The sequence below is a fragment of the Copidosoma floridanum genome, unplaced genomic scaffold (assembly GCF_036245765.1).
Source record: "Copidosoma floridanum isolate Cflo_tuat_1 unplaced genomic scaffold, Cflo_Japanese_pri ptg000019l, whole genome shotgun sequence".
Classification (NCBI taxonomy): Eukaryota; Metazoa; Arthropoda; class Insecta; order Hymenoptera; family Encyrtidae; genus Copidosoma; species Copidosoma floridanum.
Window position 1 is genome coordinate 13,303,566 of NW_028321896.1, and position 144,179 is coordinate 13,447,744.

The following is a 144,179-nucleotide window of genomic DNA, read 5'->3' on the forward strand; positions in this document are numbered from 1 at the left end:
AGGTGAGTAATATACTATTTTTCTCACTCAAAGCGACACACCTGAATTTATGTGGTTCAGGAAAATATAATATACAATTGCCGAGATTTCACAGCGATGGCGAGAGAGGAGGAAAAAAACGGGACAAAAATGAGCTAAAGAAGAAGAAAAAGAAAAGAAAAAAAAAAAAAACTATACTTGGCGCGTTGCGACGATAATTAGCATAAGAAGGACAAAAGTTGCAGGGATTGCAGTGGTGGTTGATGATAATGACTGTACAAAATATATATATATATATATATATAGGCGTGTACGACCTGCCGTCAACACGTATATTATAAAGAGAGAGAAAGAGACGAGAGAAACTAAGATGCCAGAGGGCGAAGAAGACGAGCTGCGGGTGAACTCTGTTATGTATATATATATATTTATACACATGCTATCTGTACGCGCGGGTGTGTGTCTGTGCACGCAGTTAGATTATATACAGGTATATAATATTGTAAGTATATGTGCATGGTATATATATAAGGAGCTCGGGTGCCGGTGGGTATGTAAAGGTTATTAGCCCAGAAAGCAAGGCCCCCCACTTCCGGTGCAGGCACACGGTTCACTCTCTGACTGGGAGTTTCTTAACCCCTTATACTTATATACATATATGTATACCTACTTCTTGGGTTGTGTATATATATATATGCATGCATGGGTATATATATATATATATATATATATATATATATATATATATATATATAGACATAGACTTGACTTTGCTCTCTCTCTCTCTTTCTTTAACGAGACGCCCATGTAGCTGGACGGCCTCACTCATTATCCTTACCATACACAAACATATAATATATAGGCTCTGAGATGCGTGTACCTGTACGCACCTTGACACGGTCGCGATTCATTCGAGCAGATATATTAAAATTCGAGCCTCGAGTATTATACCAATAGGGAATATATATATCTCGTTGTGGGTGGAGTGGACCTGATACATCATATCGGTAGTATTTTTACCTAAGGTATACATATATAAGTACATGTGTAGTAAGGTATAAGTATATTTTTCTGTAACATGTGGGTGGTCCTGCAGTACCTTATATATACATATACCGATCCCGCGGCTGCAGTATTATAGCATCGGCGTGACAAGCGTGCAGCTGCTTAGCCGCTGATGCAATATTTAGGTTGGGCAATGAGTAGTTTCTGTCTCTGTACAGTTATGTGTGTGCATACATATATGTATACGATGACTTTTCGTATTATATGGTGAGAGGATCGGACGGGGAGATATGTGTGTGTTTTTTTGCCTATACCCGAATATGTCACAGAAAAATCGAGTTGATTGTCGAGGAATGTGACGCAGTAACACTTATTATATGCAACGAGTGTGTGATTATTACACGTTAACTAAAAATGTTAGGTGTGGTGTGGTTTGAAAATATGTACCTGAAAAGACTTCTTTTTTTTTTTGTTTTTGTATAATTGCCAAGATCATAAATTAGGCGGTAATGTATTGTCTTATTTGATGGAACGAGGGCCCTAAATGTTACAATATAATAATTGCTACGCGGGTCGAAGCTGTTTCCGTGAATTTTGATTAATCGCCCAAGTTTTCACTATTTCGCAAAAAGAATGTCAAAATCAGCCTATACGCAAAAAGAAAGCCCCGTTACACTCGTACGCAACAAAGCTAAAAAGTTGAGTACAGGCGAAAGAAAGAAAGAACGGCGCGCTCCCAAGTTCCCATCCTATTTTCGCGCTTGTGATCCAAAAGATCCATCGGTGCCGTTTCTCCCCACCCGCGCGCCGCTATTACAGCTCCACCGGAAAACCGCAAGCTCGCGTCGCGGGAGGCGTAAAAAAAATATCCGTACTTACACACGTCGCTAATTGGAAGAATTTTTTCCGGGACATGGGGATCTCGTACAATTAGCGACAAAAGGGCTGTGCGTCGAGTATAATCCCTTTCCCTCGTTTTGGGTACTTGCCATATAAACGGACCGTTTGTAGTGCACACACGTCATTTTGTACATCAAGTTGTAACGAAAAAACTTTATTTTACCATAGCATCCTTCATATTATATTATATTATCGATTGAATTTACGAAGTAGAGAGATAAATTCAATGATGATTCATAACGGACACGTGTCATTGATATAATATGCATCGTAAAATGATTGTACGCATCGAAAAAAAAAAAAAAAAAAAAAAAAAAAAAAAAAGTGAATCAGTCGTTATTCACGTGCACGTGAACCGTTTCTTTTTTTATCACATGTGCATATTATATATACACCTTGGTATATATGCGTTTTCAGGCTTGAGAACAGCACAACAATATATCAAGTGTATCGGAAGAGGTGCATGGATGTATGTATACTAGCAGATATGATAAGCGCGAGGTATATACTGTTGCGCCTTTGCGTGATATGTGACGGTAACCGAGAGCGCGTCGGGCGAAGATTTAATTAAGCCGAGATCGACCGGCTGCCATCACTGATTATGGTAATGATGATGATGCCACGGGTAGCGCGTTGTATGCGTCATAGCTGCATCCGAGAAATCAAAGGGGTCGTCTCGATGAAAATGCAAAATGGTAAGGGTTTAAAAAAAAAAAAAAAAAATTATGATTTCATTCCAGCTCTCTCGCGTGTGGGGCTTCAAATTTTTAGCGCTACGGAAGCGCATGGAAGAACCACCAAGAGGCCGTCGTCATTGCCACGAGGAGAATAAGTAGGAGTGACGGTCACACATCGTGCTCCCGCACCGTCATCCTCGTTTCTACGATAAAAATGCCGATGGGAGGTCACAGGTGCGATATCTAAGAGCCTGCATGTATATCACAGGTAGGATATAATTATTTGTATGGACAGCGCAAATGAAATTCATGGTATAGGCTCACGTACGCAAGCGCTCTGTATAGGCGTACAGGATTTGATCATCAGCTTTCGCGAGGTATATATACGTATGGGCGAAATTAGCACTCTATTTCCTCGTCCAGCCGGTCCCCTCTGCGTGTGCAAAGTCCTCGTGGATAACCCGGATTGGATGGATAACACCGTATGCATATAGTAATATACGCGTGAACCCTCGCGTCGGCAGATTTCGATGATTTCGGTTTATTCCAATGGGCACGAGTATGGAGACAAAGAAAGAAAGAAAGATCGGCAGTGGGTGAATCGTTATGGAGAGCAGGTATAAGTATACAAGATGAGGGACGGAGAGGAAACGGGCTAAATGTCCGGGAATAAGCGCGTACGGTTGTTCTACGAGGGGTTAATTGGGCGTGGTACGCGTTAAGTCGGTTCAGGTGGCCAAGCCCCATGAGACCGGAACGACGAGGATGACGGGCACCCCCGACGCAGCAACAACAAATAGTGTCTCTGCTCGTGTCACCCGTTCTCTCGATTATTCGTGACTATATTTTTTTTTTGCGAGCGCACCAAACAACTATATGTATATCCCGCAAGTGCAGTGCGTAACTCGGTTATTCTCTTCGTAGTTCCGTTCCTTTCGTGGGATGAAAAAAAAAAAGTTCTTACACCTACCGAAAAAGGTACCCCGCCAGCAGTACATCTATATACTTAACGAAATGGGAATCCTCGCCAAAAATGGGCTTAACCGTAGCCCGCGATCTATAGCTCCTCGGGAGCCTCAGTAAATGGTCACTGCCGGGGCACGAAAACGAAAATTAAAAACCCCCTTGTGGTATCGTTCGGAACACGTGTCCTGTATAACGCATCATACGTACATGTACTTACCTATGTGCGTGCGTGTATACCACGCAATGCAGGCACCCACACTTGTAGAATTATACACACAACAGCACAATGTTGCGCCACGTGGAGGTATGGGTACATATATTATAAATGTACTTTGTTAAGGTACAGCCACAGGAGGTATAGGTGCATAAGTATTATCTATAGAGCAAGCACGAATGAGAGAGTATGCCGTGTGCATATATAGGTATACACGTGAGAGAGTAGGTACGTACAGAGAAGGGGTTACATCTAAAACCCCCCTGATGTGTATTGCAAGTGTATATATATACGTATACGGTGCGCGTTCATACACGGGCCCCGAGAGTGCGAAATCTCGCGATCGTATCGACACACGCGCGGGCGGCCGCTGCAGCTTCTTACCTGTATGTGAGTGTGTGTACTCAAGTATATATGTAACCCTCTTCCTCTTTACTCCTTTTCGTGTAAAACACGCGTTTAGTCGTTGCGTGTGTGTATGTTAAACCTCGCAACATCAGCTGCTGCAGCGGCAACACTATACATACGAGGGAACGGAAAAAAAGAAAAAAGTGGCGCAGGACGACGACGTGTTTTTCGCAGCGTAACGGTGTTTATAGTCGCGCAACAACATCACAACTCTGCCGCTTTTGTTGCTCCGGATACAACGTATACGGGTAAAAGAGAGGACGAGGAAAAAAAAAAAAAAAAAAATCGTCATGTATGTGTAGTCGGGTGGGGTCTTCGAAGCGCTGGGTTCCGGTGGTGTGGTTTGGAAAATTGCTTTCTCTCGGGGTTGCGCTCGGGCGTGGTACACCCGCTTCCCGATCCTCGTGATAATCCTGATTCGCGACCCACTCTCATTATTGAACGAAAGTGGGTTTATTCGATTTTTATACGATGATTTGCACGGAGGAGTACCACCCCCACACATCCAGCCCCCCCCTTTTTTTTTAATAAGGACATTATTTTTTGGGTCCAAACAGAGATGGGGAGAAAAAATACCAACTGGGACGTGCATACCTACCCCGTGCACTTGGGGAAAAAATAAAATAAAATCTGAGTAGAGCGAGTAAGACCTCGAGAGAAGGAGAGAGAGAGGAGCGAAAAGCACCGAGTGACGAAACACACACAATGCGAGATTAGGAGCGAGGTCACGACGCGCCGGAGAAGACGAAAGAAAGAACGAGCGAGCCCCGTGATTTTTCGCGGAAGGGAAGGCCCGTTACACCCAATGCTTGTTACATACCAAGTACTTTGCCCACGAGTAGTGGTAGTATACATACAGGAGCACCGGCAGCGCAAGGTGCATGCATATATATGTACTTTGTAACAGCGGCGAGGCACATCACGGTGCGATGGCGCGAGACCAACGACGGGTGGAGCATAGATTATAATATATATATATACATTGTAGGTACCCATCCCGTAGGATGCATTAAATCACTTCCTGTGGTGCAAATCTCGAAACACCGGTCAATCAATGCCCCGCCCCAATCCGAAATTACATATTTCTTTCTTTCTTTCCTTCTTTTTCACAGCTTTCTCAAACAGCGGAGAAAGTCACATCATATATATATGTACAGTTTCCATCGCGTGCCAAAACTTCCTTCGCGGAGTAACGAGCGAGGAAGGAGGGGGAGGGGGGTGAGTATACATCATCTCCCATCATCGTTTTGTTTTTCTCACACACAAGTATTGTATATACCTACGCATAATGTACCAGAAACCGTAATCCAAAAAGCACTCGTTTCTTTTCTAATTTTAGCGTATATTATATACCTATCTCCCCCGCGCACAATATATATGTTTAATACACGTATACACACACAATATACATGTATACACAGTAAGCTACGTAGCGAGAGTGCGAGCGCTATTAGCGCGACTCTTCCCACGCGCGTGTACGCGTATGCGTATATACACCCCCCCCCGTACGGGGCGTATAGCGATTAAAGATAATAAACCGTTTTCGCGTATGTTTAATTGAGGTAGCCGTATTTATAATTAATCCTGTAAATGTATGTGTGCACCCACACGCTCGCTTATATGGCATAAAAAAGTTACGCGGGCTCACAGCTGTAGGTTACTTGTATATTTGTATCATATACTTACGGGTACAGGGTTTTCAAAGGGACACAAGGATTTTTCGGGATTTCTTCGACACCTATATAAATAATACATTCGTCCAACGTGTATGTATACGGATAAAGTGTACACACACGTGCGCGTCACATGTTTTCATTGATTGTGAACGTTTTAAACGAAAATACGAAGAAGAGACGCGCGGACAAATCGCATACGCTGGGCGTTGACGGAGACGGGCTGTTTTTTCGCGTGTAGTACGCGTGTACGCACTCAATTGTCTGTCTTGCTACAGTTTTGTGAAAACTTTGTAAAAAAAATAAAAAATAAACATGACATTAAGTGCAGAGGAGGAGGAGGAAAATCCGCGCGACTTTTCCACGACTATACACTATATATGTATATGTATGCAGGGTATAGGTACCCCGACACGTCGCAACGGGTGGCTCGAGGGGTCGAGCTTCTCCCGCCTGGTTTTTTCTCTTCCCTCCACCGCCACATGTGTACACCTCTAAGTACAATATATATATATATATATATATATATATATATATATATATATATATATATATATATATATATATGTATATGTACAGAGCGCGCGGTGGCTCGGTCGGCTAGGTCGTGGATTGGCACGCGGGAGACCGTGGTTCAATTCCCGGCCAGTGCGACTTTTACGGGCAAAGTACCTCTGTGTCTTTCACATGTGCTTTTTCACCACGCAATGCTCCTCGAGGAGGGTTTAGGCGACCTTCTCGCAGCAAATTTGCCTAATTCCCCCTACCCCCCTCCCAGTGATGGGAGGCCTCCCATCCCTTTCCTTGTCCCTTTCCCAAGTGCTAAGTGCCCATAGTAGTGCCCTTATTAAAAAGGAGCCGGACGTAGAGCACTATAATATAAAAAAAAAAAAAAAAAAATATGTATATGTACACGCTACACGTGATACAAGAGCAATGTACACAAGTGCTGAGGTCGCGCAAGGAATTGTGTGTGTATACCGTACATACGTAAGTAAGTGGCATGATACATATATGTAGCGCACACGAAGAAAAAGAAGAAGAAGAAGAAGCCGTCTCGATGCGGCAGCGGTGGTTGCAGCGTAAGAGTCGGCGTTGCGGCTCAGGATATTTCGTCATTTCCTGCTTCTCACGCGATACAATCTAAATTAACCATGTTCGCTTGGCTAGGCGCTCTCTCCCCCTCGTCCTCTTTTATTTATTTTTTTTTTCCTCCTGCTTTGGCGCGCGAGTGTCGCTCTCTTTCCGACGCCACCCCCCCCCCCTCCGTTTACATTCGCGGGTGCACATCTTCGGCTCGCCAGGATTTCTCGCTTTGCTTCGGAACCGCTCAAACCTATGCGCATTACGAGCTTTTTCTTTCTGTTTTTCTTAAATTATTCGATGGTATACATAGGGCTCGGCAAAACATCGACGATGACATACAGCGATCGCTACCCCTTGGACATCACCGTCTCCCTGCACGTGTGGGCGCTACAGGTTCTCGGGATCATAACCAGCCGATAGAAACAGGACCGCTTTGGGGGACCAACTTTGAAGATTATACGAGACCAAATTGAGTTTAACTCCAAAGCGTCGAGGAGGGAGGAGGTCCCTTGTTTGAGACCCCTTAACGCAAACGCGTTATTGCAAGGAAAAACGCCTTTGGCAGTTTATTTTTTTTACCTTACACCTCGAAGAGGAAAAAAAAAAAAAAAAAAATTAAACAGTAAAGCGTCGACGACTGTGGCCAAAACGGAGGGAGAGTCGAACGAGTGGACAAGCGATGAGCCTTTCCTATTCTCTCCTAAACAGTCCAAGGTATACATATATAGGATACAGAGGAACCTACAGGAGGGAACCCCCCTTTTTACGAGCGAGGTGATGCGCTCCCGTTTCAAGGATAATTCACGTGGAAAATTTGCCTAGGAAAACACTCTAGGCAGCTCTTATCTTCCGTGTTTTTTTTCTTCTTCTTCTTTTTCTAATGCAACCTGATGCCGCGGCCTTAATGTCCCTGCAACCGGAAGTGCTGACGGGCTCTGGAAAAAAAAAAAAACAACAACGTGGAAGGTGTGTTGTACTTACGGCGTTTTAGGATTAAAAAAAAAAAAAAAAAAAAAACATCAGCAAGCAGGGCTGGTTTAGTATTTCGCAAGTGCGCGCGTGGATGGTATAGTAGAGGCGGAGAGTTTGGGCTCGGTGCAATGGTAACGGAGGTCGCAATTACGAGTAACGGAGACGGCCCCGCAGCGATAAAGGGAATTAAGGATGCGCGGCAGAAGACGTTAAGAGGTATAGCTTCTCTCTCTCTCTCTCTCTCTCTCTCTCTCCTTGGGTATGCTTCGTTTGCTCTTGCAAGGACTGCACACTGTGCTTCATCTTTTTTCCTTCGCTGCATTTCTCTGATGGCACTCTGATCGCTCGATTTCCATTTGTCACATGTTTTTCGGACAGGGAATTTCCAGGATATTTATATTTTCTTTGCTTTTAGCCGCTCAAGGGTGTAAGTAGAAAAAAAAAAAAAAAAAAAAAAAGAAAGATAGAATCTGCCGACTACAGAGTCAGCACTATGCTCATTGCATCACCTGCATTGCATTGTTTAATTACTTGTTTAAGGATACATATATATATATATATATATATATATATATATATATATATATATACTTATTATTTGTTTAGCATCATTATCACATTATCAATGACAAATTGTAAAAACGTAGAAATTGTAGGATCGGGTATTGCCAATCGAGACAAAAGTAAGTACTGCAGAGTGTCCGAGTTCCCAAGTAGTAGTAACATCCAGATTCCGGTCAGACGCGTCGACGCATGGGATATATTGGGTGTATTCCTCCTTCCTCGTCAATATATAATATAAGTATACACGGAGCGTGCAGAGCAAGAGGCATTATGACGAGCTCACATATACACCTCTATACCCAATTGGTACGGAGAATGGGAAAAAAGAAAAAAAAAAAAAAAAAACAGTCGAGACCGCAAACTTCATTATGCCCTTGGAATCGGGTAGTCGATCGGGGTCCCGATATTTCACGTGCCGGCTAATGACAGCTGGCCGGCGAGTTTCCTTACCACCGCGGTCAAACAAGAAGAAGAAGAAGAAGAAGAAGAGGCGCAAAGGGGATGCAGGAGTATATACAGTACAGGAGGAGAAGAGTGATCGCCGAGCGCGATGATTTCGTCAATTAGCGCTAGCGGACAGTTGGAGAGATGAGCGACCGCCCGAAACTAATGTCCCGTGCCGTGTGCACGGACCTCCCTCCCTACAAATATACTCTTATTAGCAGCTCCGGCGGCAGAGCTTATCTCTCCCTCCCTCTGTTTGTACGTATGTATATATATAAAAGTGCTGGGATGATCGTCGCACGAATTCACGTGTCCGCGTGTATAGCGGGATTATTTTTTTTTTTCTCCCTTTCTTTATGTTTTTCATTCATCGACCTCGTTTTGCGTGCGTATGACGAGACGAGACGTTTTATTGTACGGGGGGCAAAGGATGCGTCTTTGTACGTATATGCTTTCGCGGCGCTAATTAGTTTCGCAACACATGCGCGTGCAGGGGCTTTGGTACGACAGGTGGGCGCGTGTGTATGACACTCCACTTGCGAGGGAGCGCGCAAGTATTTTGCCGCTGCACGCGCGATCGTACACGCGAACCCGTAGATGGTCTAGATTCAACGGTATACTGCATATATATATATATAGTCCTAGCTGCGCGTGCATTCTTTTCCTCTGATTTTTCATTCTTGTTTGGTCGCTCCCTTCGTGTGTTTCCCTTTTCGATGGCGGTGCGCTCCCGCGGCACTTGTTCGAGTCGTATACCAATTACTCCTGCGATATCACAGGGGAAAAAAAAAAAAAAAAAAAGTTCAAAGGAATGACGAAGCTTGGTATAAGGGGAAGAAAAAAAGGAGAGTATACAGTGAACCGGAACGAAGGAGCTCGAAGGAGGAAAGAGGGATAGCGCTGTCCGGTGGTAATGACAGTGATTAAATTATCGTCTCCTCTCTCGCGCCACAAAGAGGCTGGTATCAAGTGATATCTTCGCAATTAAAGGGTATATTTTATACTGCGTTAATTTCAAATATTTTGAGGATAATACATACTTGAGGAGCCATGAAATTTCACGCAAATCAGCCGAGTCGCCCTTTTTATTCCGATGTCCTCCCCCCCATCCTTACTACCGATCCGGGGGGTTGTACTGCACGCAGTACATGATGCGATGTTCAATGCAGATTACTCGGGTGCATTTGAACATTGCCCGCGAAACGAGTGTGTGTGTGTGTGTGTGCAGTAATAAGTAGCGCAGAGGCTTTACTTACTTATTTATATCCAGAAACACACCGCGGCGTTTCTCATTCATGGAGGTACAGGTATAATACGTATGAGCACGGGTGCTTTTCATAACGCTCCTATCGGGACTCGGGATCGAATTATAATTGGATTATTATAAAAAAGGCCGGCTTTTCGCTGAAAAAAAAAAAAAAAAAATAAATAAATAAATAAATAAAAAAAAAATAAAAAAAGGATAAACCAACACGTTTCAATGGATCGGATATGCATGTATGTAAACGGGGGTATACGTGTATCAAAGCAACCCGCGATCTATCTCGGCGTAAGACTAACGTCTTTAAAAGGATTTACGGTCTTCCGGTCTCTGCATACCTCGTATACATTTGTACAAAGAGCGACTTGCCTTTTCCCCTACATATATATGTATACACCCACCTGTGTACCCAGACCTTTGCCCAAAACGTGTGTGGTTTAAAAAAAATTCCAACTCCTCCGCTTTTATCATTACCCCTGCATACTCACGAGTTTCGGGTGATTGGTACAAAAATGTCAAATTTCCCGTTGTACGAGACGACAGATGAGAGACATGTCCCTCCTCCTGTTTTCTCTCCCTCGGCAGAAAGGGAGCCGCGCACTTCCGAGGCTAGATAACGATGTACCCTACAAGCTGCAGCCGGGCTTTTCTCCTTCTTTCATTCGCAATCGCACAAGCTACTCTTGGGAGAGATAGAGTGTACCTACCTATACCTACGAGAAGAAAAAAAAACAAAAAAAAAAAAAAAAAAAAAAAAAAGAAAAAAAAACCGAGAAAGAAGAGGAAGAAGGAGACGCAATAAGAGATGCCCGACTGGCTCCACCTCTGCAGCCGCCAATCGGCCGTGCGCTGTGTAAAGTCCGAGAGAGAGAGAGAGAGAAGCGGAAATTTTTGCCAAGGCGCGTTGGTAGGTATTTGCAAGCCAAATAATAATAAATATACACGCGGTGTCGGCGGTGCGCAGCATATATATATGTACATGCATGACAGAGAGAGAGAGAGAGAGGCTGGGAGACGAACTGAGAGAGAGAGAGAGGAGAGCAAGTAGCGAGAGCGGGCCGCGTGCGCGCGTGTTCCGCCTTCACGCAGCCCGGCCTCGGCGCCCATTGGCCGCCTGGCTCGCGAGGGGGCCGTGGCTTATTTAGCGGCGCTCACCCATCTCTCTCTCTCTCTCTCTTGCCGTTGCTCTCCCGCGACGCAAGTACTTGTACCTACTTATACATGGATAAAGTGTACGGGTGTGTGTATGATGCGCGTTGGTGCTTCTATGCCAATGCCAAATTTAAGGATATATGTATAGCAGTGGGTGCCCTACCTACACCCTTTTTTCCTCCATAGGGGATGCACATAGGATTTTGCACGTTTACTATAGATTTATCGTGGACCATATCTTGTCAAGGTAACTGTCGACCTATCCATAAAATACATTAGGCCACGAAGTCACATGTGTATATCATTGTGATCTAATTGCCGATCTACTTTGAAGTATTACAACAGATATCTGTACAAGGTATATCGTTTGGCAGACTTTGACTTTACTTTTTTTTTTTTTTTTTTATTCATAAATCCAGAGTTGCACGAAAGGGTTTGCCAATAATCTCGTTCACGACCATGTATAGTTTCATTTAAACTAAACGAGAAATTATCCTTTTTTTTTCCATTATCTGTTCATTTGTTTATCACATTTTGGCGAACATCAAGTCACGACGACTTAAAGCCTTCGCCCTCTCTTTTTCTCTTTCGTTAAAATTTCCTCAACTTCTAGTCAACTAATGCTCCCGAGGTCGATCCACGAGAGTCGCAGTATCATACACACACACACGATGATACCGATCAACGCTTGACCGCTAATATTAATCCAGACGAGAAGTAAGTACGGAGTTTAGCCTAATCGGGACTTTATCTATACTCTTTTTATACAAATCGATCACGCTCCTTGACGGGACTCTCGGCAGCCCTCCTGCGCCCCCAAAACTTTTTCAAAATCAAATGAGCATTTCAACCACCCGAGCATCCACACCGAACGACCTCGGATCGCAAAAGGCGCCTCTCGTACCCGCGAAAGAGCCGCGCACTCGAAGATCACACATATATACCTTGAGATGGGTGGGTGGGGGGGGGGGGCTACCGCGCGCATCGAGAAAAGGGGCAGTACAAACCGTACAATGTACGAGCATACGCGCGCTGGCTTCCTACTTGCTGTAGCCCCCCACACACACGCATATATATATATATAATTGCACCGCAGGTATCTCTCTCTCTTTTTTTTTTTTTTCTTTTTCTCCCTCTGGAAGAGAGAGTGCGCGTGCGATCTCCTTATTTTCGTTTGCTCGTTCCTTACTTCACCTATACCTCGTCGGCGACGACGACTCTCCTCGGTACACACCACCACGCACGCGGCCTCGTTTATCCTCGTTTTGTCCTATCTCTCATTCCCACCCCCTTGTATACCTTCGGTATACGTATTATCCGCACATATATACACGCGCCATCCTCTTTTGCGGGCATATACACAGAAACACGCGGCTGTTTTTCTTCGCTCGGGTAATAATAATAATAATACGCTCTCCCTCGCGCGCGCATACTTATACCTTCCTCCTCCTGCTCACCCTTGCTTTTGACCTTGCTCTGCGTGTATATATATATACATACCCCTTTGAGGTTTATGACTTGCAAGTACACTTTACGAGGAAGCGCAAGACGCAACAATTTTACTCCACGGTTGATAACTGGGGGTCACAAGCCGTCTCCGGTATATATATATATAAATATAAGTACGAAGAGAGTATAGCGAAAAATGCAAAATCACTCGTCCGTGTAGTCACGTGTGCGCAGGAAAGAGGGACGGCGGCCTCGCCCGGACTGTCAGCGGCAATTCATTTGCGTGTACGCGTCCGGGGGTAAAAATATATTCCCGAGTAGCCGGGGCCCGCGAGCTTTCGCATGAGAGGAGCGCGTAACTCACTCGATCGGGACTTAAATCACCGCGGGCATCGAGGGAGACGGCGAAGGAAACGCTCAAGGGGCTCTACTCCTTCGATGGTGTCCGACGCGTGGGGACCATTTACGGGTATCATTTCTCTCGTTCTCCGTTGGCCCGCATGTGTCTCGGTCGAAAACTGCGGGGAACGAGTAGTCGACGGGATCACTTTGATCGGGAAAGTACATCAGCCATTGGTGAGATACCCACCGTTTGAACGTCCTTTCCATTGTACACGGGCAAACTTGGGTGTGTTGCGCCCGTTTTTCCCTTTTCGCTCGCACAATGGCATATGCTCATCGCGTTGACGTTGAACAACAAGTCAATTACAAAATACGGACTGTCGCTCGTTTTTCCTCATCCCCCGGGGTACACGCGTCCCTCGTGGACACAAAAGAGATATTCGAGGGGTTCCCTCTGCGAATAGTTCAGCCACGCGTTGCTCAACAACTTTGCTGTCTATATATGCATGACAAGACGAACATGACTGTCGGTATATTATATACATGTTTGTATGTACCTTTGCCAAAGACACGCGTGTGGCGGAACAATAGCTGAAATATCGCGTCCAACCGATACATACTCACGTATCTAAACATTCAATTTGTCTCCGCATATGTATCACGTATGTTGGTATACTTTTCTCGGTTTTACTTGATATTTAAAGTAAAACCATATCGGAGACCCCCATGCGCGAAAAACGCATTTTAATCCGTAAAACTGTAGCCCCCCTCCCCTGTTTCCAATACAAAAAATAAACTCAATGAACCAAAACGCATTAAACAGAGAGAAACCTTCAACCTGTCACGCTCGCGCGCAGCAAAAGGCACACAGCCCCCGTTGCACCCAGACCGTTCGATCGTTCACCTGCCGACGTAAACGTTGAAAAAAAAGGGGCCCACGGTTGGGTTAAAAAATTCGTCCTGCCGATCGGTAATTTATACGTCCTTAGCATAGATTTGAAAATCAAGGCGGTTTATGTATATGCGTAGCAAAAGGCACGGTCGTATGCCACGCAACTGTCGCACCCCCCTCCCCCTGCCTACATAATGAATAGCGGGAGTAAAAACGCAAAGGACCTAGAAGCGGCAAAAAGCGCCCAAAATCGGGGAAGGAAGGAAAAAAAAAAAAAAAAAAAAAGAAAAAGAAAAAAAAAAAGAGGCAAGCTCGAACGGAAGAGGAAAGTTATGGGAGGGAGTCGAAGAGACGGGGCCAATAATTCAGCGGAGAATGCTCGCGTTTTCGTTAGCTGCCGCGCATGCACGGGCGCCCCCGTACAAGAGGGACACGCAGCGTCATCCTCCCTCTCTCTCTCTCTCTTGGCGGAAAAAAAAAAAAAAACGGCAAGAGAAAAAGAGAGAGAGAGAGGATAGGCAAGCGGGGGAAAAAAAGCGCGCCGAGAGAAAGAAAGAAAGGCGGAGGTGCAGGGAGATGAGGGAAAAAACAAAGGACAAGTCGAGAGAGAAGCTGTCTCCCCTTTTTTCTTTATAAGCTCTCTCTGCTACCGTGGCTGCTGCGCTCTCGGGGGCTTTTAATCGCGTCGTCCCTGTACCGCATACAGGTACTCTCTATACCCACCCCGCAGCCCACGGGCACGAGTGACCATATACATATATGTATATACAAAGGACGAGGAGGAGCAGGACGACGGTGTATGTACGTGTCCGAGGGAGCAGTATATATCGGCCGACGCTGAAATATATTTCACCCGGGGCCCCCGACGTTCTCCGGGCCTCCCTCTAAAACTGTCTCCTCTATCGCTCCCCCCTCCCTTTCTTTCTCGCCGCTGATGTGTCTCTGCCCTGCTTTAGCCGTACGTATGTTTATTCCACCGCACGAAAATGCAGTATACATGTGTATAATACACACCAACCACCTGTGCACTCGACATTTTACTTTGACTATCTTGCACTCGTTTCTTAGGATTTTCCATCTAACCGTCGATTTTACGATCTACAGCAGCTGTTGTGCCATAAAAATTCCAACCCCCCGTTGGAGATCCGTTTCAAGACTAGGTGGTGGTGTAGCACACGGGCGCATGAATTTCACGAATCACCGCCATCGGGGTAAACGAGGTAGCTCAATTGTGTCGTTATATGGTTGGTGTACCTTAAGTATACGCGTACACTTACTTACGACCAACAAGATGAAATGCCTCCATTCCATACCCCCCCCCCCTCTCCTCGAGGGAAGGCCTTAATCGTTTTCGACCTAAAAGAGTTATTTTAATTGATTTCATTAGGGCGGCCCCTTTCCTCCCCGGGCCCCCGCGCAACTCCGTGCATATACAATTTCCCGATTAACATTCCCCGGGAGTCGGTGCAGTGGCTCGTTTGCGCACCGCCACCACCACACATGTTTCCCACGCTTATTACGAAATATGAAAAGTTCAATGATAATCACTGGAAAGTACCGTAAAAAAAGAAGAAGAAGAAGAAGAAGGAGGAGGAGGAGAAGGCGCGAGGAAACGAGGAGAGCGTATAATATACACAGCGTACCCATCCAGCGCTTCCCTGAGAAAAAGCATATCAGCGAGGGGGCCTCGGCGCGCATTTATTTCTCGAATCGCTGCACCCGCAGCTCCACGCACACACGCGCTCTACCTCGTCGCGTTAACGAAGCGTTAAACCGGGGCAGGTGCTACAGGTACTACATTATACGTACTTGTATATTATGCCCCCTCCTCCTCCTCGTTGTTGTTGTTGTTGCTGGGCTTTTCGTTGTATTAGATGGCGAGAAGGTTGGTGAAAAACCATATCCAAAGTAATATACCCACCGCGTATATCCACTGGGGGGTGGAGGTTGTGTTTTTGGGCCTCGGCTCGTTTGTACGACTCACGAAGAAGATTTTTTGCTTTTCTTTCGAATACTTTGTATCTTGAATGGGAAACAGATTTTTTTTTTTTTTTTTTTTTTTTAGTTGTAATTTGTACGTTTTACACTTTAGTGACCATTTTTGGCCATTTATTGTAAAAGCTTCGAAAGCCATATAGGTGAAGTATAATAATAACACAGTCCCATCATCTGCATTAATGAAATTATCCATCAAAAACATGCACTTAACAACGCGCTTCGTTTGATTATATCCAATCTACATAATATATTTATCATCTCGCGCTTTCAGAGCCCAATCACGGTAAATTTGCTCGCTCCTTTTTTTAGTCAAGTATTGAATGTCGCACGCCTTTTTAGGTATAAATGCACAACAATTGAGCATTGCGCATAAATACAAATACGACGATGATGCTTGAAAGGGACCGCAACTGTGGTTATACAGCAATACAATCACGATGATAAGCAAATACGCGTAAATCCAGGATTTCACGTAGGAGCAAATGCCCGTGAGCAGGTATAGGTACCTGTACTTACTTATTAACGGTTCGTCCATAACGTACTCTCTCGAATATATTGTGGGTCGTTGGGCTGCTTCCTCGGAGCTATATAACGTGTGTATGCATAAGTATTATATAGTTGCACGTGATGGTGTTTAAGTAAGCGCTGCTCGAGAGAGAGAGAGAGAGAGAGAGACCCCTGCGGTGATTCACATAGTCCTTAAACCAATCCGGGGATAGTCTGCCTTTCTCTTCGTTTGCTAATCGAACCGCTTCCTACGCCTTGCACCGCGACTCTATGCAGCTAAAACCAAGTGTCTTAGCTTGTGTGTGCGCCCATACACCAATACACACGGCGCTCGAGTACTCACGTCCATATATATATATGTATATACACACATACACAGAGAGCGCACCCGTGTAGTAATTACATAACGGAAAATCTCTCCGTGAACTCGATGCTCCAAAAATCAACCTCATTTTTATCGGCTGACAATACAAGCCCACTTCAGACGAGGCGCTCTCTCTCTCTCTCTCTCTCTCTCTTTGTACCTGCAGTATACATATGTAGGTGTCTGTACACATATATGTACGAGGGGGTACACCACACTATTTTATATATACCTTGGCTCTGTATAGGATCGAAGCTTGTTTCGATTTTTTTTTTCCTCTCCCCCTCCCTTCTCTCGCCGACGCTCGCTTTCGCAGTACAGAGTATAAATACAGGCATCACCAAAGAATACGTGAAACACGTTGCTTATTAAAAGCCCGTTCGAGCTTTACCTGGGTCTATCTCCATCATTTTCATTTCCACCGTGGGATTTCAATATTTGCGCGCAGAGGGAGGGAGTTTAATCGCCGGCGGCTCATTCGTGGCTTTTTGATGAAAATTATTACGTCGCCTGTGTCACCACGAATCTTCGATCATTACGATTTGGTTGCCTTTTCTATACACATATATATTTCGACATTTGTTGTTTTTTCACTTGAAGGCTAATTAATCGGTTTTTCATTGAATGATTATAAAATCAAAGTGTATACATACTTAGACGTGCACGCTCTTGCCGGTGATGGATTTAATTTATGAAGTATCGGCTATTGTTCATTACCCAACGATAACTAGGTATATGTCAACCGATCGGAGACTCTCTCACTCGCTCTTTCAATAACAAATCAATTTTTCATTATACTCGATCTAATACGGCAATCACGACCGCGAAACGGGACCCACTATTATAGGATCACCTTGTTGTTTCCAAAGCGATTATCCTCTTTCCCAAAAAGCCCGCGGTAATCACCGGAGGATCGTAAAATATTAATTCATTGAATGGCAAAGAGAAAGAAAATGATTAAACGTATTATTTTTCAGCTCTCGCACACAGAGGGAGTGAATCAAATGGGGAGCAAAAGGGAGAATCGTTTCAGCAAACGAGTACCGATACCCTCCGAAGAGGAGTATAAGATACGAATAAAAAAAAAAAAAAAAAAAAAGAGCGACATTTCTAAACAATTCCTCATTACGTTAATGATTCTGAGAACTCGTGCGCCACGCGATACGTACACACACCACCACCACCACCACCATGTATACGTATAGAAATCGGCTATACGTACCCTATACGCCGCCGGCCAACCTATGCTTGAATGAGTTCAAAATTGGGTCATCGAAAGCAACAGCTTCGTATAACTTTAAAGGTCCGACCTCTCGTGCCCCCCCTCCCTCTTTTGGCTCTCGGAATCGCGTTATTTCTCCCCGTGATCGGTACAAACGTGAAATAAAAGCTCCCGTGAAAAAAAAAAAAAAAAAAAAAAAAAAGAAATCGCTCATACGAGAATCATAATATCATCTTATATATGTATACACGACGAGGTACGCGCGCTCTCGAGTCCGCACGCAGCAACAGTACACTACACCTACGCAATTGCACGCACACACACGCCGAGTCCCTCCACCAGGTATATATATATATATATTATACACGACGACAAACACAATGCGGGGGAGGGGACGGGACGATCCACGCGGTGGGGCCCCGTCGTCGCGCACACACACGCACGTAAGTATATAGTTACCCGCCCGCGCACTCTCCTCCTCATTGCACACACACAGACGCGTTTCTCTCTCTCTCTCTCTCTCTTTCTTCGACGCGTCGTCTCAAGGAGCAGCGGCGTCGGCGGCGGTGGCGGTAAGGTAGTCACATGTACACACATACACATACAGTGGTGGTGGTGGTGGTACAGTACTAATATATAGCCACGATCGCGAGGAGAGTCGCAAGTCACCTCCGTTCACCTCTTATACCTTCGGAGTAGCACCGGTGTTCCATCTCTCTCTCTCTCTCTTCGTTCTCACTCGGGCGCTTCGCTCTCGCTCTCGCCGAGGCGAAGGCGCAGCTCGAGCCGCTCGGCTCTTTCAGTCCGCAGTCGCGAGTCGTGCACCACGAACACACGCGCAGACAGACAGAGTCTGAGTAACCGAGTGCGCGAAACTCATGTTAAATGTGGGTGTAGGTGGGAAAACCCGTGGACCGAATATTTCGACGAGTACGATTTCGGGAGGGAAAATCGGTTCACCAATCTTGCCGATTTTTCGCGGTCACGCGAGTTGATCGAGTACGAGAAAGAGCCGGGGAGGAAAGGGAGTCACCGGCTGTTGTTACGCCCACTTATACCTACCCGAGCCCGGTGCCGGTCTCGCCTCTACAGTGCGCCGAGTGCAGTTTATTCGTTGATTTATCCACTTTGTTTCGCAAGAACGCGACGGGCCAGTGCCAAAAGTGAGGAGGCCCTCTCGGCACACTCGCCGAACAAAGAAACAAAACAAAAAAACAAAAAAAAAAACAAAAAGGGGACAATTGGCAAAAGGGAGGTAACGATGGCGAGGCCGCGAGCCAGCGTCACGACGGACGCGTTGTTGTTATGTCACACTCCCACGCGAGCGACGGGCGCTGCTGCGTTTTAGCCGCGAGCGTAAGTGCACGCTGACACTTGGACGCCGGCACGAGGTGGTGGTGGTCCATCGCGAAAACACAAGCCAGGGGTGGCCGCGGGCTGGTGGAAAAAGTAGGCAGCGGCGTGCGTGACCACCGGCGCCCGGTTCGAGTTTCCCGCGCGCTCTCTCGGGCCCTCCGTGGGACTGTTGGTTCGGCCGGCTGTGAGAAAGTCTCGTGCCCGCTTAGTTGCCAGTGCCGGTCATCAGTGGGACACACACAAGTACCGAGGGTGGAACGTTCAAGTGCACGGAAAAAAGACTTGGGATTCCCGGCTTCGTCTCGCAGTGTTATAAATTGGGTGTAGATACCGATGCGGCGATGGAATAACACCGCAGATCGGTATAGTATACCCGTCGTGCAAAAGAAGAGGCAGTAGATCGTCGCAAAGTGCGCGGCAGAGGGGTGGGGGGGTGCAAGGAGTGACGCGAGTGACGTTCGAACGAGAGATAAGTAGTATATACAGCAGCAGGCGCACCTATACACCTATCCGCCGGAGTTTGGCAATTTCTGTACAGGCGGGCCGGAAACGCGCGTCACGGGACCGGAAGACGCCCGAGGACCCACAGGTATATAATATAACTTGGGAGGAGGAAAGAAGAAGGTGTGGTCCAAGCCTAGCGAGAATCGTAGGCGTATATGTTTATAGCTTAGAAGGACTTTTTTTTTTTTTTTTTTTTTTTTTTTTTTTTTTTTTTTTTTTTCCTTTCCCGGCCGTGGAGGATTAGAAGGATGACGAGGGAACTCTTGTGATTTACATCTCTTGGTGGTGTCGTTTCTCCGCTGGGGGATTTTTCGGCTCCGTAAGTGAGTGGGATATACTGTACAAAAGGGGCCTGGAGAAAGAGAGAGCCTTTTTTTTTTTTTTTTTTTTTTTTCGATGACGCGAGTACGTATAACGTATGGTCTGGGAGTTTGATCGACGCTACGTTAATTGATGGACTTTTTTTTTTTTTAATCGTAACGGGACACGGTGTACTGCTAATGAACCTTATCGGGCTTCGAATGACTTTTGCCTCCGATGAACTGTTTCGGGCGAGAGAGTCATTGTTTTTTTCAATCATCATCTTGAGAGGCGGGCTTGGTATTTTTTCTACTTTGTCACGGGTACAATACGCTGGTACACGCACGCAAAGGGCTTGACATTGCTGTACATACGTATACGTGTAATAAACAAAATATCGAATCGTAGATCAATTTTCAACGAAAAGGCAATCTTCACGGAGAGACACTCTCGTATGAATTATGTAAACAGGATAACGTTTATTCTGAATATTCATGGGACCGCCCACGCGATGTTTTTTTTTTTTTTTTTTTTTTTTTTTTTTTTCTATTCCGTGTACTAAAGCGAGTCCAGCATTATTTGCGTTCCGCTACGATGGCTCGACATCATCGAGTTTTCAAGATCCATCATTATTTTGGCAAATTCAGGATCGGCGTGACTGTACGTGTAGGTACATACGTGGATAACGATCGGACACCCGCGAGTGGGTAACAATAATCACGAGCCTTTTTTTCCCCCCGTAATTTAGAAATCACTCGGAAGAAAGACAGGAAGTTGTTGGAAAGATGCCCGAAGAGAGAGAAAGAGAGAGAGAGATCCGTAAAATTCAGTAGATAAGGATCCGAGGTGGGCGGGAGAGCGCGTCTTACCGAAACTCGGCTGTTTCCACTTGGCGAGTAGAAAAAGCCTTTCGACGGGATGGCGAGCCATCGTAGCCACCGGTTTGGCGAGTATCCTAAAATTACCATTGAACCACTTACACCTGACCACGAACGCGAGCGCCTTGAGATACGTATCCCATCGGTTTGCATTAGGCACCAAGCGTTGCGCGGGAGATCGGTAATGTGTACACATATACACGTCTCGCAATTCACCGGGACGAGTTTCGGAGAGCGGAGGCTTACATATAGGCGCCCATTGTGAGCGTGAGTCATTGACGGGTCCGTACGTAACGTGTGTACGTGTATATAAATATACGCGAGCGGCACAACGATGTCATACCGATTTTTCAAGCGCTGGCTCTCTCTCTTTTGATTTTTCTCGAAGCGCCGTGCAGAGTCGAGGAGAGGATATAATAAGCGAGAAGAAATTGCAAGAAAGAGAGACCCGAGGGAGGACGTGGGCGTGCTGGTAAACGGACACGCGGGAACCGGCGCCGATTTTTCCCTTTCGGGATTTCTATAATGTGTGTAGGTACCTATATAATAATAATAATAATAATAATAATATTATATGAGCGTGCGTTTTTCCTCGGCTGTACGTATACGCGAGTGAGCCGAGGTAAGCGAGCGGGACACGGGAAAATTAAAATAACCCGAGAAAGAGAACGACGGGGGAGAGTTAATTAGAGGCTCTTTTGCGTCACGATGCGCGAGACTCGGCACCGGTTCGTGTGTGTGTTTCTTTGTGAAATGTCGAAAGGGAGACGGAAACACCGGTGGCTGAAAAGCTCGGTTTTATTTCGCCGATCTTCTTTTTGCATCTCCGATCGCCGATTTTTGTTGGTTTTTTACAACAACAGTCATTTGGAGGCATCAAAAAACACCATCTATCGTCGAATATGCTTTTTTTTTTCTATCTGCAGTGACGATGAAAAACTGCAAGTCACATTGGCAGTTGAACTGATTCGGTCGGTATATAGTTGATTTTTCGTAGATTGGCAATATTTCGTAGGAAAAAATCGAGGCTGTGTAAACAATTACCGTTCCGAATAACGCGTGACAATGCCAATCGGTAAAAAAAAAAAAAAAAAAAACTTGGCCTCAACGAATGCTAAAAAAACCGTGGTCAAGGTAAATCGAAGCATTAAGTTGGCGTTTAATCGAACTCAAGTTCAACCGAAGCATGAAGTAACCAGCGAATGGAGGCCAAGTTATTAGATGAAACTGTTGCTCTTGTAACGTATATGCTGACGCGATACATTATTGGGACAAAAACTCCCCTCTCCACTCTTTTGGTTTTTTTTTTTTTTTTTCTTCTTCAAAGAGTAATTTCAGGTTTGAAATAGCGCTCGATGAGTCACAAATACCATCATCAGCACCAACAATTATTCGTCATCTCGCAAAGGGCAATTAAAACATTAATTGCCATAAATAATGTATAGTATACACCGATGAATTAAAATAACACAGCATATATGGCCGTGACGAAACGCGGCGTTGATCGGAAAGGATAAATTTTTCTTGCATAATATCGAAAAGTCGTACCACCGTAAAAAGTGCATCGTGCAAAAAAATACATGCACCCACAGTGTTGACACTCTCAATTATTATTAAACAAGCTGGCCCGTACGTACACAAGGGTATGTAATTATACGTGCATGCCCAAGAGGGGGGCATAAAGAGCCATCGCCCGCTGGTTCTTCTAGGAGAGGAGGGAAGCCTCTCGCGTGTACACACAATACAGGAGGGCGCGCACCGTTAGAGAAGAGCCGGCTCCCAGGATTAATCTAGGATGTCCCTTGTCCCTCCTCCTCGCATATGCATAACGTTGAATTACACCTACGCGCCCGCATATAAAACGTATATTTATTCAACAGCAAGAGCTACAGAGGAGAGGTCTCAATCCACCAACGCCCGGCAGGCAGTGATAATCGCTCGATGCCAGATCGATTCATGTATTATACACAGCCGGAGTTTTCGAGGATGCGTCGGCGGGGGTATCGCGTTACGGCGAGAGGGAGCGAGTGGCTTTGCGGTACGCGGATGATGCGGGAAAAAGAAAAATAGTCATCGTCCAAGTGGGGCTGTTGCAAACCTGTACATAGGCACGGATGTCCCAACGATCGGGACTTTTAATTAGATTAGTCTCGTGGATTGGGTCGGAGGAGGCTCTTTTTTCCCCTTTCAAGCGAATCAGATCGCGCGCGCGTGCCGGTGAATCGCCGATTTTGCATCGGGAAAGGGTAGATGATCGCAAAGAGAAAAATATCAATTTTGTAACGATACGTAATTACAGCGGGGTATGTTGCATCGGATCGCGCGCGCTTTCTCCCTTGCCGCGGACTCTGTGAATTATCGAGCCCCGTATCAGGGCCATCGATCCGAGCTGCATGCGAATGCGATGATTTATCCTCTATTATTTATTAAAAACACATCTACGATCGCTCGTGGAAGATCGGCGGGCTTTGGTGTTTACCTCCGTATGCATTGGTATAATATACATAAGGGGAAAAAGAGTCGCGGTACTTTACCCTGGAAAATTATTTGTTGAATATTTTTGATTTTATGACAGGGAAATCTATATATAACAAAGGAAAAAGACCAACTCTAAAAAACATTGGTTTTTGTGTACATAGACGTGTCGTTCTGCCGCTATAGAGGACCACATTTCTCTCTCTCTCTCTCTCTCTCTCGGGTCATTTTTATACTACAGAGCTCGAAAGAAAAGGGAATCCTACGTTGAAAATAATGTGTTTGTGAGAGTGTAATGGCACTGTTTCTCCAAGTTTGCGCCTTTGTATTTCGCAATGTTGTGAAAGCACATGGTATATCATACGCGTAAATAAATGTTAGCGAGTACAACATATTGTTCGTCGCTCGTCGTCTGATACACATCTACTTGCGACATGGTTGTGCTGGATGTTGGGTGAAAAATGACATTGATGGGGTATTCGTGAACTCCAGCTAAGTAGTGTGAAAATGGCCCCTTCTCATCCGTTCTTTTACACAGCTATATATAATCGAATGATTGCTGAAAGAAAAAAAAAAAAAAAAAAAAAAAAAAAACACTCGCACGAGTAAAATTAATACTTAATAATAGTGAAAACCAAGGCGGTTGACAATGGCGTTGCAGGTCGATCCTCCATGCTCCATCGAAACGACAAACAATGGCGAGTAAAAAACGCACTCCAAAGAAAATTAGCGGAAAAACAATTTCCTAGACCCATTGCAGTTCAACGGAACAATAACTAATAGCTACAAGCTTCCTATATACGTACACAATCCACGCACGAAGGGGAACGAAGAAACAGAGCGCTGATCGATTTTTTTTTTTTTTTTTTTTTCACTCCACCAGAGCCATCACAACAAAGTGCCGAGGTGCGTGTGCTTGCAGCCGAGTAAAAAAAGTCCTATACCATACGTATTCATGGACGTGCTGTTTATCGTACCCACGCATGAATAACGTGATACATATGCACACGGAAAATCGGCAACGGCTCGGGGATCGAATGCGATTTCACGAGCATAGGTACAGATGTACCTTTAGGTTAACACACACACGAACGCAACACCAGCGGAGCAGAGGAGAGAGAGAGAGAGAGAGATCCCGGAGATTCGAATCTCGCGAATAAGCCCGGGGATTTATTTATCGGTCGAATTGCGCGCCCGACGCCCGCTTTCGGGGAACGCTCGGATGCAAATTCAATATCTCTGGAAGCCAAAGTCGGCGGCGAGGGTCAGCGCGCGGATTTCTGGCATTTCGATTCGGAGTAATTTATAAGCCGATCGCCGAACGGGAAGGCAAACGGCCACCGGGGGATGATAAGGATTTCAATGGATACGCGCGTACTTGCGGGCGTTCTCCGACCGAGGAGGCTAACTGCACTTTTCTCTTGCCTCGTGCGAGCGCTGGTTTTCATGGTTTTCAATGCAAATAAGTACACAGTAACCAAGTCGAGAAAACGAGCCTTGGGTGTTATTTTTTTTTGTTTTTTCGTTTTCCAGTTTGGCAAGTGGATCGGGCCCGAGTGAAAAATCGGTTGCTCAAATTGGCCTTGGTGTAAAATAACACGGTAAATTATCAACCCCATGGTTTTCTCTAAATGAAGACGACAAACGCAAAAAAACAATCGACGCTTGCCAAAGTAGCGCATCGATCACTTTTGATTGGAAAATGGATCGTGTACGATGCATATAAGCGAAAGCCTCCGCGCGGTTACAGTAGCAGAAAACATCGCCGGATCGGTCGTGCGCATAGCTCGCAATCGGGAATTATGGATAAAGTACGTATACCCACACGGCACAATGCCAGCCTCCTCATTGTACTTTATGACGCCGCTGCGATTTCATTGCCGCCGTTGCTCCTTCTGGCAGCGCGTGCCTTGGACTTTTTTTCTTTTACCCAAACGACACACGTACGTCGTCGACGGCGCGAATTTTTCTCGAGTCACGCCGATTTGTTTAATGCCTCTCGAGTCTATGCACACCGAGAGAGGCTCGTTCTTTTCGAATAGTCGGTGTGTCGTCGCGATAGTGCAGAAGTTAAAGCCCCCCTTTTTTCTGTCTACCACCAATTACATATCGGTAATGAGCTCGGCGATACATGGGTTTTATGAATTTATGCGAAAGGCGATGAAAGCCGTTGGCCAAACACCTCATGGTTCGATCGGTATTAAAATCGTAAATTAATTACGTGTACGAGCTGGATGGAGAACTCCGCCTCTTTGTCGTTTCTCCGCCGTGATTTAATTTCATACGCAAGACTCGCGTGCCGTGCATACTGCGTGATGCGCGCGTTGACAACGACGCGACGTTTGAGGAAAGTTTTACCCGCGGCGAATTTTTAAAATGCAGATTGAAACACAGCAATTGCATTAACACCTCCGATCGCGTCTCCTCTCCGGTCTCGCGACCGAGGAAAAAAAAAAAAAAGAGCCGAGAGGGTATTGCTTTTACTTTTTCCGCTCGTCCGCGAGATCACGCGATGACCGTTGACGGATCACTGGCTCGTGTCACTGCGGCTGATGGAGCCCTAATGGCGTCCACAATATGTATATATATCTCGAGCGAAAAATTCCGACGATTTATACGTTGGCACCAAGCACCCCCCTCTTTGATTAACCACCAGCAAGACAGTTCACTCGCGTAATTACGCGTAATATCTCAATTACGTCTCGACCGTCGAACGACTCGAGGTACAATTTACTCGATCGGTGGATGAATTTACGATGCGATCGTCAAACCGATCGTATGAAAGATACACTGTTTAAATCCATACGCAACTCTAGCGAAAACAAGCGGGATTCCGGCGAGATAAATCGGAAAAATCGGCAAGATTTTTCATACCGATCCGATCGCTTTCTCGAATGCGACGGTACAAAAATTGCCGAACGCAGCAGCTCTAAACCCGTGTGGATGTTTCATAAGCCACCCGAAGGACGATTAACACCCAATCAATGCACGCGCCTCGCGAGAGCGATAACATACAGCCGTCCGCAAAACACACGAAGCGATCCGCGGCTTGATGGGCCGATAGATTATTCGTGACCATAAATCTCCGGCTCGTTCATTTTTCCTCCCGTGCCCCGTACGGGTGACGGCACTCACGGGATGCCCCCCCGATGATCTGCGATAGATCCTCCGAAAGCGCGGGATGATGCATCATCGCGCGTCGAGCGCCGCATACGCGTGCGAGGGTTTTTCAACAAAATTTGCTTCGGGGGGGGGGGGGGAAGCGCGAGATCCGAGCTCTTTGGAGATTCAGATCGGGCCACGTACGGGAGAGCTTTTTAGAAATTACGCGTTTTCCGCTCTCACGCGCGTGTGTACGTACGTGAGTTTGGGAGAGGGAGAGAGGATCGCGTGCAGCGAGGAATGCGCGAGATTGCGAAATTGGAGATATCCAAGCGGGAAGGGGGTGCAGATGGAGCGAGCGTTAAAGCCGTCCTCCTCGGTGCACGGGATGGATCGATGGCGCGGCTATTTTCGCGTTGGCGCGAGAGGGAACATCGATGCCGGGGCCGATAAGCTACCGCTACCGATGCTACTGTTCCGGGGGAGGGCGTTATGTGGAGTAAGAGCCGATTGTACACGCCAAAGCCTCCAAATGGTGGTAAAAGGGCGCGTTTCATATAATTTTGCAGTCAATGTATAACATACAAATATCATACGAGATGAAAGAAAAAAAGGTATGACGACGAGTGATTGGATTTTGTTTCAGACCCGGTTTTGGGGAAGAAATCGGGAAAGCGAGCAGTGAAAGAACAAATAAGCAAGGAAACAGGGAGAGACACACACCGAGAGCCGTAGCTCCGTGATCGAGTAGAAAACCAACAAAACGAAAACTCCCCAAGACGGCGTAGTGGTTAGTCGAGGGTGCAAGAGATGGACGTTGGCCCGGGGGCTGCTGATTTGTCGCAGCGGCCTCGCGGTGGACGAAGCAGCAGCAATAGCTCAACGAGAACGACGACGACGACCAAAAGTCCACCACCGAGCCACAGGTAAAAATATATGGATGCCCATGGCTGGAACCTGGCCGAGATGTGCCAGCGCTACCACCACGCCGCCGGTGTCGTGCCACCACCACCCCAGGGGGCCACAACTCCGACGGCCGTCCAGCAGCACCGCCAGCAGACCTCCTCGCCGGCCAGGGAACAAGCCCACACCCCCGGCAGCATTGTCCAGCACATGGACCAGCCCAGCCCATCCTACTCTCATTACACGTAAGTTATTGCCCCCACCCCCCACCCCCTTTCTCTCTCTGTACACACTATGCCTCCTCCTTCTTTTAGCCGTGCAACAACCTGCACGTATATATATATATAACCTACCCGCGAAAAAAGGACTCTCTTAATTACCCCTATACATACCTCATAGTTATGTACGAATAGGTATGTATACCCATACGTGGCGCGCACCTACCTCTCTCGTCTATTTTCTCGCTCACGCCCGCGCGCCCGTGCTGCTGTATTACACACACACACACAGCCCCCGAATACTTGTACATTTTCTTTTACCTCCTCTCCTGTACCTACACCGTCGTGTGTATATGGTTACCCTCTTCGTGCAAGCACCGGGTACAGGCTGTACACGTATACGTATAGGTACAATGCATGCGGTGCCTCGTCCTTTTGCTCTTTCGTCGTTGTTCTCCTTTTTTCGATTTTCTTCGGGGTATGTATGGGCCAGTGCTGCTGCCACCGCCGCTCGAGTTTCGAGATCTTAAATGAGGGAGATCACGGGGCCAGATATCGGCCCCGCAGCTTTGGCCGATCATCATCTCGTCTATACCTATATGGTACATATACACACACACACAGAGGCCTTAGCACTTTGCGCGTGCACGGGTGTTTTTTGTTTTTACCCTCTTTCTCTCTGCTGGAGGTGCACTGTGGGTTTTACTCATTTTTCGCGAGTAAGCACCTGGGGATGATTTATTGCGGGGGACACGCTCCAGGGAGCGCGTTGCACGAGTCTGTTGTTACAATCACACAGTGTATATTATATCGCGAGTCAGGTACACCAATGTGTATTTTTATAAAAGTATCGTTAGCGCGAGTATATAATATTATATACCACTTTACGGGGTGGTTGCGATACGCGCTCGGTTGTCCTCTTAATATTGAGTATACCTTACGTCTCTGTCCGCGAGTCGGATATCGTTGTCGACGAGCCACCGTATTCCCCGCGTATGGCGACGACCGTATATCTCTCTCTCGTCCCCTTTTTCACGCGGCCTCTTGTGTACACTCGCGCGAGAGGGAAGTTTGTACCCGCGAGCGAAATAAACAACGTCACGGAAGAACGAGACGAGCTGGGCCCTTCTCTGTGCCATAAATTCCCTCTCTCTACGCTTTCTACCTATACGTGTACACGTGTGGGGGCAATTTACCGGCGATCCGATCTTACAAATGGAGTCGATACTGTCGAGCAAATCAGCGCCCCGGCTCCTCCCCCTCTTGTCTCGCGTTGCGCGGACATAAAGAGAGATGGACCGCGAGGGATCGATGGGCACGAGGTCCCGGAGTACAGCTTGCATATAGACGTATTACATACGTGTACACGTGGTAAAAATTATCCCTTCGTTCGCGATGCTACCGTGTGTGGAGACGACTTATCGTGCGTGGCTTTTCGTTAATTGCGAGTCGCCTGTGAGTTTCATCACGTATCTCTCATCCCTACCCTAAATTTCATCAACAACGTTACAACAGGTTTTTTTTATCTTTCACTTTTTCGAACCGATCGCCTGGCCAAAATGATCATGTTTACGCACACTTGGGCTGAAATGGGGGCCCATCTTTGCGAAATATATTTACATCTCGCGGGCCTTAACCACAGCTTTGTACACCGTGTGCAAACAACCGCGGCTGAGGATCGGGGGGAGGGGGGGTAGGAGATCGGCAACGAACCGCGAAATTACACGGCACTTATCCTCGAACGGGCCGATTCGCGGCCACACACCGGCACTTTCCTTATCTCCGTCCTGACGCGAAAAATCAATAAGCCGGAACTTGACGATCGACAAGCCGCGTCGTTTTGCATGACGACGATCCACCTCCTCCGTCGACATGTAATATACGTATCCATTTGTATGCGAGGGCGAAAATTTCCCCATCCCGAGCCCGGCGGCGTCGCCCGAGCTAAAGCAAACACGCGCGCTCGCGCGAACCACGCCAATTTTCCGGCCGATAATCCATGCAATCACCCAGTCTCGAGCCTACATTATGCTTGTGTAGGCACATATTCGAAGTAAGGGGTGAAACGATTTTAAAGGAGCAGAGAGCGAAAATCACTTGCGTTTGTGTATATACGGGCCGAGGCGCGTTGTACCGTGGACGTGTGTGTATATATATTATACGCACAGGCGCTGCGGGTGATCCTGTTATTAGCGCGGGGACCGAGCTCCGATTAGGGGATGGGCAGATCGCCCCGCGGGGCAAATTACGGCCCGAATATGGGCGGGACCGGGACTGTTTGGTTAGCGCGCGCGTCGTATCGCGACCCCCCCACCCTCCGCCTTTTTTCTGCGTGCGCGCCTTTTAACCTTTCGTATATATGTATACTTGTCGCGTTGCTTATTGCTCGTCTCTGCTCAAGTTCCTCTTTTTTTCTCCTCTTTTCAGTCGTGGGTAAAAATATTGCATATTTGCCGGGGTTGCACAGCTCCGTTCGAGGAATTTACGCTCGGCGAGAGATAGGCGCGTTGTCGGGGGGTTATTGTTTTTTTTTCTCTCTTCATTTTTCAGATGGTTTGCAATTTTTTTGTTTTTGTTTTTTTACTCAGTTACACGGGGTGGGTGGATCGTGGAGTGTTTTTTTTTTTACAAATTTTACTACGGGAGGGTGCTTTTTTTCAAATGTTACGTAGTACCCAATACCGATGAAATTACCGCTCTTTTTTTCCATTATCTACAAGATTATGCGTGTAATAAATGTTTAATCGCGTTTAATGAAAGTATAATTTGCCTCAAGTACCTACTAACGAGTTTACACTGTTTTTTTTTTTTTTCTCGTATATAGCATGAACCAGCGTGTCTTTCGATGAAAAGATTTTTTACCCCAAGCTGAGCGTAAAAACGCGCGCGTCTAGTTTATCCTCGATGACGATGATACCGGGCACACATATAGATATACGTATTAGCATGTAAACGACTCTTTACGGTGCAAAGTATATAATATGTATATGTACCTATACGTATAAAGAGGAAGAAAAAAAAGGTTGCATCTAATTGGCCGCATACAGTGTATTGCACGGGTGTATATTTTTACCTCGGAAAGGTAGAAAAAAAAAGGCCTAAGGTCTTCACTGGGCAATTAACTCTTTTGGCCTTTTATGATTTTCTCGAGTTTTCGCGCAAACGAAGCGTGGCCGCTCCAACATTCGCGCGCACACGAGCCTCGCATTATATCAACTTACCAGATTACTGTGCTCGTGGTATATAATGTACTCTCCGTATAATAACTTTGAATTGCGTCAAGTGCAATTTGTTCCGTTTGCCAACAACTACGTGTTGGAATAAATTGAATTAAGAAAATTATGATGGTTAAGTATAAGCGTGTCCAATGATGTGATGTTTCATTAACGTGTTATTTACGTCGATGCAATTAAAGATTGACGAAATGATACATATGTGGCAACAAAAATCCGCAAAATTTCCTTTTCGTCAAAACGCAGATCTCGATAGAAAAAAAAAAAAAAAAAAAAAAGAACAGAGATAACCACGCCTCGCACGCCCAACTACAACAAGAAGCCAGTGAGTAATACCGCAGTCAAGAAGGCAAAAAAAAAAAATTTTTTCGGTTGGAGGTCTCCTTGGCTCGATTCACACAGAGTCCCCCTCCCCCCCGGAGTCGCGTACACGCCCAAACGGAGCCGCGGCGCGCAAGAGGAACGAAATAAAAGAAACGGTACAACTCGTATAAGTAAGTATTTTACGAGCAAAGGTTCACCGTCACGCTCCGCTGCCGACGTCGTCTTCGCGGTCCGTCCGTCCGTCGGGTGCGGAGCCGCGTAAATCGCTACATCCGCACCCCAACTCTGTTTACTCACACGTTGTAGGTACCTGCGCTGGAATTTTCAGCAAACCTAAAAAAAAGAACTCGAGCGATAGAGGTAATTTAACCTACATTTTTTGACGATGCGGCCCACCTTCCGTGTCGAGCGAAGGAATTTTTCCCACAACCAAAATTGACCGCCAAAACCCATCCCGTCCCTATATACACATACATATACGCACGTGTGTGCAATTCAATCTAATCTTATTGAGAATCGCAGGGGTGACAATTATCATACATGCACAACATCAACACTTACTGCGCTGTGCGACAGCTTTTTTCTCTTAAACGCGCCTTTCGGACAGTCGGGAGTTATCGCATATTTAGCAAACGCGTGACGGGAATTATTAGGTGAGATAATTGCTCGTGAGAAAAAAAAAATTTGTCTCTTGATTTGTTTTGTTTTTCTTCCACAACACAGGAACTGCACGCACCGATAATTTGCTCGAACGACGGCGCGGACTGATTGAGATATTTTTTTTTTTTTTTTGTATCGGTATATTGTTTGTTTTGATAATCTTACCAGAGACACTTTGTGTACCGTTGATATATAGTACACTGAGGAAAAAAAAAAAGAAACTTAGATCGCGTACAATAGAGTACACAAGGAAGTCAACGCCTCGGTAAAGTGGAGCTGAAAGAAGCATTGAAGGAAACAATGTATTGCGCAAGGATTTTCCATTGGACTAGATAAACTAGATTCATCCAAGAGACTAATTTTTGCGTATGTATACGTGACAAGTCCCTGTACAAAAACGATCGATACAACGAACCAAAGCCGATCTAATGGTAACAAGCGATTAAAAGAAGACGCTCAAGTGCAGCAGTAACGAGAAGTAGAAATCACCAATATGATAGCCACGACGAGTTGTTATTATTATTCTTGTATATGCATACCAGCTAGGCTAGACACCCCACAGCTGCACATGATGTATAGGCATCGTATATATATGTAAACGCGATAATCGATAAAATACCCACAACGGCTTGGATTGCAAAACATCGGTATCGGCGCTTCTCGGCTCGTTTTTCAACCGCACAAGTATGCATGTTGGTGCTTGCGAAAAAAAAAAAGAAAGAAAAAAAACGGGACTCCGCGAACAAAAAAAAAGAGCAACAATAACGAGACAACGCGAAGTAACGACATACATATACCTATATATACGAAAGGGCGCAATAAGTTCCACAACAACCCGCGCGTACACTTGGGAGTGGAAAAACGGGCAGCTTCTGCTTTTATTTGGTCGTTTGAGGGAAACCGCGGGGAGCGTCGTCATCACTTTATAAAGGCCGTGTGCGCGGCAACAACGGCGGCGGCACCGGAAGTCGCGGCGAGAGATCGTGTCGAACATCGGCGGCGAGTCACGATTTTTCGTGACCCGAATGATCGATGAGCCCTGCAAGACTCGCAGGCGAGGAACAGCTATATATTGGGACTGCTCTGTTCCTTCCGACTCTTTTTTTTTTTTTTTTTTTTTTTTTTTCACTCGTACACCATACGTACTCCTTGTTATTGTTATTTTTTTATTTTATTTGTTACAGTAACAGCAGTGCAGTAAAACAATAATTACACAGCGACCGTCGTATATACAGTCTTACACCATCGGACATACCGGGGAGACAATGCGACACGACAGCCCCGCGATTAGTAATAATTTTATTGCTTCTGTGTGCAAATTTTTCGAAATTCCCATGCGCGCTTGACTCGCGTATCGCACCTAATGTACCGTTTTGACGGATCGCCTTTGCCCTCCATCGGGCGAGTCGAGGAATTCATTTATTTGCATTTAAATACATATTATCTGTTCCTCCGTCTTACATATCATATGTATACTCTCATACGGGAATCGTCGATATACCTTAAATCGAAATGATCAAACGCGAGAGGACAAAACTTACAACTTATACGCGCATTTTATACACGCCCTGCCCTCCATCCTGTTAAATCCGACTCTCTCTCTGTTATGCATATAAATATACAGTCGTGCGCCAGCATATGCACGTACATTGATGCGTGTGTACATACGTGCGGAATGAAAGATAGCGAGGGTCCGTAATTTATATATATGTCGTACAATAGCGGTGGCTGATTGTTGAGAATAAACGGCACATTTCCAAGATTCCGGAGCGCGAGCGGGGATTGATTTATGTATGTATATATATCAGGCCCCGCCAAATCGCGAGGCGCACACCCGACGACAAAGTAAGACAATGGCGCCTGATCTCTCTCTCTCTCCGCTATACCATATATGTTATATTAATCGTGTATGCCGCTCTTCCAGAGTTGCACGTCAATTTTGGTTCGCTGCTGTCGGTGTATACCTATGTACTTATGTGTTGTACCCGCGGAGGAGTCGCGTATATACGTTTCAATCAGCGAAGGAGGCAACAGACCGGAAACACTTGTACAATCCATCTTTCCGTATAGGTATGTTCTCGGGAGTGTAATTAAGGAACACGTAAGCTGAACACCGCCAGCGACTCGATTTTTGGGGTATTTTTCTCGAGCATATAATATTGTATTGTACAACCATGTGTAATTAACTTTTCTCACGCTTTTTCCTTTTTTTTTTTTTTTTTTCTTCTTATTTTTCCGGGGATCGAAAATTTTGTTTGCTCATCGGGGCAAATTGACGCGAGCGAGATTATCGTTTTTTGTTTGTTCTCTGTTGATGCTCGGTACACGTATGTAAGCGAGACTTTGGCGTGATTGTGCGGAGGACATCTTGATTTGAATAATTTACACATCGTTGAAACGCGTAAAAGCCACCTCCACTGCCGAACGGACCATACGATTATCTATATCTCACTCTCGCATATCTTGCTTTATAAATGCTTCCGTAATGATATTGACGTTTGGGAATCGCGCTTTCGATTTCACTCGTGATGGAAATGGAAAAAAAAAAAAAATTGCGTATAGTCCAATTTAATGAGTAACCAAATTAATCGATAAATTCCTCAATGGAGAAAAAAGGGAGGCATCACCTGTAACTTACGAATCTGGTAAAAGAAAAAAAATTCTGGCTAAATTACACATTATCCGTCGGGCCAGTAAAAAAAAGGGGAGGGGGGGAGGAAAGGCCTATGCCTATGGTAAATATTGCACCTTCAGCGAGTTGAGAGATAAGAGCCAGAGCGGACGGGGGTGGGCAAGAGCGAAAGAGATGAGGAGGGAGACGAGGCGGAGAAGGTTCGCCGAGCGCTCGGCGGAGCGTCGCCGCGCGTAAGTATGTATACCTCAATGGTATACACGTATATATATACATACATACATACATATATATATATATAGTGGTGCAAAGGTGAGCGGCAGTAGGCCTCCGACGGGTCGTCACTTCCGCTCGCACACACGTATACGCGTCGCTCTCCTCGGATTTACAAGTTTAATCAGGGGACCCGTTAAAATTACGAGCGAGCCGTGTTTTTTTTTCTTTTCTTTTTTTTTTTTTTTTTTTTTTCATACTTACCCTCCCCCTTCCCGGAGAAAACCCATCTTCGTTGCGTACATGCACTTTTCGAGCTGATACACTTTGGCGCGTGCTGCAGCCGATGACGAGTATATAATGCGTATGGCTTTTGTCAGCTCTTTCTTTATTTCATTCTTTTTTTTTTTTTTTTTTTTTTTTCTCCCTTCTCTTCCTCCTTGGCCTAGAAAACTCTCTGGGATTTTTGAGCACGTGGGATCATTGGCGCGTCTCTGTACAAGGTGGTGCTAATGTGAATGCTGCTCCATTTCGTTTTGTAGGTTGTGCTCAAAGTATTGCGTATACATTGTTATATACTTGTTATATGTTTCAATCGATGACTCGACTTTGATTATTTTTGTAAGTTTCATCGAGTATTTCGCGATGGAAAGTGAATTCACTGATTTTTGAGGAAAAAACAATACGCAGCCAAATTCCAAGGGCAATGAACAATTCATTTAATTAATCACATATACTTTTACGAGAAAATCTAGATTACGTATACCATTGAAAAAAATTGCGCACTTGTCAAAACGATTCGTCAAGTTGTACAGATGTATTTTTACTTTTTCTTTTAAAAGCAGGATGCAAAATTAGTTTTTAGAAATGAAGGGTAACATACATTAGAAATACAATTATATACGTATAGCGTGTGTCCCATAAATCACCGCTGACTAATAAGGGATTATATACATGTATACGTGTATTATAGAGGGCACGCAGTGCTAATTATCGTTATGGCGTCATAATAATATACGCGTTGTTGAATGGACGATTGGTTATTGTTATTTAAATAAAACGCGAGGTTTTTTATGCGACAGACATTGCGCATTATACGCGGTGTACGCGTATACCATAAGCGCTCTCGCGTGTACGACAATTGCCTCGGAGCGGCCGATCGATGAGCGGTGCGGCGAGCATAATGTATAATCGAGCTCTTGGGTTACTCATCGCTCGGTAATGTTTAATTAAAAAAAACTTTTCTTTTTCTGCCAATATAGTCTCTGGTGGTTGTATTTTAACCATCAAGCGGTTCTCGGAAGTAGCGCGGCGTCTCCATCAACTGTTTTTTCATATATCTCGCATTTTAAACTCTCTTAAGCACTGTAATATTATCATGTGTAAGTAACGCTCTATGGTAATTTCGTTGGCTTAATATCACATTGCTTTCGGATCAACCTACGCGTGATTCGTGTGTGCGCGCGCTAATGCGAGGAAAGTATATATATTATGCGGGTGATTTTTCAAGTGTAAAATAAAAACGTCTTGTCAGCGGAGCGATAAAAATCAATTTAAAGGGGTTATTTCCATGTATTATTTCGTTTTTTGGGCCGGTGATTGTTTTGCTCGATGGAAATGAAAGTCGTGCCGTTAGCCGAAAGGGCGGCGGATAACACGATTTTTGTGCTCATGCATTATTCATTACCCCAAATTACGTGTAGGTAGGGGAGAGCGGGGCACTACCGGCTCCCTAAGCTAATTAAATCATTGTACCGAAATTTTTTTTAATTTATTGATCAAAAATATTCAATAATAAAGACAAATACCTAAAAAATATAATTTAAGCCCTCCATGATTATATTATAATTAAATGTGCATGTCATTAATAAAAATAAAAGCCGTTTGAGAACGGGGTAGGGACCGTCATAGAGAGGTATGGTCCGTCATGGGGTGGGGCACGTTCGGCCTGAGGATTACCTGTAAAATGATTTCATGCATCTTCTATTTATATGAATTAGAAATTGATTTATATGTTTATTGAAACATATTTTACAAAATGAAATAAAATTAAAAATATGGAATAAGGAAAATAATACACAGTATAGAATTTATTTTCAAAATTTTATTTTGAATCACATTTTTGGTTTTTATTATTTGGACAATTAAAGAAATATTAATACGTAATGTCTTTTAATGTCAAAAATTTTTTATAAATTTCATATTCTATATTTATTAGAAACATTTTAGTAACGATTTTATTAACGTATGACTATTTTTACAACAATGTTTTATCAAAAATAATCAGTCTTATTTTTTATGTGCATTAAAAAAATAATTTGTTTTTTTTTTTAACAAACATTTGTTATCTTACTTTTTTTTAATTTACATTACTTTTATTATAAATAATTATAAATATATTCAAACATTACTTGTCTGTCCCTTTGAAGTACTATTGTATGATGCTGCTACTCTATTCTAAAGTGTCGTTCTGGGAATGCCGAACTCTGATGCAGTATTTTTAATTGATTTTCCATCTTGTACTTTTTCCAAGAGTATCATTTGTTCATCTGTCCAAACACACTTTTTCAACTTTTTTTGTAATGCTTAACCATTTTATGAACACTTTTTGTAAGAGCTGTCAGATAATTAAAAAAATTAAGGTTCAACGACAACCAAGCAGCAGAAGAAACTTTTTCAGTTAAAACGTCTAAGCAACTGTTGCCACGCATCCAGCTCAGGCCGGCTTGTGCCCCACCATGGGAGACGGACTGTGCCCCACACGAGACCTTGTTTTTAATAATTTATATTATTTTTAATGTTAGGTCTAAAAAAAAAAAAAAAAAAATATCTGGCTACAGTAGAAAATTCAAATTTTCGAATATGCTAACTTTGATTTGTGTTACCTAAATATTTCAGTGTTAAATCAGAGACTGAAATTTTCAAAAAACCTAACCAAATATACCTATTGAAAATTAAATGAGTCTATACTGTAAAAAAATCACTTTTCTCTCTTACAACTTTTGGAGAGGAATTAAATAAAAGCATTAAATAACCGATTCCAAATAGATTTTGTTGACAATATGCATCAGTATAAGAAAAAATTAGGGTGTCGGAGTTACCCGACGGACGGCGCATACCCCGCTCTCCCCTACCTACTTTCAAAAGCTCTAGAAAAAAAAAAAAAAAAAAAAAAAAAAAAAAAAGTAAATTAAAATACCATTTTGTAACGAAATATATACAGCGCGTACAGCATAATATAAATTATCGAGAGTCATCGCAATGGAAATTAGAAAATCAGAGCAGCGTAATGCAGTAAGAAGTGACTATATATAATGTGCCCGCGTCTTCCTATACGCTCGACAAACAGTCGAATTAATTTGTTACATGACGCATTGTATCGTCCGACTGTTGGTCGTCGGCCTCATCGCGGTCTCGCATTATCAGCTGTCTCATTTCGCGATGCGCACCTTTATACTTACGCGCGGGGTCTGCATAGTCTGTACTCATACATAAGACGTATACGCATATTATATACTTATATAGTTACAATGGCGATACGAGACAATGGGTCTTGTGTGTGCACCTTGCGAACGTATTTGGCTCTGACATGTCGGCTTTATGTGCGTTGCACTGACTTATTGTCTCTCGAGGTGATGGTGAAAAGTGACCAATCAAACGCCTCGACGTACATCATTTACGAGTTAATAAAGGTTTTTTTTTTTTTTTTCATTAAATAATCGTTAAAATATGGAATATTGTATTATATACCTGTATATGTGAGGAGTTGCATGTACATATTATGGTCAATGTAACAATTTATTGAGTTCTCTCAAATTATGCATTTTTACGATTGTCATTGAAAATATTTTATTTCTCATCAAATGATTCCGTGCAAAAAAAAAAAAAACAATTTTTACGTGACGTAGATGCTAATCTATTGTACAATAATTTATACCCACGTTTTTCAATATTATAATCGATAGATCTGGCCATTAATCAATAAGCTAGACTTTAGTGCATCATTGGTTATGAAACTGCGTGAATCGCGCATAAAATAATACCTACGTGTGCAAGTAGACTTTGATTCATTCTCGTGCGATAGGATATTCATCGTTTCTCACATTCTTTTGATGAAAAACTCCACTGCAGATTTTCACTTTATATTGTTTTTGCCGAATATTCTGGCTGTGTCGAGAAAGTTCATCCGATATACGTCTCTGATTTATTTCATCATCGTTTCAACCAAGTACTCAATCAATCAAATCTCAACCGAAAAACAACATCTTTACATAGTTTCCCGATGTTTATTTCAATTTAATAATAAAAAGAGCAAACTTTGTTAAATCAGAATTATCCGTGAGAAAGAGAAAAAAGACAAAAAAGAAAAAAAGTAATAGCCAGGAAAGCACGAGTCCTGTCTCTCCATCGCAAAACATCATTTATCAGTTTCCACCTCACCATCCATCCTCGGCAGCCAAAAGTCCTTCCGATGCATTCCAGCCGAAAAATCATCGCCTCCTCGCGAAATATTCTCTCAAACGAACTGAAAAGGCATCGTGTGGAAGGCAAACTGAAGAAAAAAAAAAAAAAAAAAAAAAAAAAAAACACCATTACGTTGGAGGAAGGAGCCATCTCTTACACCGCCGCTACGTAACGCGATACGAATCGGCGAAATAAATTAATCGGCATAGCAGCGCGTGCGCGCCACGCGGAGGCATCTCTCTCTCTCTTTTCTCCGTCCCTCGCATGTGCTACCGAATCGCGCGAAGATGCAATAAGAAAAAAAAAAAAAAAAAAAAAAAAACGAAAAAAGAAAAAATAAACGAGCCTTCACTGCAACCCGGCACCTCTTGACCCCCCATCTTCGCGCTCTCGCACACACACCGCAGAGATATGCACGCGTGCTGCACGCATACATACATATATATGCAAACCGATATCCTCCTCTGTACACCGCTATCTTTTACGGTCGATTTCACTCGCGCGGGGCTTCTGCTTTTTTTTTTTTTTTTTCTTTTTTTCTTTTCGTCACCCCACATCAGAGGATGATCCTCTTTCACTTTCGGCTCGCAAGTACATACGCAAGCTCACACCGAGCTATACGAGCGTGTTGCGGTTGGAAATACGCGTCGGTCGAGGAATGCCGAGCTGCTTCTGTGCCTCGAGATTGGAAAGAAAACAATATAAGGGTTCTCTGATCGTTGCGTAATTTTTGCGATGCACCACGGCCGTTGGAACGAAAAAAAAAAAAAATAGTGTATCGGGAGTGTCTTTTGACCAATCTGACGGCTGATGAAAAAACATATCTGCTATCTTTGCGAGATCGCGAGAGCAATAAAAAATATATATATATATATATACACATAGGTACGGGTGTGTATACACACATATTATAATGCACGTGAGGTGTATAATATCCTATAATATAGGTAGATTTGTACGTCGGCGAGGCGCAAAGAGATTCAACTTTTCCTCTATTGTAATTTACAGGGCACGATTCGAGATGGATTAAAACGAGCTCGGCTTGTAACAGTCACTTTGCGCTATCGCCTTGTCCCCGTGTCTTTATTGAGCGTGTAGTTTTTTTTTTCCACTTCGAGGGTGTATATTATACCGTATGAAACACGTTTTCAGGGACTCCGTGGTAGGTACACACACACACACATACACCTCGAACGGCACGAGAGTCTCCACTTGTTTATTATAACGTATTAAATTTGCAGTCAGGTGTCTCTTCTTTCTTCGGCTGCATCACTCCGCAGCCGCATTTTCGCCGGCAAAAGAGATTTAATACCTATACCCACTCGTACCGAAGACGCCACGGTGGCGATTTACGCGCCAGGGTGTAAATCACGCGGGTCCGATGCGCCCATCCGTATACGGACGATAATTTCTGTGTTTTTAGATAACCGAGGGCCAGGGAGTGCCAAGGGACGGTGGACAGCTTGATTGATTTAGAGAACTTGCACTTTGGCTGCTACGGGGGTCTCGCTCACTGGCTGGAGTTGATTTGGTTTTCAAAGGATAGCTCTGCCCACTGTCTTGTGCTGCTGAAGCTCTCAAAAGCATTCATTTCTTTTTTTTTTTTTTTTTTTTTTTTTTTTTTTTTTTCCCACTAGTGAATCTGTAGAGAAAACAACAATAATAATGTTTCAATCGCACGATGACTCGGTTTATTTGCTCGGTGTGCGAGATTAAACGAAATTAACAATCTTTTACGACAAGAGTATGCGACTACTGTTGTAAATTACATACGATGCGTATATATATACACGGGTGTACACGGCTCGCGTACTGTCCAAACAGCCAAGACAAACAGATGTACCCAACTGACGGGAGTCATGTTTACGAGGACACGCGAGCGGACAGGTGTTCGCGTCGCGTATTATATACGACGTGACGCGAAAGAAGAAGAAGAAGAAGAAGAAGAAGCGGATAAAGAAAAGGAAGAGGAAGGAGGAGGGTGGAAAAAAAAGAGAGAAAGAAGCTCGCCGATTATATGGCTCTTACGGACAATCGTGGGAATTCCATCAAGTGGCCTTGAATGGTTCATTCATGTCGATCAGCTGCTGTTACTATACCCCCCCCCACACACACATACACACATATATATATGTACGTATACGTATATATTATACTCTTCCTCGCCGCTTGACAGATCAATCGTTGACGAGCTCACAGCCACTATGTACCTTATATGGACACACCGTTCAAGTTCCGCATCTGATTGTTAAACTCCTGCCACTGTGTGTCTCTTTTTGTCATTGGACATGTTTTTTTTTTTTTTCATATAAACATCATCGTGTGGACATTGCTGTATCAATTTAATAAGGAAAAACCACTGAATTTCGAAAAAAAAAAAAAAAAAATAAAGTATACCCAAAACAACAAACGACCGATCCAGTTGCGCACGAGAGAAAAAAAGGCCCCTCCCCCTTTTTAATCGTACATAATAGCTCATAAAAATTCATCGAGCCGGCACGTCGTATATATATACCTCCCGCTAAATTATCCGCGTTCATATTTACAAGGCACGCGCTGCCCATCACCACGGGCTCTTCGCATCACCACTGTACATATAGCGCACCTTTTTCTCTTTCTTCCCTCCTCTGCCACCCTCCTCCGTATATATACATACATATATATATATAAGTGCATCAAGCGGGTTTTTTTTGCCCCGACGTGGCGCGTGCCCACGCGCATGCAGCTTCTTCTTCTTCTTCTTCTTCTTCTTCTCGGCCGAACTCAATTACACTTGACATAAGCGTACCGGGCGCTGAGTACAACCCTATACGTGTATACGTGCACGTAGAGAGAGAGACGCGGAGGAATCTCCGCCGAGGCGTAATTGAAAATAATCCGCGTATTTTCTCCCCTTCCCCCATCCCCTTCCCGACGCTATCTGCAGCAGTGACGTGTGCAGCGGAACACTCGCATCGAATCGATTTCAATTGGAGGAGGATGGGGACATGATATATTATGTATATATGTATCGGAGGCGAGTGACAACACGTCGTTTTGCCGCGTGGATAATTGTTGCGCTGCTGCGGCCAAGAGATCTCAAGAGGTACACAATTGGTCTGCGCGGCTCGCGTATGATACCCTGCTACTGCGCTCTAAACATCATCTGTCCGCTTTGACGCGACATTTCATTTGATGTCACTATTATGTAACTATATGTATATGCTGTATACTCGCTTCCTATTGTCTGTATAAATATATAGTGTCGATTTTCACTTTGGGGATGCGTCCGATTGTGCTTGCGTGACCAATCGAGTGCTCCGATTCTACTCTTACATGCAGCAGCTCTGGTTACTATTTGTTATTTGTTATGTTATTTTTTAATTTTTCCGTATCACATCCTGTATGCATGAATTATTCTTTTCCATTGCTCGTATATTTTACCGATACTTTGAACTTTTTCGAGAAAATAAACGCAATTTTCCCGAATCGTTCAAAGTGCCAATTAAAATATATACATGATGTCATAGTGCTCACAATATCATATATATATATATGTATGTACGTAACAAACAGCAACAGTGGCAATGATAATGTAAAAATGTTTGTGCTTGTTTTGTGATCCGTGCAGAATGTTGGACAGCTACGAGCGGGGCGAGGTGACACCACCGCCGTCGAGCGGGTACGCGGGCTCGCCTGGTCTGCTGGCGCTTCACTCGTCGTTGTACGCTACGCCCACGTCGAGGGCCTTTGACATAGACTCGGGCATCGACGGCAACGAGAGCCCCATGTCGATGGACACGCAGATCATACCGGTAAGAGAACAAAAAAAGTCCTTCTCTCTCTCTCTCCCCGGCGAGCCTTTTCCATTTCCTCGGACCGGAAATCGGCGATCGGTTCACTCTCCGCGGGAAAGAAAGAGAAAGAGAGACGCTCCGTCGCGCGCCGGCGACCCGCAGGATTGGCACTTTGCTCCCTCGAGGCGAAATGGCACGTGAAAGGGGCCGGGGTGTCCCTGGGAAATAAGTTGAATAATTTACGCCAGTCGGGCATCTTTATCTTCCCTTCCTTCGTTTCGCGGCGCGTGTATACATAAATGACGGGACGGCCGATCCTTTGCTCCCCACTGCTCGGTAAATTACTGATTTTAAAAGGAATTTCTTTCTTGGCCGCTCCAAGTGAAATCTATGCTCTTGCTTTGGTAACCGATGCTCATTTTCGAGGGGGGGATGAGTTAACGCCCGTCGGAGCGAAACGAGCCTAAGCGCGGGTATTTTCCACGCGTCAATCGTACTTGTGATGGACAAAAATACTTAACAAAACAAAAAATCTTCCACTCGTCCAGATGCCGGGGATGCTGAGCGGAGGTCAGCAGCGGCTGGACGACATGTCGTGGCTGGCGACGGGGCCGTCGTTGCAGGATTACCAGCAGGGCTTGGGTCCGATGGGCGCCGGGGTGAAGATGTGCCATCCCGGGGCCGCCTCGGCGGCTGCCAGGAGCCTCAAGGAGCAGCGCATCCGGCGGCCGATGAACGCCTTCATGGTGTGGGCCAAGGTCGAGCGCAAGAAACTCGCCGACGAGAACCCTGACCTCCACAACGCCGATCTCAGCAAGATGCTCGGTGAGTTTGGCCTCCTTTTCGTACATTTGTCAGCTTTGCGCCGATATAACAGAGCTTACGTTGCAACAAGTATATACGTTGGGCGCACGAGGGTGGACATTGGGGCTTGTGGGCTTTTAGGGGAATTTGGCCTCTTGAACTATTTTATTCCATAAGATTACAACAAAATGAGGGCAGCAACGGTCATGCACCTGGCCTATACCGATCGCTTCGATGCTTTCCACGTGTCGCCGAATCGTCCGCTCTGGCGTATACGTATATATGCAACCCATTCTCAACTACCTATTACATTTTTTTTTGCTTCAATTTTATGGGTAGCGTACAATGTAATAGCTTTTTGATTCGTTTGGTCTATACTCCGTATCGCAAGTATCGCGTGCAAGATGAAAGTATTTTTGCAAAGAAAGAAAATTGAAAATGGGAGAGATCGGTATACCTCATAGGCGTATACGTGTGCTATGATTACAAATTTCACGTGCTTTGTTGCTTTCACGCCGAAACGAATCAAAGATGTATCAGAAAAAAAAAAAAAAAAAAAAAAAAAAAAAAAACGCGACACTCCAATCGTCGAATCGTATCGCAAGACCGCGAGAGAGATCCCATCGAGGTGGAGGCTTTTATTTTATTTCTCAAAATCGCCGACGCACTCCTCCGCTTTCGACTAATTACGCTCGACCCGACGCAAAACCCACTAATCAGGAAGGTTGATTTTTTTTTTGTTCGCCTCCACACGTCGCAATCCCGTCGTGTATACATACGGAGGGAAAATAAGTCGTCGCGGAAACCTCGCGCCTCTTTGGCCTCCCTCGCCCCCGTTGCTGTGGGAATAAGAAAGCCAAGGAGATCGGAGGCTAGAGAAAAGAGTTATTATTTTAATTATAACGCGCCAACATCAGAGCCCCCCTCCCCACATACACACACGGTGAAAGGAAAGAGGAGATCCTTCTCTCCTGTGGGGGGGCCTTTTTTTCCTTCTCTCGCGTATAGCTACACGTATATATACACGAGCTCGCTCTCCCGGCAGTGTGTATATACATACATCTTTTGTACCTCGAGAGCCGATCCTCCGTCGCGGGTCGCTCCAGATCACGTTTCGAATCAAGGTCGGCGTAGCTCGCGCGCTCTAGTACCTATACATATACATATAACGTGGAAGAGGAAAACCTCGCCTCCTTGCCGCGTTGCTCCGCTATTTATTCGCCCATGTGTGTCTATGGTATACGGCAAAATCGTGCGGCGCAGGTGAAGGCGGAGGAAACAAAAAAACGGAAAAAAAAAAAAATCAACGTTCACCTTGCTTATATACTCCGTCGTTAGGTCAGATGGTAACGATTACGAAATCACCGCGCGAGAGAGTTAACAGTAAAACTTTGGCGCCTTTTGCTCCGATGGCTGTTGTTGTTTGGCTCTCGAACGGCCTCGGTGCACGATATACATACGGTTGAGTACACCAACATTGCCCGATTTTTTCGTTCGGCCGCGCGAGTCGATTTAGCGCTCCCTTGGGAAAGACAAGGGTCTTGCGGGGGATCATTTTTGCGTCTGCTCGTTTCTACTGTGGTGTGAGGAGTTGGGTGAAAAAGAAAAATGCAGCTTTCAGCTTACAGAATCCGGGATTTCAAACGATTTCTTCAAAACCACCGACGACAACCAAAATAAAATGTCAAGGACTATGCATATGTTGTGCCATTAATTCCTCATTCGATTGACAATAATACCAAAGTAAGTCTCTTTTTATTCCACTGTGCGCTCGGAAATTTCTTCAAATTAAAAAAAAAAGTACCACATAGTCCTTGACTTTTCTTAAATAATATAATTTATTTGTTCATAACAGATAAGTTCGATAGCTCATTTAGTATAGGGGTGAATTTAAGCGAGTGGCGGTTACCAAATGCGAGTTCAAGAACAATGTATCGTGCTATCAAAGTCACCTTAGTCATGTATAGAAACAGTATCGCAGACTCACAATGATTAAATCGGTACCACCATAGCACTCAGGGGTATATATGTATATACGGTTTGGTAAGAGGATGTGTCCTTTTTCAAAGTATTTTTTTTTTTTTTTTTTTTTCACATTTTAGGAATCTATATACAATTGTATACGTGTATTCCAAGAGCTATCGATAAACCCGTAAAGAACAATCAACGGCGCTATACCATCTTTGATACCAAATGGAAAAGAAGCAAGAGATAAGCGAAGCTCCCCTTGTTATCGGTACGCCAAACCTCGTCGCAAGATGAATTATCGTCAGATCGGTAGCAGCAGGTGGCTGAGATATTGGCGCGCGGATGTATATTTATAGCATACACCATAGCTCCAGGAGTCTATGCGATCTCATCTTTTCCTCTTCCAATCGCCTCGAAAGTACATAGCTTTCTTCATTATTGCCAGCCCGGCAATTTCACCACAATTTGCCCCCAACGCGCGTAATTTTGCCCAAAACAAAAAAAGAGAACGGGAAATTTTTGAAAAAAAATAACCGGACGCACCCGCGCTCACGGTACGATACAGGGGACTAGGTATAATTACTTGGGGAAAAAGTGATATAGCTTCTTCGTATCGCGATTTTGTATCGCGCAGGTGCCGATCGAGTGGTCATTTTTCTTACCGGTGTACAACCGCTCGCGAGTACAGCCCAAAGGCAGACGAGGAGGAAGTGTTACCCCTCCTGTATATATATACGAGCCAATATCTACGAGATCGAAAGGAAAATCTTACCATACGCGCACAAAGAGCTCTGCGCTTTGGTTCGCGTTTCACACGACGTTTCACGTGTTTCCGCACCAAACGTCACTGGCGTTGTAATATATAATCTAAGGTATACACACGAAAGCAAAAAAAAAAAAAAGGACTCTCTTTTAAACGCCATTTATTGCCTATTGTTCGTTGATATTTCAATTCGCAACGCCACAGTCTGCGACGGGGGATTTCGCAATTGCGCATAAGTATGTACTCTCTCCCAATACGTTTTTCGTACTCCCCATCAGCTCAACGGATGGTACACATCGCGAAATCCACTATGGATCAATGGCCAAAGGGAAAGGGAAATTATATCGACATCGAATATATGAACCATCGGTATCGATAGCCTTACATTTGCCAAACTCCGGTGACAACGATAAAATAATGTCATTTGTCGATCACACCATATACATATATTTGGACTCGGTAGCAACATCCACACACACACACACACACATCGTTTCAGAGCACCAAATGTCAATAAGGTAATATCGAGCGAGTCTCTCGCAGGTGGCGTTTTTGGTCTTTCCTCACTCGCGGCTGTTTCCTCGACGCATAAAGTTCTCCCGGGTATGGGTGGAGATGGAAGGAAGCGCGTAAATCATACGAGAGCCACCCGCGCGCCTCCCCCGATGAAAAACTCTTTCTATGTTTACCGCCTCTCTCTCTTCCCCTGATGCGTATGTATATATATATATACATATACGGGATCGAGGTTTATACATTGGCACACTGGTGATTATATTATGCGCCTCGAGTGTCGTCCGCCTCCACCGTCCTCGGTGTGTGTAGGCTCTATGCATGCCCTAGCCGTGCTCTTTTTCTTCTTCTATGATACTTCTCGGTATGGCCGACCCCAACCGTCCCCCTTGTTCCGTCCTCACCTCGGGACATTTGCACCCAAACACGTGGGACGCTTTGATTTCTATACTTGCTTACCTTTTTTTTTTTTTTTTTCCTTCTCTTACGCCCTTCTTTTACACTCCAAGAGCGTTGGCTTGAAATAAGTTTGAGCTTTTTTTATACCTTCGCTGTGGTCATGGATCCACTGATAAACAATTCGTTTTTTCCTGCCTCGAGAGTCCCCATATGGACGAGGAGTCGTTACAAAATGGCCAACGATTAACAGTACAATTGCATGTATGACCGATCACATGTACCCGAGGGGTTGTCAAAATAGTAGAATAGTTGGCCCACAGTGTAAAAAAAAGGTGGGTTTCTTCTTCTCGCTGTACAGTGTCACCGATAATTTGCTCAGCCTATATAATATGTATGGACTAGAGTAATGAAAACTGACTTTAATCCTTTCGACTGTATTTTTGCACCCATTGTTCGATCACTACAAAAGTGTGTAAGGACAAGTAAGCGTCGACCAATGAAAATCCAACATCTCATTCGAGCGAAATAACAAAGTAAACATTTTTTTTTTTCCCGCGTCACTTTAACAGTTTTGGCCGTGTTTCCTCACGCCTCGCGTCACACGTATATACGTCGCGCATAATAGACACACTCGCGTAGTATTGTTTAGATTTTTCGCCAAACCTTTTTCTTCTTCTTCACGCCTTGCAACTTTATTGTATGTATTTATCACAGCGACACCCGTTTCAAATTTAATTCAATCGAGTTACGTAACGTCATGCCCTGTGCATTAAATCTTGCAAGTTTCGTCAGAATTTCCCTAATTTTTCAAGGAAAACTCCTTGGTCCTTTAATTGCTTCACCCTGAATTTACGGAAACTCCGTACAAAAAAAAAAAAACATCCAAATGGATTCCCAAACTTTTACGCTTTTCCGATCGAGCGCACCGGCATTTTGTTGTTCAATGTCAAACAAAAATGCTACGTAATATACAAGTTGGAAATCGATAAGAGGTGGGGAAAACAAATCCGCGCGGAGCACCCAAACGAAAGGAGCTCGACGTTGGTTGAGAGGCTTTTTGCGCAACGCAGGGCCCAGAGACAAAAGGGCCCATATACAGGTTCGAGCGAGAGAGAGAGAGAGAGAGTCAGCTTCATTATACAAAACAAAAGCCAATTCCGCGAGAGAGAGAGGCTCGAAAAGAGGGCAGAGCCGCATTTTTCCAGACACCCGGTCGGCTCCCCTCGTCTGGCCGCTTCCTCGTAACCTATCTCCCTCCCTCCCTCGTGCGAATAAATCGGGCCCCAGCTTTTTCTCTTATACATATAACGCTCTACGCTCGTACACGCGCTGCGAAGGACTCCCCGGAGCCTTACACGCGTGCGAATGGGCATTTCGTGTATTTCGCGGATCAGTCGCGCTTCGGCCGATTACCTCGACCCGCGGGGGGAGGGGAGGATAGCGGTCGGGCGGGCGAGTTGAAGGAGTCATTTGGGTGTCTTTGGAGCTTCGTCGTGCCGTTGCCGCGATTTTTCGGATATCGGCTTAATGGATCGGGTGGAAAAGTATTCGGGCCGGATCAAGTGTGGGGCACGAGAGAGGCACTTTGCGAGCCGAGGGACAAGGAGAACTCGCGGCCCAAAGACAAAAAAAAGTGTACAGAGAGAGAGAGAGAGTGTGGGCCTCATATCCGGTGACACGCGTGCTCGCGCATCTTTATTAATCATTCCCTGTACAGTGTGTCGCCTCCCGCGCTTCGGCCCCTTCTCCACCTACTCTCTTCTGTCAAATAGGTTTTGTACTTGGCGATCCTAGTTTAGTCGGTGTTCGCGATTTTGCCGTTAATTTTCACTCTCGTGTATACATACGTCTCGTCTCTCATTGTAGATTCTTTAAAAACTGTAAAATGATATTGCTCACATCTTTTTTCACGTAGACCTTGGCAAAAGTTGATTGTCGCAAAAATTAGTGCTGTACATTTTTCAAAAATTCAGTTTGCTGTGTAAATACTTGGAAAAATGTTTACATACTTTTTTTAAGCGCTTATCAGTACTGTTATATTCTAAACTTTTTTTATTCTTATCAGTAATGATAAAGATAATTTTAATACAAATAATGCACTGTACATTAAAAAAAGAAGAAAACAAATTGTTACTTTAATAGTGCTCATTTTAGTGTTAGGTATACTTATAATAAGTTACTCAAAGAGATATGGGCGATTATTCATGTAATGGACAACGATGATCAGAGGATCCAAAAAATAGCGATACAATATCTTTTTGCGCGTATGGTCGTAAAATCCGTTCACCCGATCCAAACGCTATTACACGGCAAATTGCCATGTATTTAATGCCAAAAGTGCACAATACCCCAATCAATGCGTCACTTCAATTAAAAACCGCTTTTGCCAACTCGCCCAAAATTTATTTGCATTTGTGTTGTTCGAACAAACAACCATTAAGATTCCGAATAGATATAAACGCCCCTCATCCACCCCTCCATCGATCCACAAAACCGATCCCAGTCAATTGTTCCATAATCACGAGCGAGCTTTCCAACGGTATAATTGCAGCCTCGGCACCGATAACCCTTCCTATCCCGAGATCCGCGGATAAACCGATTTTCGACGACTCGCCGCGTCATCAATTTGCCCCGTACATCGGATCGACGCACAGGAGACGCGAAACCCTCGATCTCTTTCTCTGCCGTGTACTTTTATTATATAGGTATACGGTATCGTTTACAAAGCGTATAGAAAAAAACACACACACAGTCGTCAACGTTATACACACACAATAAGCCCAGCGACCGCATCTTTTACCCCTCCCGAGCGGGGTATAATTCTCTCTGCACCGTATATATATATACATACGTGGCTACATACGAGGCATAAATCCTGTGCTCGCGTGAAAAACGAAGAGACACCTTCGACACTGAAAATCCCTAACGCGCACCCTAATTGATCCTTAAATTACCCGATGCTCGATCTTATCGGCTGTCTCTCTTTTACCTATGCGATATAGTATATCCAAGACACACACTTTCCATTTCTCTCCCTCCTCCACCTCCGGAGCCCTTGCCGATCCTCGCACTTGTGCAACACGCACACACAAACATTTTCCAACATTGCACCTTTTCGTCTGTTATATGTATATTGACGGTGGGGAGAGAATAAGGAACAAGCAGAGGAGGAGGAGGGCTTCGTTAGCGCGCCACGTACATGTGAGGCCGACGCCCGTCTCTTGAGTACACCTACCGTACGTTTAATACCCGATAGCCGCGAAAAATGATGAAACAATGACGCAAAAGCCGAGGGGGCGATGTACATGTTTGTGTGTGTGTGCACACCCAAGTGGGAAAACGAGCCGCAAGTAAAGGCGGAAGGGAAGAAATTCACGTGTGCTTACGTGACGACTAAGCCGGTCTCCGAGGTATTGTGTACGCATATTCATATACATGTATTACGTGTAGAGGGGGAAAAAGAGCCGCAATTATTGGCGGAAAAAGATCGAGGCTGAATAAAATAAGTAATGCCACGGTGCACGCATCGCGCGAACTATAGCCAGCCGGGCTTTCAAGGAAACTAATCGCTGCGTCGGTGGGTTTATTGCGCGTAAACGAAATAACTGCATGCGAGAGCGAGAAAATGAATCATACCTGTATACGTATGGTATACATATGCAAACTTGATTCTAGTTATTTAGGGGAGGGGGGGGGGGAAAGAAGAGAGACTCTAATACAGTGCTATTATTAACAAAAAGGCTTTTAGCCGCGCTCGTATCGGTAATTTTATAGTACTCAAGTACATCATTGTCATATACGTATACGTATATATACATGTGTTTTATGTGTATAATGCCTATATATACCATACAACGGCAATTTCCGTTGGTGTACGAATGGCTGTTAATGCGTTTTGAGGTGATTTGGGAGGTAAATGCCCTGTCATTAGAATAAAAAATCTATAAATTTTGCAAATACACGTTCATTTCACGTGTAAAAATAAAAATGCGTCTAATAACGGATTTATAGTAATATTGAGATATTTTTCAGAGAGCAAAACAAGAAAGTAAAAAAAATGATTGGGGGGAGAAGAATATATAAAATCCAAGCGTGGCTTGAGCACATACGTACATTGGTATATCAGTGTGAAACAGTAGAAAAACCAAGCTCCTCTATCGATGCCAAAAGCTTATTCGCCTCGACGGATGCGTCGCGTGTTCGCGCGTGCCAACCGCATCGTAAATCAAAATTAATTTGATGGCCCCGCGACAGAGTGCACGTGTAGCCAAGTAAATCCCTGTATACGAGTAATGGGGGGAAAGGACATGGGGAGCGATAAGGGGACAGGCTGCGATGCTGTAAAATAGAAGAGAGAGAGAGAGAGAGTACAGGAGCGCGAGACCACCTATATATACGACAAATGGTGATGGCAGGCTCTCTCCCTTTGCGGAAAGGGACGGGAGAGACCGCCACCGAAAGATAACAACGGCAGCAGTCCCCTCGCTATCGTGTGCTTTAGCACCTCTGATTAGCTCGTGTAGCTTACAAGTGAGGGAGACGAGGCTTTTTCTCTCCGATACCCCAGCCGAGATTCGCACGTTAGGAGATTGGAGCGGTCCGTCTACGGAGCCTTTGAATTCCGGTGGTGTATATTGGGCCTTTTGAGCCAAGGTGGAGAGACAAAGATTTCGAGTATGCGCTGATTAGAGGGAAATAACTGTCTATTTCTCTCCTTTGCATGTATGACTATTACCATACGCGTGTATATACAGAGAAGAGCAGGTGTGTATATATGTGCCGCTTTGATGTGGGGAGAGGAGACACGGGTTTCGGTGTTTAGCTATAGGGCCCACTATATGGTGCGTCAACTCGTTGCCTCCTTTTTTCGTTTTATTTTCTGTCGCGAACAGCGCGGGATAAATCGTGTTGGCACTACTCTACTATTTTTTTGTTTGTTTTTGCTTTCGTGGTTACAGACGGTGTGTTTGTAGGAATGTTTTTGACCGGGAGGCTGTGTTTTCGGTTTTTCTTTTGTTAGGCACCTTCGTAACACGGGGCATCGGGCACAATAAAAGCCCCGGCGTCGCCGATCGCCAATGAATCGATTTCTCTTTTTCTTCTTTTTTTTTTTTTTATAGAATCAACAAAAAAAAGAATCCCATAGAAATGTACGCCAAATGGGGGGGGGGGAGGGGAAGGGTTGTATTTTGTCGTACAAGGTATCGCGCAGAATCGACGGCAATCTAGTCGCGGCGCGCACTATCGTTATGCATAGTCGGGGCAAAATTTACAGCCCCCGATCCGAAACGCGGGTCTCTCGGTCGCCTCGGTACCGATAAATTATATACCAAACCCGTGTTGATCTCGTAAAGCAGTTGGCAAGTAAGTAAGCAGGTATGCGACACTCTCTCTCTCTCTAGGTGGTACACGTTAAACTATACCGCGTTGTGAATATTATATGCATATATTTATTATACGTCGAGTCAAAGTGTATATAGGTACCAATAGGGGGTATCGGCTTTCCAGGCGTAAAAGCAACGGGAGGAAGTGACTAACGCTCGGATTGAGCAATTGGGATTTTATAGCTCGAGCCTCTCTCGCGCGAGAGATCCGAGTCGCCGGTACTCCTGGGAAGAAAAATCGAGAGACGGAAGGATGTCGCAAGCGCCGGGGAAACGAGGCAGGACTACTCGAGGCGCCCGACAACTGCGTGCACACGCAAATCCCAGGGAGACAGAGCGAACTCCTTCTACATAGCTCCAAAGCACAAGTATCAAAATATGATTGAAAATCAATGCATCGAGGCAAATTATTCTTTGAAACCTTTGTCCAGCCCAAGTAACGCATACATATATAAGGCAAAGTGGAGGGCTTCTTACTTTTTTTTTCCCCTCCCCACAAACTCGGGCGCGTGGGTTGGAAATGCTCTTGTAAAACAAAAAGGGTTACTGCCAGCGGGCGGCAATTAATTGGATTTTAGTTGATGCAGCTCAAACAAACAATTGCACAACAAAAGGTTGGTTTTTTTTTTCCTTCAAATCATCGAAATAGACTAACATATAAGGTAGGGGGGGGGGGCAAAGACTCGAAATGATTGTAATTGCGGGAGAAAAGCGAATTATGAATGCTTTTCGCCGATTGTCAATTATGACCATTATACTCCTGGGACGTAATTATCGATAGATTCCCTATTCATCGCCTCTCGTGCACCGATGCATGTAGGAGCGATATTTTTTTTACCAATTACCGCGCGTGTGCATAAATACAAAATCCCCATTGTTCATCTCTGGGACGTGCGGTGGCACAATAAGTCCGGAGCTCCCTGTGGAAAATATGAGGGTTGCGTTTCAGTTTCGCAAGACACACCGAGACGACAGCGACAATTGTCGCGGATTCCGAAAAATCCGGCGGCTCGGATTTTCAACTCGATGAAGGGATGACCGCTTTATGTATACGCACGAATCATAAAGTGTACTATACATGCATATATGTAATACGTGTGCGCGCACAGTCGCGTCCCTTTTTGTCGTTTTCTATGAAACAAAGCCGGTGAAAAAAAGAGGGGCAAGAATTTAAAAAAAGAAAAAAAAAAGAGGAGAGAGAAAATAAAATTTAAGAGAAAGGAGCGACTCCCTCGGAGGGAAAGAGAGAGAGAGAGATGGGAGGGTAGAGAGGAGCACCAAAGGCAATAATCAGGCGTATGTATGTATATATAGCGAGAGAGCCGGTACTAGCGCGTGGATGCATAGAATGCCGGGTAATGAGGTGGAGCCGCGACTATATACATCCCGAGCGTTAAAGGTGCAGGCAGAGACGGCCGCACCCCTTTGCACGTGAGAGCGCCTTCCTTTACCTTACGACCCACCTCGCCCAGCATACAACACACTATTATACACATATACCCTGTGTGTGTGCGTGCACGCGCGACGCATCGACTGTCGCACAAATGGACGATTTGTGTGTGTGTGTGTGTGTGATGGGCTATACCGCTAGTGGCTGGTACATGGAACGACGATACTGTGGGGTCTGGTCTGTAAGTATACTGTCAGTGGTGTGTGGGGCTATACACAGTAGCGGTGCAGCTTGATGGATCACAGCATGAATGTACCGCGAGCGCCTGCGATGTGATGGACGTGTTACTTGGATATACCAAGTGTATACTGTAAGCACGGCGGGGGATTATAATATCAGCTCACTGATCGACTTTTGAAGAATTTTGATCAAAATGTAAATTTTTTTATTAAAAATAATAGATGGAGAAAAAGAGCGCGAGTGTTGCGCACCCGAATGATGGAGCTGGAAGGAAAAAACGCCTCCAATGTCACGATTCGAGAGACTGCGGTGGCAAAAAACGCCACAGTGTACGCGTATCATCGTCCCAAGAGCCTTTTTTTGTCCAAGGGGATAATTCGCTGTTTGTAAGCTTCGAGCGGCAAATTGTTTTAGGATATTTTATATAGGTGTACACAAGGGACCCGTGGTACACTGAAACACGTGTACGGCGTGGATTAACGCTGTCGAAAGGATCTTTTTTCGTTTCCCAAATCGATACAGCAAATCGGTAAGAAATAAAAATTTATTCATCGACGCTCTTATAAATCGGCAATTTCTCAATCGATACAGCCCTGAGCGGCTAAAGCGTTTGCTGTACGTATACACGCTCTGAAATATTTTCAACTCTCTCCCGCAGGAAAATTCATACGGCCTATGGTTTACCTGTTCAGCGACACCCACACCCAATAATTATTCGACATACCCAAGAGATGGGCTTTATCCGATGGATAAACATAACATACACATCAGACGCTTGGCCGACCTTCGACCAACATCGAGTCATTTACCGACGTATATAATATACATACACACGCATCGGCACTGCTCGTCTTCCTCTGCGGTGTTGGACTGACGGAGCGTGTCGGCCCGCGCGCACAGATAACACCCGATCGGGCGTCGGGAATATGTATGACGGACGTTATTACTGCGCAGCGAAAGAGAGAAGGCGCTGCCGATGCATATGCATGAAGGGACTTTCTTGGGAGACGATATCGCGCGACTAAGAAAAAACAGAGAAAAAAACAAAAAAAAAACAAAGATTTTGCACGGCAGTCTGTACTTGGGTTATATAAGCCGATGGCAAGAGGAGTGGAAGGAAGCGAGGGCACATACCTACTTACACACTTGGTGCACCTATACACGACAGGAAGACACTTATACGGTTGTAGGGCCAGCGAACCGAGAGATACGCGTGGCTGGACGATTTTTCCTTGGTTCGGTTCATAAATTTCAGCTGCGAAAGGATAAGCACACCCTTTGAACCGACCGAACGAGTTTTCTTTCACCCTCCGCTTACTTTTGTTCGGGTGCAGCTTCCTCGAAGAAAAAAGTAAGCCAACCGAGCCAAAAATCAAAATGGCTCGTCGTTTTCTTTCCGTAGATTTCGATAGATTCAATCGTACGACCCAACGGTGTATACATTCTTCATTGCACACGAATCCTCCGCGTAAGCTTTTCATCCCTTCGTAACCCCCACAACACGAGCATTTTTCAATAACTGATTGTAGTTTTCCTTCAATCTTATGACAATAAACCCGAGGCATGACCTTTTCCACCCCCCATTACTTGAACTTATGAATCTTGAAAATTCTGTTACACGAAATTAACATTCAATTTGGAATCCTTGAAATATTTTTCCACCCTTGTCTTTGGGCAAAAAAGCATTGGCATTTGCTAAGTTTTTAAAACAATCGTCATCTTTGATTCAAGTTACTGTTTCGCAAAGACAAGTTGAAGTCTCACGACTGCTTTGAATATTTTTATGTTTAGCAAATGTATTTAGAAGCAAGGGGACAATTATCGGTGTTAATGATCAAACTGAGTCCACTACAAATTTCCGCATGAGTTGGGTAAAACAGAAAAAGCGTCCGGTGGGTGGCCATTAAATTAACCGAAGGAAAAAAAAAGCAAGGCCTCGCATCTGTATAGGGAAAAAAAAGGGGTCCTCACGTTGCAAGGGCCCATTTCGGTATCACCTTTGGTTTGCAACACGACGTCAATTACTTTGTGCCGCGAATTTGGCCACGCCTGTCTCATTGAATGCACGCGCGCACATTAAACGACACATTAATCGAAATTAATTGCCGGAGAAGACGACAAAAACACTGGCCCTCAATCGCATATACATCCGGTTCCAAGATAAGAAGGAGATGAAGAACGAGAGGCGCAAAATATTAATTGGGAATAAGCCAAAAAAGCGACTCGGAGCTCGCCCACGCGAGAACACCGTATCAGCGGCATTAAGTGGCTGGGACAAGAAGAGCGTAGCGAAAGAGTAAAAAGGGGGGGGGATCAGCTACAGCTCAACCCTTTTCCGGGCGGTGCGTAAGTGCATTATCGAAGAGGAAAAAATTCATACGAGCCAGAAAAAGGAAGAAGGGAGGCGAGAGGAAGGGGATCGCGCAACCCGCCCAGTCCGAGTCGCCTACTGTCACCATTAATAATACGTCTCTCTCTCTCTCTCTCTCTCTACTCGTGTTGTATCTCATCTCTACGCAGGGCTCTCGTGTCGTATAGAATCTTGTCGGCGTTTAGCCTTCGGTGCTGAGTCGTCTTCTTCTTCTTCTCTCTCCGGGTGGAGGTATATGTACGTATATTATATACGTCTGGGAGGGTCCGTCGCACTTTTTTCCGCTACACGCAACGTCTCGCGCGTGTGGTCGAAGGAGTGGACCGTATACGCGTATATTAATACATATACATATATATGGACCCGTGTGGTATAGGGTGCAACGGCGATGATTACAGGGTAATGGGAGATTTTTCCGAAGGGGCGTGAGTCCGTGGAGCGAAAGTTTTTCGGCTGGTGTGACGTTTTGCTTTCAACTAGCAGCATATTTTTTTTTTTTTTTGCCATCAATTTGATTTGGTTGCGCTAGTGACCTTCCCCCCCCCACCCCCAAAGAATTATTATTGCGAGAACGTGACGCGGGTACGCGCAATGGGATTATTCATTCAAGGCTGCCGATGATCGAACGACGAGTCACGCGCTTTGTGTGCCATCACCTTCGCGAGCGCCATTTATTTAAGAGAATTCAAAATTTATGCGTATATTATGTTATTTCAATAAACCATCTGTGTGTGCACTACCAGTGTTATTTATTGCAACGACAATGATTAATTTTAATTATATGTGGAAAAGTTTAAATGGCAAAATTGTGATTCCATCTCTTTTTCATGTACCCACTAGTACGGTATATACGTTATGTAGGACTTGCTAATTGCCAAGCCCATATACAAGGTTGTAATACCACGTGTATATTTAACGACAGATTAACGCGTCGATAAAAAAAAAAGTAACCGATTTTTTCCTCATATCCTAAAAAAAAAAAAAAAAAAAAAAAACAGATGGCAGAGACTCGTGGGTGCGAGTAGCCCATGGTTACGCTGTAAACGACTGAATTTTCAACATCAGGAAAAATCGGCTTGCGTAACGGCTAAAATAAAATAATACAATTGCAGCGTCGGAGTCTCTCGCACCTGCATGAGTATAGAGCAATAATCGAACGTCCAATAATCGCAAGGGGAAGCAAAAAACAAGCGAGTCCTTGCGACACTATAAACAGGAGGAGGAGGAGGAGCATGTATTATATATAGGTGTACACCTAGTTCCTTACACACCTATAATTGTATACATATACTTACTTACTTACGGCAGCGACACTACCTACAACCAGTGGCAAAAAAGGCAAACCCACACAATATACGCACCTAATATACTTCTTTCTTGTACCTACCTCGTAGCCCGGCCGTCCTTCCTCATCGTCCGGCTGTGCGAAGCCAGTCTTGCATGAAAACGACGTCCGTGCAAAGCGTATAAGACTGCACGTATATATGTATACGTACGGCCCGAAGGTTCCGCTTTACGCTCGGCGCCCTCGCGAAGTGCAACTGTAAGATATACATACGTACACAGGAGGGAGAGAGGAGTATAGACCTCACCGACTACGCATTACGTATATATATATATATACCCGGGCTCTCTCTGCGCGCTCAAATATTTATCTGATCTTTTTCTATCCTCCTTTTTTCCCCACCTCCTCCTGCAGCCCCTATTATACAGAGTCCTCATCCTTCTTCTTCGTTTCTGCGTTTTTACGATCTATTTCGGCATCTCACAAATATATATATATATATATATATATATATGTGTATATGTACCTATGCTCTCTCTGGCTTCCCCTTGGGCCGAAAGACGCGCCTTGTAGAACACGGTGCTCGTAATAGGTTTTCCGCCGGGGGCTCGTTTCATTTGCATAATCAGCTTTTCGAGGTGTTGGTTCGGTGCCTCCACGCACGTAATATACAGTAACATCCCCCTTTCTTTTCGAGGGGGGTTTTGCGTTTGGTAGCCGTGTCTCATTCAATGTCGTTCGTTGTGGTCCGTGTTGGTTTTTTCGTTGCTAATCGACAACCCCCTTCTCGCTATTTCGCTGTGTACACAGTGACGCTAACGCGAAGCCTTGAGCGACTTGGTATGGCTATTACTTATTACCATTATTGCCGACCGACGTAACTTTACGTATATAATTATTAATACGCTTGAAAGTATTTTACGATCGCGCCCGATGATTTATATATGTGTATATGTGCACCCCGAGTACACCTGTATCGCAAGATTAATTTTTGTGGCACTTTGATGCATGGCATAATATACATGTGTATCTGTTGCAAGAATTTTACTTGGCGTTTTTTTTTTTTTTTTTTTTTATTAATTAAGAGTCCACTTAGTGGACGATCGATTAATGTATACGTTAGTCACGAGTGTGATTTGCTCGAGGAGGAAGATGCAAAGTACCCTGTGTGCTTCTTTTTATCCACAAGTGATCATAATTGTCGCGGTAATGGGACCATTAGTATCTATCATCGAGGCTTGAAAAAACCCCCGATGGCAAATTAATAATAATTTTTCGCGGAAAACAGCAAAAAGAAAACACGCGCTCGCGCTAATTGATGACGATCAAAACGCGCAATTGCACCCAGAGTGAGTAAGTGTAAAAAAAAAAAAAAAAAAAAAAATAGCCGCGAGCTCAACAATGTCACGGTCTAAAGAGCGAAAATTGAAATAACACATTCGCGCGCGGGTGTATATATATATCCTAATGAACCTCTCATCGCGCGAAATTACACGGCTCCTCTCTTTCTCTCTGGCTTTCGCGCCTCACCATGAATATATATATACCTTCCCCGTAAAAGCGGGTACACGCGCTAAAAGTCTGTAATAACGCAAAACGCTGTTTATCCCGCGAGAGATTACCCGTTTACGATGCAGTACACACGGATAGCCGCGCAAACACGAGCAATAGACGCGAAATGAGAAGACGCGGCGCCTCCGTGTTTTGTACGAGCCGTCCACTCTATGCGCGAATATATTTATATGCCCACGTAGGTGTATATACATGAGATCGGGGGGTAATAGTTATACCTAATGTACTTACGTCCAGAGAGAGAGAGAGAGAGAGAGAGAGAGAGTAATATAAGGTGTGTCTATAGGTGTACCTATGGCGCGATTAAACCGCAATCACGTTTTCGCGCGAGCACCGGTCCATTACACGCGCCACACACGTGTATAAGCACACAAATGCAAATGCACCTCTGTGCATGTAACTACATATACCTACACGTGTATGGATAAGTAAGATTTAAACGAGCCAAAGGAGATGCGCGTGTGAGATTCCCCTACTGCTCGTTCGCTGCCTGATCGGGTTTACACATACATTCGTTATGTACTTTGTGTGTATACCTACCTCCTTCTTCGTTTTCCTTTTCTTTTTTTTTCCAATTTGTTTTTTTTTTTTTTTTTTTTTTTTAATTGCGGTCTCGTCGATGCACGTATGATGATGTATAGGCGCGCCCAGAATACGCTTGCGCGTGTAATACGCGTGTTTTATCGGCCCAACAGGTGTAAAGATCGCTAATCGATTTTAAGGTGCAACACAAGTACACACGTATAGGCTGTCGATACGTATACCCCCATAATGTAAAGGAGATGTTTGCACGGAACATGATATATATAACCCGTAATTCCTTTATTTGCGTGCACGCGTGCGTGTACTCGATTTATTTTTCGTGATGTATTATTATTATTATTTTTTTTGTTTTTGTCTCATCCCCCCTGCCTTTTTTTTTGGAAGGAGATTAATTTTTGCATCATTCGTTATTTTGAACGACAAAAATGATGTACGCTTAAATTAAATGCCAATTGTTGGCTCGGCCGTGCACGTGAAATCATTTTGTCCCTCCGTCAGTTGTCTCCGGGCCAATCTCCTCATCGTCCCTTGCATATCTTTTCTCTTCCTCTCTCTCTTTTCGCTCCGCGCGTAAGTACATGGAAGTCGATTGCTGCACGTATCATATTATTTATATATATATATGTGCGTGAGTCTCCAGTTATTACGTCTGCATATTATATACCTATACACGGCGCGGTCCCGGCCCTCGACTGCACGTGCCCTACTCTCCGTATGGCGATAATCTTGATGGATCGCCATCACGGAGTTGCCTCGGTATACTATACCTGTATAGCAGCGGCTCGCAGGATGAGAAAAACGAGTCTGTTTATATCGCGTGCCACTGATTTCGTTCTTTAATACTTGTATGTATGTATATACGAGCTCCGTATGTATGAGTGATATACCATAATATGCTTTTGTCACGATGCCTGCTGCACCCCTTCTTCCCGATCCTTGAGCTGTTGCTTGTTTTTTCTTTGGCTATTTTTTTTTTGCTTCGCTTGATTGACTTACTTAAAAGGCTCTTGTCTCATTTACATTACCAGATGTTACCTCTCCGTTTTTAATTCAGAGATCATCCGATGCTTTTTAATTCAAAGCTTGCACATTGAGTTTAAGAGACCAATCGGACCTTAGATGTTGTGGTTAAACTACTCGAGATAGGGATGATTAAGGATACGATATGTACGCAAATCAATTTCTTTTCACACTCGATGATAAATTGTACGTTCCTCCGTTTGAAGTTCGCGTGAGTAATTGAGTCTTTCTACGAGTTTTTTTGGGCTTTTTGGAACAAAGGAGATCCTTACTCGCGTCGTCAGGATCGGAAATGATGGTCTTACACTGAATGCAAAATGTGATATACTTTGTAAAAAAGTTGACTCTTTTTTTTTTTTTTTAAATATGTATCCAAATTTGCTGAATGAAGGAATAACTGTACAGCCCTTAAATTGGGGATTTTTAAAATTTAAGAACATTATTGTTTTAAGAGCAGTGTAAAAACATACTTTGAGCTTTTTCTTAATCCAATGACCCTACAACGTAAGTTTTGTACAACCCAAGTAGGTACATCTAACTTGCAGAATTTAAAAGTTATAATGATATAAAATGAGATTTTACGAGATAATACAATAGAATGTGATCCTAACAGAAATCAGTACGGGAAATGATATTTAAATTGAGAGTCACAAGAGCTTATACTACAGGGCTTCAAAGGATTCACGTTGCAGGGTGGGTTGTTGCATGTTAACAATAAGCCCAAATGCTTTATACGTTCAGGGAGACAAAAGGCATTGGTATGTTAGTCGCAACTTTGAAAATATCGAGGCACAAAAGTAAGGCCGATCGTGTAGAAAATCAGAGGCTGAAAAAGGGAAAGGAGCTTGCGACCGATCGACAACACAAGTTTCCCAAGTGGGTATACACCTACACACGAAGAAAACGGCAAAGCCTCGATGAGTCATCTCTCGTGTAAAATCTCGGTGACACGCATCAGACGTCGCGCCGTTGCGCAGTGTGTCGCGAACTTTGTACAAGGTATATGTACACATCCAACGGTACACATATATTATATATATATATACACAAGGGACGACAACGAAAAATCATTACATACACTTTGTATGTGAACAAATGGGTATATTGTACGAGTGCAAGCGAGATCCGAAATGCAAGTTGACAAAATCGCGTTCAACAAAGGGAAGAGGGGATAAAAGAGCAACGAAAGAAACGGCTGTAATAATGGTCTCGTACGATCCAACGAGGACACGTCAACCTACATGTACCCCGTTTTTGTGAGCATCTGTTTGAAAAAAAAAGAAAAAAAAAAAAAAAGAAAGCGCTGATAAAATAACGACAACAATCAGTCGCGCGTGCGGGGGTGTGAGGGGACGGTGCAAAGTAGAGCCACGCGAGGGTGTATCCAAAAAAGAGCGAAACGGGCGGAGGGAGAGATAACAGTTATTGCATTGCGGTGCATTGTATTTTGTTCCAAGAGAGAGAGAGAGAGGTGCACAATTTATTCGCACGCACGCGATCATCGTCCCGGCGTTTCGCTTCCTCGAGTGGATGGAGGAGAAGAGAGAGAGAGAGAGACGACTACTTCCACTCTATTCCTTTATTTTCCATTCAACTTCTCCCTCATCCGCTCTTTTCTCTCTTTCTTTAACAAACGCGTGTGCGGACGTATATACCTATATATGTCTTGTTACGTTGCGCTTTGCAGCTCTCCTTCTCTCTCTATCCCGCCTATTTTAACTTGTGTAATACCTATAGGGTCCACGCTATATATTATATTGTACATACAGCAGGTCGCGGTATGCATCTGCTCTGTATTGTTATTTTTTCCATCTCATCCTCTTGAGGTACCGATATTTTTTTTGCCGCTGCAATAGCAATAAGAGATAAGCGCGCTCCCTGTATAATTGCTACACTCCCATCAGCGACCAATAAGTGGCGTTTTGTTAATTTTCTCTCATCCTCGATCGATGGACACTTTACTCGACGTACATATATATTTATACACTCTGGCGACGTAGATTTCAATTGCCACGTGGAAAATTGTTTAATCACAATCATATAATTACATACGCGACTCGACGCGCCGAGAATTTTTTCACGATGTCGATAGCAACCGAGGGATTATAGTTTGTACGAAAGGAAATCCTACATTATATATGTGTATACACATGCATTTAGCAAAACGAGCCGGAGCTCAATAATTACATACACCGCGTGTACGGCTGTCCATTCGAAAAGACCTCCGCGCGTCTACGGAGCCTATATAGGTATATCGGAGAGAAAGTGGCAGAGTGCAAAGGTGCCAGACGCGCGACCCAAGTATTTGCGTCCAGGATTTTGTCACGCCCATAATACGGCACCCAAGCTCGGGGGAGAGGGGTTAGTCACAAGCGTAGATCGTCATACATATATATAACGCAGCCATCAATGCGGTGTATACGTGTACGTGTAATATACGGCGTGAATATTATATGATTCAGCGTTACGGGGTTGGGGGAAAAAAATGCGGCATATTTTTTTCACCTCGCGTCACATATTTTCCAAAGTGTATGCGTAGACGTGGGTCTTTGTCGCGTTTGATGGATAATACGCGCGCAACTGTGTCCTCGCCGATACGCGACGTATTGTTGGGGTATATTTTGTGGGAGAAAAAACCCCGAGACCGTCTTTGGGGAATACATTAGCGTAGAGCAGCTCGTGCAACGCGTATACTTTACTAAAATCACCACCGCCGAAATAACCACCGGGTCGGACACGCGCGGTGCATATTGTGTATTACACAGGATCCCTCGGGGGGGAGAGGACTCGATTGTTATTAGGGGCTCATTAAATCGCAGTTGGGCGTGTAGGTATATGTACATACATGTATATAAGTAAGCGCATCACGAAAAACGTACACGCGCAAGGACACATTCCGCGAAGCGTCCGTCGCTTGGGTTATTACAGACACCGAAATCGAGAACGAGAGAGGAGAGGCTGCACACCCACACGCCCGGCATGATAAAAACCCCGAGCTCGGCTCGGAGGATCAACGAACCAAGTCCTCCTTTATCGTTGTTGTTACGTTGTTGTTGCTTTTTTTTTTTTTTTTTTTTTTTTTTTTTTTTTTTTTTCCATCCTCCCCCTTTGTTTTCCTTCTTAATCGGACGCGCCGAAAGAGGGGAGCCTGTGTATTCTCGGAAAGGGAACCGCCCGTATATCGTTATTAATTCGTCGGGGGATGGCGCGCGCGTGTGTTTTTCGCTGCTCGGTTATGCAGGTCGCGAGCGAGGCCCGCGCGGTGAGGCTAACCGATTTAATGACCCTCTCTCTCTCTCTCTTTATCGCCCACATAAACATATATAATAATGTATACGCGCGATGATTGAGGAATGCGTGCATATTTGTGGGTCGAGGAGGGCATCGGACGCGAGAGTGCATCTGTGTGCGTCGTACTTTGCAGCGCCATAGGGGTATTGTATATAAGTACGCGTACATATACATACGCCAGGAAATCCGTTTTGGTCGTCATATAATTTATGGACACGGGGATTCTTTTATTCATCACTTTTACGCGCACTAGTACAATTTGTTTCGTTTGTTTATTTCTTTTTTTTCTTTTTTATTTCCCCCAATCGAACTCGGCGCATTTTTTCATCCAAGTACGGCGCAGCGAAAGCCCACGGGCCGCGTTTCTTTAATTTTCCTTTGTCCACCGGATTCATTGAACTCGATTTTAATTGAATATGCAATCGTTATGCACACACACACGTGGGGGTATACATTTTTTTAACCCCGGCTGGCATTGTATAGCGCTCGCCGCAGCGCATAAATTAACAGTATAGTATATATATATTTTTTCCACTTCTTCCTCTTCTTCTTTTTCTTCCACACTCGAATGGAAAATCTCTTTGGATAGTGTGCACACGGCATCGAGGTGGGGTAGAGAGCGTATTTTTAACCTGATTGTTTGCCGAATGCAAAATTTGCATCTTCGGTACATAACGCTGTTTGCTAATTTCTTACGATTTATTATTTAACGGGGAAAAAGTACCGGCGGACAATCGGTGCTCGTTTCTCGTAATCCAGTAGTAACGCCCGTGTTTGGTAAGACCGACTCGCCCATTGAAAAAACCGCGGTATGGTTTCTGTCACCGTGAAACAACTTGAATCTCGCGCAACTGAGAGCCCTAACGTGGATCCTCGCAACGAGCAGCTGGGCTCGTGCATTAAAAAAAAAAAAAAAAAAAAAAAAAAAAAAATAACCTTGGATGGTCTCGAACTCTCGCAACAACAGTGCTCGAGGGCGATCGAGTGCACCCACACGCGGAGCAACAGGTCACAGCAAAGCTATCCTACAGAGAGAGAAAGAGAGAGAAGAGACGCCGGGGCGAATGCATAATCGAAAGGTGGTATCGCGGAGAAAAAGAAAGAAAAATAGAGAGAGAGAGAGAGCCTCGGCTAATCCATAAGGCATTTACCGGTGCGCGCACGCGACGCCCGCGGGCCATTTTCCATTTTGCATTACCCCTCCCCCCGCGCACACGGCCCGACCAAAGTGAGCCTACGCGCTCTCGCATAATACGCGAGTGGGGCCTTTTTTTCCTTCCCCCCTCTCCTACATACCTACGCGCGCAGAGAATATGCCCGAAGAAGAAAGGACGGCCACCGAGTGCAGGTACCGATCTACTACGTGCGCGCATCTTCCGATCCGAGAATCCCTCGGTCCAATATTTTGTACACGGACACGCGGCTGAGGAAATCACGTGGATGCTCCGGCGATGGCTCGGAAAGACGAGCGCTCGGTTGTATTATCCCTCGTAAGTATATACAAATCAAAAAGACCGACGCCCAAAGTAATCGAGGCGTCGGAGCTTTCGCCGGCGATTGATACAGCCCCCTCTCGCGTTGAAAATTAATCACGATGATGAATCTCGGCGCGTGGATGGAGTAAACATTAATTACCAGGCACCGTGGATGAAGATATTGCCGCGCTTAATCGGAGCTACACAAGACTCTTGGTCTCGCGCACGATGAGTCAGGTGTTCCACGAGGCGGTAAATCACGGGTGCTCGGTGGTTTCTCGATGATGTGATGGCGTTTCATTTAAACGTACAAAGCGCGTGTATTAACTTTATCTATATGTATAGCTGAACAAAAAGCAATATCCGGCAGTGAGGTATACACATGGCGTTCAATTAAAAACGTATATATATATACAATCAATTAAGCTCGTAAAACGTACAAGTGCTCCCCTTCGGTTGTGTCCGCACATTGTACGTTTGCACGTCGTACGTATATGCACACGCGCGCGCGTTTCAATTGTCACACGCTAGAGATGGAAATCTCTCCGATGCAGTGCATGAGCCACTGGTAGGGGGAGGAGGGGAAGATCGAGAGGGAGCTTCGTTTCCCCCGGGGCCTTCCACGGGTTATCTCTCGGGGATCTCGAGCTGAGATTCGCGAGTGTAGCAGCGTGTTTCCGTCGAAAAGCGCGGGGCCGATTAAAAAGCGGTACAGGAGGGTGACAGCGTCGGGACGTTCAAGAGAGCGCCGCTGCCTCTCGTACCGGGGGATAAATAAATAAATAAATGTCCCGTGTGTGCCGGCGTCGGAGGCGCCCGCGGGAGTTATGTACACGTGCATACATATACCTACTGCACCGCTGCTCTTTTCTTTGCTTTTTCCCTCTCTCGTCAATTACGCCGATACGTCGTTCGTAGAATCGTTAATTTAATTAATTCGAGGAAAAGAGCAGGGCACACAATAAACCACACAGAGAAAGAGAGACGCTTAGCGCGAGCGAGCCGTCGATCTTGCCCGTCTGATCGCTCTCTTTGCCTTCTCCGCTGCTGCTGCTTGTGCACGTGTATAAATATATACATATATATGTATGTATGTATGTACGTCCCCTTGGGTTTCTCTATCTGTCTCTCTGGCAAACGAACCCCCCAAGAGGAGGAGGATGAATTGGAAAGAGCGGGAGGAAAACGTGCGCGACAACTCGCGCTACAAGTTATTTGTTGCGGGACGCCGGGAGATCTGTGTGTGCCCCCTGCACTCGTTCGTTTTTTTTTTTTTTTTTTTTTTTTTTTTTCGTGCGATTATCAGCAGGTACCTAGTGGCTCTCGGGACACGATAGAGGCGATCGAAATTGCTTTTTCCTTTTTTCCTTTCTCGACGAGTGAACTCTCCCCTGATTCGCCAACAGTAGGATGGAGTTTCCAAAGATTCTCTTAATTACGAGAAATTTTCTTTTTCTTTCTTGGAGATAGTATTTTAGCGAGTAATCAAGTCGTAAAATAAGTTATGAGCACATTCAAGAATAACTTTACAAAGTACCAATGACAAATAAGCACAAAATGACGAACACAGCAAATTACGTAATAGAAAAGAGGTAACAATAAATACATGATCCATCGTCTCAAATAAAACATAGTTAATGTGTAAATAGTGATTGATAATCAGAGTATATAGGCTGTAAAAAAGGTACAGAGTAATCATGTGATATTTTTGGGAAAATTTTCAAGCGAACAAAAGTAAATGCCCTTGTTCGTCGGAGAGAGAAAAAAGATATTAATCTATTAACTAAAGTAACGCACTTGAATCATGAAAACCCCTCTTTTACAGTGTCGTGTGCTCTCCTCGGTAAATGTTACAAAGCACTTGGCGCGAGTCGAGTCCTTGGTCTGCAAACTAATCGCCAATCGATACGTTGGAAAAAAAAGATCTTTTTACGTGTAGCAAACCACCATATGTGGTCCAAATCTCCATGTAGGCATCGGTAAGCGTTGAGTGCATTTTTTTTTTTTTTTTTTTCATTCCGTCTTGAAAAAACAAAAAACTCGCTCTCAAAGTCTCCCTCCCCGTCAAACGAGTTGTATTCCTTTTTCGCCGCCACGCACCCACAAAGTCGCTTCTTCACTTCGACCCTCTTCAATCCAAGAAATGGAGAGGCGAGGCGCGTAAAAATCTTTTCAACCCGAGTACAATGTTCGTGTACTCGACACAGCGGTGATTCGTTACCACAGACACACGCGCTTATGCCCCTCCTCGTTAACCATATTCTAATGGCCGAGCGCGCGCGTCCTTTTAATTTAGCCGACTGCGCTGACGTTTGCATCGCCACCCTTACATACCTGCTGATGTCTTCATTAATCTGCTCTTGTTTTTCGGTGTCGCGGTACTCGACCCACCGGGACGCGGTTGCTGTCGATTTAATATTTTTACGAGGGGTGGTGTGCATCACGTTTTGACTAAATTGAAAACGAATTGCACACCCGTTCAATTTTCCAATCAAATTATAGATGTGTGGCCGTGTGACGCGTGTGTAGGTACTTTTGACATACCACGAACACACGCCTATTTAAGTACCGCGATGTTGATACGCGCTCTCTCTCTCTCTCTCTCTGGGGATGTGCGTGTATCCTTAAAAGCCGAGCTGTGCTTCTAGAAGCTCAATCAATTTGATCGAGGGACGCGAGGAGAGGCATAATAAAGCCGGGGCTCTTAAAAATCTCCATCGATCAGAGGCACGCGCTCGGGATGCCTCCCTCCTCTCTCTCACTTCCTTTCTCTTTCCTTATCCCTCTCTGCGCTTCGGCTCGCGATACGTATATATATATACTTGCAGAGACTGCCCTCGGGTCGATTTCTCTTCTCTCTCTCTCTCTCTCTCTCTCTCGCTTAATCTCGAGTGTTTCGCTCGAATTTTTTTTTTTTTTTCTTTTCCTACTCCACCTCTCGACGCGCCTCCTCCTTCGAACGTATAAAAAAAGAGAGAGAACAAGAGAAGGAAGAGGCCTCTAAGCAGAGGGGCCCCGTTGCAATAGCGTTTCAACCGCACAAAATGAAATATGAAATAATAGTCCGGGGCCCACTCCGCGCCACGTGTATAGAGAATAACGCGGGCGCACCCATATCTACGCCCCCACACAGCATCTCTCTCTCTCTCTCTCTTTTCTCTTACATGTACACAATATATACACATACACGCGTATATAATACCACAAACTCTGGCACGCACATGCAAGCGCGCGTTGACGTCTCCGACGAGCGTGCGTGTGCATCTTATATTATATTCCCTCCGTGGCGTTTTTTTTCCTTTTTTTTTTCGCGTCATCCTCCCTCGTAGGTATATATACCAGCACCGTGTACCCCCCCAACACCCCGTTCTTTATACGTTTATAATTCATGCGTCTTATACGTACACACGGGCATTAATTCGTGTTTACGTTGCATTAGATGCGCCCTTCCTCGCGGCTGATGATAGCGCGTTAAAGTGTTGTTATTTCATTACCTGTATATTATGTGTATGCATACGTATACGGATCGTTTGCCGAGGCAAAAAGGGCTCGGTTGTTGTTATGAACTTGTAATCACGTAAATAAAACATACATACGCACAATAGAGTCACCCATGACGTCTCTCTTTCTATGGTGCATACATGCGTATTGTCCCTTGGACTATCGTTGTTCTCTCCTTGTATTGTACACTACAGTCTCTAGATCCCAACCTTCGTTCGCCTCTCGTATAATATATGCTCTTCACACTTTCTCCGTGCAGCTTGCCATATGTATACACTGATGCCGTGTACTTGTGCGAGCTTTTACATAAGTTGACCCGTAGCGAGGAGTGTGCTCGTCCGATTGAGTTAGACGTATATAGGTATTGTATCTGGTGTACGTATAAGTACGCAACCCATCGCGAAATTTTTTTTTAATTTCCTCGTTCGAGGAGTGCGTTGACGAGAGGGAGAGATTAGCTCACGGAGCGCGCACGTTGATGAAAGTACGTTACATTAGACGCGCGATCGGCCGATTTTATCGGGCCGGCTCTTTTGCGCTGAATTACCGTCGATTGTGGCCGGATTTATCGCCGTGGAAAATTTTCACGATACATGCAACCCGAAAGGGGAGTCTCGTTAATCGTGGCTGTTATTTTGCCAAGATCGAGGATACAATAACTTTGATCGTCAACGCTGCTACATGGAGATTTTTCGTTGGGCGCCCCAACTCGAGCCGCAAGAGTGATGCGTGTTTGTAAATTATACGTATATATAGGTGATGTGTACCCATACACATGATAAATAGTATACCTATGTCAAGTAAACACTGCCGTGTATACGCACACGCTTGTGTATACAAGATGGATTGGATAATCGCTCGAATCGATTAACGATCGATCAAGCAGCCGTCGAGAAAAATCGGTGGCTTTTCGCGACACGCAGCTAAAAGGCGCCTTGGTTTATTGGCTCTCCCGATCTCATTTGTACACCCTATGGCTGGCGAGCGCGAGAACATTCCTAACCGGCTCACCGATTTCTAATTATAGACGCGTACTCACATCCACGTCGCCATCATAAATATTAATACAACCGATTTGCATTATTTTCATATTTCCTTGCTTTTCCCTCTTCTGCTCCTAAAAGTACACGGTGCTCAACTCTCCTCTTTAACCGTATAATGGGCGTGTAAGCGTCACTGGATTATCCGTTGCTTTGCCGTGAAAACACGTACTTGAGTATACCTAATATACATTTTGCACCGGGGAAAGAAGCGACTATCGACTATTCATACGGAGAGAGAGAGAGAAAGCACGGCCGGGTCTTCCTTAAACCTATATATTATTCCAATTTGCGTGCACTTGGGCTTTGAGCAATGTACGTGAATTTTCAATGGAAATTGCCGGTGTACCATTAAATGCCGCCGTATTTCAATTTGGGCATGAATACATCAGGTAAATTTTAATGATACAACGAGCGAACATTATTTGTGAGATCAATCGCTAGAATATACCTGTTTATCTGTACATATAATATATATAATTTGAAATATATTGCATGTGAAAAAAAAAAATGATATTTGGTTTAAAGTGATGATTGTCCGATTTTTTTTTTTTTCCACGCAAACCACACGTACGTAGCAGGAAAAAACAAAAACCATTAAACAACTTTGGTAAGACACGTCAACAAATATATGTCTCGAGAGCATGATGTGAACGTAAAATATATATGTATGTGTATAAATTTTGTATGATGGTTGAAAAAAAGAAAAAAAGAAGAAAAAGAAGGATGTGATGACGTTTCGCGCGATTGTTGCAGGAAAAAAGTGGCGAGGCCTGACGCCCCAGGACAGGCGGCCGTACGTCGAAGAGGCCGAGAGGCTAAGGGTCATCCACATGCAGGAGCACCCGAACTACAAGTACCGGCCGCGAAGACGGAAACACGCGAAGCGAGCACCGGGGGCCCCGTCCTCGCCTCCATCCGCGACGAACGCCCCGGGCAGTAGGCCGAGCCCCGCTGGTACCGCCATTCATCATACCATGTGAGTCTCTCTCTCTCTCTCTCTTTATTCTCTCCCTCGCCCCTTTTCTTTCTCTCTCTCTCTCTTTTCTTTTGATCCACAAGTATACGCGTTACACCTTTTACCAAAGGCCTCCTCGCTCCGATGTAAAATCATCTACTGTCCAGAGCAATAATTGGTGATATCGAGCAAGTCGTTGCCGTTGCCCTGAAATTTAGGGTGTCCCTCTCGATCGAATCAGTTCGCGGTACAGAGTCGGTGCTTCATTGCATTAAAATGTGCTTAATTGGATAGGTAAATATTATGCACTTTTATTGCACTCGCATACATATTATATATATTTAGGTGCACATGTGGGTATCGCAAACCTATATACGCGCGTGTTATATTCTTGTACATTTCAAGGATACGTTTTAATATTTAAAGCGCGTACCTACGTGTACAACAGGGGATCCGCGTCGCTTATTAAATTAATTGAAAACTTCCTATATCATAAATATATATATATATATATATACGTGTAAGCAGAGGAACATGTATCCAACGAGGGCAAATACCTGCGCGGCATTTGTATGTTTTACCACACGGGCGTCAAAGGAGTAGAGGTGGGGTATATATAGCTTCTTGGAACGAAAAACACATATACCCTCATGCACCAGCTGCGGCGTATCAACAGCCATACGAGGCCTCCGATAATCATCTTATTAATGACAGTGAAAACTCAACGCGTGACTGCTGTATGCGTATATGTATATGTATATGTATATACACCTACGTATCATTACACGCGTTAAAAAAACAATGCGATAAACTCTTTTTTCTAATTAGCTCGACGTATAGTATGTACCTATACGCATTATAATACTATACGTATATCATGTATGTGTGAACTCCTGCAAGCCTAATGAATATGCATGCCAAAAAGCACATATGGGAAAACACGTGTTGTAGCTCTGTATTTTTTTTTTTTATACGCTACACTCCCGTGTAATCGTTTATTAGCACCTATACGTATACACACACAGAGAGAAAGCAAACCGACAATGCTGCTCAAACGATGATGATGATGATGATAATAATAATTGATCGTCTCTCCCTCGTGAGTTGCAAAAAAAAAAAAAAAAAAAAAAACAATGCTAGCTTTTCCTCGTATTTATATGATCCTGCGCGTCTCTTAATTAGTGGACTGTTGCGCGCGTGTGTTGATTAATCAAACGAGCAAAACAAACGAAAGAAACGGCATAGGATACATTTCATCCGATCGTTTCTCTCCCGCAGCTCGAAGATGGACAACTTCCAGGGCATACCGCAAATGCCGTGGGGTGGGCACTCGCCGATTTCGTCGCTCTATCACCAGCAACAACAACAACAGCAACAACAACAACAACAACAACAGCCACCTCAATCGCAACAGCAGCCGCAACAACAACAACAACAGCAGCAGCAGCAGCAGCAGCAGAGTATACAGGACTACAAATCGGAGAACAATTCGCTCTACGGGAGCCCGTACACGCCGATCATTCACACGCCCGACATCTCGCCCGTCGCCAGTCCCGAGCCCGACGGTAAATCTCTTCCTCCTCCTTCTCCTCCTCCTGCTCTTTGCTCTCGACGCACGCGGATTCGGAGCCATGTATCTTTTCTTCTCCCCCCCCCCTCCTTCCACCTCTTCTTCTTCTCCTCGTGGCAATAACCGTCATAAAAAACCGGCAGAAATTTTATGATCGAGTAAAACGTATTGCAGCTCCGGGAGCCGGTCGCGTGTGTGTTTCGTTGCCTAATAGCTATTGGATTTGTGTCTTTTCGCGCGTGTGTTTCCATGCCCACCTACATGTATACTGTTTCTTTTTTTTTTTTTTTTTTTTTTTTTTACATTTTCTTTATAAATGTACATGTCACAGTGTCATTGGAGTCTCTGTGTAAGACATCCCAATCTGTGATTTCGTAGAGTAGGGTTTTTTTTCTTAATAAATCAATTTGTGTATTTAGTGATTCAGGAATGTTATATGACAATCTCCATACCCTACGAAAAACATCAATGCTGAAATCAGTCGTAAATTACGCCGTTGATCCAATGTTTATCCTGCGTTGATTTAAGCCGATATTAGTGGTTGACTGCAAAACAATGCTATTTTCGTGATATCATTGCAGTTTTCAATTGTAATAAACTGTTTTTAAACTTATGATTTCAATACTGTCAAGTTAAAAATAAATCAGCATTGATCCAACATGTAATTAACGTAGAATCAACGATGTAACTTACAACGGGTAGTGGTTGGATTGTCTTTTTTTTTTTTCGACGTATTACATAAATTAGAAATAATAATAACAATAATAATAATAATAATTCTGATAAACACTTTGGGTAATAATCGTAATGGTAACACACAAATGCAAATGTGTACGCCAACAGGCGACAACGCGCACATACCGGTATCGCAGAATCCAGATGCCGAGCGAGATTTAATGGACGGGCAGTCGAAGCAGCAACAACAGCACGACATGTCGGACCACAACAAACGCTACTCCTACATGAACAGCGACAATCAGCTGCACGTCGGTGGCCCGAGCATATCCTCGTGCGCCAACACCGGGGCTGGTTACACCGACACCCTGACTTACAAAAAGGTATACATATATACACAAATATCCTCCAAGATACCGGACAGGTGATGATAATATCTATATAAGTGTATAATCCAACTGTTTGTTACGCGTGATGCAGGTGAGTTATCTGAACTTTGAGCGGCAACAGTCGACGAGCATCGCCGTGGGGATAGCCAACGGCATGATGGTGTCGTGCAACAAGCTGCGATCTGGCTTCGACAACGTCGGCAGCGTCACCGGCACCTTTTACCCACCGGTCGCCTCGCCCCACGACCAATCCCTCCACTACTCCGCCCAAGCCCAACAGGCCAAATCTTACGGGGCCATGCAACAACAACAACAACAACAACAACAACAGCAACAACAACAACAAGTACAAGACACCGGGGGATACGGTCAGTGCAACAGGCAACAGCAGAACATGGGCCTACAGCAGCGCCCCGCCGAGGGCTGTTCCGGTCAGTCGTTTCATCTTTTCCTTTGGCCTGACGAGCCTTATTAATTTGCTCCTCGGGCTTATTCGTTGCACCCAGACTCCGCGTGGGGCAGCTCTAACGTAACATTAATTGCACGTTGCGGTCGTTCGTTATGTACAATTACCGTGTGGGATTTTAATGAAGCTGCGCGCGTGATCTATACCAAAATCGGGTGCTTGCAAAACTCGTCGGTGACGAGTCCATAATATTATGGTATCCCGTAATTTTTTTAAGTTAAATATAAAAGGGCCGTGTGTTTGACGCAGGTGTAGGGCATCGATACCAATTGGGCCACCAACATCAGGAGTACCAGACGGATAACTCGGCCGGCCAGCAGCAGCAACAGGTGGGCATGGGCCACATGGAGCCGGGTATGCACGACGAGGAGCAGGAGCACGTGATGCAGCTCGAGAAGTACTTCAACAAGTACAGCCACCCGTCGAGCCTCGCCGCGGGCGGCCACTCGAGCCTCGGCTCGCAGAGTCTCCTCGACAGTAACCACAACTACGCGAGCGACCTTCGCTACTACACGACCCAGCAGCAGCAGCAGCAGCAGCAGCAACACCCTCAACAGCAGCACCAGCTGGATCTGGCTAACGCCCAGTGTATCCTGGACGAGCAGGCGGCCAAGGATCACCAGCAACAGTGCGCCCAGATGGCCATGAGCCACGCCATGGAGCAGTACCACGCGAGCCTCGACGCTGCTGCCAAGTACCAGGAGCACCAGCACCAACAACAAGTCGCCCAGCAACAGCAGCAACAACAACAACAACAACAGCAACAACAACAACAACAACAACAGCAACAACAACAACAACAACATCAGTCGCAGACGCAGCCAGCACCCGCCGGAGGTCCTGGACAAAGCATGGACCAGCATGTGCCAAAGGCGGTGGACGATGAGTTCAGCGTTATTCTGGCTGACGTGCGAAAAACGTGTTACAGTAGTTAGTGTGATATACATATATATATGTATGCTCCTCTTCTTCTTCCTCTTGTCTTTACCCCTCCACTTTTTTTTTTTTTTTTTTTTTTTTTTTCATTATTGTTGATAGTGTGTTGATTCGAAAGCCGCCGAGTGTGCGTGCGCTGCTGGTGCGATTGTTGTTTTTTGATTGCGGGAATACAAAAAGAAACGAAAGAGAGATGTTGGCGTTCGTTGGCTGATAACTTATTGTGATTTTAGGAAAAACTTCGTTGAAACTGTGGTTACGATTCTCTCGGACACGAAAGTGACGTCATTGTATATTTATTTTTTTGAAAAATGTATCGAAAAACTGCTCGTGAGTATCATATATTTTATGAATTTGCGCGAGGGTGTGAAAAAAGAGCAGCTATTTTTATCAATGTTGTGGACAAATCGTGCGCGAGCCGGAAAAACCTTTGGACCTAGGATTTTACAATTTTACAATGGCCTCGGTTCAGCGGACGATTTGTGTCCTTTCGAGATATTTTATATGCCCCTGCGTGTGTGTCTGATCGATGTTTCACACGTACATATTTTATACAAATAAATGAATATATATATATATATTTAATGTACTGTCGTCGACGCGAGCGTGTGATTGTGATTACTTCAAGTTCTTATTCCCATGGATCTCTTTTGGTGCTAAGGTGATGTAAAAAAAAAAAAAACAAAAAAAAAACATTCCTTTCATGCTCTTTTGTACGATTTTTCTTCGCGACATCTTGAGGGATCGATTCAGTCGATCGTTTTTGAGTCTCAAAAAGATGCACGCAAAAAAAAAAAAAAATGATGAGACATACGCTACAGAAAAACTTTATTCAACAGATTCCTTACTTACGTGCATAAATACGTAGTAGAGAGTGCTCATTAGTAAACTTTGAAGTTTTTGATGAAACGAGGACGCTCTTTTTTTTTTTTTCTTCGTATATGAATGAATAAGAGAGAAACCGAGAGACACCTGAGATGCAATATAAAATAAAAGGGTGAAAAATAAACTTGAATTGTAGTTAAGGAAAAAAAAAAAAAATAACTCCGTCGATTGAGTATAAAATAAATGAAGAGAAAGAAAAATGTTTATCAAGAAAAATACTTAATTGTTAGGTGTACATAAAAGTAACAATGCTAGAGAATCCTGTCTCGGTGCCTCTATACTCGTGTAGCTCTTAAGACAATAACCACTACGAAATTATTAAGCAAAAATTAGATTTGAATATTTTGCCGAAAGTGAGAGGAAACGTGCATATAGTAGAATTCTTAAATGTATCTTATAAATAAATCATATTTTCAAAAACTGGTCGTTTAAAAATAATTACACACCCCACGCTTCCATACTAATCAAATATTTTTTTATTAAATATTTATAAAAAATATAAATTACAATGTTATGTAAACGAATTGATTTTTACTGCTTGTTGTATATCGTATCTACAACGGGTCATGTTTTCGCAATTTTCCCTTTATCTTTACGTAAACATTAAAACACGTGTTCTTCATTTTTGATTTCATATCATTAATCTGAGTCTTAACTAGTCTTTAAAATATACTCACTGGGTTTTAACGTCAATACATTATATCATACATGTATTTTTTTTCCTTATTTTTTTACATGTACACCATGTTACGTCATATCACATTAATAACATATTTTTCAATGCCAAAACATTTGTATACGGGTATTTATTAAACTCTCACCAACATCATATTATTGATTCACAATCAGAGTTATTCCCAGTTTCGTGTATTTACAGTTTTATGTACAGTTATTGCTTTTATATTACAGATTAATTTTTAACAACTCATGCTCGTGTCTTGTTAACATTGTCCTTTATATGCTGTAGACGAAAAACCTATTATGTCGGCATATACAACCATTTTTGTTTTGTTTATCTGATCAGTGGGTATAATAAAACCTTATAACAAGAGTACCTACACTTACTTAATTAAATGAAAAAGTTGGGTATTGTAAGTGATCGTAATAGTTTCACGTATAATAACTTTAATAAAAATTAATTTCTTTTTCTACACAGTAATATTTTCAATATCGTACAATTACGTTAATTGTTGAAATTTAATTATCAACAAATTTTTGTCTTAAAATTTGCAATGTTTCGTATTGCAATGATAAGTCACGTACACAAACTTATGATAACTACAGATACTTTTCAGGCACTAAACACTTCGAGAATTACTTGTAATGGCAAATTATTTACGACGAAAAATAGTCCTCAGGCAATGAAGATTAAAAAAAAATTTCTTAATAGTTTAAGTTAATTTTTGACCAAATAAATTTTTTGGTAAATACAATACCTTTGGTACGGTATTTATTTCTTATTGAAATTTATCTAGTGTAAAAAAATGAAGTATTTTCGAACATACAAGTTTTTACGGAACTACTCACCATATGGCACGTAATGAACAAAAACTTTTTTTAATTAATTGTTTAGGTGTTCAAAAATATTTCATGTCAACAGAAGAAAGTTGGAAGAAATTATTTTATTATTGTTTGATAACGTAACGTACGTGTTCTTTTGTTATATAATTATCGTATGTTTTTTTTCTTTTATAAAATGTAAGAAAATTTTTTTCATCAGTTTGACCATTTTGTTTGTCATTGTCGTAATGATGTAGTGTTATTCGTCTACAACATGGACTTTATCAATGTTTATGCATCATAGTACTAAGATAACGTTGTATGGCTTAAAATTGACTCGTTCAGTTACCTGTGGAAGGTATCCTCTACAAAATACGTGCAATGGTGCAGTAAAAAGGAATGCACAAGATAAATTAGTTTGACCATACATCTAAACATAGTAGTGTTCAAAATTTATAACATTGGACAGATTTGACAGTCTTTTATGAAATTGTAAATGTCATGATTTTTTTTTTCAAGTCTTTCATTGTAGGACCAAATGATGAAGAAATTAAATTATAAAAATCTCATTTTTCACTGAAATGCGGAAATAATATATTGCGTATTTAAGTGCAAGTGAACTTTGTAATTAAAGTTATGGATTTATTCAACGTTACGTTTAAACGAGTTATAAATTTCATCATTAGTGTTTGACACTATTTACAAAATTTTTTAAAGGCTTTCGTTTGAAATATTTTGTATAACATGCTAAATATGATATACTCGTGCACTTTGTAAATGCATTTAATGACACTAAAAATGGCTGAGAAAATTATACATATAAACGATACATTAAGCATGTCTTAAATGTCATTCATCCCATAAACAGTTTTCTTTCATTTTCGAATAGTAAGAGAAAATGTAACATTTTTTGCACGTTTTTATACCACACCTGTAACTGAGGCCGGGTTTGTCCTTTTCTTCCTCATCTTTCTTATATTTTTGTTCATCTTGCTCTTTCGTATCTCTAAGCTCTTTCGTTTGACCTTTTTTATCCTTTTGCGCTTTATTTTTACAAAATTTCAATCCACAAGGATACCAACTTATACACAACTCCAACGAGCAAGTGCACGGTGCTGTATACGTTGATGTGTCTGCACACTTTGACAGTGATTGTGATTTCGTTTTATTACTAGTTGTTTGACTACTTGTGATAATAGTAAAATTATGTACAGCTGCTAGAAGTGCGGTTTTAGAAGAATCTGCAATTTGAATATCACAGTGCATGTTAAGTGTGACATATTTACAGATTCACCCATAAAAATCGGCATGATAACTACTACCAGCGCTGCCCTGGTGGTTGAAAATGCAACTATGACCTGTTACAGTCTTATTTGGAAATTTCAGCAAGATTCGTAATGATTTAAGTTCAGGCTACATTAGGTGTTGTCTTTAATTGTACAAACACAATAAATGAATTACTAAATTAAAGTGATTAATTTATTAAGTAGGTAGCACAAAATGAAGGACCATATTGCAATTACCATAAAGCCCGCAAAAATTTCAAAACGATATTCAAATGTAAACGGTTATAGTTGCATTTTTAGCCATCAGAGTGGCGCTGGTAGTATAAGGTTATGATGTCGAATATTTTCAAGTACTTACCGGGTCTTTGAGCCCATTTTTTTACATCTTCATGCCTCGTGAAAGTAGATCCTGCTGCCTCAAAGCAAAAATCATTTATATGCTTGGATATAACGTTTGATTGAAAAACGTCTAGAAACAAATTCATGGAGTAATTTGCATAATTCCTATTTATCTCCGCAACTCTAACTGTACTGGGATTCTTTTGCCTCAATTTCGCCATTGCATCGGAGGATATGAAATCCTTGTCATAAAAATGAGTCACGAAGCACAGTGTTTGGTATTGGTTTTGACCTTGCTCCATTTCACCCAGGACCAAGGCTTTTATGATTAAAACCTCCTGTAATCGATAAAACTTTGGTACATCGTTTGACAAGCCATATTTTCGGCAACTTACATTTTTAAAATCTACAACTTGGGTGACCAGAGTTCCATCTGAACGTTGAAACTCCAAAGTTATCACATCATCTGTAGTGTTGGACGTCAAGTTTTCTTGTATAATCTCTCCTCCCTGTAATTAATCCCCAACTTTAGCTATACTTTATTATTTCATCAAGATCGATGTTATAACATAATGATTCATTTATTTGTTCATTCACAATTTTTATTCCATGCACAATAGTGTATGCCGATTGTTTTAGAATAAACAATTTAAAGTGTCACTATTACACGTAAGTATAAATTTATTACGGCAAATTCACAAAATTTGCGTGTAATTTAATGGTTTTTTAAAATTCTTATATTTACATAGCAAATAAAAGATAAATCTCTGAATTGTAATCAAATTGGGTTTTTTTTTTCTGAAACATCTAACTTTTGTGATCAGAAACGTATGTGTTGAACTGATTTCATAGTTTATAATATCGAAAATGGTGCACAGTAAATTACAAGGACTTTGTTACTATTCATGATGTTAACCAATTTACCAATGATGATAAGAAAATAACAATGTTCCTCATGATGTATTAGAGATATCAAAGCTTTACCTTAATTTTGATTTACGAGTATAAATTTATCATATCGTAGATGATAACGTAAAATGCTGATTTAAATGGGTAAGGAAATCAATCAATAAATTAATTAAATATAACGAAAGTATCATTCTTCATTATATAGTAAATAGATAAGAAAATGATACTTTATGAGCTACACGGGAGGTGGACAATGTTTCATCTAAAATGCTAACCTGTACACCGAACTTTAATTTCATTACAAAAATATAACGTTATTTTCGAGGATATCCAAAATTTCTTGGAAAGAAATAATGTCATTCAGGTACATCGATTCAACAAACCTGATTTCTAACGTTGATGAGCAAAACTGTGCTGCATATTCCGCAAAAAAATTGCAGAACAATCCAGGCAGTGAGTACCGAGAGCTGTTGAGATCTCATCTTGCTATCTCATTCTTCAAGATTAACCGCACTTCTCATTAACTCTACACAATCGACACTTCAAACACCACTTGTGAAAAACGATAGAGCAACACTTTGGACGCGGTTTTATTTTATTTTTTTCTATGTAAAATGTAATAAAAATGCACAGTACAAAAAAAGTCCCAATTTTCGCCTGTCGTCCTTCGGAGCATCGTGCAGCTTCCTTTTCATCGCTAATTCTTGCGTTTTCATCCGAAGAAACTGTGCGTCACGAGCACCACGAACCAATAAGAAGGCGCAAAGGTCCATAGCGAAAGGAAGGAGATGTTAACATGGTGCCCGCTTGGCCTTGCTTGACCCCTGCGCAACGGCACGTATTTTGCTACCCTTCCATCTTGTGGCTGTCCAAACGTGCGAAGCGGAACTTTTCGAACCAGAGTTTCTTACCATATCCTTTTTTTCTCAAGTTGCATTGCTTGTTGTAAAGTTAAATGGTAAGTTTTTTTTTCTTTTTTAATGTAAACAAAATTTATTTTTTTCTTTAATTTTTGTTAATTGTTGTTTTTAAATACATCGGAAAGTTTTGTAAGTAGCAATCAGTTGCTCCTATTGGATAAATTCGAACGACGATGGCACGTATGCGGACTGATCGATCTCTGGTCTAGTTTATGTCTTGGCGACTTTAATAAATGTAGCGTATCCTGACTGTGAGGTAAATAATAATTTTCGTAAATAAATTAAAAATTTGTATTTTAAATCTGATGGGAAGAAAAGAAATTATTATATGATTGGGTGAATACTATAATTAAAAAAAATTATTTTTAATACTTACAACTCTGCTCTCAGTTCCTTTAGTATAGGAGGAGTTGGTGGCCTAACTACAGGCTCGATATCTGGTATGGTGAAATGGCAATAGACAGGAACCTGAAATATATTTTTTAATGATTATTGTAAATTTCACGTAAAAATAAGTAAAACTCGATCAAATGGTTTTTTTTTATACAACTTTTGTTAACTGATTACGAAAACGTTATCCTGTCATTTATCCGCAGTAAAAAAAAATGCTACGTAAAAATTAACTAACGTAAGGCAAAGTATCATCCAGTTCGATGACAGGCAGCTCGTTGTACAAGCTAGGTATTCTAAAGTGCCGTCCCAATATCGGCGAGTACAGTCCCAAGTCGATACTACTACTGCTGTCTCTTATTCTACGGGAGGCTGTCGAGCTAGGCCGGCTGCAGCTGCTGGTCACTCGTCTGGACGTCATTCCACCACAAAATCCAAAAACGCAATTACCACCGCTGATGCGAGCCGTCAAACGAAAACGGTATACTCAAACCCCAAGTGTTCCCTGATACTTGATATTTGGTCAATAAATGCCTAGTAGCAACGAAAGCGGTAGTGGTGTAACCAAGGACTCGGCTATTTCTCTTTACTCCTCTCTTATTGTCTTGCTCTGCCAAATAATGATAATGTTATAACTTTTTTCTTTTTTTATTGATAATACTATTATTATGTTATATTCCACTGTATCACAAGCTCTTAAAAATGATTAATCAAATTAATCAAAGGCTTAAGGGTTGCGTTTCATTAGGTATTTGGGTCACATTTTTGGACATCGCATGGTTTAAAAAAATTTCAACGAAAAGATAAATTTTTACATTCTGCTTAATATTTTGCTGACGTTGAAAAAAAAAAACAATATTTTAGAAATTTTCGAAGGATATTTCACCTGATTATCACAGCAGTAAAAACTTACAACTTTTGCCTGACGCTTTGCTTTACTTTATTTGAATAGAAGAAAATCTGAAAATTTTTCAAAACTATTTATGCCAATCTAAACAACTAATAAAAATATGAACTTGTGCACTTTTGGTCCGATACAAATGCCTACAAAATTAGACACATAATTCAATGAACAAATGGAAAAAAATTAACAACAAATATTTCTAACGCGCTACTTTTTTTTATCATAAAAAATATTTGTCGATTCGTAATAAGTTTAACAAGACGTTTTAACGAGATAAAGAAGTAAATAAAAAAATCACTTTTAATTTTTCTTAATTTTTTTATTCTGAAAACAGATGATTTGCTATACAATTAGAAATGACTTTTATCGAACACAATTCGAAAGGGCTCTTTTGTTTTTCCCCACTCGTGTTGGCGTAGCAAAATTTCCAGAAACTCAATACCCAACGCAGCATCAGCCAATCAGGTACACATGCGGTAGGTAGTGGTAAAACCAAAACCCTATATAAGACAGCGCAACAAAGTAAAAAAAATTGGCGAGAAGCTAAAGCAAGACGTCCCATCGCACGATAAGTAGGAATCTACGTTTCCCACGAAGCTCTCGAGATGTGCCACATTTCATCTCCAGCTCGCTCAGGACGCGCTGCTCATCTTTTCTTTTTTTCAACGAGTCCGTTCTCCGTAGGTATATCACCCAAAGGCCAAAAGCCACAAAATCCATCACCCTCTCTCCAAGCAAAAAAGAGAGGGAGAACAGCGGCGTTCGATTAATCGATTTCCCAACTCTTCGCCCTGCTCGCTCGTAGACCTCGTTTTCCACGACCCTCTTTTTCACTCCGCCACGACCCCCATGCACCCCATGTTGATAAAGATCCCGGGAGAGCCTTCCTCTCCACCCCTCGAGTGTTTCACGATTGACTACATGGTCGAGCTCGATACGCCGATAGGCGATGGAATGTATACACGTACATGCGTGTTTCCAGCGGTATCGTGACGTGGAGGAAAAGGGAGAAGACGGCAGGCAGGGGGTTCGTCTTGTGCCGTGTGTGCATCGTAAAGGCCGAAACTCGTTGAGCGGCCAGCTGCGCCCACCAGTGGGAAACATCAATAATTCCTCTCCGCAGCAATTCTTTTTTCTCCCTCCCCCCTTTGGCAAGGACAGTTTTATAGCGTCGCTATTTTGGAGGCCAAGGGGCAAAACGCGATATGAAAAACAACACCTTTTTTCTCTCAACGATTCCGATGAGCGTAAAACGCGAGGATGAAAGAGCACCCTCTGGCCCGTGGGTTCATTGGAAAGTGGAGAAAAGCTAATCGTCCCCCCGTTAGACGGCAACCCGGCGACTCGTATACCAGAGCTAGGGAGGGGGAGGGGGAGTCTACTCGGCTCGAAACGTCACGGCTTGGCCTACGAGATATAATCGTAGGTGGCTCTCCTCCCCATACCGCGTAACGGAGCGAAAACCCCGTGGAACCCACCACTCGGTCACACACAAGCCGGGGAGTAGGGGAGGGGGAGTACGAGCACCACGGAGTATACAAGCTCCGATCGGTTGAAAGAAAAATATATGCAAGCTCCCGTATGTATGGGGCAGGGGGTTGTAGTTGGGTTGGCTACCGGTGGCGCTGGCGTTGAGGCTCGGTCGTATCCCCCGCCAGATAGGGTGGCGGTGGAGAGCAGTGCCGAGTGTTTATCGATTCTCTGGGGCAGAGAGAGAGAGAGAGACGGTACAGTATTGTGGTGCCTAGCAGCCATGTTTTCCCCCCTCCCGCGGAAACACGGTCAGGCGCACTGTTCGCCGCTGCTGAGCCACCTTTTTCTATCTCTCTCTCTCTCTCTCTTGCACCCTCGTCGATCTGGTAACGTAAGGGGGTAAGTAAGGGGAAAAAGACGGGGAGACTCGGAGGTGCTCGCGCCGTGGATGGATTTTCCCCGAGCAACTGTAGCCTCCTCCTCCTCTCTCCACCTTCCGAACGCTGTACGTGCGAGGTTGTAGGCGCGGGGGTGTGCGCGCGCGGGAGTGCTGTCATTGTCTTTGTCGTCGCGGTGCCTAGGACCATATACATCTCAGCGGTCCCCGATGCGTGCGTGCGTCCTGCGTGCCGTCCTGTAGCCTGCGAAGACGCTCCATGTCTCCCGTGATGCGTACAACGTCCCTGTAACGCTGTATACCGTGTGTTGCCGAGAGAGAGAGAGAGAGCGACGCCAGTAGCGTCAGGACGTCGAGGGACAGAAGACTAGTGTGTTCCAGTATAGTCCCGTGGAGAGGTGCGCGAGGGCGTGTGCCGCAATGTGCCCAACGCGGATCGTCTGAGTAGTCCTTTGCTCTCGTCGGGCGAGCTTTTTCCCCCTCCCCCCGGCTGGTGGTGGTGGTGGTGGTTCGCTGTGGTGCTCCGGGACTACCCCGCGACTCCGAGCTTCCAAAGGATCGTCGGACAGTGCGTGACGTATAGTGCCCCCTAGGGTTGTCACTGAGGGGCTATAGTGTGTGCCGAAGGGCCCGAACTCGATACAACCACACGGAAGCGAACCAAGACGAGGGAAACACTATTGTGTCTTGTGCATCGTGTATACTGCCACTGCTGCGCACCAGGAGTAACTGCAGCTACGGAGATTCTGCAGCTGCGTAGATAGCGCGTACCCACGTTATCGCGTACGTTATTCATTAATCGTGAGTAGCCTCCACCAGATTATGTACTATTACTTTGCGCGAGTGATTACGATTAACTAGGTGTGTGTGTGTGGTGCTTTGGCTTCGTGGGGGAAAAGAGGTTTCGAGAGGAGCGCGGAGCAAGGCAAGTAGAAAGAGCCGTGTACGGTCAGACACGCGACTCGTCGCCCCACAATGGACGCCAAAAATTAGTCGACCTTTTTTTTTTTTGTTTAATTTTTTTCTTTTTCTTTTTTTTTCCGTTCATCCCCGCGAAAACATCGCGTGCGGTGCCAGGAGAGTTCGTCGTGGTGTGCGCGCGCGCGCAAGTATGTCCACGAGAGAGCAGCCACGGCTTCGCGGCGAAGGCGCGTGACCTCGAAAACGCGCGAGGTGGCCGAGCCAGCGCTTTTTTCTTCCCCTCTATTTCCTCCTCCAATAAGGCAGCCTCATCCCCTTTCGTAGGCGCTCGATCGATTCCATCGAGGATTCGGTTACGCCGACACAGTCCGAGGAGGTAGTGGAAATTTTAACACTCCCCTCGAGTACGGCCCGCGCCCTCTTCTCTTCGGATCGATCGCGATTTTCGGTGCAGAGCCCGTGCGCGTGTTTTTTTCATTCCACCTTCGGCTCGCGCATACGCGGAAGCTTGCCGCACGCGAGTCATTAGTCTTGGCACAACGTGTGATATGCCCATCCGCGTATATGACATTATACACAGTCAAGGAAATCTTGGGGGAAAGGGTGAGCCTTGCAAGCTCTCCACCGGGAGTGTGCAGGTTCTTACTTCGCGAGGTCAAGTGTGTTTCCACTTTTGGACGCAAGACGACCCTAATTGAGTTTCATCCCTTTTTTTTTTTTTTTTTTTTATAAATATGTGACCATCTCCCGGTTGTACGTTGTCCGGAGCAGTTCCGTCGGAGTACGCGCGCGACCTCGTGTCTCGTGTGTCTCCTCGGTGACGTTGGAAAATCGATGTGCGTCGTCGGGAGAATCGTCACGAGTAGGTAAATAGAAAATTGCGGACGCGAGCTGCGCGCGTTCAATGGTATACACACGTAAGCGTACACGGCTTTGATGCTCCTTCCCCCCCCCTCCCTCGGCGTGTATATACACTTACGGAGAGTTGGTTTTTATTTGGTGCGTTTGGTGTGTACCTCGTTACGGCAGATAAGATCGACAATAGCGTGTGTGTGTGTATATTGTAACGCGAGGCGTCGTCGGCGCGTGATGGTCTCTGCACTTATTGGGGGGCGTTGTCCTTGACTTTAATACGTAATCGATAACTAATCGGCGCTACGAGGAAAAGTTGATCAATAGCGTCCACCCACGGTTTGTGTGTTGGCGTGAGTGTTTTGCGGGGGGACATCCGTCGCTCTGGTGGTGGTTGAGACTTGAGTTGTTGGGTGCTTTGTTGCGTTTTTTAAGTGCAAAAAAAAAAAAAAGAAAATTCAATGAGTTACTGTTCGTTGCTCGGAAAAATCAAAAGAGTTATCGGGAGAAGAATGATTTGTTGCGTTTCGTTGGGTTATATTTTTTTTACTGTTTTCGCTAAATGTGTATTTTGATGGGGATATTCCGGTTACCCAATATTTATACTACGATTCGAAATTAGTTTCTGAGGTGATAATTTAGAGTGTGTCGTTGAAAATACGTGCGCTAGTTTTGAGATTTTAACAATTTCATTTCTAATGAGAAAATAATGAAACGTTTTACTTTATTTTACCGTCGATAAAGAAAATAATTTTAACGAAATGAAAATGCATGGTAACTCCCGGCAACACTAACAGAACAAAAAGTCTTTCCGTGTAGCCAAGCGCGCGTGAAGTTCAAATTAAAGTGTCGACTGATAAATTAACTGAGCAAAAGGAGAAAATAGTGTCTGCTCGCTCGCGTATTGCGTTGCTCTTGTGTTACTTGAGAGACTTAGAGTTTCCGGTATGATGTTACTAATTTAAAAATACATACTTTCTACCTCACAAGTCGCATCAGCTGACTGAAATGTACAAAAATTATTTTTTCTTAACAATGGGATGATGAAGTGTAAGCGTAAACAAAAGTGTAAGAAAAAAATCATTTAACTTTATCACGTTATATTTTTTCATATGTTTTTAAAGAGAATTAAACTTGAGGAATTTAAATTACTTGAAAATATGTGCTGTTTTGAAAATATCGAGCACAGTCGGTTGGGTAATTGTTTTTTCTACCACCACTGCTACTGATATTTCGTATAAAAAAGATAAAATCCAATCTAGTAAACTGTAGAACAGCATTTTCGCAGCCAAATATTGGCCAATCTTCATGAAACTATGAGGAATTACTCGTCTAATATGATACTTTGGCACTGTCTTATTGAAGCACTTTGAAAATACTATGTATATGCTTTCCGAGACGTCACTGTTGATGATTATAGCTTTATATTTCCGATATTTCTTGTGTTATGGCCAATTGCACTGTATGATGCAAAATAGCCATGTCTGAGCTTGAAAGCTATGATAAACATAAAAAAAAAGTTTATGCATGATTTAACCATCCAGCTTATTTCTATCGATTCGCGTGACTCTCTATTCAACAGACCATACATATGTATGTATTCTTTCTCAACGGTATCCTCAATTATTTCACGTAATCCTCGTACATATATATTTTTTTTTTTTTTTTTTCATCTCCTGTTCAACAATTTTTCCAGATTACCAAATTCCCAGCTCAACTCCTGTAGGTAACTCGCAATGTCGTTCCCCAGCATCGCTTTCGCTGCATTATTAATCCGCCCCTCTTCACGGCGCATAAATATCCAATGAGACTGCAACAGAATCGAGCAGAGACCGTCTCTCGCGTTGCGTATACGCGCGAAAGTTGACCGTTAATATCACGGCGTGATGTGTACGTTATCCACTCAATTCGATCGATTTTCAATTTTTCGGTACATGGAACTTTGTGCACCACGACTGGAGATCGAATCGTTGTATAAGTCAGTTTGAAAATCTCTTGTCCGTACGAGAGATTATCAAAGTGGTGCACGTATTGCATTATTTTTCATTATTTTCTTAAACAAGTTAGACAAGTTGTGTGTGTTTTGCGGTTGTAAGCTACAACATGTATATGTATGCCCAGCTATAAAAAGCTCGATTGACAGGCAACGTGTAAACAAACTCCCTTTCGACTCTTGTCGTACGTACACCCACAAAGTTTTAAGGATAAGTGCAATCGAAAGAGGGAAACTGCGCAATAAGTAATCGAGCGCTCAAACTCGCGTATGGCAGCGTATGCATCATGGGATGAAAAGCTCCGAGGGGCCACTGGAGCCCCGCTCAATTTTTATCCCTCCAAGTTTCCATGTCGGGGGGTGGGAGAGAGACAAAACGTGTCTAGTCTTGGAGGCACGATCCGAGAAGGGCGCCGTTAACCATGTTAAAACAACCTTCCTGCGAAGGTAAGGCAAAAAACCTCTCGTACTCGCAGTTAAATTCAATCTCAAGAAAATGAGTACGCAGGTCTGAAATGAAAAATGGGGATGAAAAAAGTCCACCCGTGCGCGGGACTCCGTGGAAATCGATGACTCGGCCCGTGTAGCTCCGCGTGTGTCCCGACTCGCGTTGCACGCGCGATCATTAATAACTCCTACCTTCCGAGATTCATGCGAGAGTAGCTTGCGGGGTCACGAGATGATCCGTATACGAACAGCAGGGGAGATATACCGCAGGGTGCGTTCAAGGACAGACCGGGGGAGTGGTGCTGGAGACTCGCAGTACCCGACACTCGATGTAGCTTGAGCGAGAAAACGGGTATTTCTTTGTGCACATACGCTTGCCGTTTCGAGATTGATGACTTTGCGTGGACGAAATTGACCTCAGAATTGAATTGTGGCTTGATCACCGAGCTGCGCGCTCGTGTCTTACCGTAATCGACTTGTACTACTTGCACGATAGTTTCTTTGATTTCGCGACCACCGCGATGACGCGAGGATATTCAAAACATTTGTACGTGTGATTTAAAATTCCAAAGCCTCTCCCATCGATCCTCGTCTGAAATCAATTACATTGAACGTATTGAAGCTTGAGCTCCGTTGTTTCCACAATATATTTCAAAAAAAAGGAGGAAAAAAAAAAAAGTAGAAACTGATTAAGTATAAACAATTTTCAGACTCTTTGTCGAAACTTGGAGGGAAAGTATAGACTTTGCGCGATTGACGTACAACTTTTTGATACAATAGCAAACGCAGAACAGAAATTTTTAACTCCCGAGAAAAAAAGTCACATCTCTGTGCGTAAAAAAGTACGGAATAAAAAAAAAGTCCCAAAGGTTCATGCTCCGTTCAAGTCGTGGATTACCAGACGCGGTACATCCATCGAATGGGGCTGCGTTGCGTAGAAATAACGGAAAAAAAAGAGTTTCACACAAACCGAGTCCAGGATTGTGGGTAGGGGCCCAGGAGAGGAGGGTAGACACGCGGATGTACGTTCCGGAAAAGTTAGAGAGACGCCCACGCGAGAATCGGGGATTAAATCCCTCTCGCCACACGCAGTAGCGTCGGCGCTCCTCTCCCATTCGTCACGCGTGTGCGCGTGTCCGGCCACTTACGGACTTTTTCTACTGAATGGAGCTCCGCCGCCCAGGGGAGTATATGCATGGCTTTCTCCTCGTGGATTATCAATGAAGCGCCACGGTTACGTTATTATTGTTATTATCGTAGTTTTTCTCCTTTGACGAGTTGGCCCGAACTATGCTGTTGGGAGAGCAAACCGACGAGGTTAGGACAAAGTCCAAGGGAAAGCTAAACTAAGGGCCAAACTGGCTGTTGTTACGCGAAAGAAGGGATAGGCCTAGCCAATCAAAGACTCTGGGGGATGGAGGGGGGGTTGAGAGTAAGATTCTGTCCTCCTTTCGGATACAGCTACACTGCGGTGACTCTCTTACTTATCCCCCTCATTATCGATTTCTCTTTTCTTCTTCTTCTGGCTCCACTTTTTTTCTTCTTCTGGTGCAGGATATCGCGATGACTGGCCGAGATGAGCTACTTAGTTATATATACGCTGTTAGCTATCGAGATGCTGCTCAATTATGACATTAGAGCATGGAGGAAGGGGGGATACACGTGACAAATAAGTCTTTTGCCTTAAAAGTAAACCTGTTTTTTTCCTTTCTTTAAAAATGATAAAGCTGCTGCGTTGCGTTACACCGGCTCCGAAAAGTATGTTTTTTAATCAGCTTACTTTGTTCAGGATGCGTTTGATGAAGTTGATCGAAATCCGTCATGTTGGAGCTTTTTTTTCCGAAATCCCAAAAGGAAGCAAAACTCGGGAGAAAATTTTGTCACACGAAACTCTTTTGCATGGCCAGCGCGTCTGCCGTGGGGACCCAGGAAACTTTGCGGATTAAAACTCCACTCCGGCCATATATATATATATGCACGTAGTGAAATATGGTACCCACACTTTGGGTGAACTTGGAGGCGAGCGCGTGTCTCACATTTTGGTACTTATAAGGCCGTAATTGCCAGTTCTATCTTGGAGGGGTATGAGTCGAAGTGCCATATAGAGTGATACCATGCTATGGGTATCAATTAAAAAGGATAAATTTTACAAAAATACTCTCGACCGAGGATCGAGGGCGAAAAAACCCCATAGCTGGGTGTATGGATCGAAAAACGAAGCTACAGAGGAAAAAAGGAAAAGTGTACGTTCCAACGCAGGCGCGGATCTCGTAGACATCAGACTCCGCGTAAGAGCAGGGCTCCTCCAGCCGTTCCGATCCTCCTTCATGCGTACATGGCATTAATGCGCTCCGCACGCACACGCAGCTCTTTTATTTTATTTTTCCCTTCTCGAACGTCTTGACGTCAGAGCACTCGTTTCCTATACCCCGTACTATTTGTAGATGCAGGACAACGGAGCCTTTTTTTTTTTTATAAATCACGCGCACGAGATACCGCAGGTTCAACATTAATATCGGGGGCTAGCTCGTGTCACTTTGACGAGCAGTTATCGTCAATGGGGCAAAGTAGAAATAAACGTAGCTTTTCCGCTGAATTACTTTCAGTCCGAATTCTCTGTACCCTCTACGAATCAGCTTGCGTTTCGCTCGTGCAGTTGCCTTATTTTTTTGCCACTATCGAGTTATTTTCGTAATGGAAACGATACTCACACTTTAAATTGTTCAATGTAAAAAATCATCGGCAGTGTTTTCATGGATGGAAATTGAACGAATACTCGATTGTTATTTCTAGAAAAAAAAAAAAAAAAAAAAAAAATTACAGTATACAACCTAAACAGCCATCAAGAGCTTGCAGCCTCCAGTAACCCAAAGAAAGCGCCAAAGAAGTGAATTACAGGGAAGTTGGCAAACAAATTACACGCCGCGTTCGCCCTCTTCTTTGAATTACTAAACCAACCACGAGCTTTTGCCCCCAAACGGAATTTAAAGCGTACGCGTTGGCTGTAGACGCATTTATCTACCCCCACCAAGTTTTCTTTGCTCTAGTCGCATGCAAATCGCCGTCGCGACTCCTACGAAGGACAAATAAACGAGTTTTTCCCGGGAAAGTCGTCGACAAGGGCGCTATGGCTTACCGATAATGAATTCACGTGCACGCGTGATCGATCGGTCCATTGGGAAATTTTTTTGCGCGGCAGAGCGCACCTGCACCCGCCCTCGCGGTGTAATTTAAAATAATGCGAGTGACCGCGACAATTAACGCGTCAGTCGTAAGCTTATCAGGCCCATCGAACGACCAAATGCTCAGAGAGTCGCGTGCGTGGGCTCCGCGGTAATGACGTTGCACTTACACGCGAGACCTTTTTTTTCTCGCGTGGGAACGGGACTTTTACTTTTCTAGTAACGTAGGTATAAGCTACAAACTCGTTTGCAGGGCTGGGGTGGATGGTAATGCAAACAAATGTCATTTAACTACCGATAATTGCAAGAAAAAATGGCACTTAAACGAGAACCTGCTCTCCCTTTGAAAATATTTCTTCCGTCCACCAATGAAGGTACGAATGTACGTGGTTTGGACCTTATTTGGTGAGCCGCGCTCTCATCCATCATCATTAATTTAACATCGCGCCACATGGGAGCTGTCTCGTAAATTTTAATAACGTCGGTGTACAAGGGATAATAATTAAACCATCATCAAAAGTTTGGAAAAAACACGTGAACCGTGTGAGCTTCCAGCTTCATCAAAACAACGCTAAACTATGCAAAATCCCCAACCACGGGCTCCCGCGGAGAGTTACGCGAAAAATCCCTCCCTGCCCCTCCCCGAGGATTTATTAGCAGGAGGCTGGCGAGCCTCCCTTCGTGACCCACTAGCTGCACCTTATTATGCGAATCTGAGTGGTGATTTTTTTTTTTCAAACGACCATAGCATCGTGAAAAACGATACACGGAAGGGGCCAATGAAAGCTCAACGAGCCTTGCAGGTTTTACTGAATAAAAGCACTCGGTGAATAATATCTACAACTCGATAAGTTGAAACTCGTAAAAGACTTTCGGTCAATAGTCAATGTGATAATGTGCAAGGTCCCCATCGCTATAATATGAATAATTCTTCGTGAGTACAGGACTCAATATTGACAATCCGATTCCAGGTGCGTAAACTAAAAGCAAACACATTTTGTCCTCATCTATTTGTGTTACGCGCCAACGGCCTATACAACAAAACTGGTACTCCTTTTTCGGTCTGTCTGTCGCGTGCAAACGGAGTACCAAAACTTTCCGTCCCTCTTGGCCTGTTTTACTGAACTCCACACCCCTTGTGCCCGAAAGAAAAGAAAATGGAAAAAAAAAGATCGTCGAGCGCATTACGCCGCTTCCATACCCCGACTTCTCTGCAAACTCTCGCGCCCCTGTTTACCTTTCCTGCCTCTTTCGTACCCATACATATATATATATGTATAATATACACTGCAGCTCTTGCCTACTTTTCCAGTCTCTCTCGTTCGGCGTCCCCATGCTGCTCCCAACGGTATTCATCGCTCTCTTGCACTCCCCGTTAAATCTAGTCCATCCTCTCGCGTGCATATGTGCAAAGTACAAACGTGAATCCATCGTTGTTACGTATCCCCTCGAGCCAAGCTCTCGAATCTCAACGAACAGCGAAAATCATCTAAATCGGAGTATATATGATGTGCCTCGCTCTCTTCGCTTATGTTCCGTCGTTTCGACTATAGCCGCTGGGTCGTGTGTTTTTGAGACGAAGTGTACCTACGTGAGAAAGAGGATCGAGTCAAACTCGATTTTTCGGTACATCGTTTGCCCCAATGGAGCTTCCGGAGTCACGCGATTGATTTACAACTGCCACGTGTGACCAGAGACTCGTGAGAGACTCCTTGAGAGTTTTCTTTTAAAAACGCGAATACAAATCTCTCAGCTCAGGATCTTCGTATTGTTCTTTGGATGTATGATTGCCACTAGTAAACAATTTTCTTTCTCAAACACGACAATCGGCAATTACAATGATTCCTGCTGTATACCTAACAACACAAGATCTCTCGTTTCGATCGCGAAATGAAAAATGGCACTCGAGTCGTTCTACTTCCAAGTAATCGGGTAAACAAGCGCAGAAGAAAAAAAAATTCATCTCCCCACGGGTAAAGTGCACACGTCAAAAAAAAAAAAAAAAAAAAATCACGTACACATACCGCACGAGCATCTCCTCGTCCTTGTTCCAAACACATGCACACCGCACAAAAGACAGAGGGACATTTATCATCATAGAAATACGAAGAATCGAGCAAAGATCAACAACGCGTCAGCCGCTAAGTGTATACCCAATGGCACTCGACGATTTCATTGCGCGTGTGTGCCATTGAAAAGTAAAAGGTGTCTCGCCTACGCTTCCCTTTTTTCCCTCCCGATCCCCTCTTACTTACAGCCCAGCTTATACACCCTCCGCGGCCAACTCGACCGTGCACAAGTGCGTCGCATCTCTCTCATCCCGAGCGAGCACGTGCCCGTGTATCCTTTGACCTTTCCAACCTTGAGGCAAAGTGCCCAGACCATCAGCAGTCCCGATCGTTTGCTCTACTGCTCCGAGGAGAAAAATATTTCCCCCCCCACCACCCCTTTTTTTTTCTTCCTCGTCACAAAGTAGTTCTGTCTCGGTAACACGCGCCATTTAGAAGAAAAATGATAATAATAATAATAATAATAATAATAATAATAAATAAACATTTCCGTGTGCGTGTTAATGAATGAAAACAATGAAATAAATGAGGATATGCATTTTTACGCCCAGTTTTAGGGGTTCGAAATCGCATAGTCGGGAAAAATCATGAAAAATTCAGCATCCATTGGTTATTTAGTAAGGGTTTAGCAAACAAGGGCGTGGGGTGTAAAATGAAAAACGCTCGAGTAACCCGCAACTTGGAAATATTGATTGAAATGTGTATATAGAGACACAGTGGTCTCGGGGGCGTATTTTGATCGACGCACGCATTCCAATGAGCGACGCTCAATCGACTACTCTATGGGCATCCGATGCCGATTGAATATTTCATCAGCACTCGTGTGATGCTTTTTTTCTCGTGTCACTCTATTTTTCAAAACATCACGTTTCTCACTTTATTTTATTATTTTTCTTTTTTTGTTTCAATCGATAATTCTTATGAACTATAGTTACATCTTTTATTCTTTTTCTTTTATTCCAAAAATGCAACATAGACATGCCGTAGCTGCCGCTCTCGACTTTCCAAGCAATATTGGTATACGCAACAAAATGAGTCGTAAAAGGGCTCAAGAAATCGCGAAGAGTAGAAAATCTTCCGCACTTTGATCCGCTCAGTCCTTTCAAAAAAAGTCCCCCTTGGCGTATATATATACAGCTTACCGGATAACGCCACGCGTGTACACAACTCGCAAGAAAATGACACGGTGTACAGGTGACACGCGATACACAGCGCTCTTAGACATTGCGAGAGTCTTGGCGATCCTTGCGAGCTACAGCGTATCGATTTTCCAGCTCCTGCTGTCGATATCTCGTAGCTGCAGACGCTGTTTTGAAAGGAGACCGAGGCGAGAGGGGGACAAAATTGTCCATAATCGAGAATAGTAGGGTTTGGGAGGGTGTTCGTGGATTGCGTAACTCAAGAGCTGGTGCGAGATTAAATCGAACGGGGAGAAACTGGATACTCGTCGCGTCGCTCAATCGACAGGTATTGTTCTTTTCGGCATCATTGTCATGCACCCTCGTTCACTTAGATCGAGTTACTTTATTGTCATTAATATCTGCAAAAGAAATTACAGAGTTTGTGGTCGATGGACCGTAGTAGCTTATTTGGTGGTAAGTAACGATCGTACACCTATTGTATGGTACAACAATAATCGGTACGAAGCCAATTCAATTAAAAATTTGAAGAAAAATGGGAAACTTTAACCGAGGAGGCCGTGCCAAGATAAGAGAAAAGGTGGGTGCCGAGTGCAAGTGCGAGATAAGAAGGGAGAGATAAAAGAAAGGACATTGTGCCCCCTTGGTGATGGGAACTTTCGGTTTGAACGCCGCGTTCTTCGCCTCTTTTATTTTTATCGCCAACCGTCACCAGACATACGGTACGGTCTTCCTCCTTCCTTTCACTAAAATTTTTTTTTTATTTTTTATTTTTATTCCATCGTCGCGTTGCGTGATCCTCTACTCCCGACTCCCTGTGTGGTATGGTAGTAATGTAAGTGTGACAATTCCGTGAATTTTCATTTATCTAAGTATAGTAAAGAAGCGGCCTGAACGTGCGGTTGCATCGACAGGTATACACTTGTCGATGAAATATTTCAGTAGAACAGGGTCGTAGTTGGTAAGACGTACCTAAGTGTAAGCGCCAACTGTACTCGATTAGGAAATGTGAATAATTTTGCAGTTTTTATGTTTTCAAAATAGCTAACTGATGGCTTGAAGATAAAAACGATCTACGATGTAGCTAAAATCCGTTCGTTCGAAAGAGCACAAGAAATAAAATGTATCTCTATCTCTGCTTGAAATCGATACCAGACTATACAGCTGATCTGCGCCCAACTTACACCTTAAACAGTCGAATGGCCAAACTAATGTATATACCTCGTCGTTATACTCTTCCCGTTACCGCGGATCTTCCATTATTTTTTAGCTTTGCCCCCACCCCCCACCCTCCCCTACATACGCTGCGAGAAAAAATTTCTGTCTCCCGGTTCACGTGCTCCCATTTTTTTTTGCCATCAAGCAAAGTTGCAGCAGGCGATTTATGCCCATTCATCTGCATGCGGCGCTTCAATACCTTCGAGCCCACGTAGAAAGTGTTATCACCACGCACGTGGTAAAAATAGAGAGCGCCAGATTACACGCGCATTCGCAACGAGAGGGAGGGGGGGTTGCACGCTACATTATACTCGCGCTTTAATATTTTTGTGCGTAGCTTATCGGGAGCGTGGCTTTTTTTCAAACCATTCGCTCGTCTGACTATCGAGAAAATCCAACGTTTTCCACCTACTCTTTGATTTAAATGAAAAATTATTGAACAGGTATACATTTATTTATCCAAGTACCATTTAATGTCTAGTATTTTTCATTACTCAAAATTTCATGCACAAACTAAACACGAAGCACCCAATGTAGCCACAAGAAGAAAGAAAAAAAAAAAAAAAAAAATCAGCATCTCTCCCAGTTAAATACATAACGTTTGAAATACCTCGGGAAGAAATTCGGCCTCTCCATTCACACGCTGTCCCAAAAAGGGGAGTAAAAATAATGCCAGCTGTCGAGAATCGAGGGGCCGCCCGAAACTGACGAAATAAAAGAAACACACAAAATTGCCGACACGCAGCCGTGTATTTTCTTACGTCATGCCCCTGCTCGTTCATTCATAGCTACGTCATCTTCAGAGACCGGTTGGAGCTGGCGGGGTCTCCCGGAGGAGCTGGTACGTCGTTGGCGCTTCGCGCGCAGTTTAGCGCCGACTGCCACTAAATTTGGCCGCTTCTTTTTTTTTTTCCTTCCTATGCGAGCATGTAGTCGAGTGTACGCGTTGTTGTTCTCACGGCCGTGCTCGAGCGATGTTTTCCTTGCGGGTGTTTTTGTTTTCGAAGCGACGCGCCAGTGGACGGATCGTGTTTGTTCGACGAGTTTGGATGGACTGACATCTAGTCGAGGTGCCGGTGCTTTAAATCTGCCGTCTACTTGGCTCCAAAGTGTAGGCATCACTTGTCTTGTTGTTCTTGTGGTTTTTGGGACGCACCCGCGTCATGCGTGCAGTTTTCGCGTCGGAGGGATCTCTTTCCAAAGTGCCATGTTGATCGGTTGTCCGCAGAGAGACGCGACAATAGTACAAGAGCGTACCAAACCTGCTTCTATATAGTTTCCAGCCCGTCCTTTTTTTCTTTGGACGCTTGAATTTTTAATTTAGACGTGTGGATGTTCACCGAAAAAAAATGGCTTAGAATTTCAAATGGCAGGTACTTCTACGCTCATGTGTACAACCGTCGAGTCGCAAAGTTGTTCCGCGCAGGTTGAGAAACCGGCTTCGTTTGTATGTTTTTCGCTGCACACTCGAACTTTTCAGCTGTACACGCGTAGCGCAGTTTTTGCTGCAACTTGGCCATTTAGGAATGGGGGGGGGGGAGTATTACTCGCGCTAACGCGTAATGAAGAATTCAAGGCGAGTAGAATAATTGCTCGAAGCTCGCCATGAGAGATTTTTCCCCATTTATTGCGGAATCTATATACGTGTAGTAGATGCGCTTATTCGGAGTGTTTGTGTGTGTGTGTGTTCTTTTGTGTAAAGCGAGAAGATAAAAATGTCACAATGATGCGTATGATTGATCCGACTAGTTTGTTTGTTTTCATTTTTTTTTTACTCGCGTTGTTCTAAATAATTGTCAAATAAAAATGTAAAATTTGTTATTGCAGAAAATGCCTTCGTTGGTGAAGAGACAGGCGCCGATGCCTGCGGCTCCCGGCCAGGAAGCGCAGCTCCCAACGCAGCCGGTTACCACGACTATCACGTCGAATCTCACGACGCCAAAGTCGCTCACAAATGTCGAAGAGACGGGGGGCTTCGGTAAGTCTCAAAAAAAATATTTCGAGCTTTTTATCGAGACCTTCAAGTGCACAGTCACTCGATCAAAGCCCAGCTTTATTTGTTGCTTGTCGAATAATATTGCTACTTGAAAATTATCAATTCTAGATCAATTCATAATAATAACTTTTTTTCATAAATAATCATGACAAATTAATTTTTCACCAAATGTAAATACATTACAAGATTTAAACGTTTATTTATCCATTATTTGTACAAAACTTGTACTGGTCTCACGTGACAAGTCCTGCATGCCGTTTAACCGACACGTTCGAACAATAACTAATTACCTTGTTTGCACAGTCACGACAACGGAAACGGAAAGCGTCGTGACGACCACCGTAAAGTCCTTGGAGGAGAAGATCGAGAAAGTCGTCGACAAGTTTTCCGACGAGGCGGGCCTACCCACGTGGGCCGTCATCACTCTTTTCATAGGTAATCCATTCCTATTGTTCTGTTTTTTTTTTTGCTCTCTCTCAAACATTAGGTCATCGTCGTCGTCGCCGTTAAAATTTTATACTTAAATTAACTGCGGCATATACTGTAAGATTATGTCGCTTTGTTATTGCTTTAAAAATAACCTTGTACAAAAGTAATGCGGAATTAATTTTTTATTCCTGAGCACATGGGTACGTATACGATGCATGAATACTATAAAATCCTCTCAGATGAAACAGCATTTAGTTAAATCACTGATAAAGCTTGCGCAGTTTTTTTCACTAGGTATAAAATTTACAAATCCATTCAACGTTAATGCGTTTTTTTCTTTTCTCTAAAAATAAAAATTTACTTTTGATTTGATGGCAATCTTTTTTTTAAACTCATTTTTTGATACTTGAAATAAGTAAGTGCAAACAATTAGCTTCGCTATAGAGGAATGACCAAATACATGCTACCCGTTAAACATTCGATGAAAAAAAAAAAAAAAAGAAAAAAGAAAAAAAAGATGCTCTACGCTTGTCTACATTCCATTCGGGCATTACTTCGACATTATCAACGAAAACCTGTCCGCCGTACCATAACTCGCTATAAATTAATGACACGGACAAGAAGAAGAAAAAAAACAGCTACAGCGATAAAAGTTCGTAATTGCCCGTATGTATAGGCAGGGGCATTCGCTAGTCTTGGTTACAATATTATCGCGACCCACGCGTTATACAAGCACGTTTATTTGCACTCCCAGTTGGTAGTACCCACCGGTGATTGTCGGTGCACATCAGCCGAGAAGGTACATATGTAGGTAGAATCAATCGCTTATCAATTTATTTATTGGGAGAAGCGCTGTTATTAACGACGACGGCGAAAGCGGTGCGATCTAATGAAATATAAAGTGTCCCAAAGTGTCCCAGCGAGTGCTAAAACCCCATAAATTGCCCGAGCAGTAGGTTTACTCATACTCGGACTGATCGGCTTCTGCATAAGGAGATGCTTCAAGAAGCGACGCGCAAAGGACGGGAAAAAGGGCAAGGGCGGGGTCGACCTCAAGTCGGTGCAACTGTTGGGCAGTACGTACAAGGACAAGGTGAGTCGTCGCTTTCGTTTGTACTTTTTTGGCTCCTCAACGCTTTCATAGTCAAAAAGTAGGCGCAATTTTGGTGGTAAACGAAAACGGGGTGTTCTCTTGCACGTGCACAGGTGCAGCCGGACATGGAGGAGCTGACCGAGAACGCCGAGGAGCCGGACGAGGCCGAGAGCAAGCAGAGCGAAGTCAAGCTAGGCAGGCTTCAATTCAAGGTGGGTCTCTCTCGCCACCACTGCAACTCTTTTGTTCCACCCCTCCGACCCCTCTCATATCCCCTTTGAAACACAGTCAACTGGAGAACTTTGTTTGTGTGGCAATTTCATCAATATTTTTACACGAGGTCCACACTGATTCGAGTCGTTACAACTGGCAACGCAGTATACTAACAAGTTTTCTTTATTACTTTCACCACATTTTTTTTCATCCTCCATCCAAAATTTTACCTTTTTGGCCGATTATTCTTTTTAGTCAAGCACGTAAAAAAGACATTTTTTTTTTTTTTTTTAACGATCTCCGGTTGATTAGTGTTTTGTCTCAAAAGTAGGCGTCGATTAATCCGGGAAGAATTTCTCGATTCATTCATGAATACGTGATCGCCGAAAAGGATATAAATAACGACGCGTATCTGGTGGGAGGGAAAACAAAAAAAACACATTATCTCACCAACCGGACAATCAGCATCGCGTAAAACGCGCGAGAAGGTCTCCATTGTCTCGGAGACACAGGCGTTAACGCTCGTGATTCTCGAGCTCGCGAAAGGAAGAAAGAGATAAAAAAAAATGAAATTCTGACGTCGTGCGGCCCGCGGAGTCTCTAGTAAATTTTTATTGATCGCCGGGGCTGTGCGCTCGCTCCTCCGTCTTTCACGGACGGTCTCGCCGTCTCTCTCGTACCAGCACACCGGTACGTGTACGTTCGACCGAAATCTAGTGTGCGGAAGAGCTGCGAGTGGAAAAAGGGAAGGAAGACAACGGCGAATCGGGATGAAACGAGAAAGAGGGAGTGACCGAATCGGTGGGGTGGATGAGAATTTGAAAGAAATAAAAAATAGGAAATACGCGAATACTCACGGGAAAAAAGATTAATAGAAATAAAATAACGGCAAAGAGGCAGCGATTGAAAACATTTCTCTGGCCTTTCGCAAAAGAGCCCCTCGACCCGAATTAAAAGTAGGATCTTAAAATAAAAATCTCCGAAACTGTGGTGATAATTTAACTCTTCAACAGTAGGTGTTGACTTTTTAAGAAGATCTTTACTTAAAAGTACCGATTGAATTAAAATCAGTGACGTTATACTGTGAAATTCCACGCCGGTTGGAATAAAATAACATACCCCGTATCAACTTTCCATGAAAGTTGGTATGAAAATGTGTGTGGAACCACGATGACGCGTTGTCCTTTTCCAGACGAGTGAGCTACACTCCCCCAACTTCCAACCCCAAGCCCTTACGCGCAAACACCGATACCATTCGGAACGTCTAAAAATAACTCGTTTCACCTATATGTACGAAGCAACGAAACGGCCGTTTACTTCTGCTTGTTTGCACGTAAAAGTATTTCCACGCAAAGGCTCCTCGAGCTTTCGAGGACACGGCAGTAGGTCCAGTCCGAAAATAAACCCCTCCCCACTAGCCACGTACAAAGTGTAACATACCGATCGAGTGTTGACCGATGGATTGTTTTGCCCATGGCAGCTGGAGTACGACTTCAACGCGAACAGCTTGGCCGTTACGGTGATAAAGGCCGAGGAGCTCCCGGCCCTCGACATGGGCGGCACCTCCGATCCTTACGTCAAGTGCTACCTCCTGCCCGACAAGAAGAAGAAGTTTGAGACGAAGGTCCACCGGAAGACGCTCAATCCCGAGTTCAATGAGACTTTCACGTTCAAGGTACGCATATTCTCGTGTCCTAGAGGCATGTATACATATATACTTATGATATCCCTATAGTGTAACATGTACGCATTGTATCTTAACCGGATGCTGAGCTTATCGGATATCTCAATTAAATGGGAGGTGGCGATCAAGGACACACGTTTGCCGCCACTTCTCGTATCATGTTTTCCTTACTCTCAAGTTCGCTATTGCGGATATTGAATGACTTTTGATCAACTGAAAAAACGATGAGGCATTTTTTATCCTCAAGTTTCAGTTAAAGTATAAAATTGTAATAAAACTGAATCACCATTATGATGCACTCGATTGACTATATTTACTGCCATTATACTCCACTGCATTCCTCCAAGAGGAAGTTTATGATGGAATGTGTTATATTGAAGTCTACCGACCGAACCAATGATTGTACGAACCAACCGCAGCTTTTTTTCGGTTAATCCCCATACTTGGCGTAAACGCGAAACGAAACGGAAATGAAACGCAAATAAAAAAAAAAAAAAAAAACCCCGATGAGCCTAAACAAACTACTCGTGAGCGAGGAGTGAAAGCTAATCCGATGTTGTGTTAAACGCAGAGTCTGCCGTACGCCGACGCGATGAACAAGACGCTGGTGTTTGCCATCTTCGACTTTGACAGATTCTCAAAGCACGACCAGATCGGCGAGGTCAAGGTGCCACTTTGCATGGTCGACCTCGCCCAGACGATCGAGGAATGGCGGGACCTCGTCAGCGTCGAGGGCGAAGGCACAGGGGTGAGTATACCTCCTTTTCCTCTCTCTCTCTCTCTCTCTCTCTCTCTCTATTGTTATTTTTCACGTTGATCTTCGCGCGCACATGCACGTCTCTCCGTATGTTTATCCGATTTTTAACGCTTCGGCGCGGTAGTAAAACTTTTTTTATCCCTCCATACGCGGTTGACGGGGCATCAGCTGCGAAAACAGTATACTTGTCGTTTGGACTGCGAGCTAAAGAAAAAAAAAAAAAAAAAAAAAAAAAAAACAGCCGAGGTTTCCCTGAAACTGAATAGTCGCGTTTGCAGAAACTAGCTGTTTTTCTCGGGGTGTGGGATGATAAAAACCCGCGATGCTCGCGGCTGGTTTTAAAAACAATCCGATCGTCGAATGAAAGATAAAAGTGAGGATTTCATTGTTGGAACGCGTTGCAGGACAACAAGTTGGGTGACATCTGCTTCTCCCTGCGTTACGTGCCGACCGCGGGTAAACTGACTGTCGTGATCCTGGAGGCGAAGAATCTCAAGAAGATGGACGTGGGTGGCCTCTCCGATCCTTACGTCAAGATCGCGATACTGCAGAACGGCAAGCGGCTCAAGAAGAAGAAGACGTCCATCAAAAAGTGCACCCTCAATCCGTACTACAACGAATCATTCACCTTTGAAGTACCCTTTGAACAGATTCAGGTGAGCTTTCACATTCGCACGAAAGATTATTTATGTTTTTTTTTTTTATGATAAGTCAGCACACGTTTTGACGATTACTTTCAACGGATTGCCTTGATCTTCTTTGTTTGAGATGTGTATGGAATGCGTTTTTATCATTGATTCTGGCAAGGGTTCAGGAAAGTACGCATTGAATCCGTACACATTTTTTACGCATCGTGCGGTAGTGCAAAATGTTTTTTGAGTAATCAAAGAGGGAGTAAAAAAAAAAAAAAAAAAAAATGTTAATGATTTCCAAACAGAAAGTGAACTTGTCGGTGACTGTGGTGGATTACGATCGTATCGGTACGTCCGAGCCGATCGGCAAGGTCATTCTCGGCTACAACGCGAGCGGCACGGAACTGAGACACTGGTCGGACATGTTGGCATCGCCGAGGCGTCCGATCGCCCAGTGGCATACGCTCAAAGATCCCGAGGATGGCGACAAGAAGGACTAAGGAGACAACAAATCGTTTTAATGGTAATTCATTTATTTTTGGTATCAATTGATACGACTGGGACTCAGGAATGCGCTGTATTTTCACCAGAACAAAAAAAGTGTTAACATTACACAACACGTGATTGGATGGGCTAAAAAAAATTCTAATCCTCACATGAGTGTGGTTCATGCTACTATTGCGTAATCAAGCTGCAAGTGATTTTACACAAGTGTCCTAATCAACGGCTTTCAATTTAACAAAATTTTGCAGCTACTGACTTATTTAAGCAAAAATTTTCGCTCTGGTGAATAATACATCTCAGTGGTGCTTGATTTCGTTTCTTTTTTTTTAATCCTTATGTACTTATTGTAAAGCACAAATAAATGTTTGCAGGGAGAAAAATCTTGATGAAGGATTACGAAAAGTACGAGATGATAATATGAAACACACGATAGGCACATGAAACGATCACGTATGTATTAATCGATGAAACGTGAATAATGAAACAGACGAGCAAACAACAGTAAGAAAACCAAAAGTACCAGCAAAGAAATAACTAGCGTTAACGATATGTTCTCATGGAGTGTAGTGTCTTGTATATATACACACAACTATATCAGCTATACTTCTCTCTGTAGACGTAACGGTTATAATATGATTATTTAAGAAGAAACAAAAAACAAAAACAATTAAAACAACTAAGAAATCGCGGCGCGTCCTCTCAACGAAGACACAAACACGCAAACGCATTACATTCCAAAAAAAAAAAAGTTTTCTTTTTATATGTAACATACGTTTTAACGATATATTTACTTTATTTTCAATCAGCGATGGAGTTTATGAAATGATTGAAATCCTTAACTATAAAATTCCGCTTTGGTCTGTTAGAAACGAAGTTTTCCCCAGTATTAATTTATTTTGTGAAAAATAAAATTTACAAAAAATTAGATTCGTTGCATGTGCACGTACATTTGAAAAAAGACCCTTCATGGATCTGTTAGATGACTACGTAACTTTCTACTATCGCCTCTTTTACTTTTCTTTAGAAAAAAAAAGTCGAGAGACACGCGGGAATGATGCTTTTGACTGCCCTGTCTTCGTTGCAACAAAAATGAACCACCTATGATTATCATCTGAGTCGATAATACGTCGAACCAAGTAATGATGAAAAAAAAGAAAAAAAAGGCGAATGACGAGAAAAAAAAAAGGAAAAAAAAAGGAAAAACGTTAGTATAAAATTTTAACGCTACACTCGCTCTGGGCGTTCGCGTCTTCAAAGCGGTTTCGTCGACAATATATACATATTATACATAAATATATATATATAATATTATACATTTGCTTCTCGAATAAGCGAAAACTCGCCGTTACGCTGTGCCGCGCGACGCACTCCCCCACATGAAGTAAAAATTATCAATAAGTAATTTGCTCGACGAGCGTGACAAATGGCACCGTTTGAGCGTCGAAAGTGGAGCAACTACCGCTCGCGCGACCCGAGAGATTCGTCGTTCGAGCAGCCGCGAATCGTCGAAAAATATTACCGGGCGTGAGAACACCCACCGGCCTATCAAGCGATAGTCGCTCAAACGGTGCTTCGGATGGATGAAAATTGAAAAAAAAGAAAGAAAAAAAAAAAAAATGGCCCACAGTTGAATAATATGCCACTGCGTCGTAGCGCTAAGCGTTCGGCGACCAATCGGCCTGTAAATTTCGCGCTCGTGCAAGCTCAGTTGTTGTATTCTGTCGAAAAACCGTAGGTAGGAAACGCCCGACGCGTCCCCCAATGGCACGCCAACGATTTTCTACGTCCCTTCGATGCACGACTGCGTCAAAGATGCAAACGTATGATTTCTCTCATCCAAAGAAGAAAAATAAACAATAATATCCGAAAGATTCGGAAAATCGTCGGCCACGTGCTCCCCCGTACGCGTCGTGCGTTTCTACTACGGATTTTTTCCAGATAATGTATTAATAAACCATGGCGTGTTTTAATGAAGAATTACCCATAGTTATTCTTATTATTATGAATTATTAATAATCGACAAGGAAAAAAAAAAAAAAAAAGAAATCCCCAACAACCCCCACTGATATTGATATCAACGGCGTGTTTACGTAAACGTATATAATAATGGCGTGTTAATCATTCATAGCTGTCATGAATTTCTTTGTTATTCGAAAATGTCGCGTAAAAGGGTGAGAGAACGAGAAAGTTATACATTTAATTGTAAAATTACGAAGGATAAGCAAAAAATAAAAAAAAAGTAAATAAACAAAAACTAAAATAATGGTGCATACACTTAAAAACTTGTTGCTATGGTACTTATATTTATTGTGAGTTACGTGAATTGAGAAAAATCTATCATTAGGTGATTGGGAGTGAGCGCGAGAGTGAGATGTTATTATTATTAAAAAAAAAAAAAAAAAAGTGAAAACGATAGACACACGAGGGGCACTCATCGTCACTCATCCGTACTGTAACTCGGGTTCATTGAATATTCACGTACAACCGTTCAACGCGGAGCTTTTGCGACGTGTACTATACATATTTTTTCGACTCACGCATATTTTTTTGGTTCGCTCTCATTATATTACACCCGCAAGTCCACAATTCCTCGTCACGTCCCGAAAATAAAATGCACACACGCTAACTGATCCGTGTAAATAATTCCTTTCCCCCTGCAAATTGCGCCGCGCGCGTTGAAAATTGTCACTATATTCTAGTGCGTGAAAGGTTGTTTTTTTTTCTCCTTTGCGTGGCTGAACAATATACATTATGCAAACGTGTGCGCGCGACTCCGTCTCGACGAGCTCAAAAGCTATGAGAAGAATGAATAAAATATATCCGTGTAATACCTACGCGTAAATCGTTACTTAGTCACGAGAGTACCGATTTTCATTGTCCACTTCCCTTGAGGAAAACGGCGTTTCTTGAGCGATGCATTTTATTTATCAAAAGTACCTACACGCAAAATAAGTATGAACGTTTCACCGTGTGACAAATAGCGAAGAGACGGGAAGGGCTGTCGTTACAACAGTGACCGCAAGATCGGTTAGGGGTGGGTACCTGCATCAAAGCTTCGTCCGGTTAGCTCATTGGTTCCTTTGCTCGTCACCATACCTTTCATTTGATTCTCAAGTTGTACGTTTCCATGATATACACACGTATCGTATAAATATATAAATATATTATGGACAATGCGACGAGTGCGAAAATCGCACATACAAACACACACACATCACCCACAAATTGTACGAATCAAAGTCAGTATTGAGATATACCTAGGTAACATACGTATTATATATCCCCAGAGATGATCGTTGTGCGCTTATTAGGATAAAAGTTACATCGGCGAGTGAGAGTCGCGCGAGTCCTCGATCCTGAAACGCAAAAAGAAAGGGAGGAAGTAACGTATTGTATAGGATCCCCTGACCTAAATTTTAGAGAAAACGGGAAGAAGGACAAGCACAGCGAAAAAGTAATAAACGCGATATTAATGAAAAGAAAAAATAAAACGATAAAAAAAAAAAGAAAAAAAAAACAAGGCACGTTCACCCATAACACACGACCATATACAAATATCTCACGCTCTCACTTATGATAAACGATTATACAAATACACACACATTATACATATATATATATATATATACGGGGAGAAGAAAATAAAAGAGGGATAAAGAAAGCACACGGCGTAGCAAGTCTACGTGTAATGCGTATAAATAAATATCGAAACAGAGACGAAGCATACGATATTATATATATATATATGAAAATCGTAGTTGGCAAATTATAGAGTTTACAAAGCGTATACCTATTATGGTTACAATATATATATGTGCGACGAATGGACGAAAAAAGCTCCCTTCCTACCGGGCGACGCGAGGGGTTGATCGAAAATTATTACCAATGATGATTAAACTTAGAGGCGTCTCTGGAGACGAGAGAACGCGCCACCTTTTTCACGTTGAATATTTATATAGATTTGTTGAGTGATGTCGCTCGGCTGGGAGGACAGGGAGGCTCGAGCTCGCGCCAATGCGATGATGCGGTTGACATGAGTTGATTCACACGTAGATGCATGTAAAAGTACTCTTGGCAAGATCACGTCGCGCACCTCTTTTTTTTTTTTTTTCTTTTACTTTTCCCTATACTGTAATTTTTCATCGCATCAGGACCAATGAACCGAATGGAGAAACAAAACCAATTTAGCACGTATACTTCGCTTGAAGCATCAAAAAAAAAAAAAGAAAAAAAAAAGAAATGTAAGGTGTGCTTAGCAAACAAAAAGTTCCGCATCACATATCCGTGCGTTGTTATAAAATTAGTTGTACCTAAACACACCCACGCGCCGATATGTATCTCGATCTCTGTATTCAGGCAGATGATTTATCAGGTTGTATTTGTACGCCTGTATAAGGTGAGCTTGTAGTTGTCACGCAAAGAAAAGAAACCCAAATTCTTTTGTCAATATTATTTATCATTAAACACAATACACGAACGATTTGATTGAAAAGACATTTTTTTGTTTTTGTGAGCATGGATCATTTGAACAATAGCTACTCGTACAGATGTATGATCGGTAGAACGACGACCAAAAGTTGAAAGTGACGGGGACGAGTGAATGAAAAATTTAAAAAAAAAAAAAAATATTGGTACACATATGGTAATGATAAACAATAAACATACTCAAGCCATTACTATCGCAATCATGCGCACAATATCATCATCGCGAACGAATGTACTTACGCCTGCTAGTTTATATACGTATAGAGACACGCAAGCACAATATACACATCACACGTATATCGTATATATATAATTATGTACACAGCCTTTGCGAGGGGACGATGGATTGAAAAAAAAAAAAAAAAAAAATTACATGGGGAAAAACGATTCAAAGTGGCGCGGCGTTAAAATTATCATCATCATCGTTTTATTATACGAGCGCGAAGCAGCGATACACTAGAACAGCGCGTAAGTTTATACAATATTATAAGACGTAAGTAGTGGTATGTAGTGGAGAAATCGTAGATGTATGCGCCAAGGCAAAAATCTAAGCCCGTCGGAGGATATAGGATCGTATGTAGAAGCTCGACTAGTTTGCGCTGTGTAGGCTTGTTAAAATTGCGAAAGGGAGATTGTGGATTTGGCCGGGAGTAAGCATCAGACCTGGAGGAGGGGAAGGCTCACTGACTATGAACACCACGTGCCTAAATGTAATATACCTCGATGCCTCGTAGGTATTTTTATTTATTTATTTTTTTTTGTTTTTGTTTCGATCGATTGCATAAGGAAAGAGGGGGTAGATCGACGGGTGTGGAATGCTCATTGATTAATCGTCACGAAGGAGGTACACCGTCCGAGTGTTGAGAGTTGTGTCGAACCGCCATCAAAGTACAATAATCGGGGAAAGTGATGCTGTGTAATTTCCAGTCAACCACCTTTTTATTACATTTTGAGATTTCGTAACAATAACACAATACTGTTCGTCGTTCAGGTCGCGAAAAACATGCCCCAATGGTACACCATGTTTTAAAAATTTTGCGAGTTTTCGCTGCTTTTTGTGGTAACAAATAATTTCCGTGGGCTCCTTCCGCATAAATTTAAATGCAACTATACTTGGCTAAATGCACGTATATACGTGCAAATTAACTTTATTACAACTTTTTTTTTTTTTCTTCAAAACGTTATAAATTGTTGAAAAACAACATTTTTACAACATTTTGTGCTGGATGTTATTACCTCGATATATTGAAAAAATTTTCATTTAGAAGGCACACAAAATTCTGAAGGAGATTTTGAGTGCCACCACACAAAATTGGTTCGATGGTTAAATAGACAGGCAACGGAAAACAGAGAATGACACAAGTACGGTAGTACACACGCATCACGTGTGTAACGGGCGTGTATGTGAAAAACTAAGCATCGGTACTTATCACTCACTTTATCACCAGCTATACGAGCAAAAAGTTGTAGGATGGATAAATCAATGAATGTGCCGTCATCTCCATGTTACTTCCTGGGACTCTTTTTTTTAAGTAAAAGTACCCTACGAACATGTTTTTCACCCAGCTTCGTCGAACGTATGTTTGCCATCTCGAAAACTCGAAGGAACGACATTTTATAACATACATTAAATACGTGTATTCATGCATCAGCGAGCGCAAGTGATTCGGAAGAGAAATAGTCACATTGTTGATTTAACAAAAAACAAATAATAATAAATAAAAAACGTGTTTAAAATTTTCATGTCGGTTTTCAATATATTATAGTGATAACGATAGTAATAATGATTCCAAGTAATCGTCTAATGTGAAAATTTTAGTCGTAAACAGTGTAGTTGAAAATTATAATATTGTTAAAGCTCGAGCTTGAAGCTTATCTCTTCACGGATTTTATATAATACCCACCTACCCCTATTTGCGAAAGATTCGAACTCAGTTGCGCTGCTTGGAGTTTCTTGGATCACCCGTAATTGAAAAAAGAGGCAAAGGCATATTATATTATATATACAAAGACCTACTCCAGAAGTATTATACTCTTCACGCGTCCACATGAGATTAGACACTTTGGGAAAAAAAGCAAAAAAAAAACAAAAAAAAAAACAAAAAAAACAGACAACGAGGTACACGCACGATCACATAATATATATACTTGCTCATAAACACACACATTCGAGTCGTGTAAATAAAGGTAATTGTAATTTTAAGGGGCTTCGTTTTTCTTTTTAGCAAAGAGGGTACTCCTAGGCTTCAAAAAAGGCATGTCCAAACGAAAAAAATTAAAAAGTTTCATCGTAGCTGTGCTTTTTATTGTTTGACACACGTTGTTGTAATCTTGGCGACTTCACACTTTCTGCTCCTGAAATTTGAGTTTTTATGTGCATTTAGTGGTAGTAAAATAAGCTACTTTTCCGAGCAGAAGCCTCACGCGACCACGTCATTCGCTCGGTGACTTTTACGAGGTTGACTTTCTTTGTGGCACAGAGAAAATATTTTATTGAATTGGCGTATGTGTCGTTAGTGTAAGATTAATTTTTTTCGACGTTATCCTAAAAGATGGACTTTCTAAAAACATAGGTTTTTTGTAAAGTAAAAATATTACGCAATTTACTCAGTTTTGTGTAAAACATGGGAAAATGTTGTTATCCTTTCGTGCAACTGAGAAAATCGGCCGCACGTTAACCTGTCAAACATTAAGATGAAAAAATTATTAAAATTTTGAGATTAGGAAATTTAGCTGTTTAATATGATTAAGGTGTGCGTGTGGTGTAGCGAAAAAAGAAGGATTTAAACAAAGGAAAGAGACAGCCGAACAGGCGCTTGTCATTTTATTATTGATTCTTCCGTAGTGCGTAGCTTTTTCATAAAATCTGCGTTTTTTGCTGTAAAAAAAAAAAAAAAGAAAAAGAAAAAATATATTAAATGTAAACATAAAAATTTTGAAAATTGAAAAAACAAACCACGTTTGTTCCTAGTTACGCAACCCTGTATGAAAGTCTTACTATATGATTAATCGATCAAGGATATGCTCGTGAAAAAAAAAAAAAAAAAAAAAAAATGATCACGACTAAATTGTCACGCAATTGTACTGGGAAAACATGCGAGGAGAGACGTTTTGGCGCACATTTAGCCACTACAGCAAAACATTATCTCTAAAAATTGAATAATTATTATGGTCCCTCTCGCAATGGGCGTTTGTATATTTTAGCTTCGTTAAAAAGTGAAACTCGAGCAGCTTCTCACTCCGAGTGTGTTGACTGGCAACTTCGACGGAATACAACGGGACGAAACGAAAAATTAATTAATTAAATGTCATTTTCAACCATTGTATTTTTGCGGAGACGCGAGGATGCGAACTCGTTATACATGAATGAAATGAATTATTATGCGTATTCTTATACATACACGTGATCGAGATCCCCAAAGTAAATGAAATAATAGAAAAAAAAATAAATAAAAAAAAAATAGAAATGAACAAAATTTAACAAACAAAAAAAAAATTACGCCCCCCCCCCCCCAAGCTTGCCGAGAGAAATGAAGGATGTGTATCAACCTTGTAATCATTCCATTACGTACTGTATTAAGGATTAGCGCGAACGATGATGTATTGTAAATCCATAGAAGTTATTATTATATCATAATTATTATGTAATAAATATTGTTGTTAAAATAATGCCTTTATTTTGGCTCTTATACACAATAACTTTGTTAATTTTTTTTTTTTTTACTGTACAATTCTTTTGAGTGAAAAAACGGATTTAGACAATTTCTTTGGTGAAATACACTACTTGTAAAGGAAAAGTAAAATTATTTGTACTTGTTACTATAAAACATGCTTTACTTAAGATAGTGTAGGTATGTTTATCATTTAAAAAGAATCATGTTACAAAAAATGTTGTCAATTCTTTAAATTAATTTTATTTTTAATGACAATGGTAACTAATTTTAATTTTAATTTCATTTTTAACCTACTTTTAGTTTAGCCAAAGACATATTTTTTCGACGATAACACTGACTGTAGATAACAATGCAACATTACATGATTCTATTGCATTAAAGTTCTTTTTTTTTAATTTAATCCTTGCGAATTTAAAATTACAAATTTCAAATATTAATTAAGTTTTGCCATTACAACGTCTCTACCTGTCATCCGTTCGTACTTTATTTTGCAGATGATGGATTATTGGCTTAAATACAAATGATCAGTGAACTGTTTTGTTTGGATAAAATTTTAAATATGAAGCATCAGAAATAAAACAAATATAGAAAAATTATAAAATTACACTCTTAGTAATCAACAAAAACGTAAGTAATGGTGAACATAAAAGCGTATTTTTATAATTTTTTAGTTAATTTTGATCATCTTCTTTTTTACACAACAAATTACCAGGGAACAAAATGCAGTATCAATAAAAATTAAATTAAAATACATGAAACACCGTTTGTTCGTCAACATCATAATGTACATAATGTATAAAAAAAAAAACTAACATTATTCAATCAGATGAAACAAAAATTAGATAATAAAAAGTATTCGTTGCCAAAGTACGTGTATAAAATATATATATGTATATGTATGTAAAAACTACTAGATTGAACACAATTGACGCAGCGTGGCTGAAATGCATCGTTGATCATACGTGCGAGTTCTTACGTCGACGCACTTTGCGCGTATGATACAAAAAGTGCTTTTACAGGACCAAAGTGTGGAAAAAAGGCGACTGACGCACTCTCGAATTTGCAACTGTACCGTCGAGACGCTACTCCAATATAATATTGATGAGCTGCTTCAGGAGGCTTAATACTGGCGGTAGGGCGATCGCTTCTGATTTGTCGTTGGCTGTTTTTTTACGGGAAGCCCGCGGGCGTAGGGTTTGTGTGCGTTTGTTGATAGATAGAAGATGCCTCTTGCTCTGAAACACAATAAATAAAATAATAATCATAATATCCGTGTGCATCGGATGGACTGGTTTTACGATTGAATTGGTTCACTCACGAAGGAGGGGTATCCTCCCCCATTGGTATGTACTGGTCTTCCGGTGGATTGCACCAGCCGATCAGGTAAGAGAAGAGATTCGCGCATGGCGCCGCCCAAAAACCCACTTTTGTCGTTATCGACTCTATGTAGTAGGGCGTCACTTTCGTATGGTCGCAGGACAGTGTTTCTGTTTATTAACAACACATATATTTACACTCAAACTACATTGTAATCCTATGTAACATATATTTATACAGAGATGTGTCGACATTTTTAAATAATCATTTGATTACTTGTTACTACTACAATCCGTTAATTTACTATTTAAAAATTCCAACAAACGTTTCATTTTCTGATTAGTGATAAAAAAAAAAAAAGCTTTATTCAATGATTTAATTACAAATTCTAATGTTCGTACATCGTTATAATTCGAAATATAAATGTGGTATACAAAAAAGTAATATAAAAGTGATGGTACGATTGTTTGAATTACAAGTGGTAAAAATATCTAATGGAGTTAAAAATATTTTAGCAAAGAGGTGCACTCACGCAGTAGTGACGCGGTCGCGCATCCGGGCTGGCTTGATCCACCGTTCACATAGAAATCCGCATGGCCATTTGGGCCCCACTGTCCCAGGATTCCCGCGCCCGTGTGGATCACATCGACAAAATGAGCGTCCGTCTCGTCCAAGTCCCTCGACCGGTTGCCGTTCATGTAGAAAAATATCGTCGGGTCGAGCCCTGTCCCATTCAACAGCACAAAAAAACCATTCCTCACGCTCTTTATACATTAATCGAAATTTTCATTCGTTACAATGTACATGCTCCACTGACCAAAGGCTACTTACTACATATACATTTATTTTTTACTAATTTTCAAATAAATAAGTTATGAAAAAAATAATGAATAAGCACACAAACTTGCCAAAGTGGCATAATTACCGGTGATCCTGCCAAGCTTGTCATCGGGTAGGTAATTGGCTATGAGGCCGGCTATGTGGGCGCCGACGCTGTAGCCGAGCACGTGGATGCTCTCGGCAGGAGTGCCCCTCGGATGGTCCCTCAAGTACCTCACCAGCTGAGCAATGCAGCGCGAACAGAAATCCGGTCCCCATGATATCTGCGAGAGACAGGGCTCGCGTACCAACGAGCCGTAGTCGACTATTATTATGTTGTAGTGGCCTCGCGTGAAGTACGCTGCGTGTGTCACGGGAACGAATGGCACTCGGTTATTTATTTTATTTTATTAATTTTTCTCCTTAATCTATTATTACCATTTTTTTTTTTTTTTTTTTTTCAACATAAATTGCAAAATCAGTTGAGGGCAAAAAAATTACGCAATTATGTATGTACACTTGGCACACCTTCAAAATAATTGAACATAGAGAGAAAGGTACTTTGCGTGGCATTGATGTACGTTATTTGTCACGATGGATCATTAACATTACGCCGCATCTAAATGACCACTTTAGCTTGCATCAGGTTTCATAAATGTACTGTACACGAATATTATATGTGCAGATATAGGTATTGCACACATCAGGGATCCACGATCATTAAAATTCTACAGCCAAGTAGAGGATCTTTTTATTCAAAAAATTGTTGTGAAAAACAAAATAAACGTATATATATATTTTTCGTTTATTTTATTATTTATTTAGTTTCTTGAACGAGCTAAAAGGCTCTTTAAAAAATAAAAAAAAATAGTGTATGCAAGTTCATGTATGATTGAACGATTTATTGCACTGGGGCGATTACCGTGTAGGTGACTGGCAAGAAAGTTTTACACGTAAAATTGAAAACAGTACTATAAATCATTAAAGGATAAAGTTGTAACCAAGAACCAAATAAAATGAAATACTCTAACCAGAAAAATACATCATCTCAAACAATGTTTTAAAGAATAATATAAGAATACAACGTGTTGTTTGAAAAAATTTTTGACAAAGATGCAAAGAAAATTTCAAAGTAAAATTCTTTTGAAAGGTTGTTGGATGTATTATATTTTTCGGCTTGGGTCCATAAATAAAAAAAAGCGTATAGCAGAGAAAAAAAAATTGTTTCTCCGTAACGTCACCTTTCCGAAGATCAGTGCTGGGAGCCAAGTTCCTCCCTCCGCCGAAGCCGTGAATGATGATCTTTGTCGGGTTCCTCGGATTGAATTTCGACTTGGACAAGGACTCTTTTCGAGTCACGTGCAACTGAACCGGATTCTGCTGAGTTTCTCTGCAACCATGAATTCCTCGTCAAATCAAAATCGAATAACATCCCGCATTTCGCGTCACCATCTCTACGTCTCGCATACACGACGCCGATTGAGTTGCGAAACCCAATGACATTCAAGGATCCGACAAAAAGACCGTCGTGCATCCTTCGCTTGTTATGGCGTTTATACGCGCGCGCATTAGCATATGATATTGCAACGCCACTCGAAGAACGATAAAAAAAAAAAAAAGTTTAATTGCACAGTGGCCGATTGCAAGAACAACTTGCCTTATGTGTGCATATAAATGTCAGATCGTCCCTCACGGTATATATTGTGCTGCGCGAGGCGCGTGACAATTTGCAGAAAAAATCCGATCGATTAACTCCCGTGTAACTTATATATACTAACTGTATCCCAAGTTTTAATGAAAGCGCAACGATAATTGCATAAACAAGAGCAACGGTGCGGGATCACATATTATATATCTGAGTAAATAACAACGTAATGTGCGGCGAAAAAAAAAAAATCCCAAGGGAAGAGGAAAAAACGGAGGTCGGCTTGTCTTGGTGCAAATAAATTCATTGACTCTCGGGACGGTGATACGGCAGAATGGCATTTTTTCCTCCTCGAAAGTGATGCGAAGCTCACCTGTGTGTTGTGTTTTGTATTCTTGCGTTTGCGTGGGAGGTAAGCGGAGAAAGGTATATAGCGGTGGTCCCGGTGCTATTGGGGTCGCTTTCAGTCGAGAGTGTACAGATGATCGTGATCTTGAAAGCGAGAGTCGTTGTTGTGTCTATATGTACGTGTGCGCGCGATCGAGTGTTTGTGGGTACAAAGTAAATACATACGGACTATTTTTTTTTTTTCCCCCTCATGGTGGGCAGATGCTTTTACAAGTATTTTTTGAAGTAAGAGAGACGGAAAATTCGCGTAATTCACAGAGCAGGCATTTTTTTTAGTTTAGCTCTCATTTCGTCCATTCTTTCTTTCTTTTTGTTATTAAAACGTTACTACTGATGAAATTAAATATTTGCAAATAACAGTGTATAAAAATAGTTTTTTTCAAAATAAATACCTACCACATTTTAATAAAATTTTTAATTGATGAAAATAATACTAAAACACAGACTATAAAATGTATATATATCTTTTTTTTCTAATATATTTCTTGAAAAAAATGTATTTTTTACGATTTTCAAGCTTTTTCAATAAACAAAAAAGAAATTTCAACATCAGTGTTATTGAATAATTTATAAAAATGTTTCAATAATTATTTATTTGGAACCAGACAGATATAAAAATCTGATAGGAAAAAAAATGCAAATCTTTTGAATCTGTTATATTTTTTGGAGTTCAGTTATCATTATAAAGGTATTTTTGGAAATATCAGAACTTATGCGTCACTCGAAGTTTATATTCGATCCCTGAACTGTCAAAGTACACGTTGGCATCTCTAGCCATGTGGTACATGTAAGCGAACAACTTCATTGAGTTTATAAAAAGATAATATGACAATCCAAACGATTATAGTCAAGTGCCAGTAAAACATATTTTAGGTTGCAAATAATAAGCTAATCGAAAATTAGAAAACCACAGGGTCCCGTGTCGCTTTGATACGGCACCATCGTGAAGAACCACCTTAAACTACCAATCTTACCACATCCAACAATGAGTGTAAAATGTAGAGCAAACAAGACGTAAAAGGAAAAAAAGCCGTTTCATCGAATGAAAAAAAAAAAAAAAAAAAAAATGCAACTTACCTTGTATACAAAAAAAACTGGATGTGCGGATATGGACAGGTGAACGGCGGCCTCGCGCAAGACGAGCTGTTGAAGAGGTCCTGCCAGGTTTTGTTTCGGTTCTGCTGCTGTGCCGTCACCTCAGCTGAAAGTGCAAGCGCCGATATCTTTAAACAACACCATCACGTTCTCAACGATGCTAACGTACTAACAGTATAAGTCTGAATTTCAAGGCTCGACCACCTATTAGAATATTACTTAAAAAAAAAAAAAAAAAAAAAATACAGGTAAAGGTTGCCGATTGACTAGTGCTTGTAACGGTTGACTGGGTCTCTCTCCTGCGGCGTCTCATCACACGACCCGTTTAGAGCTGGCGTGGATAATTAAACTGTGGCGTTTTGCACCGGAGAAAGTCGGTATAACAAAATTTAACGCCAATAAAGAGGACGACCTCATGCCTCTATAAATAGACGCTCGTATGTTATACCTACGTATGACAGCGAGAGGCGAACGAAATGGAAACCAATAGCTGCTGTTTCTCCTCTCGAGTATTTGAAAAAGAAATTGTCAAAAAAAAAAAAAAAAAAAAAAAAAACAAATTTGTTTGCCTCCATTACCATTTACACCGGACTTGACTACGAAACACTTGATGTAGTACATCGTCAATCAACGTCTTGAAAAAATGAAAATATTCAAGCTTAGCTCTTACTGGCACGTATTTTTTCCTTACTTCACCTATTCTACAGTTTCAGTACAACAAGGGAAATAAACAAAATTCCTTTTTATTTCCCCGCGACATCTTTTACATTTTACGTTATTTCGCTAAATTGCGTTTAATTCACGTGAACGGAGTTGCGCGCTATGATACAACAATTACGTGGTCATTGTTTAAGGCGAACGCGCGTTTTTATCTTTACGTAATGTCGCTCGCACGAAAGATGTATACATCTCGATAAAGAAACTGCAGAAAAGCATAAAAACGCATAAAAGTCCACAACAGGCACACCCAAGAATTAATTATTCAAAGCGCATACGCGAGGGTGCTCTTGTATGAAAAATACACGCAAAAATGCTCGAGCGCGACTTGGAAAAAAAAAAAAAAGAAATAGAAAAACTGTTGGTAACTTTGATGGTTGTTATAAAAAAAGCAGGGAAAAGCGTGCGTGCGTCGCGTTTGGATGAAAGTTGAAAACAACGGTCGAATTTTCGCAACAACAGCGCGGAAAATGGAAAACGGAGCGGTTGAGAAACGCCGCGTGTGGCTGGCTTAAACGGAGCTCGAACTTTTGTGGAACTTTTCACGAGTCGTCTGCCGTTGCAAAAGCCTACATACTTTGAAGATTCTCGGGTGTACGCAACCTTTAGGCATCAGATATGATTGTCATTTTGAAGGATAAGTTACTTGGATGAAATGGACGAAAAGCTGGAAAAACCTGCACTTCTCGTGCACGTGGGCCACATCACCTTACGCAATTTTGATCCCAAACTGGATGCACGTGCCTAAAAAATATCCTCCAAATCGAATCCAAAGGAACTTTCTACGCTAAATTCAGTATCGAGCGCGCTGCGTTGCAAAATGCTCAAATTGCAAAAAACTGCCGTGCGCAGAGCAAATTAATATCCGCCTCGACACGCCTAATTACCGATCGCGTTGCACCCGATATATATATACATACGGAGATTCGCAAACATGCCACACCGAATATAATTATTGAACATGGAAACTCAGCTAAAGTGAGGGTACATACTTGCACAAGTGAAGCTTTACATAAACATACACGTTCGAACGAAATTACACACATGGGTATCGCGTGGACGCGCTCGAAAAATTTCCGTTTCCACGAATCGACGACCTTCCTCTTGTCGCAAGAGGAGGAGGAGAGAAAGGCTTCGGTCGAAGAGTAGGAAAAAAGAGCCAACTCGAAAACAAAATTAAGGACGCGTGGGTGGATCGCCGGAAATGCATTCACCGGATGTGCGTGATGCATCCCGCCAATTAATCGAAACTATATCGTCGAGCTCGTTTGGTCCACCGGCGAAGGGATGCGCGGAGCTGATGAGTGCATGCCGGAAATCGTTACGCAGAGAAAGACTGCAAAAGTTATCGCAGCTCAATGCGTGTCAGTGTGTACTGTTGCTTACTGAAAATTTTGATGGTATTGTGACATTTTATCGTTATAAATGATGTTTAAGAATTTTGAGAAGACTTATGGGTTTTGGGAAGTTAAATCATTAATATTTTCAGTGGGCTCTTACAGGCAGGTCGTTGTCTCGATTAATTCTTACAGAATCGTGTAAAAAAAAAAAAAAAACGTGGTGAAAGTATATATAGCTATAATTAAAACTTATGGTTTTATTTTTTTCATTGACTTTAAGTTACTGCATGACATTTACACATATGTATGCAGTTACTTTAGTAAAAAAAAAAAATGGGATTATTTATTGGTTATTTTTCCGTTTGTTATAACTTTTTTTCGAGTTGTTAACTTTCACTTACTCACATGTTTCGTACAAAAATATACTAGTATTCAAAATGCATAAGCCTAAGACCCATTTTTGAGCTTTGCTGTAGCACGACAACAGCATCTTTGATCAAATGCATTGTTAACAAGCATCAAGGTGTAAATAATATTTGTAATGAAAATGTAAAACTTGTGTTTGCTTTTTTTCGATTTATAAGAAATTCACACTTGCAACTTTGCCAAGGGACAAATCGGTAATTTATCATGAAAACTTGATCGAAATGAATAATAATGCTTTGTATAACGTTACATAAATCTTTTTTTCCAACCGTATTACTACAGCCACTGTAATTTTTCCATCGAATCACCGCGGTACCATCAGTCACACTGCTTTGGCACGTAGGTACGAAAACAGTCATCAATCGCAAGAAAAGCAGAAACGTCATTCGCGCTCAATTTCGAAATTTCAATTTTCTCCCCCCCCAGCGAAAAAAGGTAAAAAAATGAAAAATACATCTCGAAATCCTAGAAATTTAATTTCATCCAAGTTTCTCGTCTCGGCGGCGAGCGAGAGACTTTCTCTGTGTAGGTAGGGTATCTACTCGTGTGTCGCTCGGCGTTCTCCGGAGCGCCTTGAAATTTGTCGCACGAATTTCCGACGTGCAATTTTGTTTCGCAAGAGTCAATCCGTCGTTCGCAGTCATCACCGACGGCCGACGCAATTGAAAACACCAACGAGCGTGAGCCACCCGATACCGATTTTCCGCGTGCAAAAGTTGTAACAGCCATACTCACCCCCACAGCGCAGGATGGCGATCAGGAAAACGAGAAAGACCGGCGATGCGATACCGATCTCCATCTCCAAAGTTCCTCTGCCGGTCGCCGATACCTCATCGGACGGCCGATCGCCGCGATCCTTCCCCAATGACGCGTCAACTGCGATTGTCCGAGGAGGAGAAAAAAAAAATGTGCACCAAAGCCAAGTCACTGTACGTACCACGCAGTGGTACCTCCCTTATCGCTCGATCGGAATAATTGTAACACACGCCGCGCAATCGGTTGAAGCCGCGCGTCGGTGCGGCGCACACGGGCTGCCCGCCTATCGCTCAATGCCGAGAGTCATCGGCCGGCGCGCGTGTACGTTCGGCACGACCGAGAGAGTGCATTGCACACACACGCAGGCAATTTACGTGTATATAGGTATACGGGCGTTAACTCGCGCGAGAGAGCCGGGCCCGGAGAAGAGGGAATTTTAGAAAGTAAAACCGTCTCCGCGCTCGCCGAATCTCTCTGCGCGTGTGTGTGATGCCGCGCGTCTCCGCTGCCGATCTTTATATACCCACCGTCTGCTCTCTCTCTCTCTTTCTCTCTTGGTATAATAATACGAGAGTACCTATTATGAGTATAACTGCGAGAGAAAGAGATGCACGACTCTCCCCCCCCCCGGGTTTACATGCATGCGTGTAATGTAATGTACACGTGCTGCACATATGGGCGGACCAGGACACGCGAATCCTAGATTTTCACTCGTTTTCCTTCCAAAGTTTTTCCACATTGTCTCTTCCGCCTGCGAGCACCTGATGCACAGGATTACGTTTGCGGAAAGATTGTTTCGTCATTGTTTGGTGGGCTTTTCTGAAAACAGAGGGTACAATAAACACAAGCCCATGCGAGTTACGCACTTATACAGTGGGATAACATGGTCTTTAAATGACAATTTCTCGAGTTGTGAAACCATACAGCCCAATGAGTGATAAAATGACAAAAGGATCATCCGCGAAATTCTCGTGATCAGTTGTTTTGGTATTTTTCCGATGGGAGTAATAGTAGATATCACGAAATTAAAAAAGGAAGAAAGAAAAAAAAAAACATAATTCAGCCCGATGGGGTATACGTATAAAAGCTATCAATCACCAGCTCGATGTCGATGTTTCAAGTTCAGGTGCGCAATGAGTTGTATAGCATCGACCAAACGTCTTCGCGGTGTGATCGAAACTGTTCGATGCACATGTGTGTCAACTGATATATTACTTTCTTTTTTTTCATTTTCAAGGTTTATATGATTCTATGAAACGAAAGAGACACATGAATGCGTGTGTTGGAAAAATGAGGTCGTTTTTCGGTCAGCCGTTCCTGTTACTTCCAATATATGTATATGCGAACACGAGAGACCGGTTCGGTAACGAATAAGCATAAGTGATTTTTTAAGTGGATACTTTTTTTTGAGGCGGAAATATTGTGATTATTAGGTTCTAGATTAATTTTAGGCGAGTTAGAAACTGGATTTTAACAAGGGGTTCGGAAATTTTTCGCGTGCATTTAAAATTGGGTTGATTGCAATAAATAAACAATTTCATCATCATAATTTTGGGTTTTAATGAAATAAAACAAAACATTCCGAAAAGATTCACCGACGCTTTAACCGTCAATGGCCATCGGTGTTTCTTACGCTATTACATAATACACTCAAGTTGTTATTATTATAATATACATACATATTTTACATGATCAGTGATATAATAATCATCAACAAACCAGACATTACCGGTAATTAACAATCTTTAACTTATCAATTTTTTGTGTGTTACATTTTTTCCTACATTATTCTTTACTACTCAATCGGCTTTTCATTGATTATTATTATGAGTAATCTACTTTCACTAGACTCTTTTTAATATCGTAAAAACTTTCCTACAACACGCACACATGGAAACGCATCGTAGCTATCTTTCCATTGTTTGCCAATATCGATACAACTATACATTCCACGCATTGTCTTTTTGTTTTTTTCAAATTACATGTCCTCACAAGGTTCGTAGCGCTAATACTGCCTATTAAAAAATAAATTGTTAACAATTAAATAATCGATTAAGCGTGACATATTTTTCAGTTTTTTCACTTTCTGTTTTGTCGAATCTGTTGTTTTTATTTACTTTTCATCAACATTTTTTGAAAATCACACGGACATTCATACATCTAAAGGGGAATTTCAATTAAGCATGCGGAAAAGGCCGAAAATTTTGCCTTACAGAGTGGAAAATAGGTTTTTTCTTCAACTATTTTTTACAGATAAATAAATATATTTTCTCGATCCAATCATCAAAGAGCAGTCTTTAACAGGATTTTACTGCTAAAATATTTATAGTTGGTATTGTTTTGTATTTTTTAAAATTTTTTTTCAAAGGAAAAACATTCTTCAAGCCTTTTCCCGCGCAGTTATTGACAATGAGTAAACAGCTGGGGTTATAATGTTTACTAGGGAATATAGATAAAAACAAAAAAACACATATTTTTCATTACCTGTTTCTACGCTGTTTTTAATTGATTTATCGTGTTAAATACATCCAAAATTAATAATTTCTTCGCTTTTTGTAAGAATGCAATTTTTTTGAACAAACAATCGATTATTATTTGAAGATGTCCAATGCTCCATTAACATGAATCGAATTTTTTTTTTTTTTTTTTTTTTTTTTTTATTACATAAACTATTCTACTTATTTTGACAAAATTTAATTTTTATAAAAATTCATGTCTTACGTGTCATCAAATAAACGTTTAAAAAGCACAAAAATTCATGTAGGACTGAAGTATTGTCTAAACTTTTATAGTAATGTATATAGTTCTCAGTACTTATATTTTATATTTATGTATATATATATGACTTTCATCGATTTATTTACTTTCATTATTGTCTGTATAATAATTGATATACTTTCTTGAATACGTAACTTTCATATTCTCTATCGTCGGTAGCATAAACACTTAAACTGTGTGTGGGTGTGTTTTTTTTTATTAGTCACTTTGAGAAAAATGTACAAGCTGCGACATCTCAAAATTGTATGGGCTTACATACATAATATAGATAAATATATGTGTATATACAGAACATAAATTTATTGGATAACAGTTACATGAATAGATCGCACTTTTTTTCCTTTTGTTTCATCACAATTCGATGAAGATAAAATTGTATATATGTATTCATCTACCTAATGACCAAAATCAAAGCTTTCCGTTAAAAATTACAACAAAAACTTCTCACGTAGACGTCAACTTTACTTTTTGTTTCCATATGGATTCCTTTTACCCATTTTAAAAATCTCATTACGCATAGTATTGCCATATCGATGAAAAAAAATTTTCAAATATATATATATATATATTTTGTATATAAAAAAAAGCAACGCACCCATTATAACTATAACTACTTATTGCAACGAAACGCTAATCTATACTTTGAGGAAAAGCTCAGCTTTTATTCTTTCGATCAACCAGTTGAGTGGCGTTACAACAGTTTAATGCTTCCTGTCTTTTTTTTTGTTTTTGTATTTTTTTTTTTTTATATTATTTACAGAGTACATAACAGTTTGACGTTTAATCAGCCAAAGAAATCAACACAGTGGTCATGGAGCATACACCAAACAAACGGAACAAACAGCGAGAGTTTTTCTTTATCCACCAAGAGCAAATGTGTGTTTTACGTGGGCTTCCGTTTTTGCGCAAGTCGCGCGTAATTTGATACCGCGCACGGAGCGACGTGTGTGTACGCACACGCGAGGGTAAAAGGAAAAAAAAAAAAAAAAAAAAAAAAAATTAAGTATACAGGATCGTTGCTACAATTATGCAACGGGGGCTATACGCTACGTTTCGAAAAATATGATATCTGCAGCGGGCTCGGAACAAAGGAAATAGGATGGAAAAAAAGAGGTGGAGACAGTGGATGAGAGAGGGAGGGTGTATTTAATATACGAAGCATATACGCGTTCTCACATAATTATTAAGTGGCGAAAGTAATCGTCGGCCTCGTTGATTCGAGTTTTTCGCATCCACCCTGGGGAAACGTGTATTATGCATTGTAACTGTATTTTTTTGCTGGTTTTTTTTTCTTTTTTTTTTTTTTTTTTTATTTTGTTTTAGGTACACCACAATAGAACGATGCGAGAGACTCGAAAGCAACGCTTCGGTCGACGAGCACACGCACGTAAAGTTTCACAGCGCCCGATAATTGTTTCATTCACCGTTTATTTACTGTTTTATTGTCGTAAACTATTATTGAATTTTATGTTTTGTATGTATATATATATATGTATATGTATATAATTTACGTTATTATGTATATCGTATATTTTTCTCTTATATAAATATCTCAGAATTATTGTTCGAACAGCATTTGAACTTATAGCCTATGTTAATATTGTATATATAATTTCATGGTTTTATCTATTTTCTCCAAGTATACGTATTATGCACGGGATCAATTGAAAACCAACTACTTTTACATACGCGACACAATTCATACTTGTGGAACTCAAGTACAGGGACATTCGAAAGTACAATTGACTGGTCCTGTATAAATAATAACAGAAAAAATAAAATCAGTGTTAATATATGTTAAAGTAATTTTTACTCATAAATATAACGAATCAATGAACGCTTTGGAAAATGTCAACAGATTTTAAAACAGTTCTCTTGAGCAATTTTTTTTTTTTTTTTTTTTTTTTTTTTTTTTCATTGTATCTACTGCTTAAAAAAAGGTTTCTGGATCATCGTGCATCACCATGAGAGACTTATTAGGCCAATCACTATACTTCAATGCAAGGATGAGTGTACACTCACGTAATAATAATTTGAGGGATTCAGGGAGGGATCAGCTCGCCATCTTTGCCGCTATAATTTTAATAACATTCTTTTTCATCGGTAACAAAATATAAATAAATAAATAAGGTATTTTAATATGTCATCAAAGTGCTAGTATAACAGTGCCTTTTTTTTAATTTTTCGTTTGATAAATAATGCCTTTCTTCTGAATTTGCGACCAAGTTCCATATACTTTTAAAATAATTTACTGAGTTACTTAACGAATATGCTATTAAAAAATATGCATTTATAACTTTGATGTAAACTAAGCATAAACGATACACAGTCGTTGAGGAACTTTATGAATAAATATATATATAATATATATTTTTTTAAAACAATAGACATCATCTACGTTGCATTATGCAAAGCAAACGCGACTTTATAAATATATTTTGCCATAGTGGAACATTCAATACATTTGTCTCCTTTTTAAACTATACATCATACTCTTGGTTGTATTTACATTTAATTGATAATATCGCCCAAAAGCCCGATGGTAAAGTATTTAGAAATAGTCAACTACAAGTCGCGAAAAAATTATTGTCGGTTCCGCAAAATACTTCCTCAATTCGAAATTGTAACGCACACTCGTAACAACACTTTAAAAGTAAATATCGCAGAAAATCATTGTGCCTTGAGTAATGAAACTATACAGCTAAAATACTTTCATTGGTTAATCTTCATTACTGCCAATATGCACGAATAATTCAAGCGAATGATGTGGTAATCATATAAAAGACATTTATTGCATCCTAGTGTTTTTTAATTATAATTGCAATATGTCTATAATGATACACGGAAACATCATTGTATAGGTCAAAACATTGCTAAATTATCACGATTCACACTTTTTTTTTTTAACTTTGCATAAGGTATTTACCGGCATTGACACTGATTACAGCACAATACAATAACAGGCCAGCCTAAAAAGTCCAGCCTTTTTTATTTTATTCTTTTTTTCATCAATTATTTGATAAATATAATTACCTTGTTCGTACAATATACGTATTCTTTGTAACTTTTTTAAATATTATTATCATCCACGTCCTCAGTAAATTATTTAATATCTTTATAATACATGTATATTTATAAATATTCAATCTTCGCTCACGATTTTATATTTTTTTTAAAAAGGTTTGCGCATAAATTGACTAATTTCGTAAGTATTACACATCCTTTCTATCTTTCGAACGTCCACGCCTGATCCTCATATTTTTTTTTTTTTATTTATTTATTTATTTTTTTTTTAATCTTATTTTATTTATCATCGCTCTAACAACAGAAACTAACACGAAAGAATGCTCGAAAAAAAAAAAAAAAAAAAAAATGTTATTACTTTCATTATCTTTTCTTCTCTACGTCGCATCACGTCCATAAACACGAAGTTAACGCTCGATTATATATATTTATTTTATATACTTTCTTTGCGGTTTAATACTTTCATACGTTTCGGTTTTCTTACTTTTGCGTTTAAACATTTTACTTTCATAACTTAGCTTAGATTCTCTTTAAATTCAACGGAATCCCCCTCGAGAAAGGATTATTAGGGGGTAGTCGAAAGATGAAAATGCCTTTGAAAGACTACGCAAATGTTTCGTTAATATGTGTTTGGCATTTTTGTTGGAATTTCTCGAAAGGGATACCACCGTGTAACGTTAAAATTATTTTTTTGTGTATAAGGATGTGCGTGTGTACACGTGTTTATTTGTGTATTCATGCAAACTCTGAAAGCAGAATCAAGATTTGTGATCCAATATTGTAACTCATTCAGAGCACCTGTTCGCGTGTGTATACTTTGTTTATAAATAAAGTATCAATTTCGTTTTTAATTCAATCTTTTTTTTATGTTTTTTTTTTTTGTTTTTTTCAATAACGAATAATTTTATTAGTACTTAAACTCACTCTCTATTCATATTCTTTCTCCGATGCCCAATTTTCACCATTGGCATTCACGCCTTTTTATTGCTACTTTTTGTGTTGTAGGAAATACCTGAAAGTTGCAGCTAACGGCTCTGCCGTTCCTTTCATTCACGCGGAATGACTAAATAATTCTTTTTCATCAATAACTTGAAGAGCTTTTGCAATCCCTGGCTTCGTAGTACGTTTTTTTCTTTCCTTACAGGTCAACGAGTTTGATTCTTTTAGTGGTGCGAATTTTACCAAGTGCAATTATTGTCGACTCGTAAAAATTCCCAATACCGCCCCTTTTTTTTGTATATCACTTAATCATTTCAAATTATTGTTTCGGGGTTTTTTTTTTTCGTGCATTTGTATATAGCGTTCGCGTGAATTTATTGTCTCCAAACGCTCGATAGTGCATGTATTACTTTATATTAATTCCATTCGTAACGCAAGAGTTATTGTCGCCTCACCAACACGTGCGGTATTCAAAAAGTGCAATCTGTATGTTTTTGTGTTTATTGTGTAAATAATTTTATAAAACATCCTGACCCACAGCCTCGGGTCGCGTTATTGTCTCGTTAATTGGAAATTGTAAAAAATATTCAAAAAAGAATCATGTAATTACAGATTTGTTTTAAATTTACTGATTCGCATCATTTTTACTTTCATTATGTTTTTTTTTTTTTTTTTCACTCTCGTTTAATCTTAAACCTTAAAATTAATACTTTCTCTAGAGTACAGCACTTTCATTGTAATATTGTCAGAGTAGGAGGATTACCAATAATCACGTACGGTCCCAAATACGCACGTGCTGCATAACCATTATTATTATTACTCGTTATCACACGTGAAACTCAATTCAAGGCAGCTCAGCTATCTGCCCCCCTTAGGTATTGCGCCACACAAATCATTTGGTTTTTCCGCGACTCATTTTTCCCGTCAATGTTCCTAAAATCTGTATCTTTTCTTGTAAATTTGCAACATCTCGATTCGAATAAATTGTTTAGTGGTAATCTGGACAAATATGTTGTAATCGTATGATCATGGGGGAGGCCCAAATTGCTATCCACGTTGTCTATCCTCTTGGACTAATTGCAAGCACTCGTCGATATGTTGGATTTTTGAGAATCCTATTGACCTCATTGATTCTCTTACTTTCACAAAAAAAAAAAAAAGAGACCTCCTATTACGGAAATTGCTATACCAACAAAAATAAAGTAAAAAAGCGTTTCACCCGTGAACGAGGGATAAATTGAAAAGGCGAAAGAAAAAAACGGCAAATCCCAGACCGTAATAATCAACCCGATGGCCGGAAAGTACGAGGCGTTACCTCACTTGCAATCTTTCTCAGCGCTAATCGCAATCCCTCGTTACTTTCCAGCCGAGCACATTTTTGTTTTTGTTCACGGATGGGTTATATGCAGTTGAGGTACCCGAGCCAAAGACATAAATATGGTTCTCGGATGCATAAAAAAAAAAAAGGGGGAGGGGGGTTGTATCGACAAAGCAAATATTCGTCCAGATAACCGGTAACTCATAGCTACAGATTTACTGCCACTGCTGGTGGTCCTGAACGACGTCGTGGCCGTAGTCATCTCTGCCGGGTGGTTGGACGTAGCTGGCGCTCACAGCACCACCGGTGAACGGGTTTGTCGAAACGAAGGGGTTGCCCGCGTTGGCCCCACCGATGGTACCGTAACTCGCCCCTTGGCCCGGATCGATCGGCACCTGCTGCTGCTGGTACTCGTTCGGCCCCGGCTGGTAGGCCGCCTGTTGGTAGGGTGGCTGCTGGTACGGCGGCTGAGGATCGTTCCAACCAATGGTCTGGCCCTCCCCCGACGGCTGCTTCTACGACACCAAATTTCACAACTGCTCAGCAAAACCCTCTCCATCGTAAACTCCAAACTGCAGCTCAAATCATCTTTTTTCACCACTTGACAATACAATCATTCCTGTTTTCATTCTTTGCATCGGCACAATCAACGACTGGTAGTAATGAAAAAAAAAGAAAAAGAAAAAAAGAAAAAGAAACACCATGTTTGGTGTGTAGCTAATCGGCAAATCACGTGGCTATACGTAATATCACTCGTAGTATTTTTGCCCTATACCGTAAGGGACGATCGATGAAAAAAAATGAGACAACTCACGATGAACTGCGTCTGCATGACCTTGGGCGGGGGCGGTACGGGCGGCCTGCCCTGGCTGAGCTCGTCGAGGGGATTCCAGCTGGCCTTCTCCTCGGCATCGGGATCGGCCCAGGGTTGGAGCTCGCCCGAGCAAAAGACGGCGTAAAAAGTGACCCCGACAAAGTGGACGCAAGCGGCGGTGATGAAGACGATGCGCCAACTGGCCGGGTCCTTGTGGCGGGTTATGTTGTCGACGAATATCGGCACGAGGAGGCCGGCTATCGTCCCGATGCCGTTCGACATGCCCATGAGTATGCTCGCGTAGCGCGGCGCTATGTCCAGGTGGTTGACGTTGAAGCCGGATATGGCGAAGCCGCTGCAAGCCACGCCGATGGTCAGGGCCGTCGTTGCCCCGCCGCCGTTGCGGCTCGTCGTGCACTTGGCCACCACGAGGAAAAACAGGGCCTCCATGCCGAAGCCACCGCAATTGAACAGCTTACGGACGCTCGTCGTCGACATTATGCCGCGCTTACGCAGGTGATCCGCCAGCAGACCCCCGCACGGCACTATCATCGTCATCAGCAGGTGGGGCAGAGCACCCAGCACTCCCGTCTGTCGATCATATTTCGCGTTTCATTTCTTTTATTTATAATATTTTGTCAAGTACAAATAACAACAAGATGCAAATCATCGCGTGGATGTCCAAATTATATACCCCTGCACAGTCTACGTCATTTTCAAACTGCACCTGTACTAGCTTACTACGTTGAGGGAATAATATACAACAAAAATTACTGTGCTGTGTTGTGTTAATCTGGTGTCGTTCCGTTGTTTTAATTTTTACATCACTTAATTGCTGGGCAGTAATTTACATTTGTAAAAACGGTAAAAATCACAAAAATGTTGCTGTTCCAAAGAACGAAAAATGATTGTTCAAGTGGTAAAAAGTCTGTAGACACGACCGAACACTACCAGATTATTATCTTTTCTCTCGGTGTAATCTCATCAAACAACAGCAACCCGCGTATTGTCGTACCGAGAGGATAATCGTGCAAATGTAAGGGTACAAACGGACCTCGACCACGGGCATGTCGAAGGCCTCGTGCATGAAGCGGCCCTGAAATAGCACGAGCAGGTAAAAGTTCCAGGAGCGGCAAAAGTTGGCGACGATGATCGCGTGCACGGGCATCGAGGTGAGGAACTTGCGCCAGGGCGTCGTCGAGAAGGTGGGTATGGGCTGGCCTACTTGGCCCTGGCCCAACGAGTCCTCGATGTAGCGGAGCTCGCGCGCCGAGATGCACGGGTGCTTCGACGGCTTCTCGAACGACAGCCACAGCCAAAAGCAGTACCAGATCAGACCGAACACACCTGGGCATTTTTACGTTCTCTCATCATCATCATCATTTTTCGTATGAAAATTAGGTTTTGTCGTTTTACCGTAAAAGTAAAAGGAGGCGGTCCAGCCGAGCCAGTTACTCAGCACGCCGGACAGCGGCATTCCTATGACAACTGCGGCGTACGAGCCGCAAAACGCCAGGGTCGCCAGTCTGGACCGTTCGAGGGGTGGTGCCCAGTACTTCCATATGCCGTGGCACGCCGGATACGTGACACCCTGCGGGTAACGACAGTTATTGTACAGTGAACATTGGAAGCGCGAGCAAAAATAGGGGAGGGACGGGGGAAAAAAAAAAAAAAAAAGCTTACTTCGACGAATCCCTTGCAGACTTGAATGATCATGTAGTCGATGGGGCTGAGGGAAATGGCGCTGGGCACGAGGAGGTTGAGGAACGAGGAGATGACGATGGCCAGGCCGAATATCCGGTTGGCCGGGTAGAGGGAGGCCAGGAAGCCGCCGGGTACTTGGGTCACCAGGTAGCCCCAGAAGAAGGACGAGTCGACCGCGCTCTGCGTCGCCACGGTCCAGTTGAACGGGTTGTTTTGCGAGTCGTTGCTTATCTTCAGCTTGGCCATGCCCATGTTGCAACGCATACCGAACGAAATGACGAAGCCTGCGGGTAGTGGAATTTTTTTTTTTTTTTTTTTTTTTTTTCCTCCAATCGCATGATAATTTAAATGATCTTTATAGATGTAGATTAAAAGGAGGTAAAAGCCCTCTGCACGTATGACTCACCAATGCACGCGAGCAGGGCTATGGTGTACCTCTTGGACAGGCAAGGTATCTCGGGCATGCAGTAGGTGTCGATGTGCCGGAGGGGTGGCCTCTCTGGTTCCGGCAGCGAGTCGAGGGAGCCCTGTTTGCTGAATCGTCCTCGTTCATCCTCGAAGCCCTTGTTTTCTTTCATGTACTCGCTCGGCGCCTCAAACTCCTCGTACCCGCTCGCCCCTACCGGTCCTCTGTTTTTTATCCTACGAATTTCACACAAAAAGTTCATCAATGTCGAGGTATGTTTTTAATCGAGTTGATTGGCAAAGGGGGGGGGGCGTTGAAGGCTTTGTTTTTTTTTAATATATAATCACAAGTCAAAGAGCCGAGGGAATTGTTTCAAGAGATAATCGCCTTACCCGGAGATTTTCTGGGCAGCTTTGGTCTTGAGGGAATCGAAGGCCGCGAGACCCGCCGTCGCGAATCCGGACATTTTCCAATTATTGGGGTTGCCACTGCTCTCGTGATGATTCGATTGTTGTTGTTGTTGTTGTTGTTGTTGTTGTTGTTATTTTTGTTATCACGCAGCCCCTGAAATTTATTTTACTTTCTTTTTTCTCGAAGCTCTTGTGATGAAATGTTTGCATTTTATTTTTGTTTACATTTACTTTGGGAAGGGAAAAAAAAAACATGGCCAAATAAGTCGAAACGAAGACCAACATTTGTAGCTACTGTGTAAAAAAAATACGGGTGAAGCACAATATTTCAAAGTAGAAGCGCAGGGAGTCTCAGGAGCGCGGCACTATTATTATAATAAAACTTATAGTAGCAAACAATCATCAGCGATGATAAACTTCCGATGAACTAATGATAAATTTTAAGGAGATTGATAAATATGGAGTGATGCGGTAAATGTTTAGGATTTCACGGTGAGTAATCCAAAAAGTGCAAGAAGCATACCCACCGCACGCTCGAGTTGAGTGAGCAAATTTTTTTAACACCCAGTGATGTGCTAAGACTTCAACTTGGAGCACCTTCTCGTGCATCAGTACAAAAATACCTACTTCGCTTTTAAAATCTGTCCCTTTGTGCTAACACAAGAAATTAAATGTTATACACCGAGTATCGAACAGATAACCATTTCATGATCAGCAGTTATGAATCACCGTTTAGTAGGGATCATCGAACTTTTGATGAGCAATGCCACGTATTGCATGAAGCAAGCTCGTGACCAGCACCCAAAGACAGACACCGACCACTAGCGATTGCGCGAAATTCCACTCAGGATAAGCAAAGTAGTATGATAATGATGTGAATTCGCAAATATACGGTAATGATTACTCTTTTCCGTGAGAAAAAAAAATTTTCTGCAATAAAAAAAAAAAAGAAAACTGAAAAACGTGAAGAATATGGAGCCAACAGGTCGGACGCTAACGATATTGTTGCAAACTCTTCGACCCTACGTTAAACCGGTTCGTGATTTCATGGCATCGGTTGGAAAACAGAAAGTGATAATCATCATCCCCTAGGAGCAATGAACAAACACTTTGGGCGCGCTTGCTCTTTCGAAAATTAACTTCTCCCTCCACCTACACGTACAACTCTCGAGCCACACTCCGAGCTATTGAAACCCATATAAAGCGCAGAGTTTGATCCATCCATGTAATGATGGCCGTTAAACGCGCAGGTAATCCGACCTGCAGCGGCAATAATAAATCAGACCGGCCGGTATAGAACCGAAATACACCTCAACTCCCCCAATGGGCGCGATAAGCAGACAGCTCGACTTTCCGATACATCTCATTCGAGCGTTCTCCCTCTTTGCGATCCCCTACATACACCATTGCCTCCCTTTTCCGATAAAGCCGCTCTCTTCCATCCCCTTTAGTTTCGGGAATCTCGGGGAGGGTGAATCGCATTGTGGGGGATCGGGGGGTTGCTGTTTATCCGGTCCTCCTCAGCCCCGTGGTCCTTCCGTCTTCCCGGAGGAAAAGAAGCTTTTCTCATTCCTACGAGTGTACGGGGAACTATTTGGGTGTACCCTCGGCGCGTGTGTATTCACGTGGTGGACCGCTCTATCCCCACGGGGTTTGGCTCTTCCTTGTATGGGCCGTCAGTGTCTCTCGTCACTCCGGCCTTTGTTCTCCTCCTCCTCTTTTTTTTTTGCTCTTTGTTGTTTGCGTGCTTGGGGTGGTGTCCGTACGGGGCGTCTCAGATCCTACGGTGGCACGGCGCTGACGAGTCGATTATTGCGTTTGGCTCGAAGCTCAGGGATCCACTCGGCCTGCCCGGCTCTGATGGTTACATCCTTTGTTGACCCGACTCTTTCCCCCTGATTTTTTTTTCCTTCTTTTCGTCTAATATAGAATTCATCCATCAGCAGCGTTATGGTCAATGGCACCTTTAACTGGCCGAGATTTGGACCCAAGGGAGTTTGTAAGAGTAAGCTATCGAATCGGGCGTTGAACCATTGGATGAAAAAAAAATTACTGCCCGTCGTGGGTGAAATATCCAAAGCGACGACCCACTGCGTTTTAAGCAAAATACGTACCGATATGGCAACCCCGTCGGGATTGAAAAAAAAAAAAAAATAATAATAATAATAGTCATGCACATTGAGTACACAATATGCAGTCGCAAAATTTGGATGTCTCGTAGGACGCATCGAGAGAAGACGAGTCCAAGGCGCCACGCGCAAGTCTCTCGCGGCACCGGTAGTGCTTGGACGTTAAACTTTTTTTTTTCCTCCTTCCAATGCAAGTCCTCGTATGATTTGCAATGAGCAAAACAAAGAATAGTAGTAGTAGTAGGCTTGGAAAGTGCCATCGACTCGAGATATACGAAGGGGGTGAGGCATCAGCCAACGGATAGGTGGGCAGTCGATATTACGGTGGTGGAGTTAAGTGCGGAACCGAGAGACAATGGGACGCAAAGTGCACGGCGCGACACGTGTTGACACGCGCGCGCGGGGGGGAGGCAGAAATGGGGATCGAGCAGTGGCGAGGATATATCGCTTCCCTCTCTCTCTCTCTCTCTCCCCGATGTGACTGTTTGTGTGTGCTGCTGGAGTTAGTGTGAGTAATGGCCATGTGCGTTTTCTGTTTCTCCTCTGCCATTTGTACGATTGTATACTTGCAACACAGCTAACGCGGTACGCGCATCAGCGACGATACGTGTATATAGGGGAGGTGAGAAGTAGCGCGACGACCACGTTAAAAGCTGTCCGAGTTATTGTTACTCAGGGGTTACTGAGTGGCCCGTGAATGCACACGTCCGTTTGATCGATCGGTTTTTTTTTTTTTTTTTTTTTTTTTGTTTTTTTTTTCCCAACCACCGCGCAAATGGGGATTGCTTTTGTGTCCAGTGATCAGAGAGTTTGTCGCGCGCTTGGATTTTATGCTGCCGGTTATGATATACCAATCGGAACTTTTATGGGAGATGATTCGGTGGTTATTTAAGCCAGTTTTACAGCAAAATAGGTGATTTGTATCTGTTTTGCATTTCAGCTCGTGTGAAAACGCCACTTGGTATATCCATACAAATGTCCTCCAAACCAAAAGTCCATTTGTTAATATGGTCGAGGAAGGGCAGATTTTTTGTTTCGTGCACTGATTTAGAAAAAAAAGAAAAGAAAAAAAATGATTCTGGTACACAACTCCGAAAGTCGTGTCACACACGCAGTATTGATCCCAAGAGCTTTTTCGGCTCAACGAAAGCTCGGCGCACATTTTTCATCTCGCGGCGCCGAGCGGAGCTCCCGAAATCACCGAGATCGCGTCCCCCGGAGGGACGGGTTTTCCTTTCACCCTCGATTTATCCGAAAACGTGATGTATTGTTGCTTTTATCCGGACGACTGACGGGCTATACGCGCAACTTTATTCACTTTTGTCACGAGGTGGACACACACCCGTTCTTAGGGACAAGACGTATCGATACCATCACGATTTTGACTCTTCTCGAGGTATCATTGCACAACACGAGAGCACTTTGCTTGCTGCAATGGCGCTTCACCCCCAAACTTGTCACAGAAAACTGCACGATCGTCCAAATGTCAATCCAAATTCACACAGAGCTCGGGTGTTTTGTACTCATCTCGTTGCATCACTGGTTTTTCTTTTTTTCGTTACTCCTCGCGAAACTATCATTACCGATTGGATGAAAAATGAAGAAATAATAAAGAAAAATATAAAACAGGAACAAACCACTCGCATAAAAAGAGCGAGCCGCAACCACGAGGGTGTAGTAGCTGCTCCACTTTTCGAGCGACACAATAGCCAACGACCCACATTAGAAAACGAACCCCTCCTCTTCCTCTGCTCGGGAGAAAAAAAGAGCCCTCCCTGGCCTCCTCCCAAAAACTCGAAAAGGTCAAGTAAAAGAAAAAAAGGGAAAAAAGGAAAAAGAGAGGAAAACAAGGTGCTTATCCCAATGGGCAGCGTGAAATATCTTGCGTGCAATGTCACTCACCGATAATTAAGTCCAGACCGTGCTGGTTTAGCGCAGCGGGTGTCAGCGCCAGAAACGCGCGGGCCCTGTCGACGCGCGCGTACGGCTCGCAGCAGCCCTCTATCCCGTCTTGGCCGCGACATCGGCGGCGGTGGTGCTGCCTGAGAGAGGGAGGGCGAGAGGGAGCGAGAAAGGAGAGGCTCCTGCGCGCGCGTACCACAGTAGATTGGCGCGGCGCATCGATACGTGCGGGCCAATGGGAACGGGAGCCCGGCAGCGAGCGGATCGACCCCCGGGCGGAGCTTCCAAGGCCGAGCCGAGAGCTTGGGGGAACGTCGTCCTCGGGGATGAAGCTTTTCTCGCTTGATTTTCGCGTCCTTGATATTTTCATGGGCACACCGTTGGCTGATTTATTTCATAACCAATGGTTTTTTTTTTTTTTTACTTCCATTTCATCTGAAAAACGAGGGAAGAGAAAAAAAGGACCGACAACTTTTCATGGAAACGTGAGCAGTTCCACTGATCTCCATTCAAATGCATGGCTCTTGTGTTTCTAATCAATGGTAAATCACACAGGAGCTCCCAAGCCCGTAGTTAATAGGGAGAGAGAGAGAGTCGGAGGTATAATGGCCCGAAAGAGATTATAGCCGGAGAAGAAAAGGAGGAGGAAGCGAAGGGGACGATCGGAAATAACTTTTTTTTTTTTTTTCCGGGCAAACTGCTGCCTATCTACGCTGCAGCTCCGGCCTTCGTCCTTGTCTTTTTCTCTCTCCCTTTTTTTTTTTCTTTTCCGCATGAGTCACTCGAGCCTTTCGCTCTCTATTCCGATTCTATATCGCTCGACCACGGGCATGGGCTGGAGTTTTCTGCACAACGCGAGATCGATAATAACCCCGATGGGACATACCGCGGACTTGTTTTCGCCGGAGCAACTTGTAAAGAGTTGGCCCCGTGGACCTAGAAGAAGTTTTTTTTTTTTTTTTAATCGTCTCTCAATTCGAGTCAGTGAGTAATCACTCATATCCAAAATGAACGAAAAATGTGTAAACTAAGTCGTTGCATCGATTGGTGGTACACATCCACTCAAAAATTACCCAAGTACTGTTCTTTCTGATGATTTTGGGGTGAAAACTGCATTAACTGGAAAATATTCGTTCTAGAGAGCACATTCAATTACGTAGCAATTAATGTACCACTTAAAAGAATGAAGAAATCTCTGCGAGTCTGAATGGATTGGATGGATACAATGTGATCAGCTGATAAACTCATTGATCTTCCAAAACACTTGTTGACCCACATTTTCGTGCCATTAAAACTCCCTCTCAAACTCTTACCCCACCACTGCCAGACTCATCAAGGAGTCAGGTATCGCCTGAAAGCTCACGAAAAGTCCCCGACCAATTCCATCAATCACGATCCCGGAGAAAAGAAAATCCCACGAGCCAAACAACACCCGTTGCCGATAATTCCGTCACCCCCTACCTAAGAAAACCAAAAAATCCCACCCCCGTGGCTGGCGTTCAGCAGCAAATGAGTCTACACCCACGGAGAATACATCTCCCATTAGCCGTGCACGGCGTAATTCGCATGGTCTGCAAACTCGCGCAGCGGAGCCCACCCGTCCTCCAAAACGAGCCAGAGAAGGATAGATGGCCGCGTATACAAGAGCCCCCCTCGGGTCGCGATATCGATCGGTTTCTCTCCCGCAGCATCATCCGCGCGCGTCCCCGGTCCATGTATACGTGCTCTTACACGCACACACGGCTACATCCCCGCATTCAGACCGATATAGAGCACGACCGAGAATCTCTCGACCCTCATCTTTCATACTTGCTCGTAGGTATACGCATTTGTTCGCACTTGTGATTCCCCCCTGTTACTCCCTACGAGCTCGCACGAAAGTATGTGTCGGCTGCGCGCGAGTATCGCAGTCTGTTGCCCAGCTCTGTAGCACGAACGAGATGGAGCCGTCGTCGAGATTGGACGAGGAGAATTTTTTTTTTTTTTTTTCCCTCCTTCGAAAGGTTGTAGCTTTATTTTCGGGAATACGGAAGGATATTCATTGAAACGTTTACGCTAGCGCGTGGACGATATACTTACGGGAACTTGATTGATCGACGATGGATTGCTGCTGTTGGGATACTTTGGTTTTTTTCCCCTCCCCCCCCCACTCGGTCTCGATGTGAATCCATGCTTTGATTGGACCTACGAGTTAACGTTTGGGAAATCGAGCATTTTGTTTTTCGACAACTATTGTTACATATTAATGCACCTTTAAAATAGAAAATAGATTTTTTTTTCACTTATACGTCGTTGTAGGATAATTCAATTTAAAGTTCAGATTAAAGATACGTGAATTTCATGGTCCACAATACATTTATCATCGAATGGTTTGAAAAACATTGTCACCAAATACTGACACTGCCATCCAAGACGAGGGCTTGAGTGTAAGTGTAGATATACAGGCTACAGGCAATCTCTTTTTCGATTGCTCGGATTGTCAGGCCGAGCAGCCACCGAGAAAGTACAAGCGTCTTGTTACGCGGTTAAAAGCCGGGACGGGCACAGTTTCCCGAGGGAGCCGTTGATCCCTCCCGAAGCGAAGTAAGCCGTGAGTGAAGAACAATGTGCGACCTTGAAAGATCAGCTAGATTGACCACCTGGTTGAGCAATTGGTGTTTGATGTGTGGACGAGTCGTTCAAATTTCTGTCTGACTATAGTCATAATTACTACTGAATTTTATCGATTTACAAATATTGACTGAATCACAAGCCTAATTGTATAGTAGATATGACCATGACGATAGTGACTAGCAAATGTTATCGATTGGAAGTTGTTGACTATAGCCATAAACTTGACTGCATGGTTTGTCTGACTATAGTCATAATTACTACTGAATTTTATTGATTGACAAATATTAACTGAAACATAAGCCCAACCGTATAGTAGGTAGACTATGATGACAATGACTACTGAATTTTCTCCATTAGAAATGTTTTTATTAAAGCCATGAGTTTGACTATTCTTCATGTCTGACTATTGCGATACTTACTACTGAATATGATTAATGGGAAGGTATTGATAGCCATAAACATTACCAAATGATTTGGCTGACCAATACTCTTATACTGAATTTATTAAATTAAAAATAATTCATTACATCCATGAGTCTGACTATTCTTCATGTATGACTATTGCGATACTTACTACTGAATATGATTAATGGGAAGGTATTGATAGCCATAAACATTACCAAATGATTTGGCTGACCAATACTCTTATACTGAATTTATTAAATTAAAAATAATTCATTACATGCATGAGTCTGACTATTCTTCATGTCTGACTATTGCGATACTTACTACTGAATATGATTAATGGGAAGGTATTGATAGCCATAAACATTACCAAATGATTTGGCTGACCAATACTCTTATACTGAATTTATTAAATTAAAAATAATTCATTACATCCATGAGTCTGACTATTCTTCATGTCTGACTATTGCGATACTTACTACTGAATATGATTAATGGGAAGGTATTGATAGCCATAAACATTACCAAATGATTTGGCTGACCAATACTCTTATACTGAATTTATTAAATTAAAAATAATTCATTACATCCATGAGTCTGACTATTCTTCATGTCTGACTATTGCGATACTTACTACTGAATATGATTAATGGGAAGGTATTGATAGCCATAAACATTACCAAATGATTTGGCTGACCAATACTCTTATACTGAATTTATTAAATTAAAAATAATTCATTACATCCATGAGTCTGACTATTCTTCGTGTCTGACTATTGCGATACTTACTACTGAATATGATTAATGGGAAGGTATTGATAGCCATAAACATTACCAAATGATTTGGCTGACCAATACTCTTATACTGAATTTATTAAATTAAAAATAATTCATTACATCCATGAGTCTGACTATTCTTCATGTCTGACTATTGCGATACTTACTACTGAATATGATTAATGGGAAGGTATTGACAGCCATAAACATTACCAAATGATTTGGCTGACCAATACTCTTATACTGAATTTATTAAATTAAAAATAATTCATTACATCCATGAGTCTGACTATTCTTCCTGTCTGACTATTGCGATACTTACTACTGAATATGATTAATGGGAAGGTATTGATAGCCATAAACATTACCAAATGATTTGGCTGACCAATACTCTTATACTGAATTTATTAAATTAAAAATAATTCATTACATCCATGAGTCTGACTATTCTTCGTGTCTGACTATTGCGATACTTACTACTGAATATGATTAATGGGAAGGTATTGATAGCCATAAACATTACCAAATGATTTGGCTGACCAATACTCTTATACTGAATTTATTAAGTAAATTAAAAATAATTCATTACATCCATGAGTCTGACTATTCTTCGTGTCTGACTATTGTGATACTTACTACTGAATATAATTAATGGGAAGGTATTGATAGCCATAAACATTACCAAATGATTTGGCTGACCAATACTCTTATACTGAATTTATTAAATTAAAAATAATTCATTACATCCATGAGTCTGACTATTCTTCGTGTCTGACTATTGCGATACTTACTACTGAATATGATTAATGGGAAGGTATTGACAGCCATAAACATTACCAAATGATTTGGCTGACCAATACTCTTATACTGAATTTATTAAATTAAAAATAATTCATTACATCCATGAGTCTGACTATTCTTCGTGTCTGACTATTGCGATACTTACTACTGAATATGATTAATGGGAAGGTATTGATAGCCATAAACATTACCAAATGATTTGGCTGACCAATACTCTTATACTGAATTTATTAAGTAAATTAAAAATAATTCATTACATCCATGAGTCTGACTATTCTTCGTGTCTGACTATTGTGATACTTACTACTGAATATAATTAATGGGAAGGTATTGATAGCCATAAACATTACCAAATGATTTGGCTGACCAATACTCTTATACTGAATTTATTAAATTAAAAATAATTCATTACATCCATGAGTCTGACTATTCTTCGTGTCTGACTATTGCGATACTTACTACTGAATATGATTAATGGGAAGGTATTGACAGCCATAAACATTACCAAATGATTTGGCTGACCAATACTCTTATACTGAATTTATTAAATTAAAAATAATTCATTACATCCATGAGTCTGACTATTCTTCGTGTCTGACTATTGCGATACTTACTACTGAATATGATTAATGGGAAGGTATTGATAGCCATAAACATTACCAAATGATTTGGCTGAACAATACTCTTATACTGAATTTATTAAGTAAATTAAAAATAATTCATTACATCCATGAGTCTGACTATTCTTCATGTCTGACTATTGCGATACTTACTACTGATTGCAATCGATGGGTTAATATTGACTGCATGACAAAATGATATGTCTGACGATGGCCTTATTACTACTGAATTTTATCGATTCGAAATGATGTATAACTCTCAATTGTCAATAACCTGACCATTTTTTACGTCTGACTATATAATAATAATTACTACTGAAATCACGAAAATGCTTTTCGTTTTTCTAATTCTGTCTGTCTATGAAAGTAAATAGAAATTAGTGCAGTAGAAAATCGAAACATGTGCTATTCTGTTACTTCTTATTAAGAGTAGTGTACATCGACCGTTGAGAACTGTTTTCGCGTGATGTAAAATGTAGACGTGAGCACATTAATCAAAAATTAGGTTATTGAATAAGAAACTCATTTAATCATGTTATATCCATATTTTTTCAGAGAATGGATACGGTCAAATGGATAATTTTTTGTAACTGTTGTTAAAATAATAATTTAAGAAAAAAAAAAATTCCAGAATTATAACAAAATCGCTTTCTTTGTCTGCAAACAGTTTCCATTAATAGAACCCGACAACCTCCTGAAACTGAATTACCGAGAAAACGCAATTACGAAGGAAAGCCAAAGGCTAAGCGCCGTTCGATTCATACCATCGATCCGCAAGGCCTGAAAGGGGAGGAGTAATGTTTCCCCCCCGGAAGACAACATCGCAACAAATGAAGGGAAAAAAGCCAGTTACGTAGCCACTGTCACGCGCATATATATGATGTACAATACATGTACTATGTTTGTGCGGGTTTAAAAGGCCGTGGTCACTTTAACGGTAGGACGCCAATTAGAACTCTGGCAGGAATCCCGCGCCGAGGGACGGGCGTTTGACGATAACTCAATTTTAGAGGGGAAAAGGAAAAGAGAGAGAGAAGCAGAGCAGGGTAGAAGGGGGAAGAACATAACGTTCAATTAGAGTAGATGCCCTATACAAGCTCGACTATATCATTTTGGTCTATTGTCTTTGTTATTATTTAGCCATCAACGGCGTCGTACTCGGCTACTTTGATCAAACAACTAAGAAAACAACGCACACGCAACTTCACTTTAGACCAAAAAGTTTATTCCTCAAACAAAACAACCCGTATACGTAAGTCGTACGATCCAGCAGAGCTTCAACGACAGCGTCTCCGTGTTCCGCGAGGCAGCGCTGACGACCCGCACGGCTTGTTACCCCACTTGGACGCGAAGGCATCGATTCTGCACCTCCGATCCTCGAGTTCGCTGTAATCGGGCGACGATCGAGCCTTCACGAGCCGGTGCCTCGTAGGACACCTCGGCCGACAGCTCCTCGGATTTTCGGAATCGCTGCGCTCTTCTCCGATGGAACTCGTCCTTTCGCAGCGAGCCTGGGTGTCCGAGTGGCTGCTCGACTGGGATTCTTCGCTTTTGCAGCACCGGCACTCGCGCTCGAGACGACAGCGCCGACGACGTAGCTCGTTCAGGGCCTTGGCCTGCTCGATGATTTTGCGGAGGACGCAGCGCAACATCCTCTTGCATTTGTCGAAGGCCTCGCGCGTCAGGTGGTCCGAGAGGAACTTGAGGAAGTTGGCCTTCCTGGAGCACCTGCAGGGCCGCTGGACGTAGCGGCACCTTTGGCAGCGAGAGCTCGGGGCGTGCCGGGCTCTGGGGCACGCGTCGCCGCGGGAGTACCTGTTGCTTGTGGACCTGGACACCTGCACGCTTACGGTGCGGTCCTCCCTGCCGACCCGGAACTCGCTCGAGCTGGCCTGGCATCTCTGTAAGACCCTGCAGGGGTCCCTCCTCGCGTGATCGGCCCCAACGCTCGGTTGCCCCGGGGTGGATCTCTTCGGCCGATCGCAAACCGGGCTTCGAGAATCTCCGTTTTTCCGGATGCTCGAGCTTACGGATACACAAGAAGCCGCCACTTGGACCTTAACACCCACGTTGTCGCTGGATCTCTTACCATCGGTCGTCTGGACACACGTGGAGAATACCTCCTTGTCCCCTTTCGCGGTCAGGTAGGTCTTGCGAATTTGCTCGTTCAGCTCGACTATCTCGTTTATCTTGGACACGATGGCACCGGCTAGCGCGGTGCTGTCGCAGGATGAATCGCAAAACTGTTTCAACGCGCTGTCCAAGGACGCGCCGTTCGAGCAACCGGACTTGTCTCCAGTCCCGAGCTGTTCATCGGTGTTGGTTCCTCTGTCGCGCACCACACAGCCCACGTCCGAGTCCTTTTTTGCATAACTCACGTTTCCGATCTCCCGTTCCTTGCCACTAGTGTTCCTGTTGTCGGGAACCTCGTTCGGCGAGGTTTGGGTCGAGCTCTCTCCGCACCTCGCGCACCTCGTGCTCGTGCCCGCATCCACCCCGGTTCTCCTACAGACTTCGGTGTTGACGCCGACGCTCCTGCTCCTCCTATCCTTGCACCCGCACAGAGCCACCTCGTTTATGTAGATGCTCGTCAGCTCGACGCAATCTTCAGCGGCGTTCGCGCTGGTTCCAGCATTCTTGGTTGGCTGTCCCTTGGGGCAGCGGTTGGTGGCTGCCCTGTCACCCGTGCCGACTCGAAATGGTTTTTCGTCGCGGGTGACGCCGGTCGGTTTGAATTTGTCCAACTCGCGGGGTATGGTGGTGCGGCACAGCTCCTCGATCTCGCTGTTCAGCTGCTTGATGTTTTTCTCGAGCTTCTTCTTGCACTTGGACTCGAGCCCCTCCTCGCCCCTCGTGTCCGCGGCACAGTAGCACGGGGTGAAATCGTTCAGTCTGGCGTCTCGTTCGAGCCCAACCGAACCAGCCTCTCGCTCGCACCTACTCGAAACGAGAGGACAACCATTCATCCGTGGGCTCACGTCCGTACATCGGACAACAAATTCGTACCCCGTCGACCGGTCGGATTCCGTTTTGGAGGACGTCGACTCGTCAATGTCCTT

The 144,179-nt window shown here is 42.7% G+C and overlaps 5 protein-coding genes across 9 annotated transcripts; 2 read left to right on the top strand and 3 right to left on the bottom strand.

Moving 5' to 3' along the window:
* The first annotated feature begins 27,626 nt into the window (after positions 1-27,626).
* Positions 27,627-75,712, top strand: LOC106644421 (uncharacterized). 3 transcript variants are annotated; one of them, XM_089593013.1, is made up of 10 exons: positions 27,627-27,838; positions 42,948-43,131; positions 43,662-43,938; positions 71,429-71,651; positions 72,909-73,037; positions 73,092-73,195; positions 74,044-74,258; positions 74,356-74,695; positions 74,980-75,452; positions 75,516-75,712. In XM_089593013.1, exons 1-10 carry the CDS (start codon positions 27,627-27,629, stop codon positions 75,663-75,665), a joined length of 2,307 nt encoding a protein of 768 aa, XP_089449139.1. In that variant the 3' UTR covers positions 75,666-75,712. The 3 variants fall into 3 exon arrangements, with proteins under 3 accessions (XP_089449139.1, XP_089449137.1, XP_089449138.1); XM_089593011.1 differs by having other exon boundaries at positions 72,909-73,195; positions 74,980-75,514; positions 75,581-75,712; XM_089593012.1 differs by having other exon boundaries at positions 72,909-72,984; positions 73,063-73,195; positions 74,980-75,712.
* Positions 75,713-78,720: 3,008 nt separating this feature from the next.
* Positions 78,721-81,200, bottom strand: oaf (BRICHOS-like domain-containing protein out at first). 2 transcript variants are annotated; one of them, XM_014359905.2, is made up of 5 exons: positions 80,969-81,200; positions 80,072-80,185; positions 79,696-80,014; positions 79,096-79,292; positions 78,721-79,014 (listed from the first exon to the last, which is right to left on the bottom strand). In XM_014359905.2, exons 1-5 carry the CDS (start codon positions 81,065-81,067, stop codon positions 78,901-78,903), a joined length of 843 nt encoding a protein of 280 aa, XP_014215391.1. In that variant the 5' UTR covers positions 81,068-81,200; the 3' UTR covers positions 78,721-78,900. The 2 variants fall into 2 exon arrangements, with proteins under 2 accessions (XP_014215391.1, XP_089449241.1); XM_089593115.1 differs by having other exon boundaries at positions 78,721-79,292.
* A 16,233-nt stretch (positions 81,201-97,433) lies between these two features.
* Syt1 (synaptotagmin 1) lies at positions 97,434-104,985 on the top strand. 2 transcript variants are annotated; one of them, XM_089592759.1, is made up of 10 exons: positions 97,434-97,601; positions 98,318-98,468; positions 98,790-98,921; positions 99,869-100,008; positions 100,128-100,220; positions 101,702-101,896; positions 102,477-102,653; positions 103,067-103,318; positions 103,600-103,817; positions 104,170-104,985. In XM_089592759.1, the coding sequence occupies exons 2-9, from the start codon at positions 98,321-98,323 to the stop codon at positions 103,792-103,794; spliced, it is 1,332 nt and encodes a 443-aa protein (XP_089448885.1). In that variant the 5' UTR covers positions 97,434-97,601; positions 98,318-98,320; the 3' UTR covers positions 103,795-103,817; positions 104,170-104,985. The 2 variants fall into 2 exon arrangements, with proteins under 2 accessions (XP_089448885.1, XP_014215369.2); XM_014359883.2 differs by having other exon boundaries at positions 97,435-97,601; positions 100,122-100,220.
* An 8,092-nt stretch (positions 104,986-113,077) lies between these two features.
* Positions 113,078-120,592, bottom strand: LOC106642545 (pancreatic lipase-related protein 2). The gene is made up of 7 exons (XM_014357362.2): positions 120,460-120,592; positions 117,224-117,347; positions 115,335-115,483; positions 114,200-114,454; positions 113,807-113,998; positions 113,276-113,444; positions 113,078-113,192 (listed from the first exon to the last, which is right to left on the bottom strand). The coding sequence occupies exons 1-7, from the start codon at positions 120,521-120,523 to the stop codon at positions 113,078-113,080; spliced, it is 1,068 nt and encodes a 355-aa protein (XP_014212848.2). The 5' UTR covers positions 120,524-120,592.
* Positions 120,593-128,681: 8,089 nt separating this feature from the next.
* On the bottom strand, positions 128,682-135,990 carry VGlut (Vesicular glutamate transporter). Its single transcript, XM_014358510.2, has 8 exons — positions 135,905-135,990; positions 131,856-132,027; positions 131,464-131,699; positions 131,037-131,341; positions 130,770-130,944; positions 130,408-130,700; positions 129,354-129,944; positions 128,682-129,054 (listed from the first exon to the last, which is right to left on the bottom strand). Exons 2-8 carry the CDS (start codon positions 131,927-131,929, stop codon positions 128,755-128,757), a joined length of 1,974 nt encoding a protein of 657 aa, XP_014213996.2. The 5' UTR covers positions 131,930-132,027; positions 135,905-135,990; the 3' UTR covers positions 128,682-128,754.
* Positions 135,991-144,179: the final 8,189 nt, after the last annotated feature.

Excerpts from the sequence above, each read along its gene's own strand:
- LOC106644421 (XM_089593011.1), top strand. The coding sequence starts at position 27,627 with ATGGATGCCCATGGCTGGAACCTGGCCGAGATGTGCCAGCGCTACCAC. Across the intron at positions 43,939-71,428 it reads CGATCTCAGCAAGATGCTCG|GAAAAAAGTGGCGAGGCCTG; the intron begins GTGAGTTTGGCC and ends CGATTGTTGCAG. Across the intron at positions 74,259-74,355 it reads ACACCCTGACTTACAAAAAG|GTGAGTTATCTGAACTTTGA; the intron begins GTATACATATAT and ends CGCGTGATGCAG.
- oaf (XM_089593115.1), bottom strand. The coding sequence starts at position 81,067 with ATGAGATCTCAACAGCTCTCGGTACTCACTGCCTGGATTGTTCTGCAA. Across the intron at positions 80,186-80,968 it reads TCATCAACGTTAGAAATCAG|GGAGGAGAGATTATACAAGA; the intron begins GTTTGTTGAATC and ends GATTAATTACAG. Across the intron at positions 80,015-80,071 it reads AAGTTGTAGATTTTAAAAAT|GAGGTTTTAATCATAAAAGC; the intron begins GTAAGTTGCCGA and ends TATCGATTACAG.
- Syt1 (XM_014359883.2), top strand. The coding sequence starts at position 98,321 with ATGCCTTCGTTGGTGAAGAGACAGGCGCCGATGCCTGCGGCTCCCGGC. Across the intron at positions 98,922-99,868 it reads CGTCATCACTCTTTTCATAG|TAGGTTTACTCATACTCGGA; the intron begins GTAATCCATTCC and ends TTGCCCGAGCAG. Across the intron at positions 100,009-100,121 it reads GCAGTACGTACAAGGACAAG|GTGCAGCCGGACATGGAGGA; the intron begins GTGAGTCGTCGC and ends GCACGTGCACAG.
- LOC106642545 (XM_014357362.2), bottom strand. The coding sequence starts at position 120,523 with ATGGAGATCGGTATCGCATCGCCGGTCTTTCTCGTTTTCCTGATCGCC. Across the intron at positions 117,348-120,459 it reads CGCCATCCTGCGCTGTGGGG|CTGAGGTGACGGCACAGCAG; the intron begins GTGAGTATGGCT and ends TTGCACTTTCAG. Across the intron at positions 113,193-113,275 it reads GGGGAGGATACCCCTCCTTC|AGCAAGAGGCATCTTCTATC; the intron begins GTGAGTGAACCA and ends ATTGTGTTTCAG.
- VGlut (XM_014358510.2), bottom strand. The coding sequence starts at position 131,929 with ATGTCCGGATTCGCGACGGCGGGTCTCGCGGCCTTCGATTCCCTCAAG. Across the intron at positions 130,701-130,769 it reads CGCCTCCTTTTACTTTTACG|GTGTGTTCGGTCTGATCTGG; the intron begins GTAAAACGACAA and ends AAAAATGCCCAG. Across the intron at positions 129,055-129,353 it reads TCATGCAGACGCAGTTCATC|AAGCAGCCGTCGGGGGAGGG; the intron begins GTGAGTTGTCTC and ends TTGGTGTCGTAG.